The sequence below is a fragment of the Platichthys flesus genome, chromosome 3 (assembly GCF_949316205.1).
Source record: "Platichthys flesus chromosome 3, fPlaFle2.1, whole genome shotgun sequence".
Classification (NCBI taxonomy): Eukaryota; Metazoa; Chordata; class Actinopteri; order Pleuronectiformes; family Pleuronectidae; genus Platichthys; species Platichthys flesus.
In genome coordinates this window covers 28634913-28779091 of record NC_084947.1, presented here as the reverse complement: position 1 = coordinate 28779091, position 144179 = coordinate 28634913, and the positions used below count along the sequence as shown (strand labels likewise).

At 41.0% G+C, this 144179-nt stretch overlaps 1 protein-coding gene and 1 long non-coding RNA gene across 12 annotated transcripts; both read left to right on the top strand.

Moving 5' to 3' along the window:
• Positions 1-66606: 66606 nt before the first annotated feature.
• Positions 66607-68939, top strand: LOC133950895 (uncharacterized). The gene is made up of 3 exons (XR_009920433.1): positions 66607-66882; positions 67435-67488; positions 67957-68939. It is a non-coding gene; the product is annotated as an uncharacterized LOC133950895 (long non-coding RNA).
• A 15893-nt stretch (positions 68940-84832) lies between these two features.
• On the top strand, positions 84833-139743 carry ptar1 (protein prenyltransferase alpha subunit repeat containing 1). Of its 11 annotated transcripts, XR_009920428.1 has the most exons (10): positions 84837-85333; positions 86570-86739; positions 87969-88035; positions 92767-92871; positions 109889-110132; positions 124235-124593; positions 133278-133420; positions 135298-136778; positions 137923-137996; positions 138175-139743. XR_009920428.1 is itself a non-coding variant. In XM_062385022.1 (9 exons), the coding sequence occupies exons 1-9, from the start codon at positions 85248-85250 to the stop codon at positions 138252-138254; spliced, it is 1398 nt and encodes a 465-aa protein (XP_062241006.1). In that variant the 5' UTR covers positions 84839-85247; the 3' UTR covers positions 138255-139743. The 11 variants fall into 11 exon arrangements, 6 of the variants coding, with proteins under 6 accessions (XP_062241010.1, XP_062241009.1, XP_062241006.1 ...); XR_009920426.1 differs by having other exon boundaries at positions 137923-139743; XR_009920427.1 differs by having other exon boundaries at positions 135298-137996.
• The last annotated feature ends 4436 nt before the right edge of the window (positions 139744-144179 follow it).

The window sequence follows — 144179 nt, the reverse complement described above, 5'->3', positions numbered from 1 at the left end:
ATGACTTGAAATTACAGCGCCCCCTGGTGGCTACAGGAAGTGACATGTTTTATACTTTGATGAACTGCTCCTGGCTGATTTACAATATACAGCTCAAATCAGATCAGTCAAGTCATTAGATCATGGTCAGAATTGTGACGTTTCCTCAAACCGTGTAAACATTGATGTGCGGCGAAGGATTTTCCTTCGCCAAAGGACACGATGTTATCATAACTCCACTGTGCATTGTCCTATCACTACAAAACTTCTGTCACATGGTCAGAGTCCAAGCCTGAACAGCTCTATGTGTCAATATTTCCTCAGTGTCATAGCGCCACCTACTGATTCGCCAGGAAACAGGAAGTACTTTGTTAATCCACTCTGCATTATCCAACCGGCTCCAAACTACTGACCTATGATCACAATACTGATCTGAACAGCTCCACATATAAATATTAGTTCAGGGTCATAGCGCCACCTACTGATCATAAGAAAATTAAGTTGTGTTAACATTGTCCAATTGACACAAAATTGCTCACGCTACATCAGAGCGCCTACATGAACAGATATATATGTCTGTGCGTAATAATAGTGATGGCGCCACCTACTGGCAAACCTACTGCCGCAGAGCGCAAAACGCATGCAACGTGGAGAAGTGCATGCTCGATCGATGATGTGCGCTTGGTCATCGATCGCTCTCTCCACCGACCGCAACAGGCTTCAACATGCGGGTGCTCGGGCCCGCAAGTGCTACAACGTAGCCCTAGTTAGGGCCCGAGCACCGAATGGTGAGAGGCCCTATTGAATCTGTAAGGATTTTTATTATTAGGGCCCGAGCACCGAATGGTGAGAGGCCCTATTGAATCTGTAAGGATTTTTATTATTATTATTATTATTATTATTATTATTATTTCCCTTTGGGGGGCTTTTTCAGGGTCTAGACATGCTCAAAAAGTTATGAAACTTTGCAGGAAATTCAAGGTCTGCGGATATTTTAGTATTCTGGAGTAATTGGAATTGGGCGTGGCAAAATGGCTCTACAGCGCCCCCTGGAACCAGCCCCTAGGTTTCCACATAACGGATTTTCATCAAAATCTGGATATAGGTGTATTGTGACCAGTCATGAAAAAAAGTCTCATGGAGCATTATGAAAAACGCAACAGGAAGTCCGCCATTTTGCTTTTAGTGGCCATTTTGGGAATATCCCACATTTTTACTTTTACGTACTTGTCCCAGGGCTTTCATCAGATCAACTTCAAATTCAGATGAGTGTCATCACAACAAGATGGAGATAAAAAATGATTGAGGGATTTTTTTTTTATCACACCGTGTGACCGTGGCATGGCGTTAAAAATTGGTTACACGCCATCAAAACACGGGCATCTGTATCTCGGACATACATGTTCCAATCAAGTCCAAACTAGACATGTAAGACAATAGTCCCCGCCTGATGACATCTATGCATAAATGAGGACTTAAAACCGCAGCGCCCCCTGGTGGCAACAGGAAATGTCTTGTTTTTTGCTTGTCTTACACTTGGATGAATTTCTCCTCATCCACTGACCTCAACCATGTCAAACTGTATCAAATGGGTCCCAAGACATTGACAATGAAGACATAAGATTACCGTGACTTTTCGTCAAACGCCATATGAATGGCGTGGCATTAAAGTTCATCAACTCGCCGTGAAACACGAAATTGCTGTAACTTCAGTGTTCATGATTCTATCTCTCTCAAACTACATGTGTGTAACAACAGCCCCCCCCTGAAGATATTCATATGGTTTTAAGAAATGGGCGTGGCAAAAAAACTGACCAGCGCCCCCTATAGGGCAACCCCGGCACTACGATGGCCGACATTTATACAAATCTATCGGGACATGTGTCGTTTCATAACAAACAAAAAAATATCTTGGATAGGTATGCTTGACCAAACAGGGAGGCCGCCATTTTGGATTAAGTGGCCATTTTTTTTCCATATTCCACATTTTTACTTGATGCACTTGTCCCAGGGCTTTCATCAGATTAACTTCAAATTAAGATCAGTGCCATCACAACAAGATGGAGATAAAAAGTGATTAAGAGATTGACCTTTCGTCACACCGTGTGACCGTGGCGTGGCGTCTTGAGTTTGATTAAACGCCATCAAAACACGAGGTTCTGTATCTCGGACATACATTGTCCAATCGAGTCCAAACTAGACATGTAAGACAAGGGTGCCATCCTGATGACATCTACACAGAAATTATGACTTGAAATCACAGCGCCCCCTGGTGGCTACAGGAAGTGACATGTTTTATACTTTGATGAACTGCTCCTGGCTGATTTACAATATACAGCTCAAATCAGATCAGTCAAGTCATTAGATCATGGTCAGAATTGTGACGTTTTCTCAAACCGTGTAAACATTGATGTGCGGCGAAGGATTTTCCTTCGCCGAAGGACACGATGTTATCATAACTCCACTGTGCATTGTCCTATCACTACAAAACTTCTGTCACATGGTCAGAGTCCAAGCCTGAACAGCTCTATGTGTCAATATTTCCTCAGTGTCATAGCGCCACCTACTGATTCGCCAGGAAACAGGAAGTACTTTGTTAATCCACTCTGCATTATCCAACCGGCTCCAAACTACTGACCTATGATCACAATCCTGAATAGAACAGCTCCATATATGAATATTAGTTCAGGATCATAGCGCCACCTATTGATCAGTGTGAAAATTAAGTTGCGGAAACATTGTCCAATTGACACAAAATTTCTCACGCTACATCAGAGCGCCTACTTGAACAGATCTATATGTCTGTGCGTAATAATAGTGATGGCGCCACCTACTGGCAAACCTACTGCCGCAGAGCGCAAAACGCATGCAACGCGGAGAAGTGCATGCTCGATCGATGATGTGCGCTTGGTCATCGATCGCTCTCTCCACCGACCGCAACAGGCTTCAACGTGCGGGTGCTCGGGCCCGCAAGTGCTACAACGTAGCCCTAGTTATTATTATTTCCCTTTGGGGGGCTTTTTCAGGGTCTAGACATGCTCAAAAAGTTATGAAACTTTGCAGGAAATTCAAGGTCTGCGGATATTTTAGTATTCTGGAGTAATTGGAATTGGGCGTGGCAAAATGGCTCTACAGCGCCCCCTGGAACCAGCCCCTAGGTTTCCACATAACAGATTTTCATCAAAATCTGGATATAGGTGTATCGTGACCAGTCATGAAAAAAAGTCTCATGGAGCATTATGAAAAACGCAACAGGAAGTCCGCCATTTTGCTTTTAGTGGCCATTTTGGCAATATCCCACATTTTTACTTTTACGTACTTGTCCCAGGGCTTTCATCAGATCAACTTCAAATTCAGATGAGTGTCATCACAACAAGATGGAGATAAAAAATGATTGAGGGATTTTTTTTTTATCACACCGTGTGACCGTGGCATGGCGTTAAAAATTGGTTACACGCCATCAAAACACGGGCATCTGTATCTCGGACATACATGTTCCAATCAAGTCCAAACTAGACATGTAAGACAATAGTCCCCGCCTGATGACATCTATGCATAAATGATGACTTAAAACCGCAGCGCCCCCTGGTGGCAACAGGAAATGTCTTGTTTTTTGCTTGTCTTACACTTGGATGAATTTCTCCTCATCCACTGACCTCAACCATGTCAAACTGTATCAAATGGGTCCCAAGACATTGACAATGAAGACATAAGATTACCGTGACTTTTCGTCAAACGCCATATGAATGGCGTGGCATTAAAGTTCATCAACTCGCCGTGAAACACGAAATTGCTGTAACTTCAGTGTTAATGATTCTATCTCTCTCAAACTACATGTGTGTAACAACAGCCCCCCCCTGAAGATATTCATATGGTTTTAAGAAATGGGCGTGGCAAAAAAACTGACCAGCGCCCCCTATAGGGCAACCCCGGCACTACGATGACCGACATTTATACAAATCTATCGGGACATGTGTCGTTTCATAACAAACAAAAAAATATCTTGGATAGGTATGCTTGACCAAACAGGGAGGCCGCCATTTTGGATTAAGTGGCCATTTTTTTTCCATATTCCACATTTTTACTTGATGCACTTGTCCCAGGGCTTTCATCAGATTAACTTCAAATTAAGATCAGTGCCATCACAACAAGATGGAGATAAAAAGTGATTAAGAGATTGACCTTTCGTCACACCGTGTGACCGTGGCGTGGCGTCTTGAGTTTGATTAAACGCCATCAAAACACGAGGTTCTGTATCTCGGACATACATTGTCCAATCGAGTCCAAACTAGACATGTAAGACAAGGGTGCCATCCTGATGACATCTACACAGAAATTATGACTTGAAATTACAGCGCCCCCTGGTGGCTACAGGAAGTGACATGTTTTATACTTTGATGAACTGCTCCTGGCTGATTTACAATATACAGCTCAAATCAGATCAGTCAAGTCATTAGATCATGGTCGGAATTGTGACGTTTCCTCAAACCGTGTAAACATTGATGTGCGGCGAAGGATTTTCCTTCGCCAAAGGACACAATGTTATCATAACTCCACTGTGCATTGTCCTATCACTACAAAACTTCTGTCACATGGTCAGAGTCCAAGCCTGAACAGCTCTATGTGTCAATATTTCCTCAGTGTCATAGCGCCACCTACTGATTCGCCAGGAAACAGGAAGTACTTTGTAAATCCACTCTGCATTATCCAACCGGCTCCAAACTACTGACCTATGATCACAATACTGATCTGAACAGCTCCACATATAAATATTAGTTCAGGGTCATAGCGCCACCTACTGATCAGTGTGAAAATTAAGTTGCGGAAACATTGTCCAATTGACACAAAATTTCTCACGCTACATCAGAGCGCCTACTTGAACAGATCTATATGTCTGTGCGTAATAATAGTGATGGCGCCACCTACTGGCAAACCTACTGCCGCAGAGCGCAAAACGCATGCAACGTGGAGAAGTGCATGCTCGATCGATGATGTGCGCTTGGTCATCGATCGCTCTCTCCACCGACCGCAACAGGCTTCAACGTGCGGGTGCTCGGGCCCGCAAGTGCTACAACGTAGCCCTAGTTATTATTATTATTAGGGCCCGAGCACCGAAATCGGTGAGAGGACCTATTGAAATTGAAAAGATTATTATTATTATTATTTTTCTTCGCTCAGTGAATTGGCTTTTTGAGGGCTTTAACGTGCTCAAAAAGTTTCTAAAGTGTACAGTAAATTACAAATGTGTGCAAGTTTACGTTTTCTGAAGTATTTTGAAAAGGGCGTGGCAAAATGGCTCAAGAGCGCCACCTACGGAAAAGCCCCTCATTTAGCATTCACCGATCCTCAAAAAAAACATAGACTATTGTGTCTCATGACAAGATGCACAAAAAAGTCCATCAGTGCATTATGAATAACGCAGCAGGAAGCCCGCCAGTTTGACTTTAGTGGCCATTTCGGTCATATTCCATATTTTTTCTTTGATGTACTTGTCGTACAGCTTTCATCAGATCAACTTCAAATTTAGACGATCGTCATCACAACAAATTGGAGATCTAAAGTTATTGAAGGATTACGTTTTAGCAAAACCGTCTGACCGTGGTGTGGCGTTAAAGTTTGATGAAACGCCATCAAAACACAAGCTTCCATATTTCAGACATATTTTGTCCAATTGAGTCCAAACTAGACACATACGACAAGAATCGCGACCAGAAGACATCGGTGCAGAAATTGTGACTTACAATCACAGCGCCCCCTGGGGGCAACAGGAAATGTCTTGTTTTTAAGACGTGTTATGTTTTTATGTACTACTCGGAGACCTTTAATCAATCAACTTAAAAATTAGATGAGACTCTACAAAACAAGATGAAGATCTAAAGTTATCAATATTTAAACTTTTCATCACACCGTGTGACCGTGGTGAGGTCTCAAAGTTCGACTAAACGCCAATATAAGCAAGCTTCTGTAACTTAGACATATTTTGTCCAATCGACTCCAAACTACACATATAAGACAAGAGTCGCGACCGGAAGACATCTACCTAGAAATCATGACTTAAAAGGAAAGCGCCCCCTGGTGGCATCAGGAAATGTCTTGTTTGTGTACATCGTGCGCTTTGATTTATTTGTCGGAGAGCTTTCATCACATCAATTTAAAATTTAGACGGGTGGCATCACAACAAGATGGAGATCTAAAGTTATCAAAGAAACAACTTTTCGACACACCGTCTGACTGTGGCGGGGCGTCAAATCAGCTCACCATGACACACGAAACCGCTTAAAGGGGACATATTCGCTTTAAAGGGGACATATTATTTCCATTTCAACACAGTTGTTATGGTTCCTTGGGGTCTTAATGAAATGTCTGTAAAATATTTTGGTAAAAATACCCCAAGGATAATTTAAAACAGCACCTTTTTACTCTGTCTAAAACAGACCTCCTCAGATCAACCTGTTTTTAAGGCCCCGCCCCCCTCTCACCCCGCCCCCATCTTACCCCACCCCCTTTCACCCCTCTCATCCCTCCCCCTTCTCACCCCTCCCCCCTCTCATGGAGGTGTAGGACATGTGCTTGAATGTGTTCTCACTACAGAATGCATTCAACATCTATAGGGCAGATTATGGGCCTCGTGAAAATTTACGTATTCTGGGGTATTTGGAAATGGGTGTGGCAAAATGGCTCAACAGCGCCACCAACGGTGCTTTCCCTCATTTACGGAGAAACACCTTATTTAGCATTCACTGATCCGCACGAAATTGAAGACAGTTGTGTATCATCACCAGATGCACAAAAAACGCGCTCGGAGCAATATGAAAAACGCAACAGGAACCCCGCCATTTTCGATTTGGACCATATTCCATGTTTTTTATTTTCAAGTACTTCTTGGAGAGCTTTCATCAGATCAACTGAAAATTTAGACGAGTGTCATCACAACAAGATGGAGATCTAAAGTTATTGAAAGATCAATTTTTCGCCACGCCGTGTGACCATGACGAGGCGTCAAAATGTGACTAAACGCCATCAAAACACAAGCTTCTGTATCTTGGACATATTTGGTCCAATCGAGTTCAAACTACACATGTAAGACAAGAAGCGCGACCTGATGACATCAACAAAGACACCATGACTTAAAATCATAGCGCCACCTGCTGGCTACAGGAAGTGAAGCGTTTATCTCGCAGCAGTGCGCAAATGTATGCAACGCTGAGACGAGCGCTTGGTCATCGAACGTTCTCTCTTCCCCGACCGCAACAGACTTGAAATTGCCTGTGCTCGGGCCCGTTAGTGCTACAACGTAGCCCTAGTTATTATTATTTCCCTTTGGGGGGCTTTTTCAGGGTCTAGACATGCTCAAAAAGTTATGAAACTTTGCAGGAAATTCAAGGTCTGCGGATATTTTAGTATTCTGGAGTAATTGGAATTGGGCGTGGCAAAATGGCTCTACAGCGCCCCCTGGAACCAGCCCCTAGGTTTCCACATAACGGATTTTCATCAAAATCTGGATATAGGTGTATCGTGACCAGTCATGAAAAAAAGTCTCATGGAGCATTATGAAAAACGCAACAGGAAGTCCGCCATTTTGCTTTTAGTGGCCATTTTGGCAATATCCCACATTTTTACTTTTACGTACTTGTCCCAGGGCTTTCATCAGATCAACTTCAAATTCAGATGAGTGTCATCACAACAAGATGGAGATAAAAAATGATTGAGGGATTTTTTTTTTATCACACCGTGTGACCGTGGCATGGCGTTAAAAATTGGTTACACGCCATCAAAACACGGGCATCTGTATCTCGGACATACATGTTCCAATCAAGTCCAAACTAGACATGTAAGACAATAGTCCCCGCCTGATGACATCTATGCATAAATGATGACTTAAAACCGCAGCGCCCCCTGGTGGCAACAGGAAATGTCTTGTTTTTTGCTTGTCTTACACTTGGATGAATTTCTCCTCATCCACTGACCTCAACCATGTCAAACTGTATCAAATGGGTCCCAAGACATTGACAATGAAGACATAAGATTACCGTGACTTTTCGTCAAACGCCATATGAATGGCGTGGCATTAAAGTTCATCAACTCGCCGTGAAACACGAAATTGCTGTAACTTCAGTGTTCATGATTCTATCTCTCTCAAACTACATGTGTGTAACAACAGCCCCCCCCTGAAGATATTCATATGGTTTTAAGAAATGGGCGTGGCAAAAAAACTGACCAGCGCCCCCTATAGGGCAACCCCGGCACTACGATGGCCGACATTTATACAAATCTATCGGGACATGTGTCGTTTCATAACAAACAAAAAAATATCTTGGATAGGTATGCTTGACCAAACAGGGAGGCCGCCATTTTGGATTAAGTGGCCATTTTTTTTCCATATTCCACATTTTTACTTGATGCACTTGTCCCAGGGCTTTCATCAGATTAACTTCAAATTAAGATCAGTGCCATCACAACAAGATGGAGATAAAAAGTGATTAAGAGATTGACCTTTCGTCACACCGTGTGACCGTGGCGTGGCGTCTTGAGTTTGATTAAACGCCATCAAAACACGAGGTTCTGTATCTCGGACATACATTGTCCAATCGAGTCCAAACTAGACATGTAAGACAAGGGTGCCATCCTGATGACATCTACACAGAAATTATGACTTGAAATCACAGCACCCCCTGGTGGCTACAGGAAGTGACATGTTTTATACTTTGATGAACTGCTCCTGGCTGATTTACAATATACAGCTCAAATCAGATCAGTCAAGTCATTAGATCATGGTCAGAATTGTGACGTTTCCTCAAACCGTGTAAACATTGATGTGCGGCGAAGGATTTTCCTTCGCCAAAGGACACAATGTTATCATAACTCCACTGTGCATTGTCCTATCACTACAAAACTTCTGTCACATGGTCAGAGTCCAAGCCTGAACAGCTCTATGTGTCAATATTTCCTCAGTGTCATAGCGCCACCTACTGATTCGCCAGGAAACAGGAAGTACTTTGTTAATCCACTCTGCATTATCCAACCGGCTCCAAACTACTGACCTATGATCACAATACTGATCTGAACAGCTCCACATATAAATATTAGTTCAGGGTCATAGCGCCACCTACTGATCAGTGTGAAAATTAAGTTGTGTTAACATTGTCCAATTGACACAAAATTGCTCACACTACATCAGAGCGCCTACATGAACAGATATATATGTCTGTGCGTAATAATAGTGATGGCGCCACCTACTGGCAAACCTACTGCCGCAGAGCGCAAAACGCATGCAACGTGGAGAAGTGCATGCTCGATCGATGATGTGCGCTTGGTCATCGATCGCTCTCTCCACCGACCGCAACAGGCTTCAACGTGCGGGTGCTCGGGCCCGCAAGTGCTACAACGTAGCCCTAGTTATTATTATTATTAGGGCCCGAGCACCGAAATCGGTGAGAGGACCTATTGAAATTGAAAAGATTATTAGGGCCCGAGCACCGAAATCGGTGGGAGGCCCTATTGAAATTGAAATGATTATTATTATTATTATTATTATTTTTCTTAGCTTAAATGAATTGGCTTTTTGAGGGCTTTAATGTGCTCAAAAAGTTGTAGGAGTTTGCAGTAAATTCGAAGGCGGCGTAAAATTACGTATTCTGGAGTATTTTGAAAAGGGCGTGGCAAAATGGCTCAAGAGCGCCACCTACGGAAAAGCCCCTCATTTAGCATTCACCGATCCTCAAAAAAAACAAAGATTATTGTGTATCATGACTAGATGCACAAAAAAGTCCATCAGTGCATTATGAATAACGCAACAGGAAGCCCGCCAGTTTGACTTTAGTGGCCATTTTGGTCATATTCCATATTTTTTCTTTGATGTACTTGTCGTACAGCTTTCATCAGATCAACTTCAAATTTAGACGATCGTCATCACAACAAATTGGAGATCTAAAGTTATTGAAGGATTACGTTTTAGCAAAACCGTCTGACCGTGGTGTGGCGTTAAAGTTTGATGAAACGCCATCAAAACACAAGCTTCCATATTTCAGACATATTTTGTCCAATTGAGTCCAAACTAGACACATTCGACAAGAGTCGCCACCAGAAGACATGGGTGCAGAAATTGTGACTTACAATCACAGCGCCCCCTGGTGGTAACGCGAAATGTCTTGTTTTGGTACGTGTTATGTTTTTATGTACTACTCAGACAGCTTTCATCAGATCAACTTAAAAATTAGATGAGACTCTACAAAACAAGATGAAGATCTAAAGTTATCAGAATTTAAACTTTTCATCATACCGTGTGACCGTGGTGAGGTCTCAAAGTTCGACTAAACGCCAATATAAGCGAGCTTCTGTAACTTAGACATATTTTGTCCAATCGACTCCAAACTACACATATAAGACAAGAGTCGCGACCGGAAGACATCTACCTAGAAATCATGACTTAAAAGGAAAGCTCCCCCTGGTGGCATCAGGAAATGTCTTGTTTTGGTCATCTTACTCTTTGATGTATTTCCCTCCAGCCACTTTACTAAACCATGTCAAACTGTGTCAAATTGGTCTCAAGATATTGATAATGTAGGCATAACATTATTGTGACTTTTCATCATGCAGATTGTTAATGGCGTGGCATCAAAGTTCATCAGCTCACCATGACCAATTAAAACCCATTTTAACAGAGTTACCCTGAACGCAGCAAGAGACCGCTTTCGGTTTGTTACGTCTCACACTTGGATGAATTTCTCCTCATTCACTTTGCTAAACCATGTCAAACTGTGTCACATGGGTCTCAATATATTGATAATGTAGGCATAACATTGCTGTGAGTTTTCATCATGCGGATTATTCATAGCTTTGCAGCAGACTTCTTCAACTCGCCATGACAAACGAAGCTGCATTTAACACAGCTGCAAGTGAACGCCTCATGAGACTCTGAAAGAAGTTACGTCGTCACAAGCTGCGGAGCTGTGTATCACGAAGAACCGGAGAACGGTTGGCGAGTCTGGATGAGAGGACGGCGGCGGAGTCACTGTGGACGTTGTTCGCTCAGCAGGTTAGAGTGTGGGACTCAAAGGTTTTTGTCCCCTCTCCCGTTGTGTCTTTTCCTGTGTGAACTCTGCCGCTCTCAACAGCAGCACTGGCTATGAGCTAGCTCCTGCTAGCTCCAACGAAGCATCTCTCAACTGCTACGTAAGTTAAACGGACACTTCTGACTGACTGTGATGATAAGCAAAAGAGACACTGTGGATGTGTGATGTGTTGTACTGCATTTGTTTGATCTGTTTACTAATACTAGCTCTAATAAATACTGTATAAATTATATTTTGCTCCTGAATTGAACTGTGTTAAAGGGGTTCACATGGAAAATATATGTTCAATTATGTAAAGGGTGATTTTTGTTACTATTATACTAATGGAGATTTAGCACTTGCTACACATTGTAAGAGCAGCTGTTCAAAGGAGCACTACGTCTTTTAAGGCTCTTTATTCAGAGTCACGGTGTTGATGTCCTGTCACGTGTTACAGTGAAAAATAACCGTGTCTCCCACCTTCAGTATTTAAATCGTTAATCTCAGACAGACTTCACTGAATTCTTTTGTTAAATATGAGTAAGTCATAGCCTTGTACCTTTACTAGAACAGACAGTGTCATACAGAGTTGTGGGCTTATATGCACTACCTATTTCCTAATCTGAAATGATTATGCTCTGATTAACTTTGAACTAATATTTTATTTTTACCATTTAAAAGTCTGTTAATTACTTAACCTGGCCCATGTATGACTTTACATATCTGTGTATTGGTTTCATGTTCCTCTAGAAGGTCCAACTTGACACACAACTTGAATCCAACCAGACTGAACACTGACTCCAGGTACAGACCTGATTTCATTACTTAAAAACAATCAAAGTATTGCACATAATACATAATGTATTAAATTATAATGCAATACTTTTAATGTGAAATAGCTCCATTAAAAACATTCATTGTCATGGTAGTGCACGTTTTAATCCAAAAGCATATTCAAATACACAGTTGAATATCCACAGAAAATAAGATTACACACTTTGTTCATATGTAACTCTTCCTCTACAATAATGACGATCACTTTCATGTTTCCTATCATTTTATTAGGGACAGACGAGCCTGAAGGACACAGCTGTGATGACCATGTTCTGTCTCTTATGGCAAAGCAGAAATATAAAACACTGGGTTCTTATCTAAAGTGTTTCAAATCAGATCTCCACCATGTTGCTGCTGAGGACATCAGGTGCTGCAGTTCTTCATCTATGAAGAGAAAAAACGCACTGTTAAAGATTGTTTTGTGTTGTGTATAAAGCACAACAGATTTCAGATAGAACTGTTGTACTGTGGTCTTGGTTTATATCCTCATGGTGAAATGTACATATTTTAAGTCCCTTCTGATAAAAGTGCTGAAAGAAATACAACATTGTACAAATACATAAAATGTCTTTCTACCTCATCAGTACTATTCAAGGTGATAATCTCCCACAGACCTATTGATAACAGTCCAAATCAAGTCTTTCCACTTCTCTCAGTGTGAAAACATAATTCTATAATTAATTTGAGAACTGTTTACAACACTGATGTGTGGAGATTAAAATCATACCTAAACTGTCTAATTCACTGTAAAACTCCATGACATTCGCAGGCCATCTGTAGTTAAGGGAGCAACGCATGGAGTGATGTGTAGATTACTAGTTTGATGATGCATGAGGAGAGGCGGTGGTCGAGTGGCAGAAACTTGGACTATGGGCAGAGAAGGTCTCTGGTTCGTCTTTGGTTCGACTCCATGGAGAGACAACAAAAGTCGAACCTGGATTGATCTGTCCAAAAATCCAAGAGTCTCCCTACCCTCTCTAGTGCCCATGAGCAAGGCACCTCACTCCCCCAACATCTGCTCCCCCGAGCGCCGTACATGGTCGCTCACTGCTCTGTGTGTCCTGCACCAGATGGGTAAAAAGCAGCGATTAAATTTCCCTACCTGCATGAGTGTGCCTTTGCATGTCTGTGCATGTGTTTGGGATGAATAAATGGATTTTAATCTTAATCTTTTAATCTTAATCAGTTGTCTTCCAGTTGACCAGCATGAAGCTGCAGATCTCCACCATGTTGCTGCTGGGGACATCAGGAGCTGCATTAATGAGGAGCAGAAGCGTACTGTTATGAATGTTTTGTGTTGTTTATGAAGCACTACTTATTTCAGCTAGAACCGATGTACTAGGGTCTGGGTTTGTATCCTAATGGTTAAATGCACATACTTTAAATCGCTTTTGATAAAACGTGACAAAGAAATACAACATTGTACACATAGATAAAATGTCTTTCTACCTCATCTGTAATATTCAAGGTGATGATCTCCCACAGAGCTGTTGATAACAGTCCACATCAAGTCTCTCCACTTCCCTCAGTGTGAAAACATAATTATATAATTAATTGGAGAAGTGTTTACAACACTGATGTGTGGACATTATAATGTTATCACTACTGTCTAATTCACTCTACAACTCCATGACAGACTAAATAAACAATGTGAAAATAGTAATGGCGGATATACCATCCTGTATCAGAATATTGGTGAAACAGTTACTATCACATGAAACGTACACGTGTAGCGTATTGATAGTAACTCATTAAAAAAAATAATGTCACAACCAAAACAAGACTGTCGAGTTATCTTGCTTCAATCTGTTCATTAGACGTGATAAATAAACGGTAACTTTTATAACAATTACATATTACAAAAAACTTGAGGCATGTAAGCATATGATGATAGATAAAGCAATAGGTTATGTTGGATAGTTTCAAGGTTACTTACCTCTAGTTCAGCACCAGCGGCTGGCCAGAAGAAGTGGAGCAATCTTCCTTGCCGCACAGGGCAAACGCAGGCAATGTGGAGACGAGCGCTTGGTCATCGAACGTTCTCTCTTCCCCGACCGCAACAGACTTGAAATTGCCTGTGCTCGGGCCCGTTAGTGCTACAACGTAGCCCTAGTTATTATTATTATTTTTCTTCGCTCAGTGAATTGGCTTTTTGAGGGCTTTAACGTGCTCAAAAAGTTTCTAAAGTGTACAGTAAATTACAAATGTGCGCAAGTTTACGTTTTCTGAAGTATTTTGAAAAGGGCGTGGCAAAATGGCTCAAGAGCGCCACCTACGGAAAAGCCCCTCATTTAGCATTCACCGATCCTCAAAAAAAACATAGACTATTGTGTCTCATGACAAGATGCACAAAAAAGTCCATCAGTGCATTATGAATAACGCAGCAGAAAGCCCGCCAGTTTGACTTTAGTGGCCATTTCGGTCATATTCCATATTTTTTCTTTGATGTACTTGTCGTACAGCTTTCATCAGATCAACTTCAAATTTAGACGATCGTCATCACAACAAATTGGAGATCTAAAGTTATTGAAGGATTACGTTTTAGCAAAACCGTCTGACCGTGGTGTGGCGTTAAAGTTTGATGAAACGCCATCAAAACACAAGCTTCCATGTTTCAGACATATTTTGTCCAATTGAGTCCAAACTAGACACATACGACAAGAGTCGCCACCAGAAGACATCGGTGCAGAAATTGTGACTTACAATCACAGCGCCCCCTGGTGGTAACACGAAATGTCTTGTTTTGGTACGTGTTATGTTTTTATGTACTACTCAGACAGCTTTCATCAGATCAACTTAAAAATTAGATGAGACTCTACAAAACAAGATGAAGATCTAAAGTTATCAGAATTTAAACTTTTCATCATACCGTGTGACCGTGGTGAGGTCTCAAAGTTCGACTAAACGCCAATATAAGCGAGCTTCTGTAACTTAGACATATTTTGTCCAATCGACTCCAAACTACACATATAAGACAAGAGTCGCGACCGGAAGACATCTACCTAGAAATCATGACTTAAAAGGAAAGCGCCCCCTGGTGGCATCAGGAAATGTCTTGTTTTGGTCATCTTACTCTTTGATGTATTTCCCTCCAGCCACTTTACTAAACCATGTCAAACTGTGTCAAATTGGTCTCAAGATATTGATAATGTAGGCATAACATTATTGTGACTTTTCATCATGCAGATTGTTAATGGCGTGGCATCAAAGTTCATCAGCTCACCATGACCAATGAAACCCATTTTAACAGAGTTACCCTGAACGCAGCATGAGACCGCTTTCGGTTTGTTACGTCTCACACTTGGATGTATTTCTCCTCATTCACTTTGCTAAACCATGTCAAACTGTGTCACATGGGTCTCAATATATTGATAATGTAGGCATAACATTGCTGTGAGTTTTCATCATGCGGATTATTCATAGCTTTGCAGCAGACTTCTTCAACTCGCCATGACAAACGAAGCTGCATTTAACACAGCTGCAAGTGAACGCCTCATGAGACTCTGAAAAAAGTTTCGTCGTCACAAGCTGCGGAGCTGTGTATCACGAAGAACCGGAGAACGGTTGGCGAGTCTGGATGAGAGGACGGCGGCGGAGTCACTGTGGACGTTGTTCGCTCAGCAGGTTAGAGTGTGGGACGCACTCAAAGCTTTTTTCCCCCGTCCGTCGTGTCTTTTCCTGTGTGAACTCTGCCGCTCTCAACAGCAGCACTGGCTATGAGCTAGCTCCTGCTAGCTCCAACGAAGCATCTCTCAACTGCTACGTAAGTTAAACGGACACTTCTGACTGACTGTGATGATAAGCAAAAGAGACACTGTGGATGTGTGATGTGTTGTACTGCATTTGTTTACTAATACTAGCTCTAATAAATACTGTATAAATTATATTTTGCTCCTGAATTGAACTGTGTTAAAGGGGTTCACATGGAAAATATATGTTCAATTATGTAAAGGGTGATTTTTGTTACTATTATACTAATGGAGATTTAGCACTTGCTACACATTGTAAGAGCAGCTGTTCAAAGGAGCACTACGTCTTTTAAGGCTCTTTATTCAGAGTCACGGTGTTGATGTCCTGTCACGTGTTACAGTGAAAAATAACCGTGTCTCCCACCTTCAGTATTTAAATCGTTAATCTCAGACAGACTTCACTGAATTCTTTTGTTAAATATGAGTAAGTCATAGCCTTGTAACTTTACTAGAACAGACAGTGTCATACAGAGTTGTGGGCTTATATGCACTACCTATTTCCTAATCTGAAATGATTATGCTCTGATTAACTTTGAACTAATATTTTATTTTTACCATTTAAAAGTCTGTTAATTACTTAACCTGGCCCATGTATGACTTTACATATCTGTGTATTGGTTTCATGTTCCTCTAGAAGGTCCAACTTGACACACAACTTGAATCCAACCAGACTGAACACTGACTCCAGGTACAGACCTGATTTCATTACTTAAAAACAATCAAAGTATTGCACATAATACATAATGTATTAAATTATAATGCAATACTTTTAATGTGAAATAGCTCCATTAAAAACATTCATTGTCATGGTAGTGCACGTTTTAATCCAAAAGCATATTCAAATACACAGTTGAATATCCACAGAAAATAAGATTACACACTTTGTTCATATGTAACTCTTCCTCTACAATAATGACGATCACTTTCATGTTTCCTATCATTTTATTAGGGACAGACGAGCCTGAAGGACACAGCTGTGATGACCATGTTCTGTCTCTTATGGCAAAGCAGAAATATAAAACACTGGGTTCTTATCTAAAGTGTATCAAATCAGATCTCCACCATGTTGCTGCTGAGGACATCAGGTGCTGCAGTTCTTCATCTATGAAGAGAAAAAACGCAGTGTTAAAGAATGTTTTGTGTTGTGTATAAAGCACAACAGATTTCAGATAGAACTGTTGTACTGTGGTCTTGGTTTATATCCTCATGGTGAAATGTACATATTTTAAGTCCCTTCTGATAAAAGTGCTGAAAGAAATACAACATTGTACAAATACATAAAATGTCTTTCTACCTCATCAGTACTATTCAAGGTGATAATCTCCCACAGACCTATTGATAACAGTCCAAATCAAGTCTTTCCACTTCTCTCAGTGTGAAAACATAATTCTATAATTAATTTGAGAACTGTTTACAACACTGATGTGTGGAGATTAAAATCATACCTAAACTGTCTAATTCACTGTAAAACTCCATGACATTCGCAGGCCATCTGTAGTTAAGGGAGCAACGCATGGAGTGATGTGTAGATTACTAGTTTGATGATGCATGAGGAGAGGCGGTGGTCGAGTGGCAGAAACTTGGACTATGGGCAGAGAAGGTCTCTGGTTCGTCTTTGGTTCGACTCCATGGAGAGACAACAAAAGTCGAACCTGGATTGATCTGTCCAAAAATCCAAGAGTCTCCCTACCCTCTCTAGTGCCCATGAGCAAGGCACCTCACTCCCCCAACATCTGCTCCCCCGAGCGCCGTACATGGTCGCTCACTGCTCTGTGTGTCCTGCACCAGATGGGTAAAAAGCAGCGATTAAATGTCCCTACCTGCATGAGTGTGCCTTTGCATGTCTGTGCATGTGTTTTGGATGAATACATGGATTTTAATCTTAATCTTTTAATCTTAATCAGTTGTCTTCCAGTTGACCAGCATGAAGCTGCAGATCTCCACCATGTTGCTGCTGGGGACATCAGGAGCTGCATTAATGAGGAGCAGAAGCGTACTGTTATGAATGTTTTGTGTTGTTTATGAAGCACTACTTATTTCAGCTAGAACCGATGTACTAGGGTCTGGGTTTGTATCCTAATGGTTAAATGCACATACGTTAAATCGCTTTTGATAAAACGTGACAAAGAAATACAACATTGTACACATAGATAAAATGTCTTTCTACCTCATCTGTAATATTCAAGGTGATGATCTCCCACAGAGCTGTTGATAACAGTCCACATCAAGTCTCTCCACTTCCCTCAGTGTGAAAACATAATTATATAATTAATTGGAGAAGTGTTTACAACACTGATGTGTGGACATTATAATGTTATCACTACTGTCTAATTCACTCTACAACTCCATGACAGACTAAATAAACGATGTGAAAATAGTAATGGCGGATATACCATCCTGTATCAGAATATTGGTGAAACAGTTACTATCACATGAAACGTACACGTGTAGCGTATTGATAGTAACTCATTAAAAAAAATAATGTCACAACCAAAACAAGACTGTCGAGTTATCTTGCTTCAATCTGTTCATTAGACGTGATAAATAAACGGTAACTTTTATAACAATTACATATTACAAAAAACTTGAGGCATGTAAGCATATGATGATAGATAAAGCAATAGGTTATGTTGGATAGTTTCAAGGTTCATTAGACCGCATTGTTTTGGTCAACTCACACCTGGAGTTATTTTTATTCAGCCACTTTACGAAACCATTTCAAACTGTGTGAAATGGGTCTCAAGATATTGATAGTGTAGGCATAAGATTGCTGTGACTTTTCATCATGATGATTAACTGCTTGGCAGCTGAGGTCATCATCTCGACATGAAAAACGAAACTCAATTGAACACAGCTGCAAGTGAACGCATCATAAGACTTTGAAAAAAGTTACAGCGTGACAAGCTGCGGAGCTGTGGGTGACGGGGAACCGGAGAACTGTTGGCGAATCTGGATGAGAGTTCGGCGTCAGAGTAACTGTGGACGTTGTTCGCTCAGCAGGTTAGAGTGTCTCCACGCTATTTCCCCTCTCCCCTCGTGTTTCTTCCTGTGTGAACTCTGCCGCTGCCTTTGTCAACATCAGCACTGGCTATTAGCTAGCTCCTGCTAGCTCCAACAAAGCATCTCTCAACTGCTACGTAAGTGAAACGGACACTTCTGACTGACTGTGATGATAAGCAAAAGAGACACTGTGGACTGACTGTGCAGAGTACAGTGCGCGGCACACACTCTAAGAACAATTCCATAGCGACAGTGAGACTGCATGCTGGTGCACGTGTGATGCGTTGTACTGCTATTTGTTTTATCTGTTTACTAATAATAGCTCTAATAAATACTGTATAAGTTATATTTTGCTCCGGAATTGAACTGTGTTAAAGCGGTTCACATGGAAAATAAATGTTCAATTATGTGAAGGGTGATTTTCATTACTATTATACTAATGGAGATTTAGCACTTGCTACACATTGTAACAGCAGCTGTGCAAAGGAGCAGTACGTATCCTAAGGCTCTTTATTCAGAGTCACGGTGTTGATGTCCTGTCACGTGTTACAGTGAAAAATAACCGTGTCTACTAGTGTTTACATCGTTAATCTCAGGCAGACTTCCCTGAATTATTTTGTTAAATATAAATACATTATAGCCTTGTAACTTTATTAGAACAGACAGTGTTCATAGAGAATTTGAAAATGATGTGCACTACCTATTTCCTAAGATGAAATGATTATGATCTGATTATTTTTATGTTTCCTCTCATTTTATTAGGGACGGACGAGCCTGAAGGACACAGCTGTGATGACCATGTTCTGTCTCTTATGGCAAAGCAGAAATATAAAACACTGGGTTCTTATCTAAAGTGTATCAAATCAGATCTCCAACATGTTGCTGCTGAGGACATCAGGTGCTGCAGTTCTTCATCTATGAAGAGAAACAACGCACTGTTAAAGAATGTTTTGTGTTGTGTATAAAGCACAACAGATTTCAGATAGGACTGTTGTACTGTGGTCTTGGTTTATATCCTCATGGTTAAATGTACATATTTTAAGTCCCTTCTGATAAAAGTGCTGAAAAAAATACAACATTGTACAAATACATAAAATGTCTTTCTACCTCATCAGTACTATTCAAGGTGATAATCTCCCACAGACCTATTGATAACAGTCCAAATCAAGTCTTTCCACTTCTCTCAGTGTGAAAACATAATTCTACAATTAATTTGAGAACTGTTTACAACACTGATGTGTGGAGATTAAAATCATACCTAAACTGTCTAATTCACTGTAAAACTCCATGACATTCGCAGGCCATCTGTAGTTAAGGGAGCAACGCATGGAGTGATGTGTAGATTACTAGTTTGATGATGCATGAGGAGAGGCGGTGGTCGAGTGGCAGAAACTTGGACTATGGGCAGAGAAGGTCTCTGGTTCGTCTTTGGTTCGACTCCATGGAGAGACAACAAAAGTCGAACCTGGATTGATCTGTCCAAAAATCCAAGAGTCTCCCTACCCTCTCTAGTGCCCATGAGCAAGGCACCTCACTCCCCCAACATCTGCTCCCCGAGCGCCGTACATGGTCGCTCACTGCTCTGTGTGTCCTGCACCAGATGGGTAAAAAGCAGCGATTAAATTTCCCTACCTGCATGAGTGTGCCTTTGCATGTCTGTGCATGTGTTTGGGATGAATAAATGGATTTTAATCTTAATCAGTTGTCTTCCAGTTGACCAGCATGAAGCTGCAGATCTCCACCATGTTGCTGCTGGGGACATCAGGAGCTGCATTAATGAGGAGCAGAAGCGTACTGTTATGAATGTTTTGTGTTGTTTATGAAGCACTACATATTTCAGCTAGAACCGATGTACTAGGGTCTGGGTTTGTATCCTAATGGTTAAATGCACATACTTTAAATCGCTTTTGATAAAACGTGACAAAAAAATACAACATTGTACACATAGATAAAATGTCTTTCTACCTCATCTGTAATATTCAACGTGATGATCTCCCACAGAGCTGTTGATAACAGTCCACATCAAGTCTCTCCACTTCCCTCAGTGTGAAATCATAATTATATAATTAATTGGAGAAGTGTTTACAACACTTATGTGTGGACATTTTAATGTTATCACTACTTTCTAATTCACTCTACAACTCCATGACAGACTAAATAAACGATGTGAAAATAGTAATGGCGGATATACCATCCTGTATCAGAATATTGGTGAAACAGTTACTATCACATGAAACGTACACGTGTAGCGTATTGATAGTAACTCATTAAAAAAAATAATAATGTCACAACCAAAACAAGACTGTGGAGTTATCTTGCTTCAATCTGTTCATTAGACGTGATAAATAAACGGTAACTTTTATAACAATTACATATTACAAAAAACTTGAGGCATGTAAGCATATGATGATAGATAAAGCAATAGGTTATGTTGGATAGTTTGAAGGTTACTTACCTCTAGTTCAGCACCAGCGGCTGGCCAGAAGAAGTGGAGCGATCTTCCTTGCCGCACAGGGCAAACGCAGGCAATGTGAAGACGAGCGCTTGGTCATCGAACGTTCTTTCTTCCCCGACCGCAACAGACTTGAAATTGCCTGTGCTCGGGCCCGTTAGTGCTACAACGTAGCCCTAGTTAGGGCCCGAGCACCGAAATCGGTGGGAGGCCCTATTGAAATTGAAATGATTATTATTATTATTATTATTATTTTTCTTAGCTTAAATGAATTGGCTTTTTGAGGGCTTTAATGTGCTCAAAAAGTTGTAGGAGTTTGCAGTAAATTCGAAGGCGGCGTAAAATTACGTATTCTGGAGTATTTTGAAAAGGGCGTGGCAAAATGGCTCAAGAGCGCCACCTACGGAAAAGCCCCTCATTTAGCATTCACCGATCCTCAAAAAAAACAAAGATTATTGTGTATCATGACTAGATGCACAAAAAAGTCCATCAGTGCATTATGAATAACGCAACAGGAAGCCCGCCAGTTTGACTTTAGTGGCCATTTTGGTCATATTCCATATTTTTTCTTTGATGTACTTGTCGTACAGCTTTCATCAGATCAACTTCAAATTTAGACGATCGTCATCACAACAAATTGGAGATCTAAAGTTATTGAAGGATTACGTTTTAGCAAAACCGTCTGACCGTGGTGTGGCGTTAAAGTTTGATGAAACGCCATCAAAACACAAGCTTCCATATTTCATACATATTTTGTCCAATTGAGTCCAAACTAGACACATTCGACAAGAGTCGCCACCAGAAGACATGGGTGCAGAAATTGTGACTTACAATCACAGCGCCCCCTGGTGGTAACGCGAAATGTCTTGTTTTGGTACGTGTTATGTTTTTATGTACTACTCAGACAGCTTTCATCAGATCAACTTAAAAATTAGATGAGACTCTACAAAACAAGATGAAGATCTAAAGTTATCAGAATTTAAACTTTTCATCATACCGTGTGACCGTGGTGAGGTCTTAAAGTTCGACTAAACGCCAATATAAGCGAGCTTCTGTAACTTAGACATATTTTGTCCAATCGACTCCAAACTACACATATAAGACAAGAGTCGCGACCGGAAGACATCTACCTAGAAATCATGACTTAAAAGGAAAGCGCCCCCTGGTGGCATCAGGAAATGTCTTGTTTTGGTCATCTTACTCTTTGATGTATTTCCCTCCAGCCACTTTACTAAACCATGTCAAACTGTGTCAAATTGGTCTCAAGATATTGATAATGTAGGCATAACATTATTGTGACTTTTCATCATGCAGATTGTTAATGGCGTGGCATCAAAGTTCATCAGCTCACCATGACCAATGAATCCCATTTTAACAGAGTTACCCTGAACGCAGCATGAGACCGCTTTCGGTTTGTTACGTCTCACACTTGGATGAATTTCTCCTCATTCACTTTGCTAAACCATGTCAAACTGTGTCACATGGGTCTCAATATATTGATAATGTAGGCATAACATTGCTGTGAGTTTTCATCATGCGGATTATTCATAGCTTTGCAGCAGACTTCTTCAACTCGCCATGACAAACGAAGCTGCATTTAACACAGCTGCAAGTGAACGCCTCATGAGACTCTGAAAGAAGTTACGTCGTCACAAGCTGCGGAGCTGTGTATCACGAAGAACCGGAGAACGGTTGGCGAGTCTGGATGAGAGGACGGCGGCGGAGTCACTGTGGACGTTGTTCGCTCAGCAGGTTAGAGTGTGGGACTCAAAGGTTTTTGTCCCCTCTCCCGTTGTGTCTTTTCCTGTGTGAACTCTGCCGCTCTCAACAGCAGCACTGGCTATGAGCTAGCTCCTGCTAGCTCCAACGAAGCATCTCTCAACTGCTACGTAAGTTAAACGGACACTTCTGACTGACTGTGATGATAAGCAAAAGAGACACTGTGGATGTGTGATGTGTTGTACTGCATTTGTTTGATCTGTTTACTAATACTAGCTCTAATAAATACTGTATAAATTATATTTTGCTCCTGAATTGAACTGTGTTAAAGGGGTTCACATGGAAAATATATTTTCAATTATGTAAAGGGTGATTTTTGTTACTATTATACTAATGGAGATTTAGCACTTGCTACACATTGTAAGAGCAGCTGTTCAAAGGAGCACTACGTCTTTTAAGGCTCTTTATTCAGAGTCACGGTGTTGATGTCCTGTCACGTGTTACAGTGAAAAATAACCGTGTCTCCCACCTTCAGTATTTAAATCGTTAATCTCAGACTGACTTCACTGAATTCTTTTGTTAAATATGAGTAAGTCATAGCCTTGTACCTTTACTAGAACAGACAGTGTCATACAGAGTTGTGGGCTTATATGCACTACCTATTTCCTAATCTGAAATGATTATGCTCTGATTAACTTTGAACTAATATTTTATTTTTACCATTTAAAAGTCTGTTAATTACTTAACCTGGCCCATGTATGACTTTACATATCTGTGTATTGGTTTCATGTTCCTCTAGAAGGTCCAACTTGACACACAACTTGAATCCAACCAGACTGAACACTGACTCCAGGTACAGACCTGATTTCATTACTTAAAAACAATCAAAGTATTGCACATAATACATAATGTATTAAATTATAATGCAATACTTTTAATGTGAAATAGCTCCATTAAAAACATTCATTGTCATGGTAGTGCACGTTTTAATCCAAAAGCATATTCAAATACACAGTTGAATATCCACAGAAAATAAGATTACACACTTTGTTCATATGTAACTCTTCCTCTACAATAATGACGATCACTTTCATGTTTCCTATCATTTTATTAGGGACAGACGAGCCTGAAGGACACAGCTGTGATGACCATGTTCTGTCTCTTATGGCAAAGCAGAAATATAAAACACTGGGTTCTTATCTAAAGTGTTTCAAATCAGATCTCCACCATGTTGCTGCTGAGGACATCAGGTGCTGCAGTTCTTCATCTATGAAGAGAAAAAACGCACTGTTAAAGAATGTTTTGTGTTGTGTATAAAGCACAACAGATTTCAGATAGAACTGTTGTACTGTGGTCTTGGTTTATATCCTCATGGTGAAATGTACATATTTTAAGTCCCTTCTGATAAAAGTGCTGAAAGAAATACAACATTGTACAAATACAAAAAATGTCTTTCTACCTCATCAGTACTATTCAAGGTGATAATCTCCCACAGACCTATTGATAACAGTCCAAATCAAGTCTTTCCACTTCTCTCAGTGTGAAAACATAATTCTATAATTAATTTGAGAACTGTTTACAACACTGATGTGTGGAGATTAAAATCATACCTAAACTGTCTAATTCACTGTAAAACTCCATGACATTCGCAGGCCATCTGTAGTTAAGGGAGCAACGCATGGAGTGATGTGTAGATTACTAGTTTGATGATGCATGAGGAGAGGCGGTGGTCGAGTGGCAGAAACTTGGACTATGGGCAGAGAAGGTCTCTGGTTCGTCTTTGGTTCGACTCCATGGAGAGACAACAAAAGTCGAACCTGGATTGATCTGTCCAAAAATCCAAGAGTCTCCCTACCCTCTCTAGTGCCCATGAGCAAGGCACCTCACTCCCCCAACATCTGCTCCCCCGAGCGCCGTACATGGTCGCTCACTGCTCTGTGTGTCCTGCACCAGATGGGTAAAAAGCAGCGATTAAATTTCCCTACCTGCATGAGTGTGCCTTTGCATGTCTGTGCATGTGTTTGGGATGAATAAATGGATTTTAATCTTAATCTTTTAATCTTAATCAGTTGTCTTCCATTTGACCAGCATGAAGCTGCAGATCTCCACCATGTTGCTGCTGGGGACATCAGGAGCTGCATTAATGAGGAGCAGAAGCGTACTGTTATGAATGTTTTGTGTTGTTTATGAAGCACTACATATTTCAGCTAGAACCGATGTACTAGGGTCTTGGTTTGTATCCTAATGGTTAAATGCACATACTTTAAATCGCTTTTGATAAAACGTGACAAAGAAATACAACATTGTACACATAGATAAAATGTCTTTCTACCTCATCTGTAATATTCAAGGTGATGATCTCCCACAGAGCTGTTGATAACAGTCCACATCAAGTCTCTCCACTTCCCTCAGTGTGAAAACATAATTATATAATTAATTGGAGAAGTGTTTACAACACTGATGTGTGGACATTATAATCTTATCACTACTGTCTAATTCACTCTACAACTCCATGACAGACTAAATAAACGATGTGAAAATAGTAATGGCGGATATACCATCCTGTATCAGAATATTGGTGAAACAGTTACTATCACATGAAACGTACACGTGTAGCGTATTGATAGTAACTCATTAAAAAAAATAATGTCACAACCAAAACAAGACTGTGGAGTTATCTTGCTTCAATCTGTTCATTAGACGTGATAAATAAACGGTAACTTTTATAACAATTACATATTACCAAAAACTTGAGGCATGTAAGCATATGATGATAGATAAAGCAATAGGTTATGTTGGATAGTTTGAAGGTTACTTACCTCTAGTTCAGCACCAGCGGCTGGCCAGAAGAAGTGGAGCGATCTTCCTTGCCGCACAGGGCAAACGCAGGCAATGTGGAGACGAGCGCTTGGTCATCGAACGTTCTCTCTTCCCCGACCGCAACAGACTTGAAATTGCCTGTGCTCGGGCCCGTTAGTGCTACAACGTAGCCCTAGTTATTATTAGGGCCCGAGCACCGAAATCGGTGGGAGGCCCTATTGAAATTGAAATGATTATTATTATTATTAGGGCCCGAGCACCGAATGGTGAGAGGCCCTATTGAATCTGTAAGGATTTTTATTATTATTATTATTTATTATTATTTCCCTTTGGGGGGCTTTTTCAGGGTCTAGACATGCTCAAAAAGTTATGAAACTTTGCAGGAAATTCAAGGTCTGCGGATATTTTAGTATTCTGGAGTAATTGGAATTGGGCGTGGCAAAATGGCTCTACAGCGCCCCCTGGAACCAGCCCCTAGGTTTCCACATAACGGATTTTCATCAAAATCTGGATATAGGTGTATCGTGACCAGTCATGAAAAAAAGTCTCATGGAGCATTATGAAAAACGCAACAGGAAGTCCGCCATTTTGCTTTTAGTGGCCATTTTGGCAATATCCCACATTTTTACTTTTACGTACTTGTCCCAGGGCTTTCATCAGATCAACTTCAAATTCAGATGAGTGTCATCACAACAAGATGGAGATAAAAAATGATTGAGGGATTTTTTTTTTATCACACCGTGTGACCGTGGCATGGCGTTAAAAATTGGTTACACGCCATCAAAACACGGGCATCTGTATCTCGGACATACATGTTCCAATCAAGTCCAAACTAGACATGTAAGACAATAGTCCCCGCCTGATGACATCTATGCATAAATGATGACTTAAAACCGCAGCGCCCCCTGGTGGCAACAGGAAATGTCTTGTTTTTTGCTTGTCTTACACTTGGATGAATTTCTCCTCATCCACTGACCTCAACCATGTCAAACTGTATCAAATGGGTCCCAAGACATTGACAATGAAGACATAAGATTACCGTGACTTTTCGTCAAACGCCATATGAATGGCGTGGCATTAAAGTTCATCAACTCGCCGTGAAACACGAAATTGCTGTAACTTCAGTGTTCATGATTCTATCTCTCTCAAACTACATGTGTGTAACAACAGCCCCCCCCTGAAGATATTCATATGGTTTTAAGAAATGGGCGTGGCAAAAAAACTGACCAGCGCCCCCTATAGGGCAACCCCGGCACTACGATGGCCGACATTTATACAAATCTATCGGGACATGTGTCGTTTCATAACAAACAAAAAAATATCTTGGATAGGTATGCTTGACCAAACAGGGAGGCCGCCATTTTGGATTAAGTGGCCATTTTTTTCCCATATTCCACATTTTTACTTGATGCACTTGTCCCAGGGCTTTCATCAGATTAACTTCAAATTAAGATCAGTGCCATCACAACAAGATGGAGATAAAAAGTGATTAAGAGATTGACCTTTCGTCACATCGTGTGACCGTGGCGTGGCGTCTTGAGTTTGATTAAACGCCATCAAAACACGAGGTTCTGTATCTCGGACATACATTGTCCAATCGAGTCCAAACTAGACATGTAAGACAAGGGTGCCATCCTGATGACATCTACACAGAAATTATGACTTGAAATTACAGCGCCCCCTGGTGGCTACAGGAAGTGACATGTTTTATACTTTGATGAACTGCTCCTGGCTGATTTACAATATACAGCTCAAATCAGATCAGTCAAGTCATTAGATCATGGTCAGAATTGTGACGTTTCCTCAAACCGTGTAAACATTGATGTGCGGCGAAGGATTTTCCTTCGCCAAAGGACACGATGTTATCATAACTCCACTGTGCATTGTCCCATCACTACAAAACTTCTGTCACATGGTCAGAGTCCAAGCCTGAACAGCTCTATGTGTCAATATTTCCTCAGTGTCATAGCGCCACCTACTGATTCGCCAGGAAACAGGAAGTACTTTGTTAATCCACTCTGCATTATCCAACCGGCTCCAAACTACTGACCTATGATCACAATCCTGAATAGAACAGCTCCATATATGAATATTAGTTCAGGATCATAGCGCCACCTATTGATCAGTGTGAAAATTAAGTTGCGGAAACATTGTCCAATTGACACAAAATTGCTCACGCTACATCAGAGCGCCTACATGAACAGATATATATGTCTGTGCGTAATAATAGTGATGGCGCCATCTACTGGCAAACCTACTGCCGCAGAGCGCAAAACGGATGCAACGTGGAGAAGTGCATGCTCGATCGATGATGTGTGCTTGGTCATCGATCGTTCTCTCCACCGACCGCAACAGGCTTCAACGTGCGGGTGCTCGGGCCCGCAAGTGCTACAACGTAGCCCTAGTTAGGGCCCGAGCACCGAATGGTGAGAGGCCCTATTGAATCTGTAAGGATTTTTATTATTATTATTATTATTATTATTATTATTATTATTATTATTATTATTATTATTATTATTATTTCCCTTTGGGGGGCTTTTTCGGGGTCTAGACATGCTCAAAAAGTTATGAAACTTTGCAGGAAATTCAAGGTCTGCGGATATTTTAGTATTCTGGAGTAATTGGAATTGGGCGTGGCAAAATGGCTCTACAGCGCCCCCTGGAACCAGCCCCTAGGTTTCCACATAACGGATTTTCATCAAAATCTAGATATAGATGTATCGTGACCAGTCATGAAAAAAAGTCTCATGGAGCATTATGAAAAACACAACAGGAAGTCCGCCATTTTGCTTTTAGTGGCCATTTTGGCAATATCCCACATTTTTACTTTTACGTACTTGTCCCAGGGCTTTCATCAGATCAACTTCAAATTCAGATGAGTGTCATCACAACAAGATGGAGATAAAAAATGATTGAGGGATTTTTTTTTTATCACACCGTGTGACCGTGGCATGGCGTTAAAAATTGGTTACACGCCATCAAAACACGGGCATCTGTATCTCGGACATACATGTTCCAATCAAGTCCAAACTAGACATGTAAGACAATAGTCCCCGCCTGATGACATCTATGCATAAATGATGACTTAAAACCGCAGCGCCCCCTGGTGGCAACAGGAAATGTCTTGTTTTTTGCTTGTCTTACACTTGGATAAATTTCTCCTCATCCACTGACCTCAACCATGTCAAACTGTATCAAATGGGTCCCAAGACATTGACAATGAAGACATAAGATTACCGTGACTTTTCGTCAAACGCCATATGAATGGCGTGGCATTAAAGTTCATCAACTCGCCGTGAAACACGAAATTGCTGTAACTTCAGTGTTCATGATTCTATCTCTCTCAAACTACATGTGTGTAACAACAGCCCCCTCCTGAAGATATTCATATGGTTTTAAGAAATGGGCGTGGCAAAAAAACTGACCAGCGCCCCCTATAGGGCAACCCCGGCACTACGATGGCCGACATTTATACAAATCTATCGGGACATGTGTCGTTTCATAACAAACAAAAAAATATCTTGGATAGGTATGCTTGACCAAACAGGGAGGCCGCCATTTTGGATTAAGTGGCCATTTTTTTCCCATATTCCAAATTTTTACTTGATGCACTTGTCCCAGGGCTTTCATCAGATTAACTTCAAATTAAGATCAGTGCCATCACAACAAGATGGAGATAAAAAGTGATTAAGAGATTGACCTTTCGTCACACCGTGTGACCGTGGCGTGGCGTCTTGAGTTTGATTAAACGCAATCAAAACACGAGGTTCTGTATCTCGGACATACATTGTCCAATCGAGTCCAAACTAGACATGTAAGACAAGGGTGCCATCCTGATGACATCTACACAGAAATTATGACTTGAAATTACAGCGCCCCCTGGTGGCTACAGGAAGTGACATGTTTTATACTTTGATGAACTGCTCCTGGCTGATTTACAATATACAGCTCAAATCAGATCAGTCAAGTCATTAGATCATGGTCAGAATTGTGACGTTTCCTCAAACCATGTAAACATTGATGTTTGGCGAAGGATCATCCTTCGCCAAAGGACACGATGTTTTCATAATTACACTGTGCATTGTCCTATCACTACCAAACTTCTGTCACATGATAAGAGTACAAGCCTGAACAGCTCTATGTGTCAATATTTCCTCAGTGTCATAGCGCCACCTACTGATTCACCAGGAAACAGGAAGTACTTTGTTAATCCACTCTGCATTATCCAACCGGCTCCAAACTACTGACCTATGATCACAATACTGATCTGAACAGCTCCACATATAAATATTAGTTCAGGGTCATAGCGCCACCTACTGATCAGTGTGAAAATTAAGTTGTGTTAACATTGTCCAATTGACACAAAATTGCTCACGCTACATCAGAGCGCCTACATGAACAGATATATATGTCTGTGCGTAATAATAGTGATGGCGCCACCTACTGGCAAACCTACTGCCGCAGAGCGCAAAACGCATGCAACGTGGAGAAGTGCATGCTCGATCGATGATGTGCGCTTGGTCATCGATCGCTCTCTCCACCGACCGCAACAGGCTTCAACGTGCGGGTGCTCGGGCCCGCAAGTGCTACAAAGTAGCCCTATTTAGGGCCCGAGCACCGAAATCGGTGGGAGGCCCTATTGAAATTGAAATGATTATTATTATTATTATTATTATTATTTTTCTTAGCTTAAATGAATTGGCTTTTTGAGGGCTTTAATGTGCTCAAAAAGTTGTAGGAGTTTGCAGTAAATTCGAAGGCGGCGTAAAATTACGTATTCTGGAGTATTTTGAAAAGGGCGTGGCAAAATGGCTCAAGAGCGCCACCTACGGAAAAGCCCCTCATTTAGCATTCACCGATCCTCAAAAAAAACAAAGATTATTGTGTATCATGACTAGATGCACAAAAAAGTCCATCAGTGCATTATGAATAACGCAACAGGAAGCCCGCCAGTTTGACTTTAGTGGCCATTTTGGTCATATTCCATATTTTTTCTTTGATGTACTTGTCGTACAGCTTTCATCAGATCAACTTCAAATTTAGACGATCGTCATCACAACAAATTGGAGATCTAAAGTTATTGAAGGATTACGTTTTAGCAAAACCGTCTGACCGTGGTGTGGCGTTAAAGTTTGATGAAACGCCATCAAAACACAAGCTTCCATATTTCAGACATATTTTGTCCAATTGAGTCCAAACTAGACACATTCGACAAGAGTCGCCACCAGAAGACATGGGTGCAGAAATTGTGACTTACAATCACAGCGCCCCCTGGTGGTAACGCGAAATGTCTTGTTTTGGTACGTGTTATGTTTTTATGTACTACTCAGACAGCTTTCATCAGATCAACTTAAAAATTAGATGAGACTCTACAAAACAAGATGAAGATCTAAAGTTATCAGAATTTAAACTTTTCATCATACCGTGTGACCGTGGTGAGGTCTCAAAGTTCGACTAAACGCCAATATAAGCGAGCTTCTGTAACTTAGACATATTTTGTCCAATCGACTCCAAACTACACATATAAGACAAGAGTCGCGACCGGAAGACATCTACCTAGAAATCATGACTTAAAAGGAAAGCGCCCCCTGGTGGCATCAGGAAATGTCTTGTTTTGGTCATCTTACTCTTTGATGTATTTCCCTCCAGCCACTTTACTAAACCATGTCAAACTGTGTCAAATTGGTCTCAAGATATTGATAATGTAGGCATAACATTATTGTGACTTTTCATCATGCAGATTGTTAATGGCGTGGCATCAAAGTTCATCAGCTCACCATGACCAATGAAACCCATTTTAACAGAGTTACCCTGAACGCAGCATGAGACCGCTTTCGGTTTGTTACGTCTCACACTTGGATGTATTTCTCCTCATTCACTTTGCTAAACCATGTCAAACTGTGTCACATGGGTCTCAATATATTGATAATGTAGGCATAACATTGCTGTGAGTTTTCATCATGCGGATTATTCATAGCTTTGCAGCAGACTTCTTCAACTCGCCATGACAAACGAAGCTGCATTTAACACAGCTGCAAGTGAACGCCTCATGAGACTCTGAAAAAAGTTACGTCGTCACAAGCTGCGGAGCTGTGTATCACGAAGAACCGGAGAACGGTTGGCGAGTCTGGATGAGAGGACGGCGGCGGAGTCACTGTGGACGTTGTTCGCTCAGCAGGTTAGAGTGTGGGACGCACTCAAAGCTTTTTTCCCCTCTACCGTTGTGTCTTTTCCTGTGTGAACTCTGCCGCTCTCAACAGCAGCACTGGCTATGAGCTAGCTCCTGCTAGCTCCAACGAAGCATCTCTCAACTGCTACGTAAGTTAAACGGACACTTCTGACTGACTGTGATGATAAGCAAAAGAGACACTGTGGATGTGTGATGTGTTGTACTGCATTTGTTTGATCTGTTTACTAATACTAGCTCTAATAAATACTGTATAAATTATTTGCTCCTGAATTGAACTGTGTTAAAGGGGTTCACATGGAAAATATATGTTCAATTATGTAAAGGGTGATTTTTGTTACTATTATACTAATGGAGATTTAGCACTTGCTACACATTGTAAGAGCAGCTGTTCAAAGGAGCACTACGTCTTTTAAGGCTCTTTATTCAGAGTCACGGTGTTGATGTCCTGTCACGTGTTACAGTGAAAAATAACCGTGTCTCCCACCTTCAGTATTTAAATCGTTAATCTCAGACAGACTTCACTGAATTCTTTTGTTAAATATGAGTAAGTCATAGCCTTGTACCTTTACTAGAACAGACAGTGTCATACAGAGTTGTGGGCTTATATGCACTACCTATTTCCTAATCTGAAATGATTATGCTCTGATTAACTTTGAACTAATATTTTATTTTTACCATTTAAAAGTCTGTTAATTACTTAACCTGGCCCATGTATGACTTTACATATCTGTGTATTGGTTTCATGTTCCTCTAGAAGGTCCAACTTGACACACAACTTGAATCCAACCAGACTGAACACTGACTCCAGGTACAGACCTGATTTCATTACTTAAAAACAATCAAAGTATTGCACATAATACATAATGTATTAAATTATAATGCAATACTTTTAATGTGAAATAGCTCCATTAAAAACATTCATTGTCATGGTAGTGCACGTTTTAATCCAAAAGCATATTCAAATACACAGTTGAATATCCACAGAAAATAAGATTACACACTTTGTTCATATGTAACTCTTCCTCTACAATAATGACGATCACTTTCATGTTTCCTATCATTTTATTAGGGACAGACGAGCCTGAAGGACACAGCTGTGATGACCATGTTCTGTCTCTTATGGCAAAGCAGAAATATAAAACACTGGGTTCTTATCTAAAGTGTATCAAATCAGATCTCCACCATGTTGCTGCTGAGGACATCAGGTGCTGCAGTTCTTCATCTATGAAGAGAAAAAACGCACTGTTAAAGAATGTTTTGTGTTGTGTATAAAGCACAACAGATTTCAGATAGAACTGTTGTACTGTGGTCTTGGTTTATATCCTCATGGTGAAATGTACATATTTTAAGTCCCTTCTGATAAAAGTGCTGAAAGAAATACAACATTGTACAAATACATAAAATGTCTTTCTACCTCATCAGTACTATTCAAGGTGATAATCTCCCACAGACCTATTGATAACAGTCCAAATCAAGTCTTTCCACTTCTCTCAGTGTGAAAACATAATTCTATAATTAATTTGAGAACTGTTTACAACACTGATGTGTGGAGATTAAAATCATACCTAAACTGTCTAATTCACTGTAAAACTCCATGACATTCGCAGGCCATCTGTAGTTAAGGGAGCAACGCATGGAGTGATGTGTAGATTACTAGTTTGATGATGCATGAGGAGAGGCGGTGGTCGAGTGGCAGAAACTTGGACTATGGGCAGAGAAGGTCTCTGGTTCGTCTTTGGTTCGACTCCATGGAGAGACAACAAAAGTCGAACCTGGATTGATCTGTCCAAAAATCCAAGAGTCTCCCTACCCTCTCTAGTGCCCATGAGCAAGGCACCTCACTCCCCCAACATCTGCTCCCCCGAGCGCCGTACATGGTCGCTCACTGCTCTGTGTGTCCTGCACCAGATGGGTAAAAAGCAGCGATTAAATTTCCCTACCTGCATGAGTGTGCCTTTGCATGTCTGTGCATGTGTTTGGGATGAATAAATGGATTTTAATCTTAATCTTTTAATCTTAATCAGTTGTCTTCCAGTTGACCAGCATGAAGCTGCAGATCTCCACCATGTTGCTGCTGGGGACATCAGGAAATGCATTAATGAGGAGCAGAAGCGTACTGTTATGAATGTTTTGTGTTGTTTATGAAGCACTACTTATTTCAGCTAGAACCGATGTACTAGGGTCTGGGTTTGTATCCTAATGGTTAAATGCACATACTTTAAATCGCTTTTGATAAAACGTGACAAAGAAATACAACATTGTACACATAGATAAAATGTCTTTCTACCTCATCTGTAATATTCAAGGTGATGATCTCCCACAGAGCTGTTGATAACAGTCCACATCAAGTCTCTCCACTTCCCTCAGTGTGAAAACATAATTATATAATTAATTGGAGAAGTGTTTACAACACTGATGTGTGGACATTATAATGTTATCACTACTGTCTAATTCACTCTACAACTCCATGACAGACTAAATAAACAATGTGAAAATAGTAATGGCGGATATACCATCCTGTATTAGAATATTGGTGAAACAGTTACTATCACATGAAACGTACACGTGTAGCGTATTGATAGTAACTCATTAAAAAAAATAATGTCACAACCAAAACAAGACTGTCGAGTTATCTTGCTTCAATCTGTTCATTAGACGTGATAAATAAACGGTAACTTTTATAACAATTACATATTACAAAAAACTTGAGGCATGTAAGCATATGATGATAGATAAAGCAATAGGTTATGTTGGATAGTTTCAAGGTTACTTACCTCTAGTTCAGCACCAGCGGCTGGCCAGAAGAAGTGGAGCGATCTTCCTTGCCGCACAGGGCAAACGCAGGCAATGTGGAGACGAGCGCTTGGTCATCGAACGTTCTCTCTTCCCCGACCGCAACAGACTTGAAATTGCCTGTGCTCGGGCCCGTTAGTGCTACAACGTAGCCCTAGTTATTATTATTTTTCTTAGCTTAAATGAATTGGCTTTTTGAGGGCTTTAATGTGCTCAAAAAGTTGTAGGAGTTTGCAGTAAATTCGAAGGCGGCAAAAATTTACGTATTCTGGAGTATTTTGAAAAGGGCGTGGCAAAATGGCTCAAGAGCGCCACCTACGGAAAAGCCCCTCATTTAGCATTCACCGATCCTCAAAAAAAACAAAGATTATTGTGTATCATGACTAGATGCACAAAAAAGTCCATCAGTGCATTATGAATAACGCAACAGGAAGCCCGCCAGTTTGACTTTAGTGGCCATTTTGGTCATATTCCATATTTTTTCTTTGATGTACTTGTCGTACAGCTTTCATCAGATCAACTTCAAATTTAGACGATTGTCATCACAACAAATTGGAGATCTAAAGTTATTGAAGGATTACGTTTTAGCAAAACCGTCTGACCGTGGTGTGGCGTTAAAGTTTGATGAAACGCCATCAAAACACAAGCTTCCATATTTCAGACATATTTTGTCCAATTGAGTCCAAACTAGACACATACGACAAGATTCGCCACCAGAAGACATTGGTGCAGAAATTGTGACTTACAATCACAGCGCCCCCTGGTGGCAACAGGAAATGTCTTGTTTTTGGTACGTGTTATGTTTTTATGTACTACTCAGACAGCTTTCATCAGATCAACTTAAAAATTAGATGAGACTCTACAAAACAAGATGAAGATCTAAAGTTATCAATATTTAAACTTTTCATCATACCGTGTGACCGTGGTGAGGTCTCAAAGTTCGACTAAACGCCAATATAAGCGAGCTTCTGTAACTTAGACATATTTTGTCCAATCGACTCCAAACTACACATATAAGACAAGAGTCGCGACCGGAAGACATCTACCTAGAAATCATGACTTAAAAGGAAAGCGCCCCCTGGTGGCATCAGGAAATGTCTTGTTTTGGTCATCTTACTCTTTGATGTATTTCCCTCCAGCCACTTTACTAAACCATGTCAAACTGTGTCAAATTGGTCTCAAGATATTGATAATGTAGGCATAACATTATTGTGACTTTTCATCATGCAGATTGTTAATGGCGTGGCATCAAAGTTCATCAGCTCACCATGACCAATGAAACCCATTTTAACAGAGTTACCATGAACGCAGCATGAGACTGCTTTCGGTTTGTTACGTCTCACACTTGGATGTATTTCTCCTCATTCACTTTGCTAAACCATGTCAAACTGTGTCACATGGGTCTCAATATATTGATAATGTAGGCATAACATTGCTGTGAGTTTTCATCATGCGGATTATTCATAGCTTTGCAGCAGACTTCTTCAACTCGCCATGACAAACAAAGCTGCATTTAACACAGCTGCAAGTGAACGCCTCATGAGACTCTGAAAAAAGTTACGTCGTCACAAGCTGCGGAGCTGTGTATCACGAAGAACCGGAGAACGGTTGGCGAGTCTGGATGAGAGGACGGCGGCGGAGTCACTGTGGACGTTGTTCGCTCAGCAGGTTAGAGTGTGGGACGCACTCAAAGCTTTTTTCCCCTCTCCCGTTGTGTCTTTTCCTGTGTGAACTCTGCCGCTCTCAACAGCAGCACTGGCTATGAGCTAGCTCCTGCTAGCTCCAACGAAGCATCTCTCAACTGCTACGTAAGTTAAACGGACACTTCTGACTGACTGTGATGATAAGCAAAAGAGACACTGTGGATGTGTGATGTGTTGTACTGCATTTGTTTGATCTGTTTACTAATACTAGCTCTAATAAATACTGTATAAATTATATTTTGCTCCTGAATTGAACTGTGTTAAAGGGGTTCACATGGAAAATATATGTTCAATTATGTAAAGGGTGATTTTTGTTACTATTATACTAATGGAGATTTAGCACTTGCTACACATTGTAAGAGCAGCTGTTCAAAGGAGCACTACGTCTTTTAAGGCTCTTTATTCAGAGTCACGGTGTTGATGTCCTGTCACGTGTTACAGTGAAAAATAACCGTGTCTCCCACCTTCAGTATTTAAATCGTTAATCTCAGACAGACTTCACTGAATTCTTTTGTTAAATATGAGTAAGTCATAGCCTTGTACCTTTACTAGAACAGACAGTGTCATACAGAGTTGTGGGCTTATATGCACTACCTATTTCCTAATCTGAAATGATTATGCTCTGATTAACTTTGAACTAATATTTTATTTTTACCATTTAAAAGTCTGTTAATTACTTAACCTGGCCCATGTATGACTTTACATATCTGTGTATTGGTTTCATGTTCCTCTAGAAGGTCCAACTTGACACACAACTTGAATCCAACCAGACTGAACACTGACTCCAGGTACAGACCTGATTTCATTACTTAAAAACAATCAAAGTATTGCACATAATACATAATGTATTAAATTATAATGCAATACTTTTAATGTGAAATAGCTCCATTAAAAACATTCATTGTCATGGTAGTGCACGTTTTAATCCAAAAGCATATTCAAATACACAGTTGAATATCCACAGAAAATAAGATTACACACTTTGTTCATATGTAACTCTTCCTCTACAATAATGACGATCACTTTCATGTTTCCTATCATTTTATTAGGGACAGACGAGCCTGAAGGACACAGCTGTGATGACCATGTTCTGTCTCTTATGGCAAAGCAGAAATATAAAACACTGGGTTCTTATCTAAAGTGTATCAAATCAGATCTCCACCATGTTGCTGCTGAGGACATCAGGTGCTGCAGTTCTTCATCTATGAAGAGAAAAAACGCACTGTTAAAGAATGTTTTGTGTTGTGTATAAAGCACAACAGATTTCAGATAGAACTGTTGTACTGTGGTCTTGGTTTATATCCTCATGGTGAAATGTACATATTTTAAGTCCCTTCTGATAAAAGTGCTGAAAGAAATACAACATTGTACAAATACATAAAATGTCTTTCTACCTCATCAGTACTATTCAAGGTGATAATCTCCCACAGACCTATTGATAACAGTCCAAATCAAGTCTTTCCACTTCTCTCAGTGTGAAAACATAATTCTATAATTAATTTGAGAACTGTTTACAACACTGATGTGTGGAGATTAAAATCATACCTAAACTGTCTAATTCACTGTAAAACTCCATGACATTCGCAGGCCATCTGTAGTTAAGGGAGCAACGCATGGAGTGATGTGTAGATTACTAGTTTGATGATGCATGAGGAGAGGCGGTGGTCGAGTGGCAGAAACTTGGACTATGGGCAGAGAAGGTCTCTGGTTCGTCTTTGGTTCGACTCCATGGAGAGACAACAAAAGTCGAACCTGGATTGATCTGTCCAAAAATCCAAGAGTCTCCCTACCCTCTCTAGTGCCCATGAGCAAGGCACCTCACTCCCCCAACATCTGCTCCCCCGAGCGCCGTACATGGTCGCTCACTGCTCTGTGTGTCCTGCACCAGATGGGTAAAAAGCAGCGATTAAATTTCCCTACCTGCATGAGTGTGCCTTTGCATGTCTGTGCATGTGTTTGGGATGAATAAATGGATTTTAATCTTAATCTTTTAATCTTAATCAGTTGTCTTCCAGTTGACCAGCATGAAGCTGCAGATCTCCACCATGTTGCTGCTGGGGACATCAGGAAATGCATTAATGAGGAGCAGAAGCGTACTGTTATGAATGTTTTGTGTTGTTTATGAAGCACTACTTATTTCAGCTAGAACCGATGTACTAGGGTCTGGGTTTGTATCCTAATGGTTAAATGCACATACTTTAAATCGCTTTTGATAAAACGTGACAAAGAAATACAACATTGTACACATAGATAAAATGTCTTTCTACCTCATCTGTAATATTCAAGGTGATGATCTCCCACAGAGCTGTTGATAACAGTCCACATCAAGTCTCTCCACTTCCCTCAGTGTGAAAACATAATTATATAATTAATTGGAGAAGTGTTTACAACACTGATGTGTGGACATTATAATGTTATCACTACTGTCTAATTCACTCTACAACTCCATGACAGACTAAATAAACAATGTGAAAATAGTAATGGCGGATATACCATCCTGTATCAGAATATTGGTGAAACAGTTACTATCACATGAAACGTACACGTGTAGCGTATTGATAGTAACTCATTAAAAAAAATAATGTCACAACCAAAACAAGACTGTCGAGTTATCTTGCTTCAATCTGTTCATTAGACGTGATAAATAAACGGTAACTTTTATAACAATTACATATTACAAAAAACTTGAGGCATGTAAGCATATGATGATAGATAAAGCAATAGGTTATGTTGGATAGTTTCAAGGTTACTTACCTCTAGTTCAGCACCAGCGGCTGGCCAGAAGAAGTGGAGCGATCTTCCTTGCCGCACAGGGCAAACGCAGGCAATGTGGAGACGAGCGCTTGGTCATCGAACGTTCTCTCTTCCCCGACCGCAACAGACTTGAAATTGCCTGTGCTCGGGCCCGTTAGTGCTACAACGTAGCCCTAGTTAGGGCCCGAGCACCGAATGGTGAGAGGCCCTATTGAATCTGTAAGGATTTTTATTATTATTATTATTATTATTATTATTTCCCTTTGGGGGGCTTTTTCAGGGTCTAGACATGCTCAAAAAGTTATGAAACTTTGCAGGAAATTCAAGGTCTGCGGATATTTTAGTATTCTGGAGTAATTGGAATTGGGCGTGGCAAAATGGCTCTACAGCGCCCCCTGGAACCAGCCCCTAGGTTTCCACATAACGGATTTTCATCAAAATCTGGATATAGGTGTATCGTGACCAGTCATGAAAAAAAGTCTCATGGAGCATTATGAAAAACGCAACAGGAAGTCCGCCATTTTGCTTTTAGTGGCCATTTTGGCAATATCCCACATTTTTACTTTTACGTACTTGTCCCAGGGCTTTCATCAGATCAACTTCAAATTCAGATGAGTGTCATCACAACAAGATGGAGATAAAAAATTATTGAGGGATTTTTTTTTTATCACACCGTGTGACCGTGGCATGGCGTTAAAAATTGGTTACACGCCATCAAAACACGGGCATCTGTATCTCGGACATACATGTTCCAATCAAGTCCAAACTAGACATGTAAGACAATAGTCCCCGCCTGATGACATCTATGCATAAATGATGACTTAAAACCGCAGCGCCCCCTGGTGGCAACAGGAAATGTCTTGTTTTTTGCTTGTCTTACACTTGGATGAATTTCTCCTCATCCACTGACCTCAACCATGTCAAACTGTATCAAATGGGTCCCAAGACATTGACAATGAAGACATAAGATTACCGTGACTTTTCGTCAAACGCCATATGAATGGCGTGGCATTAAAGTTCATCAACTCGCCGTGAAACACGAAATTGCTGTAACTTCAGTGTTCATGATTCTATCTCTCTCAAACTACATGTGTGTAACAACAGCCCCCCCCTGAAGATATTCATATGGTTTTAAGAAATGGGCGTGGCAAAAAAACTGACCAGCGCCCCCTATAGGGCAACCCCGGCACTACGATGGCCGACATTTATACAAATCTATCGGGACATGTGTCGTTTCATAACAAACAAAAAAATATCTTGGATAGGTATGCTTGACCAAACAGGGAGGCCGCCATTTTGGATTAAGTGGCCATTTTTTTCCCATATTCCACATTTTTACTTGATGCACTTGTCCCAGGGCTTTCATCAGATTAACTTCAAATTAAGATCAGTGCCATCACAACAAGATGGAGATAAAAAGTGATTAAGAGATTGACCTTTCGTCACATCGTGTGACCGTGGCGTGGCGTCTTGAGTTTGATTAAACGCCATCAAAACACGAGGTTCTGTATCTCGGACATACATTGTCCAATCGAGTCCAAACTAGACATGTAAGACAAGGGTGCCATCCTGATGACATCTACACAGAAATTATGACTTGAAATTACAGCGCCCCCTGGTGGCTACAGGAAGTGACATGTTTTATACTTTGATGAACTGCTCCTGGCTGATTTACAATATACAGCTCAAATCAGATCAGTCAAGTCATTAGATCATGGTCAGAATTGTGACGTTTCCTCAAACCGTGTAAACATTGATGTGCGGCGAAGGATTTTCCTTCGCCAAAGGACACGATGTTATCATAACTCCACTGTGCATTGTCCCATCACTACAAAACTTCTGTCACATGGTCAGAGTCCAAGCCTGAACAGCTCTATGTGTCAATATTTCCTCAGTGTCATAGCGCCACCTACTGATTCGCCAGGAAACAGGAAGTACTTTGTTAATCCACTCTGCATTATCCAACCGGCTCCAAACTACTGACCTATGATCACAATCCTGAATAGAACAGCTCCATATATGAATATTAGTTCAGGATCATAGCGCCACCTATTGATCAGTGTGAAAATTAAGTTGCGGAAACATTGTCCAATTGACACAAAATTGCTCACGCTACATCAGAGCGCCTACATGAACAGATATATATGTCTGTGCGTAATAATAGTGATGGCGCCATCTACTGGCAAACCTACTGCCGCAGAGCGCAAAACGGATGCAACGTGGAGAAGTGCATGCTCGATCGATGATGTGTGCTTGGTCATCGATCGTTCTCTCCACCGACCGCAACAGGCTTCAACGTGCGGGTGCTCGGGCCCGCAAGTGCTACAACGTAGCCCTAGTTAGGGCCCGAGCACCGAATGGTGAGAGGCCCTATTGAATCTGTAAGGATTTTTATTATTATTATTATTATTATTATTATTATTATTATTATTATTATTATTATTATTATTTCCCTTTGGGGGGCTTTTTCAGGGTCTAGACATGCTCAAAAAGTTATGAAACTTTGCAGGAAATTCAAGGTCTGCGGATATTTTAGTATTCTGGAGTAATTGGAATTGGGCGTGGCAAAATGGCTCTACAGCGCCCCCTGGAACCAGCCCCTAGGTTTCCACATAACGGATTTTCATCAAAATCTAGATATAGATGTATCGTGACCAGTCATGAAAAAAAGTCTCATGGAGCATTATGAAAAACACAACAGGAAGTCCGCCATTTTGCTTTTAGTGGCCATTTTGGCAATATCCCACATTTTTACTTTTACGTACTTGTCCCAGGGCTTTCATCAGATCAACTTCAAATTCAGATGAGTGTCATCACAACAAGATGGAGATAAAAAATGATTGAGGGATTTTTTTTTTATCACACCGTGTGACCGTGGCATGGCGTTAAAAATTGGTTACACGCCATCAAAACACGGGCATCTGTATCTCGGACATACATGTTCCAATCAAGTCCAAACTAGACATGTAAGACAATAGTCCCCGCCTGATGACATCTATGCATAAATGATGACTTAAAACCGCAGCGCCCCCTGGTGGCAACAGGAAATGTCTTGTTTTTTGCTTGTCTTACACTTGGATAAATTTCTCCTCATCCACTGACCTCAACCATGTCAAACTGTATCAAATGGGTCCCAAGACATTGACAATGAAGACATAAGATTACCGTGACTTTTCGTCAAACGCCATATGAATGGCGTGGCATTAAAGTTCATCAACTCGCCGTGAAACACGAAATTGCTGTAACTTCAGTGTTCATGATTCTATCTCTCTCAAACTACATGTGTGTAACAACAGCCCCCTCCTGAAGATATTCATATGGTTTTAAGAAATGGGCGTGGCAAAAAAACTGACCAGCGCCCCCTATAGGGCAACCCCGGCACTACGATGGCCGACATTTATACAAATCTATCGGGACATGTGTCGTTTCATAACAAACAAAAAAATATCTTGGATAGGTATGCTTGACCAAACAGGGAGGCCGCCATTTTGGATTAAGTGGCCATTTTTTTCCCATATTCCAAATTTTTACTTGATGCACTTGTCCCAGGGCTTTCATCAGATTAACTTCAAATTAAGATCAGTGCCATCACAACAAGATGGAGATAAAAAGTGATTAAGAGATTGACCTTTCGTCACACCGTGTGACCGTGGCGTGGCGTCTTGAGTTTGATTAAACGCAATCAAAACACGAGGTTCTGTATCTCGGACATACATTGTCCAATCGAGTCCAAACTAGACATGTAAGACAAGGGTGCCATCCTGATGACATCTACACAGAAATTATGACTTGAAATTACAGCGCCCCCTGGTGGCTACAGGAAGTGACATGTTTTATACTTTGATGAACTGCTCCTGGCTGATTTACAATATACAGCTCAAATCAGATCAGTCAAGTCATTAGATCATGGTCAGAATTGTGACGTTTCCTCAAACCATGTAAACATTGATGTTTGGCGAAGGATCATCCTTCGCCAAAGGACACGATGTTTTCATAATTACACTGTGCATTGTCCTATCACTACCAAACTTCTGTCACATGATAAGAGTACAAGCCTGAACAGCTCTATGTGTCAATATTTCCTCAGTGTCATAGCGCCACCTACTGATTCACCAGGAAACAGGAAGTACTTTGTTAATCCACTCTGCATTATCCAACCGGCTCCAAACTACTGACCTATGATCACAATACTGATCTGAACAGCTCCACATATAAATATTAGTTCAGGGTCATAGCGCCACCTACTGATCAGTGTGAAAATTAAGTTGTGTTAACATTGTCCAATTGACACAAAATTGCTCACGCTACATCAGAGCGCCTACATGAACAGATATATATGTCTGTGCGTAATAATAGTGATGGCGCCACCTACTGGCAAACCTACTGCCGCAGAGCGCAAAACGCATGCAACGTGGAGAAGTGCATGCTCGATCGATGATGTGCGCTTGGTCATCGATCGCTCTCTCCACCGACCGCAACAGGCTTCAACGTGCGGGTGCTCGGGCCCGCAAGTGCTACAAAGTAGCCCTAGTTAGGGCCCGAGCACCGAAATCGGTGGGAGGCCCTATTGAAATTGAAATGATTATTATTATTATTATTATTATTATTTTTCTTAGCTTAAATGAATTGGCTTTTTGAGGGCTTTAATGTGCTCAAAAAGTTGTAGGAGTTTGCAGTAAATTCGAAGGCGGCGTAAAATTACGTATTCTGGAGTATTTTGAAAAGGGCGTGGCAAAATGGCTCAAGAGCGCCACCTACGGAAAAGCCCCTCATTTAGCATTCACCGATCCTCAAAAAAAACAAAGATTATTGTGTATCATGACTAGATGCACAAAAAAGTCCATCAGTGCATTATGAATAACGCAACAGGAAGCCCGCCAGTTTGACTTTAGTGGCCATTTTGGTCATATTCCATATTTTTTCTTTGATGTACTTGTCGTACAGCTTTCATCAGATCAACTTCAAATTTAGACGATCGTCATCACAACAAATTGGAGATCTAAAGTTATTGAAGGATTACGTTTTAGCAAAACCGTCTGACCGTGGTGTGGCGTTAAAGTTTGATGAAACGCCATCAAAACACAAGCTTCCATATTTCAGACATATTTTGTCCAATTGAGTCCAAACTAGACACATTCGACAAGAGTCGCCACCAGAAGACATGGGTGCAGAAATTGTGACTTACAATCACAGCGCCCCCTGGTGGTAACGCGAAATGTCTTGTTTTGGTACGTGTTATGTTTTTATGTACTACTCAGACAGCTTTCATCAGATCAACTTAAAAATTAGATGAGACTCTACAAAACAAGATGAAGATCTAAAGTTATCAGAATTTAAACTTTTCATCATACCGTGTGACCGTGGTGAGGTCTCAAAGTTCGACTAAACGCCAATATAAGCGAGCTTCTGTAACTTAGACATATTTTGTCCAATCGACTCCAAACTACACATATAAGACAAGAGTCGCGACCGGAAGACATCTACCTAGAAATCATGACTTAAAAGGAAAGCGCCCCCTGGTGGCATCAGGAAATGTCTTGTTTTGGTCATCTTACTCTTTGATGTATTTCCCTCCAGCCACTTTACTAAACCATGTCAAACTGTGTCAAATTGGTCTCAAGATATTGATAATGTAGGCATAACATTATTGTGACTTTTCATCATGCAAAAGAGACACTGTGGATGTGTGATGTGTTGTACTGCATTTGTTTGATCTGTTTACTAATACTAGCTCTAATAAATACTGTATAAATTATATTTTGCTCCTGAATTGAACTGTGTTAAAGGGGTTCACATGGAAAATATATGTTCAATTATGTAAAGGGTGATTTTTGTTACTATTATACTAATGGAGATTTAGCACTTGCTACACATTGTAAGAGCAGCTGTTCAAAGGAGCACTACGTCTTTTAAGGCTCTTTATTCAGAGTCACGGTGTTGATGTCCTGTCACGTGTTACAGTGAAAAATAACCGTGTCTCCCACCTTCAGTATTTAAATCGTTAATCTCAGACAGACTTCACTGAATTCTTTTGTTAAATATGAGTAAGTCATAGCCTTGTACCTTTACTAGAACAGACAGTGTCATACAGAGTTGTGGGCTTATATGCACTACCTATTTCCTAATCTGAAATGATTATGCTCTGATTAACTTTGAACTAATATTTTATTTTTACCATTTAAAAGTCTGTTAATTACTTAACCTGGCCCATGTATGACTTTACATATCTGTGTATTGGTTTCATGTTCCTCTAGAAGGTCCAACTTGACACACAACTTGAATCCAACCAGACTGAACACTGACTCCAGGTACAGACCTGATTTCATTACTTAAAAACAATCAAAGTATTGCACATAATACATAATGTATTAAATTATAATGCAATACTTTTAATGTGAAATAGCTCCATTAAAAACATTCATTGTCATGGTAGTGCACGTTTTAATCCAAAAGCATATTCAAATACACAGTTGAATATCCACAGAAAATAAGATTACACACTTTGTTCATATGTAACTCTTCCTCTACAATAATGACGATCACTTTCATGTTTCCTATCATTTTATTAGGGACAGACGAGCCTGAAGGACACAGCTGTGATGACCATGTTCTGTCTCTTATGGCAAAGCAGAAATATAAAACACTGGGTTCTTATCTAAAGTGTATCAAATCAGATCTCCACCATGTTGCTGCTGAGGACATCAGGTGCTGCAGTTCTTCATCTATGAAGAGAAAAAACGCACTGTTAAAGAATGTTTTGTGTTGTGTATAAAGCACAACAGATTTCAGATAGAACTGTTGTACTGTGGTCTTGGTTTATATCCTCATGGTGAAATGTACATATTTTAAGTCCCTTCTGATAAAAGTGCTGAAAGAAATACAACATTGTACAAATACATAAAATGTCTTTCTACCTCATCAGTACTATTCAAGGTGATAATCTCCCACAGACCTATTGATAACAGTCCAAATCAAGTCTTTCCACTTCTCTCAGTGTGAAAACATAATTCTATAATTAATTTGAGAACTGTTTACAACACTGATGTGTGGAGATTAAAATCATACCTAAACTGTCTAATTCACTGTAAAACTCCATGACATTCGCAGGCCATCTGTAGTTAAGGGAGCAACGCATGGAGTGATGTGTAGATTACTAGTTTGATGATGCATGAGGAGAGGCGGTGGTCGAGTGGCAGAAACTTGGACTATGGGCAGAGAAGGTCTCTGGTTCGTCTTTGGTTCGACTCCATGGAGAGACAACAAAAGTCGAACCTGGATTGATCTGTCCAAAAATCCAAGAGTCTCCCTACCCTCTCTAGTGCCCATGAGCAAGGCACCTCACTCCCCCAACATCTGCTCCCCCGAGCGCCGTACATGGTCGCTCACTGCTCTGTGTGTCCTGCACCAGATGGGTAAAAAGCAGCGATTAAATTTCCCTACCTGCATGAGTGTGCCTTTGCATGTCTGTGCATGTGTTTGGGATGAATAAATGGATTTTAATCTTAATCTTTTAATCTTAATCAGTTGTCTTCCAGTTGACCAGCATGAAGCTGCAGATCTCCACCATGTTGCTGCTGGGGACATCAGGAAATGCATTAATGAGGAGCAGAAGCGTACTGTTATGAATGTTTTGTGTTGTTTATGAAGCACTACTTATTTCAGCTAGAACCGATGTACTAGGGTCTGGGTTTGTATCCTAATGGTTAAATGCACATACTTTAAATCGCTTTTGATAAAACGTGACAAAGAAATACAACATTGTACACATAGATAAAATGTCTTTCTACCTCATCTGTAATATTCAAGGTGATGATCTCCCACAGAGCTGTTGATAACAGTCCACATCAAGTCTCTCCACTTCCCTCAGTGTGAAAACATAATTATATAATTAATTGGAGAAGTGTTTACAACACTGATGTGTGGACATTATAATGTTATCACTACTGTCTAATTCACTCTACAACTCCATGACAGACTAAATAAACAATGTGAAAATAGTAATGGCGGATATACCATCCTGTATTAGAATATTGGTGAAACAGTTACTATCACATGAAACGTACACGTGTAGCGTATTGATAGTAACTCATTAAAAAAAATAATGTCACAACCAAAACAAGACTGTCGAGTTATCTTGCTTCAATCTGTTCATTAGACGTGATAAATAAACGGTAACTTTTATAACAATTACATATTACAAAAAACTTGAGGCATGTAAGCATATGATGATAGATAAAGCAATAGGTTATGTTGGATAGTTTCAAGGTTACTTACCTCTAGTTCAGCACCAGCGGCTGGCCAGAAGAAGTGGAGCGATCTTCCTTGCCGCACAGGGCAAACGCAGGCAATGTGGAGACGAGCGCTTGGTCATCGAACGTTCTTTCTTCCCCGACCGCAACAGACTTGAAATTGCCTGTGCTCGGGCCCGTTAGTGCTACAACGTAGCCCTAGTTATTATTATTTTTCTTAGCTTAAATGAATTGGCTTTTTGAGGGCTTTAATGTGCTCAAAAAGTTGTAGGAGTTTGCAGTAAATTCGAAGGCGGCAAAAATTTACGTATTCTGGAGTATTTTGAAAAGGGCGTGGCAAAATGGCTCAAGAGCGCCACCTACGGAAAAGCCCCTCATTTAGCATTCACCGATCCTCAAAAAAAACAAAGATTATTGTGTATCATGACTAGATGCACAAAAAAGTCCATCAGTGCATTATGAATAACGCAACAGGAAGCCCGCCAGTTTGACTTTAGTGGCCATTTTGGTCATATTCCATATTTTTTCTTTGATGTACTTGTCGTACAGCTTTCATCAGATCAACTTCAAATTTAGACGATTGTCATCACAACAAATTGGAGATCTAAAGTTATTGAAGGATTACGTTTTAGCAAAACCGTCTGACCGTGGTGTGGCGTTAAAGTTTGATGAAACGCCATCAAAACACAAGCTTCCATATTTCAGACATATTTTGTCCAATTGAGTCCAAACTAGACACATACGACAAGATTCGCCACCAGAAGACATTGGTGCAGAAATTGTGACTTACAATCACAGCGCCCCCTGGTGGCAACAGGAAATGTCTTGTTTTTGGTACGTGTTATGTTTTTATGTACTACTCAGACAGCTTTCATCAGATCAACTTAAAAATTAGATGAGACTCTACAAAACAAGATGAAGATCTAAAGTTATCAATATTTAAACTTTTCATCATACCGTGTGACCGTGGTGAGGTCTCAAAGTTCGACTAAACGCCAATATAAGCGAGCTTCTGTAACTTAGACATATTTTGTCCAATCGACTCCAAACTACACATATAAGACAAGAGTCGCGACCGGAAGACATCTACCTAGAAATCATGACTTAAAAGGAAAGCGCCCCCTGGTGGCATCAGGAAATGTCTTGTTTTGGTCATCTTACTCTTTGATGTATTTCCCTCCAGCCACTTTACTAAACCATGTCAAACTGTGTCAAATTGGTCTCAAGATATTGATAATGTAGGCATAACATTATTGTGACTTTTCATCATGCAGATTGTTAATGGCGTGGCATCAAAGTTCATCAGCTCACCATGACCAATGAAACCCATTTTAACAGAGTTACCATGAACGCAGCATGAGACTGCTTTCGGTTTGTTACGTCTCACACTTGGATGTATTTCTCCTCATTCACTTTGCTAAACCATGTCAAACTGTGTCACATGGGTCTCAATATATTGATAATGTAGGCATAACATTGCTGTGAGTTTTCATCATGCGGATTATTCATAGCTTTGCAGCAGACTTCTTCAACTCGCCATGACAAACAAAGCTGCATTTAACACAGCTGCAAGTGAACGCCTCATGAGACTCTGAAAAAAGTTACGTCGTCACAAGCTGCGGAGCTGTGTATCACGAAGAACCGGAGAACGGTTGGCGAGTCTGGATGAGAGGACGGCGGCGGAGTCACTGTGGACGTTGTTCGCTCAGCAGGTTAGAGTGTGGGACGCACTCAAAGCTTTTTTCCCCTCTCCCGTTGTGTCTTTTCCTGTGTGAACTCTGCCGCTCTCAACAGCAGCACTGGCTATGAGCTAGCTCCTGCTAGCTCCAACGAAGCATCTCTCAACTGCTACGTAAGTTAAACGGACACTTCTGACTGACTGTGATGATAAGCAAAAGAGACACTGTGGATGTGTGATGTGTTGTACTGCATTTGTTTGATCTGTTTACTAATACTAGCTCTAATAAATACTGTATAAATTATATTTTGCTCCTGAATTGAACTGTGTTAAAGGGGTTCACATGGAAAATATATGTTCAATTATGTAAAGGGTGATTTTTGTTACTATTATACTAATGGAGATTTAGCACTTGCTACACATTGTAAGAGCAGCTGTTCAAAGGAGCACTACGTCTTTTAAGGCTCTTTATTCAGAGTCACGGTGTTGATGTCCTGTCACGTGTTACAGTGAAAAATAACCGTGTCTCCCACCTTCAGTATTTAAATCGTTAATCTCAGACAGACTTCACTGAATTCTTTTGTTAAATATGAGTAAGTCATAGCCTTGTACCTTTACTAGAACAGACAGTGTCATACAGAGTTGTGGGCTTATATGCACTACCTATTTCCTAATCTGAAATGATTATGCTCTGATTAACTTTGAACTAATATTTTATTTTTACCATTTAAAAGTCTGTTAATTACTTAACCTGGCCCATGTATGACTTTACATATCTGTGTATTGGTTTCATGTTCCTCTAGAAGGTCCAATTTGACACACAACTTGAATCCAACCAGACTGAACACTGACTCCAGGTACAGACCTGATTTCATTACTTAAAAACAATCAAAGTATTGCACATAATACATAATGTATTAAATTATAATGCAATACTTTTAATGTGAAATAGCTCCATTAAAAACATTCATTGTCATGGTAGTGCACGTTTTAATCCAAAAGCATATTCAAATACACAGTTGAATATCCACAGAAAATAAGATTACACACTTTGTTCATATGTAACTCTTCCTCTACAATAATGACGATCACTTTCATGTTTCCTATCATTTTATTAGGGACAGACGAGCCTGAAGGACACAGCTGTGATGACCATGTTCTGTCTCTTATGGCAAAGCAGAAATATAAAACACTGGGTTCTTATCTAAAGTGTATCAAATCAGATCTCCACCATGTTGCTGCTGAGGACATCAGGTGCTGCAGTTCTTCATCTATGAAGAGAAAAAACGCACTGTTAAAGAATGTTTTGTGTTGTGTATAAAGCACAACAGATTTCAGATAGAACTGTTGTACTGTGGTCTTGGTTTATATCCTCATGGTGAAATGTACATATTTTAAGTCCCTTCTGATAAAAGTGCTGAAAGAAATACAACATTGTACAAATACATAAAATGTCTTTCTACCTCATCAGTACTATTCAAGGTGATAATCTCCCACAGACCTATTGATAACAGTCCAAATCAAGTCTTTCCACTTCTCTCAGTGTGAAAACATAATTCTATAATTAATTTGAGAACTGTTTACAACACTGATGTGTGGAGATTAAAATCATACCTAAACTGTCTAATTCACTGTAAAACTCCATGACATTCGCAGGCCATCTGTAGTTAAGGGAGCAACGCATGGAGTGATGTGTAGATTACTAGTTTGATGATGCATGAGGAGAGGCGGTGGTCGAGTGGCAGAAACTTGGACTATGGGCAGAGAAGGTCTCTGGTTCGTCTTTGGTTCGACTCCATGGAGAGACAACAAAAGTCGAACCTGGATTGATCTGTCCAAAAATCCAAGAGTCTCCCTACCCTCTCTAGTGCCCATGAGCAAGGCACCTCACTCCCCCAACATCTGCTCCCCCGAGCGCCGTACATGGTCGCTCACTGCTCTGTGTGTCCTGCACCAGATGGGTAAAAAGCAGCGATTAAATTTCCCTACCTGCATGAGTGTGCCTTTGCATGTCTGTGCATGTGTTTGGGATGAATAAATGGATTTTAATCTTAATCTTTTAATCTTAATCAGTTGTCTTCCAGTTGACCAGCATGAAGCTGCAGATCTCCACCATGTTGCTGCTGGGGACATCAGGAGCTGCATTAATGAGGAGCAGAAGCGAACTGTTATGAATGTTTTGTGTTGTTTATGAAGCACTACTTATTTCAGCTAGAACCGATGTACTAGGGTCTGGGTTTGTATCCTAATGGTTAAATGCACATACTTTAAATCGCTTTTGATAAAACGTGACAAAGAAATACAACATTGTACACATAGATAAAATGTCTTTCTACCTCATCTGTAATATTCAAGGTGATGATCTCCCACAGAGCTGTTGATAACAGTCCACATCAAGTCTCTCCACTTCCCTCAGTGTGAAAACATAATTATATAATTAATTGGAGAAGTGTTTACAACACTGATGTGTGGACATTATAATGTTATCACTACTGTCTAATTCACTCTACAACTCCATGACAGACTAAATAAACGATGTGAAAATAGTAATGGCGGATATACCATCCTGTATCAGAATATTGGTGAAACAGTTACTATCACATGAAACGTACACGTGTAGCGTATTGATAGTAACTCATTAAAAAAAATAATAATGTCACAACCAAAACAAGACTGTCGAGTTATCTTGCTTCAATCTGTTCATTAGACGTGATAAATAAACGGTAACTTTTATAACAATTAAATATTACAAAAAACTTGAGGCATGTAAGCATATGATGATAGATAAAGCAATAGGTTATGTTGGATAGTTTCAAGGTTACTTACCTCTAGTTCAGCACCAGCGGCTGGCCAGAAGAAGTGGAGCGATCTTCCTTGCCGCACAGGGCAAACGCAGGCAATGTGGAGACGAGCGCTTGGTCATCGAACGTTCTCTCTTCCCCGACCGCAACAGACTTGAAATTGCCTGTGCTCGGGCCCGTTAGTGCTACAACGTAGCCCTAGTTATTATTAGGGCCCGAGCACCGAAATCGGTGGGAGGCCCTATTGAAATTGAAATGATTATTATTATTATTAGGGCCCGAGCACCGAAATCGGTGAGAGGACCTATTGAAATTGAAAAGATTATTATTATTATTATTTTTCTTCGCTCAGTGAATTGGCTTTTTGAGGGCTTTAACGTGCTCAAAAAGTTTCTAAAGTGTACAGTAAATTACAAATGTGCGCAAGTTTACGTTTTCTGAAGTATTTTGAAAAGGGCGTGGCAAAATGGCTCAAGAGCGCCACCTACGGAAAAGCCCCTCATTTAGCATTCACCGATCCTCAAAAAAAACATAGACTATTGTGTCTCATGACAAGATGCACAAAAAAGTCCATCAGTGCATTATGAATAACGCAGCAGGAAGCCCGCCAGTTTGACTTTAGTGGCCATTTCGGTCATATTCCATATTTTTTCTTTGATGTACTTGTCGTACAGCTTTCATCAGATCAACTTCAAATTTAGACGATCGTCATCACAACAAATTGGAGATCTAAAGTTATTGAAGGATTACGTTTTAGCAAAACCGTCTGACCGTGGTGTGTCGTTAAAGTTTGATGAAACGCCATCAAAACACAAGCTTCCATATTTCAGACATATTTTGTCCAATTGAGTCCAAACTAGACACATACGACAAGAATCGCGACCAGAAGACATCGGTGCAGAAATTGTGACTTACAATCACAGCGCCCCCTGGGGGCAACAGGAAATGTCTTGTTTTTAAGACGTGTTATGTTTTTATGTACTACTCGGAGAGCTTTCATCAGATCAACTTAAAAATTAGATGAGACTCTACAAAACAAGATGAAGATCTAAAGTTATCAATATTTAAACTTTTCATCACACCGTGTGACCGTGGTGAGGTCTCAAAGTTCGACTAAACGCCAATATAAGCAAGCTTCTGTATCTTAGACATATTTTGTCCAATCGACTCCAAACTACACATATAAGACAAGAGTCGCGACCGGAAGACATCTACCTAGAAATCATGACTTAAAAGGAAAGCGCCCCCTGGTGGCATCAGGAAATGTCTTGTTTTTGTACATCGTGCGCTTTGATTTATTTGTCGGAGAGCTTTCATCACATCAATTTAAAATTTAGACGGGTGGCATCACAACAAGATGGAGATCTAAAGTTATCAAAGAAACAACTTTTCGACACACCGTCTGACTGTGGCGGGGCGTCAAATCAGCTCACCATGACACACGAAACCGCTTAAAGGGGACATATTCGCTTTAAAGGGGACATATTATTTCCATTTCAACACAGTTGATATGGTTCCTTGGGGTCTTAATGAAATGTCTGTAAAATATTTTGGTAAAAATACCCCAAGGATAATTTAAAACAGCACCTTTTTACTCTGTCTAAAACAGACCTCCTCAGATCAACCTGCCCCCATCTTACCCCACCCCCTTTCACCCCTCTCATCCCTCCCCCTTCTCACCCCTCCCCCCTCTCATGGAGGTGTAGGACATGTGCTTGAATGTGTTCTCACTACAGAATGCATTCAACATCTATAGGGCAGATTATGGGCCTCGTGAAAATTTACGTAATCTGGGGTATTTGGAAATGGGTGTGGCAAAATGGCTCAACAGCGCCACCAACGGTGCTTTCCCTCATTTACGGAGAAACACCTCATTTAGCATTCACTGATCCGCACGAAATTGAAGACAGTTGTGTATCATCACCAGATGCACAAAAAACGCGCGCGGAGCAATATGAAAAACGCAACAGGAAGCACGCCATTTTCGATTTCGTGGCCATTTTGGTCATATTCCATAATCTTTTACTTTGATATACTTCTCGTACAGCTTTCATCACATCAACTGAAAATTTAGACGAGCGTCATCACAACAAGATGGAGATCTAAAGTTATCAAAGAAACAACTTTTCGTCACACTGTCTGACTGTGGCGGGGCGTCACATCAGCTCGCCATGACACACGAAAAACGCTTTAACTTCCGTGTTCATGGGTCCATCTCCCTCAAACTACATGTGTGTATCATCAGCCCCCCTCCCTTGAAGATATTCAGATGGTTTTAAAGAATGGGCGTGGCAAAATGGCTCAACAGCGCAACCAACGGAGCTTCCCCTCATTTATGGAGAAACACCTCATTTAGAATTCACTGATCCTCACGAAATTGAAGACAGTTGTGTATCATCACCAGATGCACAAAAAACGCGCTCGGAGCAATTTGAAAAACGCAACAGGAACCCCGCCATTTTCTATTTGGACCATATTCCATGTTTTTTATTTTCAAGTACTTCTTGGAGAGCTTTCATCAGATCAACTGAAAATTTAGACGAGTGTCATCACAACAAGATTGAGATCTAAAGTTATTGAAAGATCAATTTTTCGCCACACCGTGTGACCGTGGCGAGGCGTCAAAATGTGACTAAACGCCATCAAAACACAAGCTTCTGTATCTTGGACATATTTGGTCCAATCGAGTTCAAACTACACATGTAAGACAAGAAGCGCGACCTGATGACATCAACAAAGACACCATGACTTAAAATCATAGCGCCACCTGCTGGCTACAGGAAGTGAAGCGTTTATATCGCAGCAGTGTGCAAATGCATGCAACGCTGAGACGAGCGCTTGGTCATCGAACGTTCTCTCTTCCCCGACCGCAACAGACTTGAAATTGCCTGTGCTCGGGCCCGTTAGTGCTACAACGTAGCCCTAGTTATTATTATTTTTCTTAGCTTAAATGAATTGGCTTTTTGAGGGCTTTAATGTGCTCAAAAAGTTGTAGGAGTTTGCAGTAAATTCGAAGGCGGCGTAAAATTACGTATTCTGGAGTATTTTGAAAAGGGCGTGGCAAAATGGCTCAAGAGCGCCACCTACGGAAAAGCCCCTCATTTAGCATTCACCGATCCTCAAAAAAAACAAAGATTATTGTGTATCATGACTAGATGCACAAAAAAGTCCATCAGTGCATTATGAATAACGCAACAGGAAGCCCGCCAGTTTGACTTTAGTGGCCATTTTGGTCATATTCCATATTTTTTCTTTGATGTACTTGTCGTACAGCTTTCATCAGATCAACTTCAAATTTAGACGATCGTCATCACAACAAATTGGAGATCTAAAGTTATTGAAGGATTACGTTTTAGCAAAACCGTCTGACCGTGGTGTGGCGTTAAAGTTTGATGAAACGCCATCAAAACACAAGCTTCCATATTTCAGACATATTTTGTCCAATTGAGTCCAAACTAGACACATTCGACAAGAGTCGCCACCAGAAGACATGGGTGCAGAAATTGTGACTTACAATCACAGCGCCCCCTGGTGGTAACACGAAATTTCTTGTTTTTGGTACGTGTTATGTTTTTATGTACTACTCAGACAGCTTTCATCAGATCAACTTAAAAATTAGATGAGACTCTACAAAACAAGATGAAGATCTAAAGTTATCAATATCTAAACTTTTCATCATACCGTGTGACCGTGGTGAGGTCTCAAAGTTCGACTAAACGCCAATATAAGCGAGCTTCTGTAACTTAGACATATTTTGTCCAATCGATTCCAAACTACACATATAAGACAAGAGTCGCGACCGGAAGACATCTACCTAGAAATCATGACTTAAAAGGAAAGCGCCCCCTGGTGGCATCAGGAAATGTCTTGTTTTGGTCATCTTACTCTTTGATGTATTTCCCTCCAGCCACTTTACTAAACCATGTCAAACTGTGTCAAAATGGTCTCAAGGTATTGATAATGTAGGCATAACATTACTGTGACTTTTCATCATGCGGATTGTTAATGGCGTGGCATCAAAGTTCATCAGCTCACCATGACCAATGAAACCCATTTTAACAGAGTTACCATGAACGCAGCATGAGACCGCTTTCGGTTTGTTACGTCTCACACTTGGATGTATTTCTCCTCATTCACTTTGCTAAACCATGTCAAACTGTGTCACATGGGTCTCAATATATTGATAATGTAGGCATAACATTGCTGTGAGTTTTCATCATGCGGATTATTCATAGCTTTGCAGCAGACTTCTTCAACTCGCCATGACAAACGAAGCTGCATTTAACACAGCTGCAAGTGAACGCCTCAATAGACTCTGAAAAAAGTTTCGTCGTCACAAGCTGCGGAGCTGTGTATCACGAAGAACCGGAGAACGGTTGGCGAGTCTGGATGAGAGGACGGCGGCGGAGTCACTGTGGACGTTGTTCGCTCAGCAGGTTAGAGTGTGGGACGCACTCAAAGCTTTTTTCCAATCTCCCGTTGTGTCTTTTCCTGTGTGAACTCTGCCGCTCTCAACAGCAGCACTGGCTATGAGCTAGCTCCTGCTAGCTCCAACGAAGCATCTCTCAACTGCTACGTAAGTTAAACGGACACTTCTGACTGACTGACTGACTGTGATGATAAGCAAAAGAGACACTGTGGACTGACTTTGCAGAGTCAATTCCGTAGCGACATTGAGACTGCATGCTGGTGCACGTGTGATGTGTTGTACTGCATTTGTTTGATCTGTTTACTAATACTAGCTCTAATAAATACTGTATAAATTATATTTTGCTCCTGAATTGAACTGTGTTAAAGGGGTTCACATGGAAAATATATGTTCAATTATGTAAAGGGTGATTTTTGTTACTATTATACTAATGGAGATTTAGCACTTGCTACACATTGTAAGAGCAGCTGTTCAAAGGAGCACTACGTCTTTTAAGGCTCTTTATTCAGAGTCACGGTGTTGATGTCCTGTCACGTGTTACAGTGAAAAATAACCGTGTCTCCCACCTTCAGTATTTAAATCGTTAATCTCAGACAGACTTCACTGAATTCTTTTGTTAAATATGAGTAAGTCATAGCCTTGTAACTTTACTAGAACAGACAGTGTCATACAGAGTTGTGGGCTTATATGCACTACCTATTTCCTAATCTGAAATGATTATGCTCTGATTAACTTTGAACTAATATTTTATTTTTACCATTTAAAATTCTGTTAATTACTTAACCTGGCCCATGTATGACTTTACATATCTGTGTATTGGTTTCATGTTCCTCTAGAAGGTCCAACTTGACACACAACTTGAATCCAACCAGACTGAACACTGACTCCAGGTACAGACCTGATTTCATTACTTAAAAACAATCAAAGTATTGCACATAATACATAATGTATTAAATTATAATGCAATACTTTTAATGTGAAATAGCTCCATTAAAAACATTCATTGTCATGGTAGTGCACGTTTTAATCCAAAAGCATATTCAAATACACAGTTGAATATCCACAGAAAATAAGATTACACACTTTGTTCATATGTAACTCTTCCTCTACAATAATGACGATCACTTTCATGTTTCCTATCATTTTATTAGGGACAGACGAGCCTGAAGGACACAGCTGTGATGACCATGTTCTGTCTCTTATGGCAAAGCAGAAATATAAAACACTGGGTTCTTATCTAAAGTGTATCAAATCAGATCTCCACCATGTTGCTGCTGAGGACATCAGGTGCTGCAGTTCTTCATCTATGAAGAGAAAAAACGCACTGTTAAAGAATGTTTTGTGTTGTGTATAAAGCACAACAGATTTCAGATAGAACTGTTGTACTGTGGTCTTGGTTTATATCCTCATGGTGAAATGTACATATTTTAAGTCCCTTCTGATAAAAGTGCTGAAAGAAATACAACATTGTACAAATACATAAAATGTCTTTCTACCTCATCAGTACTATTCAAGGTGATAATCTCCCACAGACCTATTGATAACAGTCCAAATCAAGTCTTTCCACTTCTCTCAGTGTGAAAACATAATTCTATAATTAATTTGAGAACTGTTTACAACACTGATGTGTGGAGATTAAAATCATACCTAAACTGTCTAATTCACTGTAAAACTCCATGACATTCGCAGGCCATCTGTAGTTAAGGGAGCAACGCATGGAGTGATGTGTAGATTACTAGTTTGATGATGCATGAGGAGAGGCGGTGGTCGAGTGGCAGAAACTTGGACTATGGGCAGAGAAGGTCTCTGGTTCGTCTTTGGTTCGACTCCATGGAGAGACAACAAAAGTCGAACCTGGATTGATCTGTCCAAAAATCCAAGAGTCTCCCTACCCTCTCTAGTGCCCATGAGCAAGGCACCTCACTCCCCCAACATCTGCTCCCCCGAGCGCCGTACATGGTCGCTCACTGCTCTGTGTGTCCTGCACCAGATGGGTAAAAAGCAGCGATTAAATTTCCCTACCTGCATGAGTGTGCCTTTGCATGTCTGTGCATGTGTTTGGGATGAATAAATGGATTTTAATCTTAATCTTTTAATCTTAATCAGTTGTCTTCCAGTTGACCAGCATGAAGCTGCAGATCTCCACCATGTTGCTGCTGGGGACATCAGGAGCTGCATTAATGAGGAGCAGAAGCGTACTGTTATGAATGTTTTGTGTTGTTTATGAAGCACTACTTATTTCAGCTAGAACCGATGTACTAGGGTCTGGGTTTGTATCCTAATGGTTAAATGCACATACTTTAAATCGCTTTTGATAAAACGTGACAAAGAAATACAACATTGTACACATAGATAAAATGTCTTTCTACCTCATCTGTAATATTCAAGGTGATGATCTCCCACAGAGCTGTTGATAACAGTCCACATCAAGTCTCTCCACTTCCCTCAGTGTGAAAACATAATTATATAATTAATTGGAGAAGTGTTTACAACACTGATGTGTGGACATTATAATGTTATCACTACTGTCTAATTCACTCTACAACTCCATGACAGACTAAATAAACGATGTGAAAATAGTAATGGCGGATATACCATCCTGTATCAGAATATTGGTGAAACAGTTACTATCACATGAAACGTACACGTGTAGCGTATTGATAGTAACTCATTAAAAAAAATAATAATGTCACAACCAAAACAAGACTGTCGAGTTATCTTGCTTCAATCTGTTCATTAGACGTGATAAATAAACGCTAACTTTTATAACAATTACATATTACAAAAAACTTGAGGCATGTAAGCATATGATGATAGATAAAGCAATAGGTTATGTTGGATAGTTTCAAGGTTACTTACCTCTAGTTCAGCACCAGCGGCTGGCCAGAAGAAGTGGAGCGATCTTCCTTGCCGCACAGGGCAAACGCAGGCAATGTGGAGACGAGCGCTTGGTCATCGAACGTTCTCTCTTCCCCGACGGCAACAGACTTGAAATTGCCTGTGCTCGGGCCCGTTAGTGCTACAACGTAGCCCTAGTTATTATTATTAGGGCCCGAGCACCGAAATCGGTGAGAGGACCTATTGAAATTGAAAAGATTATTAGGGCCCGAGCACCGAAATCGGTGGGAGGCCCTATTGAAATTGAAATGATTATTATTATTAGGGCCCGAGCACCGAATGGTGAGAGGCCCTATTGAATCTGTAAGGATTTTTATTATTATTATTATTATTATTATTATTATTATTATTATTATTATTTCCCTTTGGGGGGCTTTTTCAGGGTCTAGACATGCTCAAAAAGTTATGAAACTTTGCAGGAAATTCAAGGTCTGCGGATATTTTAGTATTCTGGAGTAATTGGAATTGGGCGTGGCAAAATGGCTCTACAGCGCCCCCTGGAACCAGCCCCTAGGTTTCCACATAACGGATTTTCATCAAAATCTGGATATAGGTGTATCGTGACCAGTCATGAAAAAAAGTCTCATGGAGCATTGTGAAAAACGCAACAGGAAGTCCGCCATTTTGCTTTTAGTGGCCATTTTGGCAATATCCCACATTTTTACTTTTACGTACTTGTCCCAGGGCTTTCATCAGATCAACTTCAAACACGAAATTGCTGTAACTTCAGTGTTCATGATTCTATCTCTCTCAAACTACATGTGTGTAACAACAGCCCCCCCCTGAAGATATTCATATGGTTTTAAGAAATGGGCGTGGCAAAAAAACTGACCAGCGCCCCCTATAGGGCAACCCCGGCACTACGATGGCCGACATTTATACAAATCTATCGGGACATGTGTCGTTTCATAACAAACAAAAAAATATCTTGGATAGGTATGCTTGACCAAACAGGGAGGCCGCCATTTTGGATTAAGTGGCCATTTTTTTCCCATATTCCACATTTTTACTTGATGCACTTGTCCCAGGGCTTTCATCAGATTAACTTCAAATTAAGATCAGTGCCATCACAACAAGATGAAGATAAAAAGTGATTAAGAGATTGACCTTTCGTCACACCGTGTGACCGTGGCGTGGCGTCTTGAGTTTGATTAAACGCCATCAAAACACGAGGTTCTGTATCTCGGGCATACATTGTCCAATCGAGTCCAAACTAGACATGTAAGACAAGGGTGCCATCCTGATGACATCTACACAGAAATTATGACTTGAAATTACAGTGCCCCCTGGTGGCTACAGGAAGTGACATGTTTTATACTTTGATGAACTGCTCCTGGCTGATTTACAATATACAGCTCAAATCAGCTCAGTCAAGTCATTAGATCATGGTCAGAATTGTGACGTTTCCTCAAACCGTGTAAACATTGATGTGCGGCGAAGGATTTTCCTTCGCCAAAGGACACGATGTTATCATAACTCCACTGTGCATTGTCCTATCACTACCAAACTTCTGTCACATGATAAGAGTACAAGCCTGAACAGCTCTATGTGTCAATATTTCCTCAGTGTCATAGCGCCACCTACTGATTCGCCAGGAAACAGGAAGTACTTTGTTAATCCACTCTGCATTATCCAACCGGCTCCAAACTACTGACCTATGATCACAATCCTGAATAGAACAGCTCCATATATGAATATTAGTTCAGGATCATAGCGCCACCTATTGATCAGTGTGAAAATTAAGTTGCGGAAACATTGTCCAATTGACACAAAATTTCTCACGCTACATCAGAGCGCCTACTTGAACAGATGTATATGTCTGTGCGTAATAATAGTGATGGCGCCACCTACTGGCAAACCTACTGCCGCAGAGCGCAAAACGCATGCAACGTGGAGAAGTGCATGCTCGATCGATGATGTGCGCTTGGTCATCGATCGCTCTCTCCACCGACCGCAACAGGCTTCAACGTGCGGGTGCTCGGGCCCGCAAGTGCTACAACGTAGCCCTAGTTATTATTAGGGCCCGAGCACCGAAATCGGTGGGAGGCCCTATTGAAATTGAAATGATTATTATTATTATTATTATTATTATTTTTCTTAGCTTAAATGAATTGGCTTTTTGAGGGCTTTAATGTGCTCAAAAAGTTGTAGGAGTTTGCAGTAAATTCGAAGGCGGCGTAAAATTACGTATTCTGGAGTATTTTGAAAAGGGCGTGGCAAAATGGCTCAAGAGCGCCACCTACGGAAAAGCCCCTCATTTAGCATTCACCGATCCTCAAAAAAAACAAAGATTATTGTGTATCATGACTAGATGCACAAAAAAGTCCATCAGTGCATTATGAATAACGCAACAGGAAGCCCGCCAGTTTGACTTTAGTGGCCATTTTGGTCATATTCCATATTTTTTCTTTGATGTACTTGTCGTACAGCTTTCATCAGATCAACTTCAAATTTAGACGATCGTCATCACAACAAATTGGAGATCTAAAGTTATTGAAGGATTACGTTTTAGCAAAACCGTCTGACCGTGGTGTGGCGTTAAAGTTTGATGAAACGCCATCAAAACACAAGCTTCCATATTTCAGACATATTTTGTCCAATTGAGTCCAAACTAGACACATTCGACAAGAGTCGCCACCAGAAGACATGGGTGCAGAAATTGTGACTTACAATCACAGCGCCCCCTGGTGGTAACGCGAAATGTCTTGTTTTGGTACGTGTTATGTTTTTATGTACTACTCAGACAGCTTTCATCAGATCAACTTAAAAATTAGATGAGACTCTACAAAACAAGATGAAGATCTAAAGTTATCAGAATTTAAACTTTTCATCATACCGTGTGACCGTGGTGAGGTCTCAAAGTTCGACTAAACGCCAATATAAGCGAGCTTCTGTAACTTAGACATATTTTGTCCAATCGACTCCAAACTACACATATAAGACAAGAGTCGCGACCGGAAGACATCTACCTAGAAATCATGACTTAAAAGGAAAGCGCCCCCTGGTGGCATCAGGAAATGTCTTGTTTTGGTCATCTTACTCTTTGATGTATTTCCCTCCAGCCACTTTACTAAACCATGTCAAACTGTGTCAAATTGGTCTCAAGATATTGATAATGTAGGCATAACATTATTGTGACTTTTCATCATGCAGATTGTTAATGGCGTGGCATCAAAGTTCATCAGCTCACCATGACCAATGAAACCCATTTTAACAGAGTTACCCTGAACGCAGCATGAGACCGCTTTCGGTTTGTTACGTCTCACACTTGGATGTATTTCTCCTCATTCACTTTGCTAAACCATGTCAAACTGTGTCACATGGGTCTCAATATATTGATAATGTAGGCATAACATTGCTGTGAGTTTTCATCATGCGGATTATTCATAGCTTTGCAGCAGACTTCTTCAACTCGCCATGACAAACGAAGCTGCATTTAACACAGCTGCAAGTGAACGCCTCATGAGACTCTGAAAAAAGTTACGTCGTCACAAGCTGCGGAGCTGTGTATCACGAAGAACCGGAGAACGGTTGGCGAGTCTGGATGAGAGGACGGCGGCGGAGTCACTGTGGACGTTGTTCGCTCAGCAGGTTAGAGTGTGGGACGCACTCAAAGCTTTTTTCCCCTCTACCGTTGTGTCTTTTCCTGTGTGAACTCTGCCGCTCTCAACAGCAGCACTGGCTATGAGCTAGCTCCTGCTAGCTCCAACGAAGCATCTCTCAACTGCTACGTAAGTTAAACGGACACTTCTGACTGACTGTGATGATAAGCAAAAGAGACACTGTGGATGTGTGATGTGTTGTACTGCATTTGTTTGATCTGTTTACTAATACTAGCTCTAATAAATACTGTATAAATTATATTTTGCTCCTGAATTGAACTGTGTTAAAGGGGTTCACATGGAAAATATATGTTCAATTATGTAAAGGGTGATTTTTGTTACTATTATACTAATGGAGATTTAGCACTTGCTACACATTGTAAGAGCAGCTGTTCAAAGGAGCACTACGTCTTTTAAGGCTCTTTATTCAGAGTCACGGTGTTGATGTCCTGTCACGTGTTACAGTGAAAAATAACCGTGTCTCCCACCTTCAGTATTTAAATCGTTAATCTCAGACAGACTTCACTGAATTCTTTTGTTAAATATGAGTAAGTCATAGCCTTGTACCTTTACTAGAACAGACAGTGTCATACAGAGTTGTGGGCTTATATGCACTACCTATTTCCTAATCTGAAATGATTATGCTCTGATTAACTTTGAACTAATATTTTATTTTTACCAATTAAAAGTCTGTTAATTACTTAACCTGGCCCATGTATGACTTTACATATCTGTGTATTGGTTTCATGTTCCTCTAGAAGGTCCAACTTGACACACAACTTGAATCCAACCAGACTGAACACTGACTCCAGGTACAGACCTGATTTCATTACTTAAAAACAATCAAAGTATTGCACATAATACATAATGTATTAAATTATAATGCAATACTTTTAATGTGAAATAGCTCCATTAAAAACATTCATTGTCATGGTAGTGCACGTTTTAATCCAAAAGCATATTCAAATACACAGTTGAATATCCACAGAAAATAAGATTACACACTTTGTTCATATGTAACTCTTCCTCTACAATAATGACGATCACTTTCATGTTTCCTATCATTTTATTAGGGACAGACGAGCCTGAAGGACACAGCTGTGATGACCATGTTCTGTCTCTTATGGCAAAGCAGAAATATAAAACACTGGGTTCTTATCTAAAGTGTATCAAATCAGATCTCCACCATGTTGCTGCTGAGGACATCAGGTGCTGCAGTTCTTCATCTATGAAGAGAAAAAACGCACTGTTAAAGAATGTTTTGTGTTGTGTATAAAGCACAACAGATTTCAGATAGAACTGTTGTACTGTGGTCTTGGTTTATATCCTCATGGTGAAATGTACATATTTTAAGTCCCTTCTGATAAAAGTGCTGAAAGAAATACAACATTGTACAAATACATAAAATGTCTTTCTACCTCATCAGTACTATTCAAGGTGATAATCTCCCACAGACCTATTGATAACAGTCCAAATCAAGTCTTTCCACTTCTCTCAGTGTGAAAACATAATTCTATAATTAATTTGAGAACTGTTTACAACACTGATGTGTGGAGATTAAAATCATACCTAAACTGTCTAATTCACTGTAAAACTCCATGACATTCGCAGGCCATCTGTAGTTAAGGGAGCAACGCATGGAGTGATGTGTAGATTACTAGTTTGATGATGCATGAGGAGAGGCGGTGGTCGAGTGGCAGAAACTTGGACTATGGGCAGAGAAGGTCTCTGGTTCGTCTTTGGTTCGACTCCATGGAGAGACAACAAAAGTCGAACCTGGATTGATCTGTCCAAAAATCCAAGAGTCTCCCTACCCTCTCTAGTGCCCATGAGCAAGGCACCTCACTCCCCCAACATCTGCTCCCCCGAGCGCCGTACATGGTCGCTCACTGCTCTGTGTGTCCTGCACCAGATGGGTAAAAAGCAGCGATTAAATTTCCCTACCTGCATGAGTGTGCCTTTGCATGTCTGTGCATGTGTTTGGGATGAATAAATGGATTTTAATCTTAATCTTTTAATCTTAATCAGTTGTCTTCCAGTTGACCAGCATGAAGCTGCAGATCTCCACCATGTTGCTGCTGGGGACATCAGGAAATGCATTAATGAGGAGCAGAAGCGTACTGTTATGAATGTTTTGTGTTGTTTATGAAGCACTACTTATTTCAGCTAGAACCGATGTACTAGGGTCTGGGTTTGTATCCTAATGGTTAAATGCACATACTTTAAATCGCTTTTGATAAAACGTGACAAAGAAATACAACATTGTACACAGAGATAAAATGTCTTTCTACCTCATCTGTAATATTCAAGGTGATGATCTCCCACAGAGCTGTTGATAACAGTCCACATCAAGTCTCTCCACTTCCCTCAGTGTGAAAACATAATTATATAATTAATTGGAGAAGTGTTTACAACACTGATGTGTGGACATTATAATGTTATCACTACTGTCTAATTCACTCTACAACTCCATGACAGACTAAATAAACAATGTGAAAATAGTAATGGCGGATATACCATCCTGTATTAGAATATTGGTGAAACAGTTACTATCACATGAAACGTACACGTGTAGCGTATTGATAGTAACTCATTAAAAAAAATAATGTCACAACCAAAACAAGACTGTCGAGTTATCTTGCTTCAATCTGTTCATTAGACGTGATAAATAAACGGTAACTTTTATAACAATTACATATTACAAAAAACTTGAGGCATGTAAGCATATGATGATAGATAAAGCAATAGGTTATGTTGGATAGTTTCAAGGTTACTTACCTCTAGTTCAGCACCAGCGGCTGGCCAGAAGAAGTGGAGCGATCTTCCTTGCCGCACAGGGCAAACGCAGGCAATGTGGAGACGAGCGCTTGGTCATCGAACGTTCTCTCTTCCCCGACCGCAACAGACTTGAAATTGCCTGTGCTCGGGCCCGTTAGTGCTACAACGTAGCCCTAGTTATTATTATTTTTCTTGGCTTAAATGAATTGGCTTTTTGAGGGCTTTAATGTGCTCAAAAAGTTGTAGGAGTTTGCAGCAAATTCGAAGGCGGCGTAAAATTACGTATTCTGGAGTATTTTGAAAAGGGCGTGGCAAAATGGCTCAAGAGCGCCACCTACGGAAAAGCCCCTCATTTAGCATTCACCGATCCTCAAAAAAAACAAAGATTATTGTGTATCATGACTAGATGCACAAAAAAGTCCATCAGTGCATTATGAATAACGCAACAGGAAGCCCGCCAGTTTGACTTTAGTGGCCATTTTGGTCATATTCCATATTTTTTCTTTGATGTACTTGTCGTACAGCTTTCATCAGATCAACTTCAAATTTAGACGATCGTCATCACAACAAATTGGAGATCTAAAGTTATTGAAGGATTACGTTTTAGCAAAACCGTCTGACCGTGGTGTGGCGTTAAAGTTTGATGAAACGCCATCAAAACACAAGCTTCCATATTTCAGACATATTTTGTCCAATTGAGTCCAAACTAGACACATTCGACAAGAGTCGCCACCAGAAGACATGGGTGCAGAAATTGTGACTTACAATCACAGCGCCCCCTGGTGGTAACACGAAATGTCTTGTTTTTGGTACGTGTTTTTATGTACTACTCAGACAGCTTTCATCAGATCAACTTAAAAATTAGATGAGACTCTACAAAACAAGATGAAGATGTAAAGTTATCAGAATTTAAACTTTTCATCAATCCATGTGACCGTAGTGAGGCTTCCAGTTTGAAGAATGAAAACACCTATAACTGGCAGATGTGCTGCAATATTTAGTCACTAGATGGCAGTGTCAGACAATGGTTTGTGTTATCTATGCATTAACAGACTGTGTTTACAGGGTGGCCAACTTCAGCGGAGAATTAAACCTTTTACAGCATTGCTCAAACTTTGGTTTTAGTCTCAATCGCTAAGTTCTTCCTTCATGACAACTCTGAGGGGGGTGTATTTTTTTTTAACTCCCTGGTTGAAGCGATATAGATGTTTGAAATTCACGTGACGTCACAGGGACGAGCGGTACTTCCTGGTGCCTGCGGTTTCAGCTCAATAGAGTGAGCAGCACACGCCTCATCATACTGTGCGCGGCTTCCACTCCCATATCGTATGAGAAACACGGTTTGAAGTTCAGCTTGTTCTCCTGAGGGACACGTTAAAGACGTCTGCGCTGCTGTTTCTGTGGTAAGTCACGTAGAGTATTTTATTTCCATGTGTTCGCAGTGATTCGCAGGGTGCCTTTCAATCAGGCTGGCTAGCTTAGCAACGCTAATTCGTAAACTATATAACAGCTGCGATCGTGTTAGATGCAAATGGCAGCTGTCACTGACACACCACCATGAACGCAGGTCAACAAAGCAGAGACAAGCGTTAGTTTATAAGGATGAATCTGAGACAGGAGACTGTATGTCGGTTTGTTAGTTAGCTTAGCCCGGAGGCTAAATAGTTTCCGGGCTGAAACCTGAATCTGCCACCTACACTCTTTAAATCGTTAATCTCAGACAGACTTCACTGAATTCTTTTGTGAAATATGAGTAAATCATAGCCTTGTAACTTTACTAGAACAGACAGTGTCATACAGAATTGTAGGCTAATATGCACTACCTATTTCCTAAGCTGAATTGATTTAACTTTGAAGTAATATTTTATTTTTACCATGTAAAAGTCTGTTAAGCAGTTGACCTGGCACATGTATGACTTTACATATCTGTGTATTTGTGGTCAATGTTCCTCTAGGGTGTTCAGCCTGAGACACAACTTGAATCCAACCAGTTTGAACATTGACTCCAGGTACAGACCTGTTTCATTACTTACAAACAATCAAAGTATTGCACATAATACATAATGTATTTAATTATAATGCAATACTTTTAATGTGAAATTACATTACATTACATGTCATTTAGCAGACGCTTTTATCCAAAGCGACTTACATTTTTAGAACACTCATCATTTTATGAGGGGCCATCTAGGGGTTCAGTATCTTGCCAAGGACACTTAGGCATGCAGATGGGATAGAGTGGGATTCGAACCGGCAACCTTCTTGTTGCAGAGCACCCGCTCTATCCCCTAGGCCACGCTCTCCCCTGAAATAACTCCATACTGTACATTTATTGTCATGCTGGTGCACGTTTTAATCCTAAAGCATATTCAAATACATAGTTGAATATCATCAGAAAATGAGAATACACACTTGTTCAAAAGTAACACTTCCTGTACAATAATGATATATTTTGTGTTTCCTATCATTTTTATTAGGGACAGACGAGCCTGAAGGACACAGCTGTGACGACCATGTTGTGTCTCTTATGGCAAAGCAGAAATATTAAACACAGGGTTCTTTTCGAAAGTGTATAAAATCAGAAAGCAAAAAATACACATTGTTCTAATAAATGTTTATTTTTTTAACCAACCATAATGAAGATAGACATTAACTCTTATACATGACACTTTGCAATGACCACCACCACTAAACAGTTGCAGGTCATATTTAGTTAAGGGAGGAATTTAGAAGTGTTGTGTAGATGACGATTCAGTCGTCCACGTGTTGACCAGCATGACGCTGCAGATCTCCACCATGTTGCTGCTGAGGACATCAGGTGCTGCAGTTTTTCATCTATGAAGACAAAAACAGCACTGTTAAAGAATGTTTTGTGTTGTGTATGAAGCACAACAGATTTCAGATAGAACCGTTGTACTGTGGTCTTGGTTTGTATCGTCATGGTTAAATGTACATATTTGAAGTCACTTTATTATAAAAGTAGGGAAAGAAATACAACATTGTACAAATAGAGAAAATGTATTTTTACCTCATCTGTAATATTCAAGGTGATAATTTCCCACAGAGCTATTGATAACAGTCCACATCAAGTCTCTCCACTTCCCTCAGTATGAAAACATAATTATACAATTAATTGAAGAACTGTGTTTACACTGGTTGTCACATTAGTTATTTGTGGGATATTAAAATATTATCCCAATATATGTACAAAAATCAAACTAACCATGTCATTTGTCTAAATGGTTGCATTTAATGGACAAGTACTTCAACATTACATATGTAGTCTGCGATTGATATGAATTAGTTCAGTGGTGTTTCTACATTTGGAACACCAGATGTAGATGGCGCTGTTGTGAAGAAAGTCCAATACATCTGTCCTTTGTGGAAAACTATATTTATTGGATTTTATATGCAATATAGCATGAATGTGTGTGTGAATAAACTTGACTTACAAGCTTTACAGTCTTGTTTTGGAGTCTAATATTTTGTGTGGTTTCAATCAGTGTTCTTGCTCTGGGAAATGAGCATCTCTCTTGTCGTCCGTCTCTGCTCTGTCCCTCTATTCTGGGCGCAACTGCACAAACTCAAGCGTTTTGTCATGTAACCACAACTAGGCATGAATCACATTGTCAAAAGTGAACTTTGGCTTAGGGGGCAGAGCTGAGACACCTTCAAATTGCCGCATGAAATCTGCCTAGCAACTACAGTGCCATGATGGAAATGGGACTCCATCTGCGAGCCTATTGACTGCTGGGTTTCATCTGTGTCAACAGGCTAACACCAGTGAACAGTCAGCTGGTGTTGTCATCATAATGTCCACTTCATTAAGATGGCACTGAGTCCTGACATCAGAAGTTGTCAGATCCATTGACAACATCAGGAGCCACTATCAGGATGTATGCCATACATAAATATGAGAGCAAGGACAACGCTGTATTGTTTTAATGCATAAAACATTTCATTTGAAGAGATTACATATATGACATTATAGGGACTTTGTATTTGCAATAATAAAAATCAGATGACACATGTCTTCGGATGTTGTAGTGAATGGACAAACGATTTATATGTCTATGTAATATCATGGTGCTTGTTTATTGAAAAGACATTTATGTCTATAGAAATCAATTACATTTACTTGAATAAAAGAGTGATTGAAATGCTATGACCGGTACACTGGGGTCATCATCATCAAGTCCTCTACAGTAAAATGCCATTGCGTTACCACAACATTGTAAGATCCACTGTCGGCATCTGAGAACACCATCTTGACAAGACAAAGAATATATGGTTAAAAAACACTTCAATATAGTTATTGATCGTACAGAGTTATTTTGCAATGCATAGAATTACAACATTGTACAGTGTTGTGTAGTAAATTAACTATTATGCCAGTTGAGTGACCGTGGTGAGGCTTATAAGTTTGATAAACAAAATGAAAACACCATGTCTGTATTTCATTGTGTTACATTCTCAAAACTGTCTCGTTACTTGAGCAGCACAGGTTGGCGCAACGCGAGCCTGTATGCATGGCGCACCTCTCTCTCTTGCTCACTCGCGTGCCAGCTGCCTCGGGAGATGTGCAGGTCCAACGGCGTGGGGGGGGGCGCGAGACCCCCCTCACGCGAGACCCCAGCATCCACAGGTTGGTCGTGCTGCCTTGGTCGACTGGGGTCAAGCAGGCTGTACCGGTCATGATCCCTCCGCAGGTTCACCATCAGGAACCCTGTTACGAGATTGACTTCCTCGAGATTCCAGTTTGATCGTCTTCTCGACGCTCCGACTCTGGCAGGGCCGATCCGAGGACCTCACTAAACCATCCAATGAGGAATAGCGATGTGTGTACAAAGAGGAGGGACTTAATCAACACCAGCACATTCCCCATCCATTTATTCCCTTTATAATGATTTAGGTTCTCCTCCAGGAGCTCGGTTCAGTTCAGCTTTTATTATTCGGTCTGAAATTTGGCAGCAAAACAAGACTGTCCAGTGAGTTTTTCTTATTTGTACTAGCAAAGTGCAGCTGTTAACAAAAGAGAAACTATCTTAATTTGTGTGCCTAGAACTTGTTTCCGGTTACTGAGTTATCAGAAGGGGCATTGTGTATCACTCCTGCTACTTATGAAAGATCCAGGTTTTGTGATATTTACAGAATGTTTTAGTTGTTATACTGTGGTTTATTAATGTTCTTAGGCAGACACAAGAGGCACTTGTTTATTCTGTTGTGTTGATTCTTTGTTGTCTCTAGAAGTTCAGATGCACTGGTCCATTACTATTTGAACCTCAGTATCTAGGGTTCAAAATTTGTAAAATTATAGATTATATGCATATTGTTATAATTTTTCAGTCAGTTGAAATAAATCTTGAGGAGAAACATTTTTGGTAGTTTTCTGTCTGTATAGACTATAAAAAGAACTTTAGATTTGTAATTTTGGTACTTGTACTTTTGATACTTAAGTAAATTTCAACACCAGATACTTTTAATACTTAAGTACATTTAATATGAGCTAATTTAAGACTTTTACTCAAGTAATTTTCTGACGGGTGACTTTTACTTTTACCAAAGTCACTTTCAAGTAAGATATCTGTACTTTTACTCCAGTATGGCTTTCAAGAACTTTATACACTGGTTTTAAGGTAACTTACCTCTAATTCATAGAGCCACCTGCTGACTACAGGAAGTGAAGCGATATTGCCGCAATTCACAATCACAGGCAACGTGGAGACGAGCGCTAGGTCATCGAACGTTCTCTCTTCCCCGACCGCAACAGACTTGGAATTGCCTGTGCTCGGGCCCGTTAGTGCTACAACGTAGCCCTAGTTAGGGCCCGAGCACCGAAATCGGTGGGAGGCCCTATTGAAATTGAAATGATTATTATTATTATTAGGGCCCGAGCACCGAATGGTGAGAGGCCCTATTGAATCTGTAAGGATTTTTATTATTATTATTATTTCCCTTTGGGGGGCTTTTTCAGGGTCTAGACATGCTCAAAAAGTTATGAAACTTTGCAGGAAATTCAAGGTCTGCGGATATTTTAGTATTCTGGAGTAATTGGAATTGGGCGTGGCAAAATGGCTCTACAGCGCCCCCTGGAACCAGCCCCTAGGTTTCCACATAACGGATTTTCATCAAAATCTGGATTTAGGTGTATCGTGACCAGTCATGAAAAAAAGTCTCATGGAGCATTATGAAAAACGCAACAGGAAGTCCGCCATTTTGCTTTTAGTGGCCATTTTGGCAATATCCCACATTTTTACTTTTACGTACTTGTTGGAGCTATTTATTTAGTTGTAGTACTTAGTGCTGTTTAGTTTATTATTTTGTTTAGTGAGTATTTAGTTTTTTGGTTATTCTCAGTCAATTTGCTTGATTTCATTATGATTAGATTTCTAGTAGTATTCTAGTTTATTATTTGTTTACTTTAGGTGTTTCTTGTTTATTATTTGTGTTTTGTTTCATTTGGGCACGGTATGGGGGCACCTGAAGTTATATAGGTAGGCTGTCGGTAAGGGACCAGCATGCACCTGGGTGGGCAAATGGTTTTTTATCGGAGCGGGAGAGGCACAGGAATTTTCTTTGTTCTTTGTTTGCTCGCTGTTTGGTTAAATAAAACCACGCTTTTCGCAGAAACTGGACATCTGTTTGGACACTATGTTTTTCCCATCCGCGTACACCACAACCCATGGTGCAACAGTGGCCCTTTGATTAGTATAATTCGAAGTTTGATTTGATACGTTTATCTGTTTGACAATCGGCTGCTACATAAGTAAAAAACCTGCCCTTGGACTCAAAGGAAATAAGCTTCAACACTGGACTTGTTGCATTGTGCGCATTATGGACGAATGGAAAGCAGAGATTGTTTAATCACCTTTTGGACTCAGCCACGGCGCGCATGCTGCTTCTGGCCCAGATCGACAAGACGTTCAACCTTCTCAAAGAAACCGGTATGTGATATAACTGTAAAAAGCTTTAATGGAAAACGGCCAAACGAGTGGAGTTTGACACAGTATCTCACAATACATGGAGTTCAATGAGTGCATGGTTGAATCGCTACATGTCTACTTTTACGCACGGCCACGGCGCATTCATTTATTCATAAAAAGCCGGCCGCAGTGTGTGTTTGTTTGATGAAGAGGATCTGTTGGTCAATAAGCATCGTGTGTTTGCAACTTGCTCTTATGTGCGCTTGTGGACTGTCATTGGTGTAATAAAAAAGGAAAGAAAGCAATTAAAAGAAACGGAAAAATGTCTGATGTTGCTGCAACGGAGGCTGAAGAGCCGTCATCAAAAAGAGTTGTTAAAATGTCTTCTAAAGGAATGGAATACATTGTGATAAGGTATCAGGAAAAAAGGAGTGCAAAATGCAAACAAGCTAAAAGATGCATGGAACATATGAGTGCGTTGATGGCATCAATACAAAACGTTGATTCAGTAAAGAATGAGCTTGCTGTGTTCATGCAATGTTACCAAGACGCAAATGAAACCCATACATCTTTTATGAGTCTACCTTTGCCCAAAGATGAAGTTGAAAGGCAAAGCAAATACTTCTTGGAAAAAATGACAATGTTTTGTGATTTCACTGACAACGTAAAAGGCTGGCTCTTTGAGGCGGGTCATCCATATGTTGAAACAAATAAAGACGATGCTGACAATCAATGTGTTGCTGATGGAATACATCCTGAAGATAGTGCCTCCAATGTTGCAAGTATAAAATCAAGTTCGCTAAGATCACACTCCCGACTATCACGGAGTTCATCAATATCATCTGCACGTATCAAAGCTGAGGCCGATAAGGCAGCGCTTGTGGAGCGCATCGCTGCGCAAAAAAGGAAACATCAAATAGAAGCGCAACAGGAAAAACTGAGGAGAGAAAAGGAACAACTAGAGCTTGAAACGGAACTGGCAGCAACAAAGGCAAAGCTTCAAGTCTTGGAAATCCGTTCACAGTGTGGCTCAAAACATTCAAACGGCATGAACTCTTATTTTGAAAGGAACAACTCTCACGGTGTGAGTGAATTAAATCCCCATGCCAACACCTTTGTGCCTGATAAAATAAAAAAAAAAGATCATGCTCTTGGTTTGTCTGCTCCTGAACTCCAACCACCAGTGGTTAAGCCTAAACAAAAACAAATGGATGAAAAGACATTAAAAGTTGAAGCTCCAGTTCATGTGATGCAAACTGTAAATGGAACTCAAATGGGACATGCTCACCATCAAACTGCTCTGACTGACAACCATCAAAATGACATTGTGAACATTATGCAAAGACAAAATGACATTGCTGCGTTGCTTGTCCAACAAAATCTGTGCTCTAACCTCCCATCTAGGAATATCCCTGTTTTTGATGGAGACCCACTCCAATACAGGTCTTTCATCAGAGCTTTTGAAAATGGAGTGGAGGAGAAAACAGACAATTGGAGTGACTGTTTGCACTTTCTTGAACAGTACACCAGGGGGCAGCCAAAAGACCTGGTGCACAGTTGTCAGCACTTGCCTTCAGAGCAGGGATACCACCGAGCCAAGAGTCTTCTTGCGGAGCACTTTGGAAATGAACACAAAATTGCAGCTGCATACATGGAAAAAATACTTACCTGGACACCTGTAAAAAGTGAGGACATTAAAGGGTTGCAATCATTCTCTTTGTTTCTACGTGGATGTTCAAACTTAACAGAGCAACTGCTGAACATGAAAGAGCTGGACTTACCATCTAACATGAGGAGCATCATTGTGAAACTTCCTTACAAGTTAAGGGAAAGATGGAGAAATGTTGCTTGTGATCTGCAAGAACGAAGAGGTAACAGAGCAATGTTCGCTGATCTTGTTGGTTTTATTGAAAGACAAGTCAAAATTGCTTCAGATCCAGTTTTTGGCAACATTCAAGACCCACAGCTTACCAACTCCAAAGCTTCCACTGTTAGTCACTTCAAACAAAGGAAAAAGGGAAGCAGCTTTGCTACTAACGTCACTACAGTAAAGGATGGAGTCATAACTCAACATACAGGAAACAAGATCAAGTCCTCCACTCTCAACTGCCTGTTCTGTTCACAAGTTAATCATTCAATGGACCAATGCTCACAGTTCAAGATGACAGTACACAGGGACAAGATTAATTTCATTAAAGAAAAAGGAATCTGTTTTGGTTGCCTGAAAAAAGGCCACACTAGCAAATACTGCAGGAGTCGTTTGGATTGCAACGTGTGTCACCAAAGGCACCCAAGTGTCCTTCATATAGAGCGTCAGGATAAAGCCACACCCTCTGATCAACAGTCTGTGAGCTCTTCAAATGTTTCACCTGCAGTGTTTCAGACCTGTGGCCATATTGGGGCCGGTCAGGAAGATGCCTCCATTTTTTCTATTGTTGCAGTCAAAGTCAAGAGTCAGAGGAGCAACAAAACTGTGCAGACGTATGCTTTCTTGGATCCTGGGAGCTCAGGAACATTTTGTACGGAGAACTTGGCAAGAAAATTGAATGTGAGAGGTAAAAGGACAAGTATTCTGTTAAGAACAATGGGTCAAAAGAAGATAGTAAATGCTCATGTGTTGTCAGGTCTGGAAGTGTCTGGTCTGAATATGAATGACTTTATTGAGTTACCTGATGTTTTAACACAAAAGAACATGCCTGTCTCATCACTCAATATTCCACGACAAGAGGACTTTGATCAGTGGTCGTATCTCAAGGCTGTTCAACTTCATGACATTGAGGAAGGTGTTGATCTGCTCATTGGAACTGATGCACCAAAAGTGATGGAGCCTTGGGAGCTCATAAACAGCCAGGATGAAGGACCTTATGCTGTCAGAACCAGGGTCGGTTGGGTCATTAATGGTCCACTTCGTGGTGGGAGCAACAAGAATAAAAGTGACTGCTCTGCTGTAACATCCAACCGGATCTCTGTTGAACATCTTCAAGAAATGCTGGTTAAACAGTTTAACCATGATTTTAATGAGAGGTCATCAGATGAACAGATTGAAATGTCCAGAGAGGATGTCAAGTTTATGAATGTTATGAATAACACCACAAAGTTAATTGGAAGCCATTACTGCATTGAGTTACCCTTCAGGCAGGAAAACCCTCTCATGCCAAATAATCGTCATGTTGCAGAACAGCGCCTCCAGAGCCTGAAAAGAAAGTTTGCCAAGAATGGTCAATTTAAAGGAGAGTACATCACATTTTTAAACAACATGGTGGCTCAAGGATATGCTGAAGTGGTGCCTTCTGATCAACTTAAACAGAGTGATGGAAATGTATGGTATATCCCTCATCACGGGGTTTATCATCCCAGAAAAGGCAAGCTGCGAGTTGTTTTTGACTGTGGAGCAGCATACAAAGGGACGTCACTGAACTGTCAGCTTTTACAGGGCCCTGACTTTACCAACTCTCTAGTTGGAGTCCTTGTTCGATTTAGACAAGAGCCCGTTGCAGTAATGGCCGACATCCAAGCAATGTATCACCAAGTTCATGTTTCTGAAAAGCACATCAACTTTCTCCGCTTTCTCTGGTGGCCTTGGGGAGACGTTTCACAGGCTCCAGTGGAACATCGCATGAAAGTTCATTTGTTTGGAGCTGTGTCGTCACCAAGCTGTGCAAATTATGCATTGAGGAGAACAGCAGATGACAATGCCGAACATTTCCCCCATGAAGTGGTCAATACAGTAAAGTGTAATTTTTATGTCGATGATTGCTTGAAATCAGTGGCCTCAGAGGAGGTGGCAGTGCAAGTGGTCAAGGATGTGACTGCGCTTTGTCACAAAGGAGGATTTAATCTTTCCAAATGGATCAGCAACAGCCGAACAGTGCTGCTGTCAATTGCTGAAGACTGCAGAGCAAAGGAAGTGATGGAGCTGGATTTGGATGTGGACCAGCTTCCGATGGATCGAGCTTTGGGGCTACAGTGGTGCATTGAAACTGACAAATTCAAGTTTAGAACCTCAGTGCAAGAACAGCCACAGACAAGAAGAGGTATTTTGTCAGTGGTCAGCTCACTTTATGACCCCTTAGGTTTTTTGTCCCCACTCACCATTCCAGCCAAGCTGTTGTTACAGGAGCTTTGTAGGAGAAGCTTGGGGTGGGATGAAGCTATCCCACATTCTCTCTCCAAGAAGTGGTTTGAGTGGTTGGAGGATCTTCAGAAGGTGGCTGAATTCAATGTGGATCGCTGTATGAAACCCAGAGACTTTGGAGACCCTGCCACTGCACAGCTTCACCACTTCTCTGACGCCAGCCAAGTTGGATATGGAACAGTGTCCTATTTGAGACTGGAAAAGGATGACAGCGTTCAGGTTTCATTTCTGTTGGGAAAGGCCAGAGTTGCTCCACTCAAGCAGACAACAATTCCTCGACTGGAACTCACAGCAGCAGTTCTTGCAGTTCGAGTTGACAAGATGCTTCAGAAGGAGTTGCAACTTAAGCTGGAAAAGTCAGTTTTCTGGACCGACAGCACAACTGTTCTTAAATACATCTGTAATGAAACCAGACGATTTCAAACTTTCGTGGCAAACAGAGTCTCCTTCATCAGAGGAGCATCAGATACTGATCAGTGGAGATATGTTTGTTCTAAGGAGAATCCAGCAGATGATGCATCAAGAGGAATGACGGCAGATAATTTCCTGACAGGCAGGAGATGGATAAATGGGCCGAAGTTTCTCTGTGGGCCAAAGGAGGTTTGGCCTAAATTGGATGCTGATCTTCATGTTATTCCTGCAGATGACCCAGAGGTCAAAAGGGAGTTGACTGTAAATTCTGTTGTTGTGGATTCTGAAAGTGCCACAGATCGCCTGCTCTGTTACTTTTCATCCTGGACGACACTAAAAAGGTCTGTTGCCTGGTTGCTGAAGGTCAAGAGAACTCTTGTGTTATTGGGACAGAAGAGAAAGGAGCTGTGTGCCTCTTAATATCTCAGCCAGGACAAGCTGGAGCCAAAAGAGCAGGAAGTGAAAAGGAAAATTCAGAGCTTTAAAGCCACACTCAAAGGACAAATCTTGACTCCTGAAGATCTGGAAAAAGCAGAACAGTCAGTCATTCAGTATGTACAAGAACACAAATTTAAAGCTGAAATTTCCTCATTGAAGAATGGTTGTAAAATTGTTGCAAAAGGGAGTCCTCTGTACAGACTGGATCCGGTGATGGATAATGGAATCCTCAGAGTAGGTGGTCGGCTGGATAAATCAGCATTACCAACAGAGTCCAAACATCCAGTCATTTTGTCCAAAGATTTGCATGTATCCGTACTGATTCTGCGTCATATTCATCATCAACTGGGACATGCAGGAAGAAATCACATGCTGTCCAGGCTGCGGCAGAGGTACTGGATCATCAATGCAAACTCTGCTGCAAGGAAAGTTATATCTGACTGTGTTGTTTGCAGACGCAACAGAGGGAAACTCCTTGAACAGAAGATGGCGGACTTGCCTGAGGAAAGAGTGGTGCCTGATAGAGCCCCTTTCACAGATGTTGGAGTTGACTATTTCGGGCCCATTGAGGTTAAAAGAGGCAGAAGTCTTCTTAAAAGGTATGGAGTGCTTTTCACCTGTCTGACTAGCCGTGCTGTGCATTTGGAGGTGGCACATATGTTGGATACAGATTCCTGTATAAATGCTGTCCGGAGGTTCATCTGTAGACGAGGCCCAATCTCCACCATCAGGTCTGATAACGGCACAAACTTTGTTGGAGCTAACCGGGAGCTGAAGGAAAGTCTGGCTGGTTTAAATCATGGCAAAATTCAGAGAGCGTTGGTCCAGGATGGCATAAAATGGAGCTTTAACACACCAGCAGCTTCCCATCATGGTGGTGTTTGGGAGCGCCTGATTCGCTCTGTGAAAAGTGTTCTGACTTCAGTTCTCAAACAGCAAATTCTCGATGATGAAGGGCTCCAAACTGTTTTTTGTGAGGCTGAGGCCATATTGAATGACAGACCCATCACTAAAGTCTCTGATGACCCGGACGACCTGGAGGCACTCACACCTAACCACATTCTGATGTTAAAGGGGAAGCCAATCATGCTACCAGGACTGTTTGACCGCAATGATTTGTACATCAGGAAAAGGTGGAAGCAAATACAATACATGGCAGAACTGTTTTGGAAGAGATGGATTGCTGAATACTTACCAATGATGCAAGAGAGACAGAAATGGACAAGACCAAGGAGAAATCTCGTTCCTGGAGACATCGTCCTCATTGCAGACGCTGCAGCCCCAAGAGGATCTTGGCTGATGGGGAGAATCTTGGATGTGAGAGCAGATGCAAAGGGCCTGGTACGCTCTGTGCGCCTTCGGACCAGGACCAGCATTCTGGAGAGGCCTGTGACGAAGCTCTGCCTGCTGTTGGAAGCAGGAATGTGACACCATGGACTTTCTCTCTCTCCCCCTCCCTCTTTTTCTCTATATCTCTCTTTTGTTGTTTCAGGTACATCATAAAGAAGAAAGTGAACTGAAGCTAATGCATGAACTGTCTAGTCATAGATTGGGTGGAGGGAATAGCTCCTTTGATAGATTAAAGTAATTGTGATTTAGTGCACAATTAGGGGCCGGAATGTTGGAGCTATTTATTTAGTTGTAGTACTTAGTGCTGTTTAGTTTATTATTTTGTTTAGTGAGTATTTAGTTTTTTGGTTATTCTCAGTCAATTTGCTTGATTTCATTATGATTAGATTTCTAGTAGTATTCTAGTTTATTATTTGTTTACTTTAGGTGTTTCTTGTTTATTATTTGTGTTTTGTTTCATTTGGGCACGGTATGGGGGCACCTGAAGTTACATAGGTAGGCTGTCGGTAAGGGACCAGCATGCACCTGGGTGGGCAAATGGTTTTTTATCGGAGCGGGAGAGGCACAGGAATTTTCTTTGTTCTTTGTTTGCTCGCTGTTTGGTTAAATAAAACCACGCTTTTCGCAGAAACTGGACATCTGTTTGGACACTATGTTTTTCCCATCCGCGTACACCACAACCCATGGTGCAACAGTGGCCCTTTGATTAGTATAATTCGAAGTTTGATTTGATACGTTTATCTGTTTGACAATCGGCTGCTACAGTACTTGTCCCAGGGCTTTCATCAGATCAACTTCAAATTCAGATGAGTGTCATCACAACAAGATGGAGATAAAAAATGATTGAGGGATTTTTTTTTTATCACACCGTGTGACCGTGGCATGGCGTTAAAAATTGGTTACACGCCATCAAAACACGGGCATCTGTATCTCGGACATACATGTTCCAATCAAGTCCAAACTAGACATGTAAGACAATAGTCCCCGCCTGATGACATCTCCAATCGAGTCCAAACTAGACACATACGACAAGAGTCGCCACCAGAAGACATCAGTGCAGAAACTGTGACTTACAATCACAGCGCCCCCTGGTGGCAACAGGAAATGTGTTTTTTTTGTACGTGTTATGTTTTTATGTACTACTCGGAGAGCTTTCATCAGATCAACTTAAAAATTAGAGACTCTACAAAACAAGATGAAGATCTTAAGTTATCAAAATTTAAACTTTTCATCAATCCGTGTGACCGTGGTGAGGCTTAAAAGCTTGATGTGCAAAATGAAAAGACTTGTTTTCATTTCAACCATGTCTGTGTTTCATGGTCTATATATATATAGTCATACAATATATATAAAAACTATAGTTTGTTGCATTTATTAAATAATAGAATGACAATAAAGACAACTGTTGACATTTAACTGCTATTTTTACCTGTTACAAAATAGGAAAACACCAAACTCTGACCATGGCGTGGAGTCAAAGTCTGATCACACGCCATCTACAAAGACACCATGACTTAAAATCCTAGCGCCACCTGCTGGCTACAGGAAGTGGAGCCTTTATTGTTGCTGCAGAGCTTAAAACGCACCCAAAGCAGAGACATGAGCTTGGTCATCGATCGTTCTCTCTTCCCCTACCGCAACAGACTTGAAATTGCCTGTGCTCGACCACTCTTCCCCTGATTTAAAGCTGTCTGGTGCCGCACAACATATTTGATAACACAGGTTATAAAGTTTTTTCACTGTGCATTGTCCTATCACTACCAAACTTCTGTCACATGATAAGAGTACAAGCCGGAACAGCTCTATGTGTCAATATTTCCTCAGTGTCATAGCTCCACCTATTGATTATCCATGAAACAGGAAGTACTTTGTTATTCCACTCTGCATTATCCAACAGGCTCCAAACTACTGACCTCTGATCACAATCGTGACCTGAACAGCTCCATATTAGGGTTAGGGTCATAACGCCAACTACTGATCAGTGTGAAAATTACATTGTGGTAAAATAACAGAGTCACTTGGACAACTGAAGCTGAGAAAGCGTTTCCTGATTTTTAAGTTAGCTATGCATCTCCTCCGACATTAGACCTACCAGTCTAATCTCCCTTTCCCTTCTAAAATCTGAGAAAAAGTTGTAGCCAATCAACTGTGTGAGTTTCTCCAGGAAAATAATATATAGGACTTTCAGTCGGGGTTTAGATCCAATCACAGTACAGAGACAGCCTTGGCAAAAGTCACTAATGACCTTTTAATAGCCTCAGATCAGGGACTAGTGTCTGTCCTTGTTCTGTTAGATCTCAGTGCAGCATTCAACACAATTGACCATCAAATTTATTACAAAGACTCAAACAGTTAATTAACATTAATGGAACCGCCCTTAACTGGTTTAAATCTTATTTTTCTGATCGCTCCCAATTCGTGCAAATGAATGATGAGTCATCTGTGCGCACCAAAGTTAACCATGGTGTTCCACAGGGCTCTGTGCTCGGCCCAATTTTATTCTCATTAAATATGCTTCCACTAGGAAACATTATCAGGACACACTCTGTAAATTTCCACTGCTATGCGGATGACACCCATTTATACTTGTCAATAAAACCTGAACAAAGTAATCAATTAACTAAACTTCGAGCATGTCTTAAGGACATAAAAACCTGGATGACCCGCAATTTTCTCTTATTAAACTCAGACAAAACAGAGGTTATAATAATTGGCCACAAACATCTTAGAGATACATTATCTAATGATATAGCTGCGCTAGACGACATTTCCCTTGCTTCCAACGAAACAGTCAGGAACTTGGGAGTGATCTTCGATCCTGATTTATCCTTTAATAGTCACTTAAAACAAATTACTAGGACCGCCTTTTTCCACTTTTTCCACACGTAATATCTCCAAAAATCAGAAGTCCTTTCGCAAAAACATGCAGAAAAACTAGTCCACGCCTTTGTTACATCGAGAATTGACTATTGTAATTCATAATTATCAGGCTCTAGCAGTAAGTCGTTAAAGACCTAACCCTAACCCTAAATAATAAAGCGCCTTTTTACCTTAAAGAGCTGTTAGTACCTTTATAAACCCACTAGAGCACTCCGCTCCCAGAATTCAGGCCTCTTTGTCATCCCTAAAGTCTCTAAAAGTAGAGTAGGAGCCAGAGCTTTTAGCCATCAAGCCCCTCTGCTGTGGAATAATCTACCACTTTCAGTTAGGGAGGCAGACACTATCTGTTCGTTTAAGAGTAGGCTCAAAACCTTCCTTTTTGATAAAGCTTATAGTTAGAGCTAATTAGTGCGGCAGAACATAACTTGTTCTATTTTATGACACATGACACATGGAGCTTCTTTTTCCAGCTTCTCTTTCCTCTTCTCCATCCCTATCCTCCTTCCCCGGAATTCCTTTGCTTTATCATCCGCAGATCCAGGGCCTCTGTGGCCGCACCATGGATTGCGGTTTTTGGAATGCGCATCAGGGGTCGCTGTGGTGGATCCAGTGTGGCGGATTCTGTGTCATGGGGGCTGATCGTGGTGCTTGTGGCGGGCCCTGTGTCACTTTGGCATTGGGCACGGGCGGTGGACCAGGACCGCGGCTCGTGGTGGGTCCTTGTGGGCCGCGGTGGACGGTGACTGAGGACTGGAGTGGCGTCTTGTCTGGATGGTGGATCTTGGTCCTGCTGGTTGCTGACCATGGACTGTGATTGCAGCGGGACTGCTTGGCATGCCATGTTGGGGTTATCCTTTGTTAATATAAATAGAATAAAATCTCTGAGTGTCATAGAATAAAATCTCTCTTTTAAAAATTGCCTCAGTGTAGAAAATAAAGCATTTACATTAAGCAGAATACACACAGAAAGATGGAGACATTCCTAGATCAGCAGGCGCACAGCACTGTTCCAAAATCCCAGAGATAAAATTTACTTTCATATAAATATAGATTTCAAAAAATCCAACCACACATTTGTAGTGCGAGTGTGCAATCAGCCCTCATCAATGCTGCTAAAAATTTTAATCTGGATGATGTTTTCCTACACGTGGCATCTATTGCACTTCTGTCCGTCCTTGGAGAGGGATCCCTCACATGTGGCTCTCTCTGAGGTTTATACGTTCTTTCTACCCTGTTAAACAGGGTTTTTTGTAGTTTTTCCTTACTCTTGTTCAGGGTTAAGGACAGAGAATGTCCCTCTATGTTAAAGCCTTATGTGACAAATTGTGATTTGTGAATATGGGCTATACAAATAAAATTTGACTCATGATTTATTGATATTAACTTTTCACCCAGCGTATTTTGGGGATTTAATACAAATGTTTATTAAGTTTATTATACAAAATGTTGTTTGTGTTATGTAACTTAAAAGTACCTCTTAAATGGTAGGAGAATTTCTCTCCCTCATCTTCCTAGATGTATGTGGATGGTAGTAGTGGCCTAAACCCGACTTCTGTTTCTCTCCAGTTCTCCTGGACTGCACTATCAGTGGAAAAACAAAAAGAAGATTAAATATCAAAATGGAACTTCTGCAGCTGGATAACCATTGTTTATTATTTTAAACTGTGCTTCTTTCATTTTTGGTGGAATAGGCAATTTAACATAATGAAAGGTATTCCATCCGTTGTTCCATTGTCGCATATTATTTTGAATACTGTATTCAAATCCCAAAAAATCGCAGACTGTTCCAGCCTATAACTTTGTTGTTACATTTTCTTTCTTTCACCAATCTTTAATTCAGGGTTTAATTCAGTTTAATTCAGAGTTTAGTTGATGCATTCGCATAAGTGATGGTATATTGTATCATGTGTGCTCGAGAAAATGGAATGGCTTACCAAATGTGGTTGACTTCTCCGAGCGCATTCATTGTCATACTTTTAAAATAATTAATTGAACTGCATAAGATTTTTTCAAACCACTCATGTAACAGTTGTAATGTTCCACCGGGTGGCGCCATGCGCCAAAGTGAGATTATGGGTAAATGTAATTTACCAGTGGTACAACAGCTGCCTATGAAAACAGACAGTTTAATAGGCAGATTAGGGATCTCAAAGTCACCTAATGAAGTCGGACCAAAACTCCAACTGTAGGATATAATACTGTTTGGGTTTACAACAGTTGCGGAGGGTGTTCAGTGTGATACGTCGGGGAACGCACGTTAAGCCTGAAACATGCTTCTGCGACTGCGTCTGCGTCTTTTCACGCCGCTGTGGCGCAAGACTCGTTTTCATTCATGCTTCCCCAACCGTTGCGCGTCTTACAAAGCAATTCCGCGCCAGAACACTAGGCGGAGTAATGCTTTTTGTCGAGACGACCTTAGAGACGCCTTCTTTCTTCTTCGTCGATTGTTTATTTACATAGCCACTGCGGCTCCTCGTAGCCTTTTTCTGGCGGACAAATCCGCCAGTCAGTGACAGGTTATACAAGTGATCATACTATCGGATATCTTCTGCCAAGTGCTCTTCTATTTGGTCCATATTCGTTCTTCTAAATCTTCCATGATTTCTGCCGGTATTATGGGGCATGAAACCGGAAATGCAGCTCCAGAAGGGATGTAGAGCAGACCAATCACAGCCTTGCGGGCTGAGTGAGCTTGCGGAGCTTTGCCGTAAATTTTAGAAAAGGGGGTCGACACCCGTCAGCACGTAAGGAGGGATACATAAGCACGTAAGGGACCCGGAAGGGCTCTTGCGCTTACGGGCCCGTGAAAACGCAGAAGCATGTTTCAGGCTTTAGGCTGCTTTACCTCGAGATCGAGCATGCAATAAACATTGACTAATACCAGCCATCTCATTATCATCATTCCGGTTTCCAGTGGTCATAACAAATCATTACACCAACCAGCATGTATTTAGTAAATTCCGCGCTGCGCAGGGTCGCATTAAAGGCCTATTATAGTCCTGCGACTGCAACCGCGGAAGGCCACGCAGCTGCATCGACGGAAACGTGTTGCGCGTGTTGCAACGCAGTTCACCGCCAGAACCATTGGTGGAGTAACTTTTATTTTCGAAAACAAAACACACAAAGAAGAGACGTCTTCTTCTTCGTTGAATGTTTATTTACATCGCCACTCCGGCTCCTCATAGCCTATTTCAGGCGGATAAATCGGCCAGTCAGTGACGGGTTATACAAGTGGTCATACTTTCGGATCTCTTCTGCCAAGTGCTCTTCTATTTGGTCCATATTCTTTCTTCTAAATCTTCCGTGATTTCCGCGTATTGTGGGGCATGAAACCGGAAACTAGACTCCGGACGGGATGTAGTCAGCCGACCAATCACAAGCCTTGCGGGCTGCGTGAGGCTCGCGTCGTTTTGTCGTATAGTTAGAAAAATTGGCGGACGCACGCAAGCCGCCAGAGGGCTCGAAAGGGGCGTGTTGCGTGTCTTGCGTGCAGGCGTGCGTCCGTGCAACACGAGTATAATTTGGCCTTTAGGTCGAATGCACTGTTTGCCATTTTGGCCTTGTGGGGCTTCCGTACTACGTTTTGTTTTTACCCGGAATAAAAACTTGGGCAGTTTGACGTCACGGAAAAATGGCGGAGTCGCAGGAGGAGGTTCACGTCTTGGTGCAGAGAGTTGTCAAAGACATCACCAATGCCTTCAAGAGAAATCCCAACATGTAAGTATAGTTGACTGTGAAGAAAGCAGACAGACTGGCTGTCACTACCTGTGGACCTTAAGGCAAACAACAGCGCGATCCAGCTATTCAACTGTGGGCTTGGACTATTACCTGGAATCAGAGCGGTCAAGAGAAAGTTCACAGCTTATTCAGCTATTTGAGCTGTTCGTTTATTCTAATAGATGTCTAGAAGATTTACGTAGAGACACCCTATATTGAACTGTTTGATATGTAACAGCATTCATTTTGTAGTGAGCTTTGTAATCTCTTTACGTGATATGGTGGCTGTCAAAACTCTTGTCACTTCCCACAAGGGTCTATCACTCCCATTAACTGTAAGATTCAGTAATTAAGTAATTATTTAGCTTTTCATGTTTTTATTTGAAAACTATGTATCTTCTATTGTAAGGCTTCTCTTTCTTACAAGTACATCAACGTCAGGCTTAGCAAAATACTTATCAGCTTTTCGTCTGATTAAATGCAAACATAAGAAGAAGCAAATACAATTTGTGAGGCTACTGAGCTCATGGCTAGAAACATTCTAACAAGAGTTGAAATGCCTTGAAAAGAAACTACTGACCTCAAACCAACCAATTGAGCATACAACGGCAGTTGGACAAATAATACATCTGAAGAAACCAGAGTCACCAGTTTGTAAAGAGGTGTACGTCTATGACAAGCACCTTGTTATTCTGTAGAGAAAGAAAGATCTCTGCGCTATGATCGAAGCTATTAATGCTCCACCTTTGCTGCAGACATAGGAAGAAAGTAACGAAGGATACCTTTATTATCCCATATGGGCAATTTGTTTTTAATTGCATGTTTCAGCTTGCTTATTTATTTTTTTATTATTTTTTTGCTGAACATCCATTTCATGACAAAGTCAAGTAAAGGAGCCATGAGCTTGTTTATTTTGAATATAATATGTTAACATTCACCTTACATTCATCACAACTTCTTGATATGCCTTAAAAGTAAATATCATTCGGTCCAACACAGATTACATTTTTGACCAAGAATTTATTTGACCCACCTTTCACAATATGACATCATGAAATGATTCTTTTAATTGCACATTGTGAAAGGACCTTCAGAACAATATGTCATAGTCTATAACAAAACAATTAAAAACGAAAAGCATTGAAAATGACCAACCTGGACTGACTGGTTGTGCCTCAGCTTCTGATCAAATGGCAAAAACTGTTTCCAGCCCTTTGTCTCTGTCCTCTCCCTCAGTGATGAGATTGGTGTGATCCCATGTCCAGAGGCCCGCTACAACCGCAGTCCCATTGTGTTGGTGGAGAACAAGCTGGGTGTTGAGAGCTGGTGTATTAAGTTTTTGCTGCCCTATGTCCACAACAAGCTGCTGCTCTACCGCCAGCGCAAACACTGGCTGGACAGGGGAGGTAACTGAAGTCAATCTAAATCTTCCTCAGCAAATTTGATTAGTGTTTTTTCATTTAGAGATGGTGTATTTGTAATGCAATGTATGTCTTTGTCAAATACTGTACAAATTGTACTGAGACTGGTTTTATTTTCTAGTTTAATGTAGGTTACAGGGCTCCAGACTAACTTTTTTACATTGGTTGCACTGGTGCGTCAAATTTTTTCACTTAGGTGCCCCAGCACATGATTTAGGTTCACCCGAAAAATGTCATTGTGCCTTTTGGCACTGCAATAATACCCCTATTATACGATTTCACCCTTTCAAATAGCAATTAATTAATTCAAAAGAGTGTTCAGTCTGACATTTGAATGAGAATTAATCAAATGCATGCGTGCGTGCTAGCTCGTCACTTTTTTATTTTTTTACTATCATAATCTCTGGAGCGAATTAAACAAACAAAGTAAACGTTAGTACACTTCAGATCCTAATTACTTTCGATAAGTGTGGGTGTTTTTCGTTATTGTGTAAAGTGAGCGCAGGTTAGCATGAGTGTGGAATGGGGACACCCAGACAGGAGACTCTGACACAGTACAAACCAATCATTGCTTCTGCTATGATCCTCAAGCAGTGGCGCTAATAGTTTAGCGGTCCTTCACAGAAACCCTGTATTCACCCTTTTTATCGCTACTATTTGACATTAACCGCCTCTTTCACCGCCTCTTCTCTCACATCTTTGCTTCACTGTCTGTGTGTGCGGGGCCTGTGTGTGAGGGTAAACTCTGCAGAGGGGAATGGATGAGGAAGCGTCAGGACTTGCTTAGGTACAAAGACAGACCAGCTAAATGTTAGCGCAACAATTTCTTTTCGCACTTCTTTTTTGGTATAGAAGGGTCACACTGGAGCCCTGGACTACATTGAAGCAGGGATAGGACAAGTTCTCATCTCCAATTTTATGTGGAAAGTTGTTCTTGTGTTTTATAAGTCAAATAGCTTTTACAATGACATTTATTTTAAGTCTTTTATCACAGTTCCCAGCTGTATAAGGTTTCTTTCAATCTTAATTTGTATTTTATTTACAGGCTCACACTCTCAGGAAGTCTTTCACCTGCCTAGATAAAACCCAATTTTTTTTTTTTTTATTCATTTAGTTTATTAAATAAAATGGATAATCAGTTTTTTGTTGAGAGATCCCAAGCCTACATGTTGAAGATGAGAGAATCTAACTTTTCATGTTTGTGTGCCCCTTAGCTTTAGTGGATATCACCTGCACATTGTTGCTGCTTAACCCGGATTTCACCACTGCATGGAATGTCAGGTACAGATACAGTTGCCAGCTACAACACAAGTACAGAGATGTCAGTTGTTCATTATCAACACAATGAAACAGGTTTTTTTTTGTCTTGATGGCCAATCTACCACCAGCTCTTGAACGGAATAATCACCTGGACATCATTGTCTGTGGCAGAAGCAATGTGGGGAAGATCATGGTTGTGAAGCATTTCAAGGCAATGATTAAAAACCTTGCCAATCCCTCCAATTTCCAGAGAGGCTGATCATTTAATTTTTCATTGCACACAGACTAGGTGCTACTGAGCTGGGACAGTTAAATAGACTGGAATATGTGTGAATAGTGTGTTTAAAGACATTTATTAGAGACTTTAGTGGATACAGTGGAGACTGTAAATAAAGATGGACGTAGCTTCTGTGACATTAGCCATCGCCATCTTAATCATCATAATTCCCAGTTAAGAAAATGGGCAAAGATGTTGGCCGAATTTGCCCATTGACACTGACCCATTGAGCTTGACACTGGCTAGTCAGCTCAGGCTTAGGAGTCATTCTAAGAAGCTAAGCTGAATACTTCTGTGTTGCAAATCTGCTGAAGTTGTATTTTTTTTTCTTGGTGATAGTAGCAGCTGTCCCAGCGAACTTAGATGTAGGTAAGTTACCTGAAGCTATACAACAAAATATGAAATAAAGATTTATCAGTTTAAACTACTGTGGCACATGTTGATCCCACTGGGGTCTCGCAAACACAGCAAGATCCAAATTTTTGCTTTTCTGCATCTTTATTCGCAGTACGGCAAACATAAACTCAAAACTAAAGTTACACTGTCCATCACATTACCTTTTCAGTAGTAATGTGTCCTTCTGTTTCGAGGCTTTCAAGCGTGTGTCGAGTAATCTAGGAAGATTTTTGTGAAGAGCGTATCAAGGCTTGTGTTGATGACGTTTGTGGTGACTTTCAAAGCTGGCCATATCACTTACCTGAGTCGGGATATGTTACACGGGTTTGGCGTGCGAATCGAAATACAAAGGGCAGCGAAATGCCCCCCCCCCCGCGGTGGGCAATTTTGTGTCAATTGGACAATCTTATCCTAAAGTAATTTTCACACTGATCAGTAGGTGGCGCTATGACCCTGAACTAATATGTATTTATGGAGCTGCTGCCACCAGGGGGCGCTGTGATTTTAAGTCACGATTTCTGTATTGATGTCTTTAGTCGCGACTCTTGTCTTAAATGTCTACTTTGGACTCAATTGGCCCCAATATGTCCGTGATACCGAAGCTCGTGCTTTGATGGCGTTTCACCAAACTTTGACGCCACGCCACGTTCACATGGTATGACGAAAAGTTGTTTTTTTGATAACTTTAAGTTTGACGACACGTCAAAATTTTAAGTTGATTTGATGAAAGCTCTACGACAAGTACATCAAAGTAAAAATGTGGAAATGGCCGCTTAAGCTTGAGCTAAAGCCCTCAAAAAGCCAATTCATTGGGGTCATAATAATAATAATAATTCTTTCTATTTCAATAGGGCCTCCCACCGGAGGTGCCCGGCCCTAATAATCATTTCAATTTCAATAGGGCCTCCCACCGATTTCGGTGCTCGGGCCCTTATAATAATCATTTCAATTTCAATAGGGCCTCCCACCGATTTTGGTGCTCGGGCCCTATTAAGAATAATGTCTACAATTTCAATAGGGCCTCCCACCGGAGGTGCTCGGCCCGAATAATCATTTCAATTTCAATAGGGCCTCCCACCGATTTCGGTGCTTGGGCCCTAATAATAATCATTTCAATTTCAATAGGGCCTCCCACCGATTTCGGTGCTCGGGCCCTATTAAGAATAATGTCTACAATTTCAATAGGGCCTCCCACCGATTTCTGTGCTTGGGCCCTAAAAATTATCCATTTTTTGAGGGCATCCTCTTCCTACCAGCATCGCATGCTTAGGGAATTCCTCAGAGATGTTGATGCCAATGCTGATGACCTTTTGCTGCACAACAATGTGAGATGCCTCAGTAAAGGCACGGTGTGAGAGCGCTTTTTGTCCATCAGGAGGCAAGTTGCAGCTTTCTTGCCAGAGCTAAGAAGTCGAAGGCAACAAAGTTTTCTCTCTTTTTAGAAAATGAGAAACAGATGGATAATGTGGCCTTTTTGGTTGATATCACTTCACATCTGAAGGAACTGAATTTGAGAATACAGGGCAAGGACAATTCAATTTATGAAGATTCAAGATTCAAGAGTTTTATTATCAAATGCACAGAGATAACAATTAAGCAGTTGCTAGCAATGAAATTATTGAGTCACAGGCTCTCTTCTAACAATGCTCAGGAATTTAAAAGAGGGAGGGCTTTATACGCACCCCGGAAGATACGGTAAACATGATCCAGCGTGTTCGCGCCGCGCGTCGGACAGCTGATGTGCTGGTAGTAACTCGGCAGGACTTTCCTAATCTTGGCGTAGTTAAAGTCCCCAGCCACGATAAACAAAGACTTGGGCCGTGATGTCTCCGTCCTGTCGATCACTGCATGCAGCTCGTCCAGTACCTGGTTGGTGTCAGTGTGTGGCAGAATGTACACCGCTTTTATAATGACCGATATGTAAACTCCCTCGGGATGTAATAAGGTCGGCATCTGATCAAGAGGTGCTCCAGGTCCGGAGAACATCCCGAAGAAATAATCCTCACATCCGAGCACCACAGATTGTTCACCATGAAGCAGACACCTCCTCCCTTGCTCTTACTCTTTAGGCAGCATCAGAGGATAATCAACCACTCCAATACTAGTCTTACATTGTGGAAGTATCACAAGATGTATGTAATCCATAAGATTTTGCCAGGGGAAAATTACACTGAGATGCTCGAATCAGTCAATTTTTTATGAAATTAAGCAAAATCACTGGAGAAAACATGGAAGAAACACAATACTTTTGAAAGCAAAACTGTACTGTAAAGCCATTTGAGTGGTCATCAATTATAGAAGAGCTCTATATAAATAAAAACCATTTACCACCACAGGCGTATAAAGCAAAAACTCACTGGGTCCAGTTTTATAACCACGAACCAAACAGATTTGCACCATCTCAGCACATGTTCTCACCACTGGGGGGTCTCCGGCTTTTACCATTGAGAATAAACTGACCTACGTGAGTTTGATATGATTAAACTGTCATGTTTATTACCCTTCTACCTTAATTCCATTTCGGAAATACTATATCACAGCTGTCCCAGATTTCAATTTGCCTGCAGTTTTTTGTGGGTTAACTAAAATGAGTGGTCACTATTTGTTAGGGAAGTTTCCTGGAAGCTGTTGAAAGGAGAACTTAGGCAGCAACTGAAGTCTTATGCAGAATGTTTTAATGTAGACCTGATGCATCAAGTAGACCAAGGTCAAACGATATAAAACGTTTGCAGAATAAAATAAGCAATTGTCACCCACAAGTCGGAATATGTCTTCCATAGCATCCCCATATATCTCCCTCTACTTGCGTGACCCATTCCAGCAGCCATCCATGAATGGCTAGAGTTGCTGTCAATCTCAGTTACATGAAGGTGTTTGCATGCTATTTGATAGTTAAGCTTAAAGTAAGCATTTCTAAATAACATTGTCCTTACATCTTGCCACTGGTGAAATACGCAAAAGGATTGAAGTCGGTGAGAGTTGAAGTTGGTGCTTCTCGGTCCGGAGCATCTGAGTTAGATACGAAAGTCCCTCAACATAGACACAACAATGCACTGTTGGTTGGGCCTTTATCTATAACATGACCTTGGGCAAGGCTTGGAGAGAGAAAGGAGTATCTGTAGAATTAGACGGGCATTATTCTTCTGTACAGATATAATGTAATATACACTCTACTAGGGGTGTCACGATACATCAAAAATTCAGTTGTCGATGCCAATACCAGTAAAATAACACGATTATCTATGCCAGTTTCGATACCACGGCAAAAATGTTCTAAGATTCCATGTACTTGAACTTGAAACATGAACTTCTTTACTAAAATATTTCCAAAATAGCAAAATGTCGTAAGACATACAAAACATGTGCAATAGAGCATAACACAACATAATAAAGTGCAATTAATCGTCAAAGTGCAACAACTAGTGTCCCCAGACACATTCCAGACTTCCAGGCATCTTTTTAAAAGTTAACGTGCAAAAACAACAGTGCAAAAGAAAACGTTGGATATAACAGTGCAGCCCTTCAGCTAAGAAGATGAACATGAGTTTTGGCAAAATTGCATAATTTTTCACAGCATTTCACACGCATCGTTTTCATATTGGCTTCTGCGGATTAATGATAACACCACGGTCATCTGCCTCAAACGCAAAGTACTTCCATACACAACTCTTTGTGCCTTTTTTATCAACAAGTCGAGGTGGGGCGATCACTGCAGCCGCAGTTGCCATCTTGGTTTGCTGAATGTAAACATCGACTGGAACACTCTGAAGCGTATACTGCCCCCATCAGTTCCAGAAGAGGCACAGCACCGATGCTAAGTTAGCATTGCTAAAAGCTGGCATCGGCGCTCACAGTCCAAATGTAAAGGAGTGGTTATATAATGTACTGTTTTTAAGTATTGTGCAAATGTACACTTAGTATGAATCCTACGCACTGTTTTTTAAATTAGGCCCCCAGTTCAGCAATCCCTTTTAAAAGTATATGAAACTTGCACCCACAAACACACCCGTCTGCACTGATAAATGCTTGTTATGTGTTGGTAAGCAAGCGGCCTAATGTATAGCTGATTGTGATTCCAGAAAGGAGCTGCTGCAGTGCGGAGTTCTTTACCCAGAAAAGGACCTCTATCTGGGCAAGCTTGCCCTCACCAAATTCCCCAAGAGCCCAGAGACGTGGATACACCGGTAAGACGTAGTTGCTGAGCACGCTCTTCCGTTAGTAGCTTTAAATGCATTTAATAGTATGTTTGGGGTGGCTGTGTAGTTCTGCAAGTACTTAATGATCATTGCTGTTTTGGTGTCACTCATTATATATTATTATTATTATCATTACTATATTTAATTATACTTAATTGTAATGATACAACCACAATGAACTTATTAAAGAATCATCCAACCAAATTGTGCCTTTTGTAAATAATAAGAAATCAAAATAGAAAAATAGAAAAAGCAAACAACTATATGATGAAATATAAAAAAAGAAAAAGAGGTATAAAATGAAGATCTATGATAAAATAGAAGTAATACTACAAGTAATACAAGTAAAGTGATGATATACACTGCTCAAAAAAATTATAAAAGTACCAGACAGAGAGCAATTGTCTGTACAGTGGGGCAAAACAGTATTTAGTCAGCCACCAATTGTACAAGTTCTCCCACTTAAAAAGATGAGATGCCTGTAATTTTCATCATAGGTTCACTTCAACTATGAGAGACAGAATGGGGGGAAAGAATCCAGGAAATCACATTGTAGTTTGTCACCTACAAACAAGCAAGATTTCTGCCTCTCACAGACCTGTAACTTCTTCTTTAAGAGGCTCCTCTGTCCTCCACTCGTTACCTGTATAAATGGCACCTTTTTGAACTCGTTATCAGTATAAAAGACACCTGTCCACAACCTCAAACAGTCACACTCCAAACTCCACTTTGGCCAAGACCAAAGAGCTGTCAAAGGACACCAGAAACAAAATTGTAGACTTGCACCAGGCTGGGAAGATTGAAACTGCTATAGGTAAGCAGCTTGGTGTGAAGAAATCAACTATGGGAGCAATTATTAGAAAATGGAAGACATACAAGACCATTGATATCTCCCTCGATCTGGGGCTCCACGCAAGATCTCACCCCGTGGGGTCAAAATGATCACAAGAATGGTGAACAAAATTCCCAGAACCACACAGGGGGACATAGTGATTGACCTGCAGAGAGCTGGGACCAAAGTAACAAAGGCTACCATCAGTAACACACTATGCCGCCAGGGACTCAAATCCTGCAGTGCCAGACGTGTCCCCCTTTTGGATGATCCAGAAGATGATTGGGAGAATGTCATATGGTCAGATGAAACCATAATATAACTTTTTGGTAAAAGCTCAACTCGTCGTGTTTGGAGGAGAAAGAATGCAGAGTTGCAAACAAAGAACACCATACCTACTGTGAAGCATGGGGGTAAAAACATCATGCTTTGGGGCTGTTTTTCTGCAAGGGGACCAGGACGACTGATCCGTATAAAGGAAATAATTAATTGGGCCATATATCGTGAGATTTTGAGAGAAAACCTCCTTCCATCAGCAAGAGCATTGAAGATGAAACGTGGCGGGGTCTTTCAGCATGACAATGATCCCAAACACACCGCCCGGGCAGCGAAGGAGTGGCTTCGTAAGAAGCATTTCAAGGTCCTGGAGTGGCCTAGCCAGTCTCCAGATCTCAACCCATAGAAAATCTGTGGAGGGAGTTGAAAGTCTGTGTTGCCCAGCGACAGCCCCAAGACATCACTGCTCTAGAGGAGATCTGCATGGAGGAATGGGCCAAATTCCAGCAACAGTGTGTGAAAAGCTTGTGAAGACTTACAGAAAACGTTTGACCTCTGTCATTGCCAACAAAGGGTATATAACAAAGTATTGAGATGAACTTTTGTTATTGACCAAATACTTATTTTCCACAATAATCTACAAATAAATTATTTGGGCCCTTCTCGCGGATCACGTCAGCTACCGGCCCCGCTAGGGGAACCCTCCGTTTGTGCGGGGGGTCCCCTCCAGCGGTTTCTAATAAAGTGAGAGTTGGGAAAACCGGTTGTCATTTTTATGTTGAGGTGGCGGGGGTGTTGTCAGCAGCTGCTGAATGTTACTAATAAGGTAACTTAGTTACTTTTCCAAAGTAACTGCGGCAACACTGCTGGTCAAAAGGCGATTATGCTCCTCTGCTGTAGTCTAATTACTCACACATAATGGTTAATTATCTTTATTTATAAACCGCTTTTCTAGGCTTGCTCTGTCTGCAGGACTGTGTGTATGTGTGTCTCCTCTTCCCTGTTGCTCCTCACACAAACTGACTATCAAATTTATTCAGTCATTAATCGATGATGTCGCATACTGGATCCGGATCGCTCAGGTCACTTTAACCCTGACGTCCTGGCTGTGTGCGTCACGTTAAGTCTTGTGTTAAGTCAAAATTTGTTTGGTTGGAGGTTAAGACATTTTGGTATTGATACTTTTTCTGTGATTGCCCAGTCCAAATTCAAGATCATTCTTTTCATTCAACTTACCACTCTCTTTAACCAGGCACCAGCAACTCACACATGTATAACCATCCTATATGGCCTTTTTCTTCAGAGTGGCCACAGCAGCCATTTTTTACCACACACAAACAACCCAACACACTCTCCCATGCTATTAATGCTATATTAAAGCAAAAGAAATTGTTAAAATGCAACCTCAAACTCTCGAGCGAAAACAAACACTAAGTTCATGTACTGATCAAGTCTTATTAACTTCTGATATTATTAACTTAGGCTACTTAGGTGAATTTTTCAATAATACCACGTTGTTTATATGGAAACAATGCTTTACCTTTTTGTTCAGTGTCTGCATAAACCAATTACTGTATATGTTAACAGTGAAACCAAAGCGGATTTTTTTTTTTTTTATATTATTGTAGGGGCGTTATTGAGCCATTTGGCCACCCACAAATTAAAGTAACCATATAATGTCATCAGGGTCGGATTCTGTTCTCCAGAAATTGAATTGAATCTGATTGTACAAGTTATTGTGTAGTTAATCCAGTGGTTCTCAAACTTTTTCTGTCATGCCCCATTTTGGAGCTAGAAAATGTTTCAAGCCCCACCCGCTCCCCTGCCCCAACAAAATGATGACTAAATGGTTCAAGTCTAACATGTGTATTTACATTTAAATTCACATTACTTTCAGGAAATTTTGATGTGCAAATAACAAACCTTTTTCAAGCAACTTTTTGTGACATTTCCCCCTTTTTTCAAAAGTAGAGAAAATAATACTCTGTTCTCTCTGGTCTCTCCTCATGTCCTCCTTCATTCAATGTGAACTCAAGAGCAAGACAGGCTTCATCGTACTTTCTTTTCAACTTGGTTTTTGAACACTCTCTTGTTTGTCACTGACCGGCTACTTCACGAATATGAGCTCTGATCTCACTTTGTGTCTCTCTGAGCGATGAGAAAGGGCCGCTGCAGAACCGCGGCTTGCCGACCCTTGACTACGGCGAAAAAACGATTTGTTTGCTGTTCCACCGTTAAAGAGATACGAACGTCAAAACATTAGTTCTGCCTCTCATTTCCCCCTTCCTGTTGCGTACCCCACCTGTTATGCCTCTGCGATGATTTACAATAATGACAAACCCTGGTTCACAGCCAAACTCAAAAATGTAAGGTGGGAGAAGGAGGAGGCGTTCAGGAGTGGAGTCAGACAGGTTTATAGAGGCGAAATACAGGTTTACCAAGGAGGTGAGAGAAGCTAAACGTCTATACTCTGAGGAACTCCAACAACAGTTCTCAGCCAATGACTCTGACTCTGACTGGAGAGGTTCAAAGGCCGAATTATAAACTAAACTCCCGTCCGGAGTTTAGTTTCCGGTTTCATGCCCCACAATGAGCGGAAATCACAGAAGATTTAGAAGAACAAATATGGACCAAATAGATGAGCACTTGGCAGAAGAGATCCGAAAGTATGACCACTTGTATAACCCGTCATTGACTGGCCGATTTGTCCGCCAGAAATAGGCTATGAGGAGCCGGAGTGGCGATCTCAATAAACAGTCGACGAAGAAAAATACTTCTCTTCTTTGTGTGTTTTGTCTTTGACAAACAACGTTACTCCACCTAGTGCTCTAGCGGTGAATTGCGTTGCAACATGCGCAACACGTTAGTGAAGCATAAGCCAAAACAAGTCCGTCGATCCAATTGCCGAGGTTGCAGTCGCGCGACTATAATTCGGCCTTAAGGCTGATTTACAAATTGCAAGCCCAGAGCCCCCACTCAATTAACGAATCACGCCTGGCCAACGACTTGAACGAGTTTTACTGTCGCTTTGAAAGACAATGGGACAGTCCTGAAACCATCCCCCATGACCCCACCCTCCAGCCCATCAGCTGCACCTACCCCACCAAAGCAAGGGCCTGAACCTCTTCCCAACTTCCAACCTCAGAGTCCCCCCCCTCCTCCCCTACCACAGGGACGACTCTCTGCATCCTGGAGAGGGACGTCAACAGACTCTTCAGGAGACAGAACCCCCGCAAAGCAGCCGGGCCAGACTCTGTCTCTTCATCAATCCTGAAGCACTGTGCTGATCAGCTGTCTCTGGTGTTTACTGACATCTTTAACACCTCACTGTAGACCTGCCAAGTAACAGGAGAAGCTATCCCAGCTGAGTGTGCCTGACTCCACCTGCAGGTGGATCACAGACTTCCTGTCTGATAGGAGGCAATGCGTGAGGCTGGGTAAGCATGTCTTTGACTTCAGGTCCATTAGCACCGGTTCACCTCAAGGCTGTGTTCTTTCCCCTCTTCTCTTCTCCCTATATACCGACAGCTGCACCCCCAGTCACCAGTCCGTCAAACTCCTTAAGTTTGCGGATGACACCACCCTCATTGGGCTCATCTCTGGTGGGGATGAGTCCACCTACAGGTGGGAGATTGACCATCTGGTTACATGGTGTGATCAGAACAACCTGGAGCTCAATACTCTGAAAACAGTGGAGATGAAGGAACCCAGCCCCACCCACCCCATCACCCTGAGAGAAGTCCCAGTCGTCACTGCGGAGTCTTTCCGCTTCCTGGGCTCCATCATGTCCCAGGATCTCAAATGGGAGCTGAACATCCGCTCCCTCACCCAAAGAGGTCAACAGAGGATGTACTTCCTGCGGCCGCTGAAGAAATTCAACCTGCCAAAGACAATGATTGTGTACTTTTACACCTGCATCATCGAGTCCATCCTCCCCTCCTCCATAACCATCTGGTTCGCTGCTGCCACCGCAAACGACAAAAGGAGGCTTCAGTATATCATCCGTTCTGCTGAGAAGGTGATCGGCTGCAATCTGCCATCTCCACAGGACCTGTTTGCCTCTAGGACCCTGATGCGTGCAGGCAAGATTGTGGCCGATCCTTCCAACCCGGGTCACAAACTCTTTGAGGTTCTTCCCCCGGGCAGGAGGCTGCCTTCTGTCAGGCGTGTTGGTTTATCCTAAATAAGAGAAGAGCCGGACTGGTCCAATTTAAATATTTATTGAGATGCAATGAAAGTTGAAAAACATTTCTATGGACAATTATCACAGCCTAGGCGAATTAAGTTAGCAATAGGTAGTTAATAATGGCCTTGAACAAAAGGGGTTTGATATAGTTATAACAGTAGATTTAATATGATTGGTTATGAAAGTTTGAAGGGGAGTCACCCCAAATCAATTTGGTTCTCCCTTATTGGTCCACATTATCCCTGCTGTCGGGTATAAAATAAACGTTTAAATGATTGGATTGTATATAGAAATTTGGAGGCCAAAACCTTTTTCCTTTCATGGAATGGATATGTTGGAAATATCTGAAACAACTAATTTGATAGATAGATAGATAGATAGATGGATTACTTTATTCATCCCCGAAGTGAAATTGAGTCGTCATAGCAGCCGGTACATTTGAATACAATAAAATACAATAGAATAAAATATTGCAGTAGAAAGAAACACAAGATAAATAGGTAGATAAGGTGCAGTGGCAGATGATGGTAATAGTACTGATGATATGATGGTAAATGTTATTGTTAGACAGTATATAAAAAATAGTACAGTATATATAGTATGTAATGTATATTTATATATGATAGTAATTATACCAATATAATAGCAGTATATAGTAATAATAGCAGCAACAGTATATATAATAATAATAATAGTAAAATATAATAGTAATAATAACATGTACACATGTATAAATATGTGTATATAGACTTATATTTATACAAAGAATATACAAAGAGTATGATATAATAAATGATATATAGTATGGGTGTAAATATAAGTAATTTGGCGATACAATAGATAATATACTATGAGTGTGAGAATATGTACACAGAGTGTGCAAAAGACAATATTATTGTATAAAATGATGAATTGAGACAGGTATATTTATTGCAGTTTTGTGAAGGTGGCTCTGACAGAGGTAGATGCGTTGTACAGTCTTATTGCGGTTGGGAGGAACGACTTCCTGTATCGTTCCTTAGAGCAGCGGGGTTGAATGAGTCTGTGGCTGAAGCTGCTCCTTAGCTTGTCCAGTGTTTTGTGGAGGGGGTGAGACGGATTGCCAGCAGTTTTGCTTAAAAAATTGTAATATTAACAATTAAGGTTGGAATTTATTTCTTCTGAATGAAGCAATATTAAAAAACAAACAACCCAACATAGAAACAAACAACCAAGCCTCCTTAAGTGGTCAATGCCAGTTGCAAGCTATAAAGCTTTTGGCCTTCCCCAGATGGCTTTCCGACTCCCAAACTCTCTTATCTCCCTCCCATTGCTCCTGTTGTGCACGTACAAAATCTTTCTATTCCCACTTCTCTTCCCCTACTTTCTTTACCCCTCAAGTTTGACATTATATTATCCATCTCAGAGCAAGATATTACTAAATTGAAACATTTCACTCCTATAGATCTTTCTTATTCCTAAACATAGCTTTATCTTTCTCGTCATTAGTTAATCTCTCAAACCTTCAGTCAACATTCTTTTACATCCTTTGGCAAGTTCTTTGCAAGTTTACCCCTCCCGTCCATACATACAACATACATCAGATGGCAGGCGTATAGCCTCTTTTCCTATTTTTTCTAGGAAAAAGTCGTTTTCCTGTCAGTCAGTTTTTTCTGTGTCTCAGTCAGCAGTGTGACCTTGACTCTTTTTCCTCTCCTCCTTTTTCGTTTTCATAGACACACTTTTTCATTCAACCTAGATTTAGTATTTTTTGTGATTCAGGCAGCCTTAATATAAATTGAAAGATTATTCTCCCTATTTTGTGCCAATTTAGGTTGAATTTCTAGTCGCTATTTTGTTTATAACAATAGCACAAATTTAAATCTGATATCAGGTATATTAACTTCCCCTCAGATAAGCTCTTTAAGCCAGTGATTGATAATAAATAAATGCCCTGAGAATAAACTCTTTAATTCAAACTAGTTCAATTACACAAAGCAAAAAATAGGAATCTTAGTAATATCCCCACATCGACCTCCTAAAACTTTATATTTAACCACGACACCTCTCCCGAGAGAAGGGAACACACTAAAAAACTAACTTTTCTGTTCACCTTTGGTGCAAACAGAATATTAATGTCGCTTTATAATTTGGGCCTGATTCAAGCAACAAATGCGTGTCTAGGTCACAAAAGCATCCTTGAAAACTAATTCTATGATCAATGCGTTTTACACAGAGCTATTAGTGATTGCAACGATTTAAACAGGTTTTTATTTGCAGTGTTCCCCTGCTTTTTTACGTCTTCAGTCACTGTCTGAAAATCTCAAATAAGCTCTGATTTCTAAACGTGAAAGACACAACACAATAACTTTTACAAAACTAAGCCAGAATCAATCCTCTCAGGTCTTTGTGTCATGAATGATAAACCACATAAGCCAAAACGGACATTGCATATATGTATGTACACCTGGAAGCGTTACCGTGGCGACTGCAGCAACAGCAGCTCCTCGGAGACAAAAACAAAACAGCAGACAGCTTCCTACGGTGATCAACCTCAGTGCTGAATCACCGTAGATTTAACAAAACTAGTACAATTCAGGTGAGCTCACAATTATATTAATAGCAGCTTGGCGTCTTACCCCATTTTTAGGCTCGACTCAGAATAACGGTAAAGTCTGCTAGTCAAGTTCCTGCCTCGTCAGCACAGGTGCTAGGTGCAGAGTTATATTATTATCTGAGTCCCGTTAACTAATCCTAGGTACTTGATTCAAAGTTGCACTCTGGGTTGTTAAGCTTCAGATCCGTCGAAACTGATGCCACGGTCAGAACTACAATATTTTCACAGCCGTTATATTCCGAATTCAAGGGCCGCTCCAAAGCTTTGTGACTGGTTGCAGTTAAGCGTCTGGTCTCATCATAACAGCGCCAACTTCCCAGCACACAATATTTTCGCAGACCCTTATTATCATTGCTTCAGGATTGATTCAACAGTGTATCTGGCCCGTCCGAACACCACTCCGTCCCCAGATCCCACCACATTCGTCGTCACTGAATCTTCTATCTATTAGGACCCGATTCAACAACAGGGTATTTGGCAGTTTGGTCCCTCACTCGCCGGTGCAGGCAAAAACCGCTTCCTCCAAAACCCCCTGACTAATTCAGGTTGCAGTTTGTTGTATTTGCAAACAATTCTCTGAAAAACCTCAAATCCTTCTCTTGGTTTCTCTAACTCATTTCCCCTTCATCTCATTTCTTTATCTCATTTCATTTCATGTCTTTATCTCATTTAATTTCTTTATCCCATTTCATGTCTTTATCTCATTTCGTTTCTTTGCATCTCAAAAAGCACAGAACTTATTTATATCTTACCTCCGATCTCTCCACCACACTCTCACACCTATAACAATGACTATCTAATTAATACAGAATTTGCTTTAACAGGTTTCTGCCTACCTTGTGATTTAGAGCTCTTGTGAGAATGCGGAGAATCGATCGGAGCAGCCTAGACCTCGAGGTCTGCGGTCTTTCTGGTAGTGATGGGAAGTTCGGATCTTTTTACCGTGTCGGTTCTTTGAATCTCGTTCACTAGAATGAACGAATCTTTTTCTGAGTCATTCGTTCGTTTCAACGGGGGGGGGGGGTGCAAACGATCCAAAGACTCGTACCCGGCAGATGACCGAATCGTTCAACTCCCGACGTGTTTCGTTCACCTGAGTCTTCGGCCAACGTGTCGGCCACACAGAGCGAGCTCATCTCGCTGGTGACCGCGGTGCGGGCGGCGGACGGGAAAAATCGCTCCTCGGAAAAGCAAGCCGAGCTCCGGGGCGGCGGGGCTACAGAGCCCCCCGGTCACCTACATGCACATCTGCGAGACGGAGGTGTTCAGCTGTTCCTGCTGCGGCCTGGCGCCTTCATACCGCTGCACGTCCACCCGGACATAAACGGGGATCTTCGGAGCTGCTGATCCGCATGCTGCCAGCACATCCAGCTGGCCCGCCGCATCCGCGGACACAGAGCTTAAACTGCTGCTGATCCACTGACTATAACAACGCAGCATTCCTAAACTTATAAAATGTAATTCAATGTGGAATAATCCAAGTATTCAGAATTCGTTACTCAGATTAGTTAATGTAACGGAATACATTACAGATTACATTTTTTGGCATGTATTCTGCATTCTGTAACAGAATACGTTTTGAAAGTATCCTTCCCAACACTGGAAATGTTACTGACTTGAGAGCAGTAAGACACCTATATTTAAAAAAAAAAAATTCTCAAGATGGTAAATTTGCACACACTTTTTAAAAAGTGCATGCCTTGTGTTTATACTTAAAATGACTTTGATTAAATTACTTAAATGCACACCGATTTGTTATTCTGGTTTCGCAATATTTGGGGGGGGAAATCGCAATTAGATTATTTCCCCATATTGTTCAGCCCTATTCAAAAGTCATAATGACTGGTTTTGTTATTTTCACTTTACATTTACACTTACAGTTTAGTGCAGTGTAATTATTTCCCGTGATAATTAAATGCCAGTGTGCCAGTGTGACTGTGACCCCCGCCTCTTGTCAAGGAATCCAGGAAGTGACAAGAAGCCGCTCTCCATGACGCTACTACTACTCTGATAGTTGCTAAGCAAAATGTTCTCTTCATGAAAGGCCTTGACACAGCTGATGCCATGTAGGCCATTGGCGAAAAGAATATGAAGTTCCTGCTATATTCAAACAATGTCCACTTGGTGTTAACATTAGGATCCTCGAATCCAAAACAATGAGAAAAAAACCATGTCAACAAAGTCACTCTGTCCGACCTCCAGAATTTTATCAGACAGCTGCTTGAAATATATGTGAATGAGTCTAAGGGAATAATGGTTTAATACCAAAAGTTAGAAGAATTATAAGATTCATTATTATTATTAACAATATGCAGCTAGGGTTATTTATAAATCATTTGTATAAAGGCCTTATAAATGGCCCAACTGCTCATGCTAACAGTACCATCAGGACCAAAACCGCCCCGCCACAACACAAGCTTCTTCACGTCTGCAGTTGGCCTTATCAACAGGGCCTGGGACCCCCACCTGCCCCCACACCTCAAGGATGTGTTAATTAACACATTATATTATATTATATTGCACTACATTGCATATTGCAATTTTACACTGTTCACTGTTTTGCATTTTGCATTTTAACTTTTTACTTCACTTTTTATATCTTTTATGTTTTATATATTTTTATTTAGATATGTTTATATCTAGATAAATATTACTTTGTATTAATATTAGAAAAAGTGAGTAAATAAGAAGTAAATAGTGAGTAAATATATATTGTTTTTTTTTTTATTGCTGTCTATATGTCTATAAAAAATAAATAAATGGAGTTTTTATACAGAATGCATTTTGTTAAAAGGGTTTTTCTTAAACATTTTCAGGACAGTCAGGCCTTTCATCATTTGTGTATGCATGGTCTGAGGAAGTTCTGTTACTAAACTGTTATTACTGAGTGTTCAGTCAGAAACCTGATCAAATCAAAGTTTATTGTCACATGCACAGACAGCGTCATCGGAGCAGTGAAATTCTTATGACATGGCAGGCAAACATCTACGCAGTAGGCGACTTTACAAAATGATATAAATAACATACTAATTAACATAACATAACATAACATTGTAACATATAACATATAACACAGTCAAGTGAATATTAAATTAAGAAATATGAATATATGTATAACATATAACAGTCAAATTAAAGGCAAAGTTAAATGAAGCAGCAGTTTACCGGGTGAAGGAGTGTGGAATATTAAATAAAATAATATGAATATATGTATAACATATAACAGTCAAATAAATTAAAATGAAGCAACAGTTTTCAGGGTGAAGAAGTGGGGAATATTAAATAAGATAAGTACATGTGAAGTAAGTGTATTTGTATGATTCGGGGAGCAGAATGTACATGGTGACTGTTCAGAGGATATAAAAAAAAAAAACATGCTAAACATAACATCACATCATAACATTTAACGTAGTCAAGTGAAGCAGTAGTTTACAGGGTGAATGGAATATTAAATTAAATAATATGAATATGAATATATGTATACATATAACATAGTCAAGTCAAAGTCAAATGAAGCAGCAGTTTACAGGGTGAAGAAGTGGGGAATATTAAATCAAATGAATATATGTGGAGTAAGTGTATTTGTATGAGTGTGGGAGCAGAATGTACATGGTGACTGTGTTCACCTCAGCAACAAACTGGACTGGTCCACCAACACTGACGTCTTGTACAGGAGGGGCCAGAGTTGTTTCCATTTGGAGAGGTGACAGGTCCTTTATAGTGTGCAAAACACTATTAAGGACTGTTTCTTTACCAGATGGGGCTTACCAGGTTTCTTCTCTCCGAAAGTGGGTCAGTGCAAAACCAGGATAATGGACTTGAGTCTAGGGCAGAAAAAATTATCAATTAAATTGATTTATATTTATAATAATAACTGGTGGTAGTAAATATCTTCATCAATTAGTAGATCAATCTGTTATAATATATAACAAACACTATGACATCTTCTCCTGAGGTGGGGGTATTAAGTCAGCCAATGCCTCCTCAGACAGGGTTTCTCCCGACTCCAGGGCCAACGTAGATGCTCTCTAGCCCTCACGGTTTAGCTGCTGGCTGCAGGTCTAGCTCCTGCTCCAGCAGTGCCACTCCCAGCCTAACCCCTGGCGATGCAGCTTCCTCACAAAATCAGGGTCACCGGGGACCAAGTTAGTCGCTACAAACCAACAGGCACATACAAATAACACTGACCATAACCTCGCTCTCGACATCATTCCCCCTCTTCCTCGCTTGGCTGTAAACAGTTCTCCACTCTTCCCGTTACGCCGTATCCGGTTCAGACCTCTTTGCTTCCTCCTCCTGCATATCTTATCATCGATGATTCCATAGTCAGACACAGTGCTACAGATCACCTCTCTTCTCTGTAAGGACATCCTCACGCCCGAATCGTCATCATCCACGTCGGCACAAACGACACCGCCCATCAAGAGTCTAAAATAATTAAGTATGATTTTAACTGTCTTTTTAATTGACATAAGGACTGCAACAAATCTGTTTTTATCTCAGGACCGATCCCCTCTCTCCACTGAGTTGTAAGGCGTTAAGCAGGCTTCTAAGCCTCAAAACATTGCTAAAGTCGGCATGTCCCTCCAACAACCTGATTTTAATTGATAATTTTAATCTTTTCTGGGAGCGTGCCTTGTTTTTTAACAGAGATGACATTTTCCCTCACGTGCCCAAACTCTGCCACTGACCCTCTCCGCTGCCGCTAGCTCCACTCTGCGGCATAAAAAGGCATCACCACCCAGCGCTGTGTCAGATAATATTAATATCCCTCTAGTTGTACCTTGAAGGTTGGTCAAGCCAAAAAAAATCACACAATCTTTTTTATAATCTCTTAGAAATTAGGGAAAAAGTGCAATGATTTTACCTCCTGGCACAAATACTTTAATGTAAGATCATTATCAAATAAGATTTAATACTTAATCAATTTTATTTCATCAGCAAACTTGGATTTAAATTGTTTTTAATGTGCACACCGTTGATTTGTTAAACATTACCACTTCTTTTAACTTCCAATGTGTGCAGACAAACCCATACTCAAGGGCATACACTGGACATCGTTTTTACCCTTGGTGTTAAAAAACAGTTGTGGAAACTCTGGTTATGTACGACTGTGAACTACTGATTATTAATATTGTCTTATCCTGATCATCATGTATTCATATTTTTATAGAGCATAGTGTCTCAAAGAAAAAAAAAATAACAGCTTTGGATAGATGAAAACATCCAAAATTGTAAAAGGGAGTGTAGGAAGTTGGAAAAAATCCAATCTTAATGTCTTTTACAATAACATGAAAGATTAATGGGACAATATAAAACGATGATTAAGAATGCGAGAACAATTTACTTTTCACAACTTATTTCCACTCTCCAACATAATCCAATTTTTTTATTTAAAACTGTGGATCAGCTGTTCAACCCAACTACTCCATGTTCCCCAGCTGAAAGCGATGCTGATTGTTTTTATCATATTTTACTGATAAAGTCGAGTTCATAAGAGCCTCTTTTACCCCCAGTGCCACCCACAATGATGTCCTCTACTACCACCAACAAGCCAATTTAACAAGTTCTACCCTATCACTCTCTTGGAACGTTTTAAAACCAAATCATACAGTGTCTTCAAGCCCATTGATATTTGTTGTGCTTTGCATTGTGAATTAACATGATAACATAAAATGGTGTGCCTTTCGTAATTCAATAAATTTGATCAAAATACAATATTAAATATTAATATAAAAAATATTACTATTAAATAACTTTAAATGATTAAGGTCATCTCGGGTATCTCACAAAATTACTAACTCTAAATTTGGAACTCTGATTAACAATTAAATTAATAACTATAACCAAAATTATCATATAGATAGTTAGCTAAGTTGAAGGAAAGATAGTTCATATTGAGAAAGATGGCGCTGCGACCGGCTGCCACGGTGTGTTGGTGCGCACTTTTGTGTTTGTTTTTGGTATTTAATTCTGTTAATTGCGACCCAACTCGGATTACTTTCACGATGGACGAGCTTCTTAACATCAGGGAAAGAACACCATCTGATTTATGTCCCAACTTTCTCGCCTCTTCCGTGGATTTAGTGGATTTACTGATTAAAGGTGCGGTGTTCCTCGGACACGCAGCGAGACTGAAGCGGAGACGGAGAGGTAAGCGCTCCAGGGCTCTGGTGCGCTTCAGGGAGAGAGGACTTTGGGGACTTTAATAAGGGGAACTTATCTAAGGAGCTCCCAAAATACAAACAGTTAATAAAATGCCCGACCAGGGGGGATAACACCCTGAATCACTGTTACAGCACCATCAGCAAGGCTTATGCAGTTTCCCGCGCTGCCCTGGGTCTATCCGACCACGCTCTCATTCACCTGATCCCGGCTTACAGACAGAAACTTAAACTTTCTAAACCTGCTGTGCTGAGATCCAAGAACTGGAGCAACAGAGAAGCTGTGGAGGAGCTGCATGACTGCCTTGACAACACTGACTGGGACATTTTTAGAACTGCTTCTAACAGCCTGGACGAATATACAGATGCTGTGACGTCCTACATCATCTTCTATGAAGACAGTTGTATTCCGACACGCACCAGGGTGTGTTATAACAACGACAACCCCTGGTTCACAGCAAAGCTCAAGCACAAACTGAATGACTTCTACTGTAGATTCGATAGACACTCTCAAACCCCAAAACAATAGCCTCCCCCCCCACAAAATGGCCCCAGACTGCCCCATCCCCCCCATCACACATCCATCCCCCCCATCACACCCCATCACACCTCTCTCAATTCAGGAGAGAGATGTAAATAAGCTCCTGAAGAGACTGAACCCCCAGTAAGGCAGCTGGACCAGACGCTGTCTCCCCCTCAACACTAAGGCACTGTGCGGATCAGCTGTCTCCAGTATTCACGGATATCTTCAACACCTCACTGGCTGAATGTGTTGTACCTGCATGCCTTAAAACATCCACCATCATCCCCGTTCCCAAGAAGCAGAGGATCACAGGCCTTAATGACTACAGACCAGTCATCCTGACCTCCGTAGTGATGAAGACCTTTGAGCGCCTCGTGCCAACAGGTCCGTAGACGACGCAGTCAACATGGGACTCCACTTCATCCTCCAGCACCTCGACTCCCCTGGCAACTACCCCAGGATCCTGTTTGTGGACTTCAGCTCCGCATTCAACACCATCTCCCCAGCTCTTCTCTCGGACAAGCTGACACAGCTGAGCGTGCCTGAGCCCACCTGCAGGTGGATCACTAACTTCCTGACCGACAGGAAGCAGCACGTGAGGCTGGGGAAGCTTGTCTCTGACACCCGGACCATCAGCACTGGAGCCCCACAGGGTTGTGTGCTCTCTCCTCTCCCTCTCCCTCTACACGAACAACTGCACCTCCAGCCATCCCTCTGTAAAACTTCTGAAGTTTGCTGACGACACAACCCTTATTGGATTAATTTCCAATGGGGACGAGGCTGCCTACAGAGAGGAAATAAACAGCCTGGCTTCCTGGTGCAGCCAGAACCACCTGGAGCCGAACGCTTTAAAAAATGTAGAGATGGTAGCAGATTTCAGGAGGAGCCCAGCTCAAACCGTCCCTCTCACCATATGCAACTCCCAAGTTAGAACAGTTTTGTATTTCAGATTCCTGGGGACGATCATTGCACAGGACCTGAGATGGGCGGAGAACATCACCTCCATCATCAAGAAGGCCCAGAAGAGGATGTTCTTCCTGCGGCAACTGAGGAAATTCAGCATGCCACGGAAAGTCATCATTGAGTCCATCCTCACCTCATCCATCACCGTCTGGTTCGCTGCCTCCACTGCCAAGGACAAGGGCAGACTGCAGCGGATCATCCGGTCAGCTGAGAAGGTCATCGGCTGTGACCTGCCGGCTCTCATAGATCTGTTCCACTCCATGACCAGTAAAAAGCAGGCAAGATCATTGATGATCCTTCCCATCCCACTCACCACCTGTTCCAGAGACTCCTGTCCGGAAAAAGGTTCCGGGCCATCAGGACTAAAACCTCACGTCACCTGAACAGTTTTTTCCCCATGGCAGTGGGGCTCACAAACAAGCCCCCTGCATCACACTCACTCCGCATCACACTGACTCTGCTATGCTCCCTTTGTAAACATGTGTTTTGAAAAGTACTATATAAATAAAGATTATTATTGTATTATTATTATCATTACTAATGCAATGAGAAAAATTTCTGTATCCAGCATGTTATTGCCCAAGTTTCCTGGTCTAATCCCCATATGGACAGACATTTCTATGGAAAGCCAGTAGTAGTTTGGAGCTTGCAGGGAACAGACAGTGTTTACGTACAAAGTTGAAGAGGTGGGTTTTCATACCAGGGAAATAGCTCTATCTAGCTCTTCAACCCTTGTAGGTACATATGTTTGTATGTAGGTACATATGTATGTATGTACGTATGTAAAGCAACCCTCATTGGAGAGCATTCAAATAAGTGTTGTTTGCACTTTTAGTCACATTTAGTCATATTTATCCTTCTTAATTTTAGTCTAGTTTTAGTCGACTAAAAGAAATTACATTTCAGTCTAGTTTTAGTCGACGAAAACGAATTCCATTTTAGTCTAGTTTTAGTCACATTTAATAGCCACATTAAACTCCTTTTCTATAAAAACATATAGCTGGAGCCTAATAGCTCAAAAATATATATTTAATTTTAAATGTGAAAACAAAAAGGGAGAGCAGGTCAGACGGGAGATGAACACAGAAACTGCAGCTCGGTAGAAACCAGCTTCTGCTATGATCAAGAAGCTGAGGCGCTGATCTCTCAACAGCTGAGACCAGAGAAACTCTGTGTTTTCACTGTCTCCACAGTTAAGAAGCTGTCAGTCACTGAGAGGCTGCTTTCCGTGTACTAGCTCTGATCTTGTGACTCTGAGCGAGTGAGGGGGGCGGGGGGCGGAGCCTCGGGACCGGTGCGCTATCTGGGAGGACACACACACACACACACAGACTCACTCGCCCGCTCCTGATACTTCATGACGGCCTGATACGATGATGGAAATGATACCATAATGAAAAGTCTTTTTATTTGTCCATTAATTAACTGTACAACATGTTACTCAGCAGTTGATATCTCCCTACAGACGCTGGGTGCTGCAGCAGATCCTCCATCAGTTCTCTGCTGTGGGCCACATCAGGAAGCAGCTACAGGGTGAAGCAGCACAGGCTGAAAGTGAGAGGAGCCAGCATGTTAGTGACCATCTGTCTAGGACTCTCCAGCAAGAGATAAAAGTGTGCTCTGATGCTGCCTGCCACTATTCCAGCAACTACAATGCCTGGTCCCACCGCATCTGGGTCCTACAGCACATGGCCAAGGGGAATATCAAGGTAGGACAGATAGGTGCCTTTAATTATATATTTTTAAGGATTAATTTAATGTAGTTTCATACTCATCAACACAGAAATTTGTGTTTTCTCATCAAACTCTCACCTAACAAACTTCAAACTTAGAATTGAACCCATTACTCCCTTTAAGATATTTTTTGTAACAATGCCATGCACCAACAGGAACATTTGGATGCGTACAAATATAATAGCTTGTAGTTTGAGTATATTAATTTATAAATCAATGTCAAACATGTCCACCTCTGACGTGGCATTTTGTTAATCATTTAACAAATATAGCACTTTCCTAGTTTTGATGTTAACGGAAAGGCGCTTTACAGTACAGTTTGCCACTCTGAATTCACACACACTTTCATACAGTACATCTATTACCACCATTTTATATTTTTATAATGGGCCATTCAGGGTACAGCATCTTGCCCAAGGACACTTCAGCATGCAGATGAGGAAGACTGGGAATTGAACTGCTGACCTTCTGGTTGGAGGACGAGCACTCAGCCACCATACAAGCACAAATGTTTTTTGTGATTGGTTACGAAAATTATTCTGCCCCCTGAATATCCATGTTGTTAGTAATATTTTTAATCAAAAATGATTTCGAAAATATACGTACTGTAACCCCACACTCTATGAATACATCCATAGCCCTCTTTACAGCAGTCACTATTGAGTTTATCCCAGTGTATTAGGTTTAACCCATGATACGTTTCATGGCTATTTACTCTCAAACACAAAACTTTGTATAAGCACCTATCTCTTCATACAGTCTTAAAACCCAGTCAATGTTGGATGATTGTGAGAGGCTCACTCAACAAGCAAAATTGTTGAGAGATGATCAGAATCTGCTGGTCTTCCCCAGTCATGTTCTCCATTAAAGATATAGATTCACTTGAGGGAATTCAGTGTCTTTTGCATGTCCTCACTGTCAAACTACAAGTCTCATTATTTTAACTAGCATTCAAGGCACTTAACTTGTCAGGTTACAACCTAACAAAATCATAGATAAACCCAACTGTTCACAAGCAAGTGCAACTCCCTCCTAACTAGAGGAAACCTTTAGCTGAGTAGAGAGGTGTGAGGGGAAAAAACAGAAAAGTGGTCGGTGCATGATGGCAGATTCCTCAGCAGTCTAGGCCTATAGCAGCATAACATGAATGACATGAAAAAAGGAACGTTGTAAGTCAAATCTTAAGTGTTTTGTATTTATATAGCGCTTTTCTAGTCATGATGACCGCTCAAAAAGCTTTCCAGTACAGTTTATCACCCATTCACACACAGGTCAGTAGTTCAGAGCCAGTTGGATAATGCAGAGGGGATTTACAAAGTAATTCCTGTTTCATGGCAAATCAATAGGTGGCGATATGACACTGAGGAAATATTGACACATAGAGCTGTTCAGGCTTGGACTCTAATCATGTGACAGAAGTTTGGTAGTGATAGGACAATGCACAGTGGAGTTATGACAACATTGTCTCGTTTGGCAAAGGATGAACCTTCGCCGCACCTCAATTTTTCCACGGTTTGAGGAAATTTCTCAATTCTGAGCATGGTCCATTGACTTGTCTCAGCTCACTTGAGCTGTGTATTGTAAATCAGCCAGGAGCAGTTCATCAAAGTATAAAACATTTCACTTCCTGTAGTCAGCAGGTGGCGCTGTGATTTTAAGTCATGATTTCTGTGTAAATGTCATCAGGCCGGAACTTTTGTCTTACATTTCTAGTTTGGATTCGATTGGACCAAATATGTCAGAGTTACAGAACCTCATGTGTTGATGGTGGGTAATCAAAATTCAACGCAATGCCACAGTCACACCGTGTGATGAATAATCAATCTTTGAGTCCGTTTTTATCTCCATCTTGTGATGACACGAATCTCCATATGAATTTGATCTGATGAAAGCCCTGGGACAAGTACATCATATTCAAAATGTGGAAAATGGCCAGTATGGCCAATAAAGTCAAAATGGCCGGCTGTCTGTTGCTTTGTTCCGATTGCATCTCTGACCTTTATTGTTTGTCTGGTCATGATACACCTGGGCTAAGATTTTTGTGATGATCGGTAAAAACTAACTGAAGGACTTTTCCTTAAATGGATTTGGGGTCTTGAATTCCCTGCAAACTTTGGTAACAATTTGAGCATGCCCTGAAAAAGCCCCTGAAGGCAAATACAAATTTCGAAATACAATAGGGCCTCCCACCGGAGGTGCTCGGGCCCTTATAATCAAAGGAAACATTAAAGAATGGCATCATGGCTGGAATGTAGCTCACACAGGGAGACACCTTCATGCAGTATAGCAGGAAGTGAGCACTGGGAGGACAGCAAAATGAAGTACCAAACAAGTGAAAATTGTGACTAAGTTGAGGATAGGACATACTTGAATAAATAATACACTGCATTTAATGTTAATAAATATTTGATTATTGCCAAATAGAGGAGTTAGTGGAGCATGTCATGCTATGATAGAGAACGAGAAAAGCTAAAGATGGAAATTCCGAGGCAAAAAGAGTGTAAGAACAGAGCTTCAAAATAGTTTTTACCATTGGAATAGGGTGAATGGTTCATTATCTGGGGGAGATTGGACAAAACAATTTAATACAGCCTAGATAACTCATATACACTCAAACAGAGTGGTTTGCTATCCGCCACTAGACTGAACATAGAAGAAGGAGAAGCTGTCATATATCAAGGGTAATAAGGGAGAGGCGGTGGTCTAGTGGCAGAAACTTGGACTATTGGCAGAGAAGGTCTCTGGTTCGTCTCCGGTTCTACTCCACGGAGAGACAACAAAAGACAAACCTGGATTGATCTGTCCAATAATCCAAGAGTCTCCCTACCCTGTCTAGTACCCCTGAGCAAGGCTCCTTCCTCCCCCAACATCTGCTCCCTGAGCACCGTACATGGTCGCTCACTGCTTTGTGTGTCCTGCTCGCAGATGGGTTAAATGCAGAGGTTAAATGTACCTACCATTGCATGTGTGTTGTGCATGTCTATGCATGTGTTTGGTATAATCTTAATCTTATCTTAATCTTAATCTATTTTATTTTAAGAGACACAGTACTGAATCGGGAAGAAGAGGAAGTAGGATATTAAAACACACAGTAGATAGCGGTAATGCACCTTGATGTTGGTTGCCACCATCCAATAAACCGAATAAAGAAGAAATTTATGCAGTATATGGCAGTAATGCACCTAGATGCTAGTTGCCACCCGCCAATAAACCAAACAAAGAAGTATGAGGTCTCGAAGATTACAAGCCAAGTCCAGCAAGACACAGCTTGGGTCTAAGCCAGAGCTGACCTTTTTGGAACAAGAGAACCCCATCAGAACAGCGAAAGGTGGACTGGCATACGGAGGAGGCAGCACAATGTCCTAGTGTTGTTACTCAGGAAAAACGGGTTGTGGGCAATGAAATGGGAGGGCAGTGTTAATTTTGGCAGCTATTTTTGATTTAGTCTTAGTCTTTTGACGAAAATGCATATTAGTTTTAGTCACATTAGTCATTTTTATCCTTCTTAGTTTTAGTGTAGTTTTAGTCGACGAAAACTAATTCCATTTTAGTCTAGTTTTAGTCGACGAAAACTAATTCCATTTTAGTCTAGTTTTAGTCACATTTAATAGCCACATTAAACTCCTTTTCTATAAAAACATATAGCTGCAGCCTAATAGCTTAAAATTATATATTTAGTTTTAAATGTGAAAACAAATAGGGAGAACAGGTCAGACTGGAGCCGGACACAGAAACTGAACATCGGTACAAACCAACTGCAGCTTCTGCTCTGATCAAGAAGCTGCAGCGCTGATCTCTGAGCAGCTGAGACCAGAGAAACTCTGTGTTTTCACTGTTTCCATAGTTAAGAAGCAGTCAGTCACTGAGAGGCTGCTCATAGAGAACGAGCTCTGCTTTCACTGTGTCTCTCTGAGCTAGGGCGGGGGGCGGAGCTACGGACCGGAGCGCTATCTGGGGCACACACAGCCTTCGTCTCGTCTTCGTCATGGAAAAAGGGTCGTTAACGAATATATTTCGTCATAGTCTTCGTCAACGAAATTAACACTGTGGGAGGGCAAGAGAAAATGAAGATTGGAAGCTAGAAAAACTTGTGAAAAATGGGAGTGGGCAACATCCTGCTTGGAGCAACCTATAATGTCCTTTCTTCACCCAAAAACCTCAAGCAATGGCTAAATTAAGATCTATATCAGATTTCAGCTACCCTCAGACACATCCAAACTGATTATTCTGTCCCCAAAAACTGTTAAATATTTAGCTTTGCAACAGCGCCCCCTTGGGGAAGTTCAGGCATACAATATTGCCAGGGTTCAAGTTGTGATTCACCCGGATGTAATCCGAAGTTAAATTATCTGCGTCACATGTTGTTTATAGACAGCAGCTCCACTCGTAAGTTGTGTCATCCTTCTGCGGGTTAACGCATCGTCTTTTTACAAATTTCAATAAGGTTCCCGAAAATACCTACCGTGGATTTTTTTGATTGTTTAAGCTGGTCGGATAGTTAGCGCCCGCGCTAGCAAGATCGACACAGTAAAAAGACGGCATAACAGCCGGGACGGAGACGACGACATCGAACTTCAGGAGCTATGCCAGGAGCTAACAGGGACGTTGACAGCATTCACGCCAGCCTACACACCAGCTTACCGCCTCATCTGATATCGATATATCAACAGACTTTGACCGACATGGACAACTCAACTAAAGTGAGTGCAGCGGCGAGCTCTGTTTACTCGAGCGCGTCACAGGCATCATCCAGCTCAAAGGCTAGTTTAGCGGTGGCCATGGCCAGAGCAAAAGCTGACAGTACACAAGCTAGAGCAGCACACTCCAAGAGGGAAATCAAGCTGAAAGTCAAGCATGCACGTATTCAAGCTACTCTGGATGCATTAAAGGAGGAAAAAGAAAGAGATGCTGTCATAGCTGAAGCCAACACGTTACAAGCTGGTTTATTAGAACTTGATGTTGAAGTGCCCAGCAGAGGCTCTGGTCCAGTGTCACAGGAAATTAAATCCCAGCACACTGCTGATTATGTGGAATGGCAAGCTGACACAAGCACAGGTGAATTACCTTTGAAAATAAATGACATTGTTGCCCCTCTTCAAAGTGAAGCACAAATAAACAATGAAGATGATGATGATGATGATAAGCCAACACTGCATTCTCCACGCAAATGTTTTTCCGAAACACAACCTGCTGCTCCTGCCTACACCATGCCTCATCACACATCACAGGCTCCTCAGGATTGTGGATCAACACCACAACAGAACATTTATGATCGTTCCCCACTTCCTGAGCAGAGAACATCTTACAGATCCAGTTATAATCAGCCCCAAACAACTATCGATCTGGCTAAATATCTTGCACGCAGCAACCTAGTAACCTCAGGCCTCACCACATTTGATGACCAACCAATGAACTATTGGGCGTGGAAAGCATCCTTGCTGACTGCTATTGCTGGTTTAGACCTATCTGCTGGAGAAGAACTCGACCTGCTATCCAAGTATCTGGGTAAAAAGTCAGCAGAACAGGTGAGAACACTCAAAGCTGTCAACATCAGACACCCAAGTGCTGGACTGTTAATGGCATGGGAGAGACTTGAAGAAATATACGGCTCGCCAGAGGCTATCGAACAAGCCCTCTTCGACGAGCTGGAAATCTTCCCCAAGTTTACCACAAGAAAACCACAGAGACTCAGAGAACTAGCAGACCTACTGTTAGAGCTGGAAGCCGCAAAGAGAGATGGCTCCCTCCCAGGCCTGTCGTACTTGGACATCTCCAGGGGAGTAAATCCAATTATTGAAAAACTCCCACACAACATTCAAGAAAAGTGGATGTCTTTTGTTTCAAAGCACAAACGTGATCATCTTGTCAATCTACCACCTTTCTCTGTATTGGTAGACTTTGTTCGTGCAGAAGCAAAAACTCGCAATTATCCCAGCTTTAATCTCTTCACGCCAGTATCTATGGAGAGAAAGAATAAATGGGACAGACCTGTGAAAATGCCTGTATCTGTGCACAAGACACAAGTTTCACCTTCAGAAAGATCTGAGTTCAGCGATAAGAAACTAGCAGAACCGAACAAACATTGTCCCCTGCATAACAAACCACATCCTTTAAGGAACTGCAGAGGCTTACAGCTTTTAAAGGAATCTATGTATGCTTCCGCTGCTGCTCATCTACTGATCATCTCGCCAGAAACTGCTCAGCCGAAGTCAAATGTTTGGAATGCGGGAGCACCGGTAATGTGACAGCGCTCCACATGACCACCTGTCTGGAAATCTAAGACGTCCCCTCCCTCATCAAATCATTGCGGGGAGGAAGACAAAGCGGATTTCCAGGAGGTCACATCAAGGTGCACCCAAGTGTGTGGTGAAGGAGTACGCTCGAGAGCATGCTCCAAGATATGCCTGGTAACCGTGGATCCAGCCGGACACAGAGGAGAGGCCAAAAAATGTATGCAATGCTGGATGAGCAAAGCAACCGCTCCTTGGCACACTCCAAGTTCTTTGACATTTTCAAAATCTCAGGGTCCTCTTACCCGTACACATTGAAAACATGTGCTGGACAAAAAGAGACAACTGGTAGGAGAGCCTGTGGGTTCACCGTGGAGTCAGCAGATGAGAGACTTAGTTTTCCTCTACCCACACTTCTAGAGTGCAACCAAATTCCTAATAACCGCTCTGAGATACCTACCCCGACCACAGCTCTCCACCATACTCACCTGAAGCACATCGCCGACATGATACCACCACTCGATCCGGTCGCCGGCATACTCCTCCTACTGGGCAGAGACATTCTCACAAGGCCCATGAACAGATAAGTGGTCCAGGAAACGCTCCGTTTGGTCAAAGGCTGGACCTGGGATGGGTTGTCGACGGTGACATGTGCCTTGCAGGAGCCCACAGACCATCAGAGGTGAGCAGCTACAAGACGTCCATCTTAGATAATGGTCGGGCCAGCCATCTGCAGCCATGCAACTGCCAAATCAAGGTAAAAGAGACCTTCAGTCAAGCACCTAAGCATTCACAACATGCTGCACTGACCCCTACGTACTGCTCAACGGAACATCGTGATGACACACTAGGGCAAACGATCTTCACTCGAACCGTTGATGACCAAAGAATTTCGCCATCAGTGGAGGACATGATGTTTCTCCAGATCGGGGAAGCTGAGTTCCATCAAGACAGCTCGAACAGCTGGGTGGGACCACTACACTTCAGGTCACCAAGACAGAGAGCCTAATAATAAAAAGCATGCAAACAACGCCTCATGTCACTGCGGCGCACACTCGAGAAGCGGCCGGAGATGAAGGCTTATTTCATAGAGTTCATGGAAAGCATGCTCAGCAAAGGACACACAGAAGTTGCTCCACCTCTGAAACAAGGACGAGATGCTGGCATCTACCCCTGTTTGGCGTATATCATCCTTAGAAACAAGATAAGATCTGTGTGGTTTTCGATTCCAGTGCAACATATGAAGAAGTTTCACTCAACGGGGTCCTTCTCACAGGCCCTGACCACAATAATAGCCTGCTAGGTGTACTAACAAGATTCAGAAAGGAGCAGGTGGCCATTACTGCTGACAAGCCACTCCCCAAAGACATGGAAATGGACTGGATTAGGTGGAGGTGGAAGCAAGTTCAAAACCTGGCAGACACCTTTTTGGAGTAGGTGGAGACGTGAATATCTCAAGACCCTGCAGTTTCATCACAAGTGGCAGTCGGTAAGGTCAAACCTTCAAGCAGGGGACGTTGTTCTCTTAAAAGACAATCAGGCTCAGAGAAACGAATGGCCCATGGCTATTATAACAAATACTTTTCCAGGCAGGAAAACACCACATTGTGGTAATACAGTGTAGCGTAGGTTTTCTAAATGGAGAACATATAAAAGTTGGGCTCCAGACAGGGATTCTTCGCCTGTCAACATTTACAATATATCCCGGTATGAGAGATAACCCGGATAGCTCAGGTACCTAGCTACGCAAAACATCAAAGGAAAATAAATTAAATACAAAAATACGGTTAATCAGTATATCTTCAGTTATCTCATTTACTCAGGTTTACATCAAAAACAAATACGTACGATATATAACTCAACAGAAAAATAACAATTTTCAACCAAAATCTTCAGTATACCATGAAATCAAATTCTTTTCCAAATAAGAACAATTAAACGTCCCTTCGTGTAAACTTGTGGAAGAAACGTTCATTAAGAGTTCAAGTTCAAATGTTTGTTGGTGTGTGTGTGGGGTTTTGTTGGAGAGGGGAGTTAGGGTCCAAAGAAAAGGTGCAGTTAGGGAAATGTTTGTTCTTTTGCTTAGGAGGGCCTTTATCCCCAGGTAGAGGGAAGAGAAAGGGTATTTTCCAGAGGCAATCAGGAGCCCCATTTAGTTTGCCCTTCCTGTATTCCACAATAAAATCGAACCGTTGCAGTCTGAGTGCCCATCTGATCAAACGACTGGTGGTTTTGGTTGATGAGAGGACCCACTTCAAGGCAGAATGGTCTGTAATGACGGTAAAGAGATTTTGTTCCAGATAGTGTTGCAATCTCTCTAGAGCCCAAATTATTGCAAGACATTCTTTTTCTGTAACGGAGTAATTTATCTCAGCTCGGTTTAACGTTCGGCTGGCATAAGCAAGAACAACTTCGCTTCCATTGTCTGCTTTCTGTGTCAACACCGCTCCAAGACCTGAATTACTTGAGATTTGGGTGTCCTAAGATAGGTGGTGAAATCAAACTGGCTTTTAGTTTGTCAAATGAATTCTGGCATGCCTGACTCCAAAAGAAAGATCTTCCTTTTTTCTTTAGATCATTTAAGGGCTCAGCATTTTTCGAGAAATCCGGTACGAATTTATGATACCATCCGGCAAGCCCCAAGAAACTCTGAATCTCTTTGAGGTTAGTCGGTGCTGGATAGGACCTAATTGCCTCAACTTTGTCGGGATCAGCACTGACTCCTTGACCAGAGACAACAAAATCTAGACTTCTTAAGATTTATGGTCAGATTAGCTTTGTGAAGACGATCTATTACCGTCCGCAGCCGGTCAAAATGCTGAGTGACAGATGAAGAATAAACAATTATGTCGTCTAGATATACTAAACAGATTTCTCCCCGCAGGCCCTCCAAGACTTTCTCCATTAGTCGTTGAAAGGTGGCTGGGGCATTCTTTAGACCAAAAGGCATTACGTTGAAATGATATAATCCAGAAGGAGTTACAAAGGCAGTTTTTGCTTTACTGCCAGGATCCATGGGTACTTGCCAGTAACCACTATTTAAATCAATGGTTGAAAAAAGGGAGGCTCCAGAAAGGGACTCAAGTATCTCATTTATGTTTGGGAGAGGATAGGCGTCTGTTTCAGTGACAGCATTGACTTTCCGAAAATCTACACAAAATCTATGTCCTCCATCTTTTTTCAGTGGTAGGACTACAGGGGAAGCCCATGCAGAAAAGGAATGTTCCACAACTCCTGCAGTAATCATATCTCTTAATTGTTCTTTCACAATCGCTTGCTTAACAGGATTCATACGGTAAGGTCGTTGTTTGATGGGTACACAGTTGGTAGTATAGATGGTGTGCTGAAGAATATCAGTTTTTCCAGGGTGATTGGTGCAGACCTTTGAGTTAGACTCAAGGAGCTGACGTAGCTGTTTCTTTTCTCCATCTTGCAAGTGAGCATTTGACACAGCAAGGGTAATGTAATCTTTGACTTCCATTCGCACCGGTTCCAGAGCTAGAAGGGGAGGTGGAACAGAACTTATCAATGAAAGATTCCACACTGGATTTGTTTTTGACGTTGATGGATTTTCATGAGCTCTATTCGCTGGGGGAACGGCACTGCCTGGCTGAAAGGGATAAGTAACAGGGGGGTTCGACTTGAAACTGTATACTGTGTCAGCCACATTGATGATCATACCGACCTTACAAATGAAATCAAGACCAAGAACCATACCATAGGCTAGAGCTTCTGACCCAAGTACAACTGTAGGCAGTGTGGACACTTGTCCTTGAAGTTCCACAGAGAGGTTTCCCCATCCAATAGGAGTGGCTGCTTCGCCATTGGCCAGATACAAGGGACCCTCTGTCCATGGCTGGAGATCAACCTTTGACCCTTTTAATTCCACCCAAAGGTACTCATGAATGAGAGTATAACTAGCTCCAGTGTCAACTACGGCTTTTCCACGCCAAGTATCAATGGTAATTGGCACAAGGAGTTGATGGGGACAGGATACGGTATCAAGAGGTTCAAATGTTGTCTCTGAATTTGAAACAGGTGACTTTTTGTGTACTCGGTGGACAGGGTTTTTGGATTTCACAAGTGACACAGAGCCATTGCCAGGCAGATATTTTGTTTTTTGTGGTCGGGGAGGGTGCTTATGCACCTGCTGCTGGTGATAATTTGTAGAAACGCCGGGTGAGTGGTAATGTGGGCAGGAACCAGGAGGGTGGTTTCCTTGACATCTCCAGCACAAAACTAGGTGTCTGGCTTGATTTTCAGGTTGCACTGCAGGGTTATTTTGGGGAGAAGGGTAAGTTTGTCTAACACCCATTCTCTGATTGTAGTCAAGCTGTTGTTCATAATCTCTTTCTAACTGGTGACCAAGGCGTACTAAATCTTCAACAGTTTCAACTCGGCCCCTGAGCTGACTAGCAAGAAGAGGCTTAATGTTTTTTAGAATCATTTTAACAATGCTAGCCTCAGTGAGAGTGGGGTTCCATCTTTTACAGAGAGCTCGATAGGAGAAAGCAAAGTCTCTTATACTTTCTTTCTCTTGTTGTCTTCTGGTTCTGACACGTTCAGCTAGCTCGTCCTCATAATCTTCGGATAGGAAAGCTGCTAGAAAAACAGTTTCAAACTGGCTCCAGGTGGTTACTGTTGATCGGGCAATTTCCCACCAGTCACGAGCAGTCCCATGGAGTACAGTTCTGAATGTGGCCAGAATCTCAGCATTAGATAGGGGATGCAGGGCAAGAAAGTCATGGCATTTTGACAAATAAGTGAGGGGATCAGGGTGATCATTAGCTGATCCATAAGTAGGAAATGTCAACCTGATATGATCACTTTTTATTATAGCTGTGGGTGTGCCTGCAGCTGAGAATTGTTTATCCAAAGGAAAAGCACTAGAGCTTGCAGGAGATGGTTTAGCTTTGGCTTCTACCATTAGAGATTCAAGCTTTTCTTCCAGAGAGGATGTTTTCTGTTCAAGAGTTTGTAACCGTTCTTTACTTTCCACCTCCACTTTCCCAAGGTTTGTCGTCAAGATCATTTTCTCACTGTTACTTGCTTGAATCTTTTCTGATAACTGGCAGATTCTGTCTTCAGTAATGGTGTGAAAACTTTTTAGATCTTGTTGAATCTCCATTTGCAGCTGTTCTATCATAAAATGGATCCCTGACAAAATGGAGGTTCCAGAGTTTCTCAGTTCCTCTTCCAGCAGCATTTTGACCCCCTTCACTATCTTATCCATTTCAGTTTCCAGAACTTCTTTGTTGGATGAAGTTTTTTCAAAAATCTGGTGATGATTTGCATTTATTTGAGCTACCAGATCTTTAACTTGTTCATTTGATTCATTTTTTTGTCTTTCAAGGCACACCGTCAGCTCTTTGATGGCTAGACTTTGTCCTTCCATTTCTTCATGCATTTTGTCCCAACCCTCTTGGGTCTTTATTGCTAGTTGAGTGAGGTCCCGAGCAGGAGTAGATATTACTCTGGGAAGTTCACATTGCGATGGAGAGGAAGCTGTTAGATTCAACATACTTCCTTCAGGTGAAGAATGCAAAACTTCAGCTTCCCAAGCAAGGGACTGATTGTCGGAATGTATATTATCCAGGTGAGCAGAGGATATGGGTCGGCTGGAGATATTAGGGGTCTGTACTTGGGGATGATATGGAGTGGGGAAGTAAGTCTGAAAATGTGCACTAAATGCATTGTTTGCATTGTAAAGGCTGGTAGGGGTATTAACATCAGGAGCTTCTATTTCCAGAGAAACTGACGGGGACCGTGAGAAAGGCTGTGGGTTAGCCATAATGTAATGAGTGGGAATGTTATATTTCACACAATGTAGGGTTAGTAGTCATTTCCATAAATCAATACATTTAACAACAATAGCCATCAAAAACAAAACACCAGAATATTTCAAAGCATATGCAAAGCGTTTTGACCACAAAACCTGCAAAAAGAGCCAATAGAATAAACATAAATAAAATAAACTTAATTGCAGCTTTGATTCTCTTGATGTTGATTTAATTTAATATAATTTAGGCTCGGGCCCCACGTTGGGCTCCATTTCTGTAGCGTAGGTTTTCTAAATGGAGAACATATAAAAGTTGGGCTCCAGACAGGGATTCTTCGCCTGTCAACATTTACAATATATCCCGGTATGAGAGATAACCCGGATAGCTCAGGTACATTGCTACGCAAAACATCAAAGGAAAATAAATTAAATACAAAAATACGGTTAATCAGTATATCTTCAATTATCTCATTTACTCAGGTTAACATCAATAACAAATACGTACGATATATAACTCAACAGAAAAATAACAATTTTCAACCAAAATCTTCAGTATACCATGAAATCAAATTCTTTTCCAAATAAGAACAATTAAACGTCCCTTCGTGTAAACTTGTGGAAGAAACGTTTATTAAGAGTTCAAGTTCAAATGTTTGTTGGTGTGTGTGTGGGGTTTTGTTGGAGAGGGGAGTTAGGGTCCAAAGAAAAGGTGCAGTTAGGGAAATGTTTGTTCTTTTGCTTAGGAGGGCCTTTATCCCCAGGTAGAGGGAAGAGAAAGGGTATTTTCCAGAGGCAAGCGAGCTTGGTGACGCCAGGAGAGGGTAAAGAGTGTACTTATCTGGCTTCGTCTATCCAGGACTGAGGGAATCGCGTTCTAATTCGAGCAGGGTCCAGGGGTTTAAAATCCACTTCCTGCTCCAGGGATTAACTTGTTCCTCAGGTTCCAGGACGTTGGTGCGATCACTCCCTTCAGTTCTTAGTCATCTTTCTTTACTTGTTGAGCTGTTTTTTTTTTCCTTCCTTCCGTCACGCTCCTTCACCTGTTTACACTCCATACTCCTTTGTTTGAGTTTCCCCCTCTTTTTCTCACACAGGTGTGTCACCTTTATTATCTTCCTGGCACCTCCTTTTCCTGTTGAGGCCTAAAGGGCCATTCTGTCCTTTTAATTTTCCTCAAATCTGCTACAACAGGTACATAACCATATCCAGGTAACGTGTTTTGCTATCAGTGTCAGGTTTCGAGGTGTAAGTCCGCCCAGAAGTAGTTCATGGTTATTATTATTTGTGTTATTTACAGTTCTCAGCTCTATGTATAAGTTGTGTTTATTCTTCTTGCGGATTTACAAATCATCTGTAAATGTTGTTGTCAGACAGATTGTGTCCTTATAACCAGGGGGTTATCTTGTTTATGTGAGATTCAGTTTTACATCGGCTGTATTGCTAAGCTAAACTATTGTGTATCGCTTTGTCTTTTGAGATACGAGCTGAGGCGTGTTGTTTAGTATTTATTAGCTCTGTAAACCAGATTGTAATTTGCCATCTGTGTATTGATTATATAGTTTCACCAATTTATTAAACTTCGTGAATATTGACAATCCTCGTCACATTTTTTATGAAAGTGTTAAACTGGTTTGATACCTAGCATCATCGGCTTGCAAGACCTTCAGTGATTTGATTAGATAATCATTCCTTTAGGTATGTTTTTTTTTTTTATTAAAAAATTGGTGCTTTTATTATATAAATCACATCATCTGTACTCAATTTAAAAATAATTGCTCAAGCCTAAAGTGGGCATTAGGCGTTTCTTTATATACAATCCTGTTAATTAATCAATCCAATGCTCTCATCCCAATTCCTTTGGTGTGCTGTTGAGTTACACTATTGCAGATATCAAAGTCATATTGCTGTCCTACAACCTAACCAACCTATTATATTTTGCATATTTTGATCAACGAACACTCATGGTAAAAATAACAACAAACCAATCTTCTAAATATGTTGTATTTCGTTAATTAATTAGTAGTACATTTTTAAGGACACCTGTGCTTACTGGCATGTTTCTGGACAGGTTTTCCTTGATGAGCTGTCCTCTATGCGTCTTTGGGTGTCCATGCATGTGTCTGACCACAGTGGGTTCCACTACCGCCAATTCCTGCTCAAGGAGCTGATAACTGAGCTCTACCAGACACCACCTTCCACCAACACTACCTGTTCATTGCAGCACCAGTCCACCACAGTCCCCAGCATCAGTCTCCACCATCAAAACCATAACCAAGCTAACAGGGAGCTGTCGGAAGCTGCGGCAGCAGGTGAGGGCGAGAGGCAGCTCAGCTTCACTACAGTCTTTCAGCTCTTCCACCAGGAAATGGAGCTGTGCTCAGACTTGATACATGCCTTCCCTGGACACGAGACACTCTGGAGTCACAGGTGAGGCTACAGAGGTGAACATAACACAATTATAGTTTACATTTTGTAGTGACCTATTATGAGACTAGTTTGCAAATTTTACATAAATATGTGAACTGAAGCATAGTTTTGCTGAGCAATTTAGGTTATGTTCAGATCATGAAAAAGTTTTTTTGTATGTTTTTTTCTTTGTTGTGGTATGTAACTAATTTTATACAGTGGTACAGGCTTTTAGTAAAGATTTAAGATGTTTGTCTGAAATCAATACAAACAATCACATTTTATTTGTGTAGCCCATATTCACAAATCACAATTTCATGTCTTATAGGGCTTTAACAAGGTGTGACATCCTCTGTCCTTAAGCCTCAACAAGAGTAAGGAAAACAACAGAAAAAATGCTTTAACAGGGTAAAAAGAATGTAGAAACCTCAGATAGAGCCACATGTGAGGTATTCCTCTCACAAATGACGAACAGAAGTGCAATAAGTGCTACGTGTAATGGAGAACATCGGAAAAAAAAGGGTATTTGCAGCATTGTTTAGAATAAATACTTTTTAGCATAACTGAAGGTCAATGAATTGATGGATTATTGTCAATAATGATAAAATATCTGAGTAGAAATATTGTATATCAAGCAGTCTTGTTGTAATCATATTCCATGGTCAATAGCCACCACGATCTTGATCCACCATCACGATTGGATGCCACCATAATCCACAAACATTATCTATTGCGGCCACCGCAATATCTACCTTCAGCTGCCACCTCGGCCCTGCTCCACCTTCACTGTTAGATGCCAACACGATACAGGATCAGCCATTATTATCACGATCAGCCTACTAGATACAGGATCCGCCATTACGAGCACAATCTCTGTCACTATCATAATCCATGATGTGGCCGCATCCACTACACTGGACCTGCGGACGATAAGGCATAAGGAACCCTGTGAAGAAGTCAAGTCAGTAACATGTATTGATGAGATATTAATTTATTTGATGTGATTAGGAGGGAGGAAATGAAGGAGAAGCTGGGAAGGGAAGCTCCATGTGTCATATGTCCCTGGACATTCTAGACCCATAGCTGCATAACTAAGAGCAGGTCCAAGACAAGCCTGGACCGGCTCTAACTATAAGCTCTATCATAAAAGGAGGGTTTTAATTCTACTCTTGAACGTACAGATGGTGTCTGCCTCCCGAACTGAAAGTGGGAGATGATTCCACAGGAGAGGAAATTGATAGCTGAAAGCTCTGGGTCATACTCGCGCAGTGCTCTAGTGGATTGATATGGTACTATCAGCTCTTTAAGGTATAATGGTGCCATATAACATGAATTAGCCATGAAAGATGACTTCTGTGCTTTAAAAAGCCACCTGTTATTCCATAGTCTTTGTCACAATGGTGAAGACAAAGGAGCTGTCTGTCTGTCCATCAGAAGGGCTATTATAAGCATACAGAAGACCTCCAAGGGTTTCAAAAAGTACCATACGCCGCACAATAAACCAAACAGGGCAATACGCCGGGTTCACATCGGACGCAGAAACGACGCCAAAGCGTGGCGTATGCGCAGCGCCAAGCCTTATAAAACAGCTGGCTCCCATCCACTCCCATGTTAAACCGTTTTGCTGGTCACACTGGACGCTGAAGCGCCAAGGCTGCCTAGTGCTGTGCAGCGAACGTTTCGGCGTCGAGTCTATTTATTTCGCTTGACGCGAGCGTATCGCGACAGGAAACCCACTGGAAAATGATTTTAAACGATATTGATGAAATATTTTATATGATATAAATTATCAAATATGCATCCCATACTTTGTATTCACCTTCTGTTGTCCAGTTTTAATTTTACCACTTTTACCCATCACATTATTAAATGTCCCCCTCTGCCCATCCTCTACAGCCACACAAGGAGTCATAAAGATAAAAAGAGAGAGAAGGGGGGGGGGCTACGTATTCTCCACATAGGCTTGAGTGGAGAATACGTAATTTACCCTCGACACCCGACATTTAACGGAACAAACAGTGGAGAAGTTCTTCAACATGGATGACATTAAATTAATAATTGAAGTGGAGAAGTACAGTGAGTTGTATGATCCTCGGAACATGTTGTATAAAGACAACACCAAAAAAGACAAATGTTGGGACGGTGTTGCTTAATGTTGGAGCAACAATTAAGTATATGCTTTTATGCTACTGAGTCAACGGGTGATATTATTAGTGCTGCCCGGCGCTTCAGTGTCCGGTGTAAACAGCCAAGCGCCGGCGCGCTAGGGATTAGCGCATACGCCATGCTTTGGCGTCGCTTACGCGTCGGGTGTGAACCCGGCGTTAGGGGGGAGGCAAAGGAAGACTTTAATTATGGCGTAATATATTTTAATTTATTTTTAATAACTTAATCATTTGGCCGTTTTAAATGTATATATCCGCCTTCTGTTGTTTATCTCTCCGCTCCCACAACAATTTGAGAAAGAGAAAATTTGGGGCTAAATTTACAAATGGGGATTAATTGTTATTTATCCACAACTACCCTTTGATTAATCTGATTTAAAAGTTTTATCGTTTGACAGCCAAAGTTTATTATGAGAGATCTCAAATGGCAGATTATGCCAAAACTGCCATTTGGAGATTATGCGTTAACATATCTAAACTCAAACCTCTAACTTTGCTCTGCTTCATTCTATTTGAATGAAATTTGTGATATGGATTACCATTTTTATGATGACATTCAATTTGTCAGTTATGTTGTGTTCCATCTTCATTTACTCTTAATCAGTAACATGGGAAGGCGACACTAGTGGTACATATAGTACCATTCGAATTTTTGATTCATCTGTCCATGATTTGATCACAATTCGCCTGTTCATGAATATATACTCGATACATCTCAATACATCTTCTCCTCAATTTTCTATGTTATTGCACGTTGCTGCTTTAACATCAATTAATACAACAATTCAGATTAATCTGAACTCCATTTTTACTTAGAAAGTTCCCCCCACTTGTCAATAGTGATTTAGTAATGCCCTCAGCACTGTTTAACAAGTGATTCTGCTCCGCTGCACTTTTCTAATCGCACAATGCACAATGTGTGTGTGTGTGTCTGCTCGTCTCTGTTCCTTTTCAAACAAACTGACGATCATTTTGATTACGTTTAATTATTCATCGGTGATGTCAGATAATGAATCTGGATCATTCCACTTAATTTAACCCGTATTTCCTGGCTGTGCTAGCCTGGATGCCAGAAGAACTTAGCCCCGCCCACAACATTTGAGGTCGGGAAGTTCATTCTGGAGTCGCTCCGTTGGGGAGAAATTATGCCCGGTTCGAAATCATCCGGACCAATCAGTTTGTCAGATTGTTTTTTTATACGATGATGGACAGATGATCAACGGTAACGATAACTCAAAGTCATCAAAGTGCCCTTGAGTTTTCAACAAACATGCCTGCCGCTGGTAGATGCTGCCATTGAGTCTGTTTTAGAAGACATCGACAGCGCATTCATTTTGAAAGAGGAACACAGAACGTGGAGGCGACGACAAAGCACTGCGCTAATCCCTATCGCCCCGGCGCTTGGTTGTTCACACCGGACACTGAAGCGACGCTGAACCGCCGGGCAGCGCTAATAATATCACCCGTTGATCCAGTAGATTAAAAGCATATACTTACTTGTTGCTCCAACATTAAGCAACAGCGTCCCAACATTTGTCTTTCTTGGTGTTGTCTTTATACAACATGTTCCGAGGATCATACAATTCACTGCACTTCTCCACTTCAATTATTAATTTAATGTCATCCATGTTGAAGAACTTCTCCACTGTTTCATTTATATCATATGAAATACGTCATCAATATAGTTTAAGATCGTTTTTCAGTGTGTTTCCTGGTGCGATACACTCGAGTCAAGCACAAAAAATAGACTCGACACCTAAACGATCGCTGCACGGCGCGAGGCAGCCTTGGCGCAGGGCGGCGTTTCAGCCTCCGGTGTGACCCGCACAAAGTTTTAACATGGGAGTGGATGGGAGCCAGCTGTTATTTAAGGATTGACGCTGTGCTGAAGGGTCGCTTCGGCATCGCTTCAGCGTCCAGTGTGAACCCGGAGTTAGTAAATAACAATGCGTTGCTTAACATACGTCACATAGTACGTTGCTCTGATTGGTTGTAGGTCTATCCAATTGAGCGAAGAGGAATTTTATTTCCTGGTCAGTTGAAACAGGCCCCATAATCACAGCCCAATGGAGCGGTCTCAGACTCACATTCTGACTAGAATTGTGAGTCTGACAACGTCAGGCTATGGCTGTGCATGTCTCGTGTTGTGTGTCGCAGGTTAAACTGCATGCGCACAAAATGTTGTACTGTTTTTTAGCAGTGAAGTACTAAGTCTCAAACTCAAGAGTGAATTAGACAAGCACAAAGTAAACATAATAACTCCTGATAAGTGATGGTGTGTATTGATAAAGTGTAATGTGACCGCAGGTCGGCGAGTGAGGAGGAAAGACAAAGGAGAATCAGACCTTATAATGTGCGACTGTCTTGCTGCTGTAGAAGCGTCAGTAATAATGCAGATGTGGGACGCAGACTTACAGAGAACCAGACTCTGTTGGTCTGAGCTTGGCTTGCTTCAAACGGGTCTGAATGTGTATGCTGATTCATCGCTCTAAGTTTGTTTGGAGGGCTGAAAGGCACCAGGTGTGAAAACACCCTTCCTTCCAATATTGATTTTGCATATGGTCGCGGCAAAATGGCTCGATAGTGCCCCCTACAAAACTAAGCATCCTAGCAGCATACTTCACCAACATGTATTGAAATTAGTACATAGACACCATACAACGGTGCTGGCTTCTCCGGCACTTTCACAACACTTACACCGCAGTAGTTGTAGTAACTTCAGCCACTACTTCTCCACTCTTCCGCTGGCTTCCCCCGGTATTTCCACATGTACAATGCAGCAAGTGTAGTTGCTTCCACCAGTAGTCCTTCTTCCAGAGAACAGGTGAATACTCCCCTGTTGTGAAACGCTCGTAAAGAGCATTTTCACGTGAAAAAAAATGATCCTGCATCATGAAACGCATGCTTACAGCATTGACATACCTCATAATGTCCTTATCTATAAAAGTAGAACAGCCACTATCAACCTGCATTTCAATAAGCTTTGTTAGGAACAAGCAGTAGTTGTCTACTAGCTAAACTCCTGTAGTTTGCCGACAACCCCACCCTTATTGGACTCATCTCCAATGGGGACAAGGCAGCCTACAGAGAGGAAGTTAACAGCCTGGCTTCCTGGTGCAGCCAGAACTACCTGGAGCTGAACGCTTTAAAAACTGTAGAAATGGTAGAAGACTTCAGGAGGAGCCCAGCCCAAACCGCCCCCCCTACTCTGTGTGACTCCACAGATAAAACAGTGGAGTCTTTCAGAATCCTGGGGTCTGATATATATATTTAACAAACGCCTTCTACAGAATTAATCACGTCAACTTGCAAATGTGGTCGGTGCAAAAAAACAATCTTGATAATAAAATCACCCTGAAACCGATGTTCCATTAATTTGACCACACTCAACGCCTCAAAGGATGTGACATTTGCTTGTCTGACCAAGCTTAATTATGATGATGACATTAATATAACTATTCCAGGTCTCTCTCTCCCCCTTTATAATTTTGTAAGGTTTCGACCTACTATGCAAAGTGCCTTCAGATCATGTTACATTAAATTACTTTTAATTTTGCTGATGCTTTTTCCCAAAGCGACTTACAATAAGTCCATTCAACCATGAGGGTACAAACCCAGAACAACAAGAATCAATAAAGTACAATTTGCTTAAAAAAAGCCAAACTACAAGTGCCATGTAAGTGCCAAATTTTTTTATTATCCAAGGTGTAGTCGGAAGACATGTGTCTTTTATCTGCGATAGAAGATGTGGAGAACTTCTGCATTCAATGGGAAGCTCGTTCCACCATTTAGGATCTAGGACAGCAAACAGTTCAGATTTTTGAGACAAATTGTGATTTGTGGATATGGTCTATAAAAAATAAAATGTGATTGATTGATTGATTTTGTTCACTGGCTAGCTCGCGATGAGGAAGCAGCAGGCTGATTGGCAGATACAAAGTGGAGAAGTTGGGCTGGGGTTAGGGTTAGAAATCCCAGATGAGAAAACATTGGTGAAGGTCAGGATCTTCGTAAAACTCGGTTTTACGAAGATCTTAAGAAGAAAGTTCTTAAGAATGGTTGGTGAATGAGGCCAAGTTTTTCCTGTAAAAATAAAACATTCCCCCTGGAAAACTTGCGTACATGGATCTGCCTCAAAGTTGCCCTTATTAAACCATAAATGTTCAATGCAAAGCACCTCTTTAATATTTATTTTTCTGGCTGACCAATGAGTTTTCTATGGTGAATCATGGCATCAAGTGATGAAAAGAAGAAGCCCAACTCTCTCACAACAACATCAAGGAGCTTGTTTTATTTTTATTTTGTTTTGTTTTTCTCACTGTCAGAATGTGAGGGGACTTGGTTTATTGCCTCTTAGTATTTTAATAATCCTAAAACTGCAGATGTATTAAATTATGAGCCAGCTGTTAAATTACCAATGTATTAAATTAAATATAATATATATTTAAAAATTATGAAAATAGATTTTTAATCGAAAGGTTAATATTCTACATGTATAATCCTATCACACACATACCTGCCGGTTAATGAACCCAGAGTAGTGAGTACTGGGTGGGTTTGCTTCTGTCGGGTCGGTCTGTGTAATACTGGACTCAGTTCAGCACATAAATCCAAGATCATCATAGCCGTTAAATACTTGTTTCTTCCTCATTCTTCTATCTGCATACCAGTGCAAACATCAAGATTCAAGATTCACGCAGCATTACGCACAAGTGTCCCCGCAGTATTTCTATTTACAGCATCGGACCGATTACTTCAAACACAAGTGTTCTCCTAACCTCCAAAATGGGACATTATTTGGAAAAATGAAAGTTTGAAGGTGAACACAGTTTATCTATTTTTTGTAAGTGTTCTCTGTTGCGCTCTTGCACTACAGCACAGACGATTTTACACAGACAAAAAATAAAAGTACATTCGTACTTGATACAGGCGCAGTGTTATAGAAGATATTATTAAAAACTAATTAATCACTCTTCTCTTTAACAGTTTTATTCCGTTTTACCATAGTTTGCTTTAAATTGTTTCATATCTTTTTCAATTGAAGGATCTCATGGATCAGTTATGTCATGTGAGAACAAATAACGTTGTTGGATTTAATGATGAAGTGAATCAATAATCTGGCTTCAATTAACCTCCTCACGTGTGCATCACCACTCTCCTGTCTCCAAAGATTTTGTAAACATGGGTTAAAGTGAGAAGTGGCGTACGCACAAAATGGGGACGGAAAGATGCGTACACAACGGTTTTAAATGAGACCCCATGTTCATTCTATCCTGTAGTATCGTCAGTTGTTAAATTTTTCAGAAGAACTAGAGATTTGAACAGACTTGGTGGCAAAACCACCAGACAAGACATAAGCCCTATGAGACAAATTTGTTTGTGAATATGGGCTATACAAATAAAATTTGATTAATTGATTTATTGATTGATTGATAAGTCTCTCAAGCCTTAATGTACACACTTGTTTTTATAAATTCGGTACATTAAATCAACTCCCATGTAAGTTACCATTTGCAGTTTAACATGAAATGTTTCAGTTGTGAAAGAAGCTTTCAAGAGGTTAACATCAAGCAAGAACTGTTTTGGGATGAATATAATTATATTGTGAACTTTGATAAATGTGTTTATTAACTGTGCTTTACCCTTCATGACCAGAAAGAAGGTTAGAAAAGAGACATGAGGAGACATGTGCTTCTTTAATTAGGTTAAACAGAATATAGTGAACATGAAAAAAAAAATTCTTGGAAAAAATGGTTATGTGCTAGGAAAAGGACTTGGCTTTATTAGAATTAAATGAAATGGTGTGAAAATGTTTGTATCACAATTTTTTCCAAGAAAAACATAGGCGTACTTTGTGAAGCCGCCATGACTTTGACCTTGGGCTACAGAAATTAAATTTCAATTATTTTTCTGCCAAATGCTGAAGGATTCCTCTTAAGGATGTTGTGGAGGTATCAAATTCATATGCCAAAATATTTGATCACCAAATTATATTCAGGTCATCCTTTAGTCCAGGTGAATGTTTGTGCCACATGTGATGAAACTCCCTTGGGCGTTCCTGATAAACTGTGCAAAGTAAGGTCACTGAACTTGTGACCGTCGAACTCCAAAATCGAATCAGTTCATCTTTGAGTCAAAGTGAATGTCAGTTTGAGAGTCTGTTTGTTGTCTTTAACAGTCAATCTTCTCTGCTTACGGTGTGCAAAGAAATGGGTGTTGCACACACTGAGGAGGAGAAACAGGTCAACAACTGAAATAAATCTGCAGGTCCTCTACCTGGTACTCCTGTGTCTTTGATACTTGCTAACTTTGGTTGATGCTGGACAGTATTAACTAAAATTACCTTGGTAATTACAATAAATAATGATTAAAATGGTACTGCACATTTAATTGTGAAACTGATAAGCATTTCATCCCTAGGTTAAACCTGTCATTCGAAAACTGTAGAAATAGAGTTTAACCAATCCAAGATAAAATGATGTATTTTGTGCAGTACATTTCGTTAATAAGATGCTTAAAATATGTTTCCACCACATCCAGGCGGCATGTCTTTTACTTGTGGCATCAGTGGAGGAGGGAGCACCAGAATCACTGCAGCAGCAATGGAGGCAACGACTTGGTTCATCTTATGTACCAGGACTCAGACCTGCTAAAGGACAGCACTCAAAGCTGTACAGTCCGGGGTGAGATTGTGAACGGACAGAAACATGCCAGTGAGCTTATGGAGGTTGACAGAGTGTCCTTCCCTGACCAGCGTGACAATAAGCGACTGAAGAAGGGTATCCCGCTGCCTGACCCCCCCACCCTTTCCTCTGAGCACAGTTTTGTAGGTGATATCATTGACAGGTGCTCTAGCCCTGAGCAGAGACACTTTGCCCTGGCATACAAGAAGTGGTTAGACACTGTAATTGGTCAGCAGCCTTGAGAGAGAAAGAGAGAACAGTTAACCCAATTGTTTCATAACAATGAAGTTGCCTTTAGACAAAGAGTTAGGATCAGCTTACCCAGTGTAGCTTTAACAGTAACTAATGATATTTCAATTGCAGTGATGACTAAAGAAAGCAGTCACTAGGCATCGTAGTTAATGTCAAACCCTACTCACAGTGAGTAGAGAAGACTGGGGTGGGATGTCTTCCCTCAGCAACATCTGTATTCTCTTGAGCTTCTTCTGAGCCATTAGTTTTTCAGAATGGAAATTGGCACACATAAGCCTATTGGTTCACCATGTGTCTGTTAGATTCTGATGTTATTTTAGGTTTCTGAATCCCTTAGACAAATTTCCATTGTTCATTTATTGTGGTCTTGGCATTCATCCACATGGTATTTCATTTCTGTTAAACAATTTCTGCCAAGAACCTCTATAAAGCTGCCACAGGAGGAGGAACAATGTCTTTGCGGAGGTGAGAGCTTTGCAGAATTTACACTTAATCTTAATCATTACAAACTATCTTTGTTAGACCCAATTGTAAGGTATGCCAAATAAGCCAATAATATTGATAAGAATAAATAAATAATAGATATTATATATTTGACCCAATAAATTGTGCCATAATTTAATACATTAAACTCAATTCATTATTTTATTTTATTTTGGCATCTGTTTTAAGGAATTCCTTCTGATCCCTTAAAGACTTTTCAAAAGTGATAAGCTGAAAGCTGAGTGGGTAGCGAGCAGTGGTAACTGCTGAAAAATGACATCCTTGAAAGCTCCTTAAATTATATTTAATGTAGGTAATGTTTTGAATTATACTTATTATTTAAATTTGACATAATGCCAGTTTTTTAGTTAAACATGGAATACATTGGATTGAGTCTGGTTCTTAAAGTTCAGTTCACCAGGAAAAAATTCACTCATTATCTACTCACCACTATGTTGATGGGGGGTGGGTGAAATGTTTTAGTCCACGAAACAAACTTCTGGAATTTCAGAGATAAACTTAGTTTCAGCAGAATCCAATACAATGTAAGTCAATGGTGACTTACATTTCACTCGTAATACAAAAATTTGCACCGTGTTTTAAGCCTAAATGTCTGCTCTTATCTTCCTACGAGGTGCATTAATGTATCCTCGGACACACCATCTAGTGGCTATGGATGCTAGCTTCACCACTTCCTGTGGACTTTAAGGCTTAAAACACAGTGTAAATGACTACGTTTCTAGTTGAATATGAATGCCTGGGCTATCAGACACTTGGATGACACCACACGAGCAGTATGGAGGCACGTTATGTTTTTTCTATTTTATTACGTCTGAATAAGGACTCAGAATTGACTTCATTTGTATTGGATGTGGCTGCAGCAAAGATTACACCTGAAACTCCAGTGTTTTGTAGACTCATACAACTCACCCACCCCTCCATCTCCAGAGTGGTGAGTAGATGATGAGAGAATTCACATTTTTCTGGGAACTATCCCTTTCATAAATGTTTTCCTAATCAAACTGGAAGAATCCTCTACTTCTCACTTCTTAAAGGGGACATATTATGCCCATTTTACCACAGTTGATATGGTTCCTTGGGGTCTTAATGAAACGGCACCCTTTTTACCCTGTCTAAAACAGCCCTCCTCAGATTGACCTGTTCTGAGTGCCCCGCCCCCCTCACCCCCGGTGAGCCTGGCTGCCAGAGCCTCAGCTCCCCAGCGCAACCCCGCAGTGGGAGCAGAGGGAGCTTGAGCTGGCGCAGCAGCAGCATCCTTCCACATGGTGAGTCAACGATTAGAGGTGTCCCGGGGTCCCTTGTTTATGCGGCCACTTTAATGTCTGACGGTTAGCAGCAGCGAGATAACACTAGCAGGGGAGCCGGGTTCCACTAGCTGGGAACCCGGCTAAAGCGAGCTAAAGCTAACGTTAGCTCACCTGTCCAAGGCATAGTGTGACTATGGCATTTATTTCGGTCGTAATCCGATTCGACGCACTCTAGCGTATCGTTTCTGACATAGAGGAACCACAACAAATCGCGGGAGTTGTTTTTTTCCAGAGTTTTTGGGACGGTAGACATGCCAGATACCCAAATTACGTGTAGAAGCACTACAAAAGTGGAATTTTCATAATATGTCCCCTTTAAGATACATTTGTGGAAATTCATTAAGCCCTCACTTCTTGCAATGGTAGGGTTTTACTGTCAGATTCTGCAGATTCTCATTCTGAGGGCAGGGACATTCATTACCCATATTATCTAACCTTGATTATTTTTTTTTAGTTGATCCTTGGTTGCTGCTCCTTGTTTCATTTCAGTCCTCTAATTTTGTCCCCAATTCCTGTAACTACAGTCCCTGACAAAACTGCTGAAAAGCATTCTAACGTTCATAGCTTGGTAAAGCCCACTGAGTCAGTTTTTGCAAAGACAAAAGTCTTGTAACCTTGTCATATGATGCACCCAAATCCTAGATTACAGCCTCACCTGTGATCAATAATTGATCAATCAATTAGTGGGTGTGTATAAAAAGAATCCCAGCACACCAGACCTTCACATCAACTGCAACTTGACCTCTGACAACATGCCTAAGATTCACCCTGAGACCAAAGCATTGATTATCAAGAGGCTGAAGACCAGATCCACTTCTGAGGTGGCTGACATCTTCAATGTGTCTCAGCCTCAAGTACAAAGAATAAGAAAACGATTTGAAGAGACTGGAGATGTTTTTGACAAGCCCAGGTCTGGCAGACCCCACAAGACAACTGCTCGGGAGGACCGTTTGTTGGCTCGAAAATCCAAGGCCAGCCACTTTTCCACTGCAGCAGAGCTCCACCAGGCCTGGTCACCTCAAGTCCCCGTGTCAACCAGGACAGTTTGTAGATAAGTTCTCAAAATGGCATCCATGGACGAATCAGTGCCCAGAAACCAGCACTAAACAAAAGGCAATTAAAAAAAACGTGTGGCATTTGCCAAGGCCCACAGCCTGCTAAAAGGATGGACGCTGGAAAACTGGCAGAAGGTGGATTTCTCAGATGAATCTTTGGTTGAATTACACCACAGCCGCCGCAAATATTGCAGCAGACCTACTGGAGCCCGCATGAATCCGAGATTCACCCAGAAAACAGTTAAGTTTGGTGGCGGAAAAATCATAATCTGGGGTTACATCCAGTATGGGGGTGTGCAAGAGATTTGCAGGGTGTAATGCAATGTCAATAGCCTAAAATATCAAGAAGTATTAGCTACCTCTTACATTCCCAACCATAAAAGGGGCAAAGAAGATCATGGTGCTCCAGGACTGGCCAGCCCAGTCTGCAGACATGTCAGGGGTAGAATGAAAGAGGAAGCATGGAATACGAAACCAAAGAATCTTGATAAACTCTGGGAGGCATGTAAGACTGCTTTCTTTGCTATTCCTGATGACTTCATCAATAAATTGATTGAATCATTGTCGAACCGCATGGATGCAGTCCTTCAAGCTCATGGAAGTCATACAAGATATAAAATATGGATCTCACAGCACCACTACTTAATTGACTAATGTTATGCAACATATTTTTGTATTTGAAGTAAATTATTTGTTCAATTTTCACATTACTCTCTGTAGGCGATACAACTTTTGTCTTGCCAAAATCTGACAAAATCTTCTGTGCTCATTAAATTATCAATCTTTCTTCAGTGAAGCAAATTTATTTTAGTATATTAAACATAATTTGGGAGGCTTTTGGCTTTCATATAGGCCATTTCTATAACCGATGGATTATATAAAGTCAGGTTATAAGCTGTTGTTTCTACAAAATGGATAAGTGACAAGACTTTTGTCAGGGACTGTATAGGCTAAATTAAAATAGCTTGCAGTGGAAAGCCAAACAGCCACTCAAGAGCATTAAGGTTGCTTTCAATGTGAAAACTAGTCTGCCAACTTGAAGTACTAAAATTACAGGTAGAGAAATGTTAACATCACCTGTTTAGATGGACTGATGTTTCCCTTTTAAGGATGGAGTGCAATGGCTGGTGCAACATGATACTATTACTTCAACTTCTTTATCCGTTGCAGGTGTGTATGGTGCAACAGATGACTATTTATTTATAATAATTGGTCATTGTTTTTTGGGCTATTATTGGTCAGCAATAAATTATCTTATCTGGTTACTTTACACCAGGTTAGTTAAGAAGTTAAGCCAAGCTACTTTAGACCAATCAGCCACAACATTATAACCAACATATTATTATCACACACCAATATATAATTATGTCATTATCCTCTCTAGTTTCTCAGCAGGGGCTGCATCAACGCAAGTTTTTGCAGACTTTCTCTCACTGGCCCCCAGGTATTAACACTACAGTAAGTCCGGAGAAGCGGGGCATCTTAAAACTCACCTGGTAGAGCTGCTACCCCATTGAGGCTAGGCCTCACCCTTAGCGGCCGAGGTTCAAGTCAGGCCCTAGGCCCTGTGCTGCATGTCTTCCCCCACTCTCTGTCTGCCCCCCTTCACAGCTTACTCTCTGTGTCCTCTCCAAAGAAAAAATGAAAGAAGAAAAAGTCTGCAGGAGGCCATGTGAAAACACTGCAGGAGATCCTCTGCTGGAATTCTGCCAATAAAAAGTGACACCGACGAATATGTCAAGAGAGGTTTTGGCCAATAGAGCCGAAGCCGCCGTGCTGTCAACAAAACACGTGATGTCCAAAGCGTAATTATTACGTTACATCCTGCCTCTGCTTGCTGCACCACCCCTCACCTGAATCCTTTGGAGGATTTGTTGCTGTTGTGAACACGTCCGACCGGAGAACCTCCCGCTGTGTTTTTCATGTGGGATAGGAAACTGAAAATCTGGACCCAATTCTCCAGAGTTCCTGCAAAATGGCTATAGTGTAACCTATACTGGGAATTTAAGAATGGTATTTTTAAATCTGAATTAACAAGTCTGAATCAACCTGTATTCCAGATATTTGCATTGAAAGTACAATTGCCAGCAGTTTTAATCGATCCATCTTTTCGTTTTGTTATGGGTTGCTATTATTACTTAGGTTTAGCCAATTATATTACCACCTGTGAAGAAGGAACTGTAACCATGATTACATTAGCATATATCGCAAAAATAGGTTTGTTCATCAAGAAATGGTGCACATCATCAACATGTTGCGGTATTTTAACATCATTGCAAACCGAGAACACAAACTTTGAATACTAGTCTATCTATGCAGAAATGTTTTTAATGGTTATACAAGCTTTTAAAATGAACATAAATGTAGCTACTTTTTTTATTTTCTGTTAAACTTCAGCGGATGGTGTTATGGTGTAAGGTTATTAATAAATAAGCTATGGAAACAGAACAGCCATACAGTCATTATATAGAGGCATTTTTCATCATCACAAGTAAATGAGCGTTATTATCTTGAGATAAAATAACAAACCCTGGGTTTAAATTGACCCAGACTAAGGCTGGCACCTCTTTTATTGGATCAGGGTTCTCTGTCACTATCAGAATCTATAAATATATTTGGGTCACATTTATGTTATCTGTTTCCCTACTTTTTTTTTCCTGATAGAGTTTCTTGTTAATTGCTTGTCTGGCTGTTTTGGATGCATTTTAGGTCTGATGTTAGTCACTTGTTTCCTTTCTGTTTGTGGATTGCTAGAACATGAGTTATATTTACATCCATTAAATGCAACAAAAAAAACTAGGAAACAAACCCTTTGAAGTTGTCTGTCTGTGCTTAGATCTATAACAGTGCAACAGGTGTCACTGTGTGACATGATTTATTGACATTTATCTTTAAATTAACAAGATTTAAAATGCACCGCAATGCATAGTTTACTAAATGTCCTAAATTCTGCTCAACACAAAACACATGGAAGAAAGAGCCCTGTTATCCCAAGATAATGAAATATTCATCTGTGATGTCAAGATAATACTTTTTAAAAACATTGCAAGTACAGAGATTTTTGGCTTCCATAATAATTCCCAGCAGCTCATTGATTACATATTTATGCATAGGGTTGAAAGATATCCGGTCTCAATTTAAGTGTTTTGTTATCTGCTTACCAGAAATATAAAACTCATCTGTAATAAAGAGTATTTTTCATCTATTGTTTTTTCATCATCTTGTGTGTGTGTGTGTGTATGGCTGAATCACTTAATGTTCTACTGCACTGTCACCTCCTTTGAAAAGGGGGATATACATCCATGCAACAACACAGGCGACAGGCAAGTCGTCTTCAGTTACCACCACAGTTTTGCCTCAATCAGAATTACTGAAAACAATGTGTGTAAGCCATAGAGGCTAAAACATGTGATTAAGTGAACAGTTCATCTCTCATCCAAAAGGCTTTTTTTCTTTACAGCCTGACTGTGTTGTTGGTAGAGCTTAAGTGGTAGGATGTGCCTGTTTCCCTTATCCTTCCCTTTGAAGAAAGTGCGAACTGCGCAAAAATACAGTGTCATTTTGGTAAAGGGTGACTGTGCTAGTGTCAGGCAGCCAGCCTCCACTCATTCCGCTGTGCGCATTTTCTCCAAACTTTACATTACAGGAAAGCATGCTATATTAATTTCAATATAAAAGGTGACCTTCCTGTAAATGGGATATTCACATTTTTACATTTGAATGCAAGAAGGAAATATTGAGGTTACAACATATCAGCTAATTGATCATTGAAAAATAAAAATCTGAATTTAAAGAAACAAAACAAGAGACTGTCATTAAAAAACTACCTATTTCTACAAACTATTTCACTTCATAATATATTTTCATCACCTCAGAGTCTCACTCTGAATATCAGAACTGTCTGATGTAGAATTTCAAAGTACAAGCCCTTAGAAATATCAAATTTTCACAGTTTTTCCTCTAAATTCAGACTGATATTGAAAATATACTACCTGTTTCACTTCATAATGGCAGTTCATCAACTCGAGTCTTATTCTGACAATATAAAATTAGTCTGATATAAAGTTTCAAAGTAAAAGCCCTTGAAAGTATAAAATGTTTCCTCTAAATTCAGACTGATATTCAAAATAAAGTACCTCTCTCCACACACTTATTTCCCTTCATAATGACAGTTCAGCTCAAGTCCCACTCTGAAAATATCAGAACAATTTAATGTAGTCTTTCAGTGTAAAAGCCTTTGGGAGCACATTTTCAAAGTTTTTCCCTCAATTCAGACTAATATTAAAAGTAAACTACCTGTTTCCACATACGTATTTCACTTCGTAATGACAGTTCATCACCTCAGAGTTTTAATCTGACTATAAGAATAGTCTGATGTAGAATTTAAAAGAAAAAGCCCTTGGAAGTATCACATTTTCAAAGTTTTTCCTCTAAATTGAAACTGATTCCATAGACTTATTTCACTTCACAATGAGTTCACCAGCCCAGAGTCTAACTCTGACATCAGTACAATCTATGGCGGAATTTCAAAATAAATCCTTATATTTTCTAAAATTGTTTGGTGTTTCCCTATGTGAAAACACATCAGTGTTAACGACTTTGGAAGCGCCAATGATACCACGTTGATCCTAGACAGACAGGTCGAACTGTGGATCCACCCCCTCATTTTATCACAGTGGGCCAGCCCCTCTGGAATCATTCTTGCTTTCTTCCCATAAAGATACAACAGCGAAGCTCCCTTAAGTTCTTATGCTTTCCTGCTCAACAGTTCACAGACATACCGTTAAGGACCAACTATTTTGTCCACGTCTGTATGAGGGGCCATTTAGGAGTTCAGTATCTTGCCCGAGGACACTTCGCATGCAGATTGGGAAGACTGAGGATTGAACAGCCAACCTTCTGATTGGAGAGAATGATCACTCTACCCCTCAGCCACAGCCACCATGTGGTCTTGGTCCAACATAATTATAAGAGTCCTCCCAGTGGAGCTAAGGGCCAAACTAACACCATCCAAGGTGACTATCTGGCAGAGGTGGGACCAAGTCATTTTTTTGCAAGTCCCAAGTAAGTCTCAAGTCTTTGCCCTCAAGTCCCGAGTCAAGTCCCAAGTCAAGACAGGCAAGTCCCGAGTCAAGTCCAAAGTCAAGACTGACAAGTCTCAAGTCAAGTCCAAGTCCTGCAGTTTGAGTTTCGAGTCTTTTCGAGTCCTTTTGATCACTGAGTAATAATATATTTACACAGATCATGTATGCTTTTAAAATCTGTATTTATTTATTAAAACAAGTGCAATTGAAATTACAGAAAAAAAATTGTGCCAACATTGCACTTCCCTATTGCACTATTAACCAGTCATTTTTAACATTTAACTCATATTTTGCAAGAATATTCTTCATTTTAAACCACTCCTACAGAATGAACACATTTGAAAAAACAAGTGCAACTGTAATTATTTGTACAAAAGTGCTAACAACATTGTCCTGTCCTGTGTTTATCTCACGTCATATTGTCTGTGTGTGTGTGTACATGTGAGAAACATAACAAATACTTGAACATAACAATGAACAGGGTTGTGCTTTTTATATGTCAGGGCCCTATGCTGCATTGCATTTGCAAAAGACCACATTGGCCAAAAGTCTGTCAGTCATTTGTGCACGATGGGGACGTAGTATGATTCCACCAATTGCCGTTGCGAGCCATTTTGGTGCCCTAAGCATAACTCCTCTATGATTACGTTAAATAATCATCAATAAGTACAAACAAGAATAGTCAATCTTCTTTAACTTTTTTTGAGCAATTTAATATATCTCTTGTTCTGCCTTTTTTGTGATATACATGTCTAAAAGGTACCTAATATTTCTATACTGAAATAATATCGGCATTATAATTGTAAGCTAATTTATTTAATGACGTTATTGTTGAGGGTTGATTTGTATTTCCGGTTTTAAGTGGGTTGTTGGTAGTGACTCTTATTTTGAAAGGGGGTTTTAAAGGAAGTGGGTGCTGTGATGAGTGAAGTTGTAAAATGAACGGAGAATAAACGTGTGTGCTATGATGGTGTTATGATACAACCAAACGCTCGGCTACATAATTATTATAACTATGATGATTTTTCAGTTGCTTTTTTTTGGTGCCCCCTCAGGACTTGGTGCCCAACGCACAGCGCGTAGTGCGCGTTTTGGGAGCGGCGGCGCTGCACACACACACACACAGACGCACACAAACACGATGACAGATACAGAGCGCTCCTTAATAACATACTTTTGAATCTTTGTGTTTTGGGGAAAAGAGCAAGTCTTATCAAGTCAAACGGCTCAAGTCCAAGTGAAGTCACGAGTCATTGATGTTGAAGTCCAAGTCGAGTTGCAAGTCTCTTTACAGTTTGTCAAGTAGAGTCTAAAGTCATCAAATTCATGACTCGAGTCTGACTCGAGTCCAAGTCATGTGACTCGAGTCCACACCTCTGCTATCTGGTCAGACAGTGTTTCTCTCAGATGTTTAGAGCCAATAACAACAACCTCAGTTTTGTCTGAATTTAGAAGTACGAAGTTATCCAGGCCTTAATGTTCTTGAGACATTCCTGAAGTTGAACTCAATTCATTTGATTCATAAGGCTTCATAGATATGTACAGTTGAGTGTCATCTGCGTAACAATGTAAGTGTATGTGGTACTTTCTGATGATGTTGCCCAAAGGGAGAATATATGAAGGTAAATGGTATCGGTAACATTTCAATAACAAATTGAAAACTGCAAAGCAGGTGAGTGATCTACAGATGTTTTATCTAGAGGCTTTGTCCAAACATCCCTATTGCTTGCGGTTCAGCCTGGATACAGCCCGACCCAGCTTTTAAGCCTAAAGGCCAATGTATGCTTCTTCGTTTTGACGGACAAGGACAGATAGGACCGCCTTCTCCAACGTGGAACGCCCTCTCCGGGCCTCTCCGCGGCTCCTCGGAGAGCTTTTCGTGCAGCTCTCATTTTTCTAACTACACGTCGAAATGGCGGAGAGCCCACGGATAGCCCTTGGCTGTGATTGGTCCGCTAACGCCAGCATTTCGGGACCTCAAACTTCGTGTTCCATTCCCTACATCACAATAAACCTAAATCACAACTACGACTCTATGATTAATGTGACAAGTGTGTTAAGCCAGCGGCGTTGTCCGGCTGACGGTGGCTGGTTAGAGCACTTACGGATTGTGTGTACGGTCACATACGGTTATAACAAACTTTCATAACGGGGATAGCGGGCTAGCCACCATGCTAACTGCGGTGGGAACAGCGCAAAAACCCGCTGACTTTAATCCCACGGCTGTCATGACACTGTTTCTCAAACACCGTCAGGTTAGAAGCAAACACTTGGTAGTAGTTAGTATCGGGTGTCCTGGCTGACTGTGTGTGGAAGCTGGGGGGAAGCTAGCTGCCTCCGTGTAGCTTCAAGCTGTTGCAGCTGTTGAATTAGCAACCCTGTTTGGAAACAAGACTGGGTTACCGCTGCGTTAAGACACGATAACACAAGCATTTTGACCCGCTGGGTGTCACTTTATTCAGCAAAAACTGTCGCGGCGTCAACATCCTTTTTCTGTTAGTTGCCATCGTTCACTGTGTGTGAGGAGCCGGGAGGACATAAATAAACCAGCGTGGAC

What these genes read in the sequence shown, in the direction of transcription:
- ptar1 (XM_062385021.1), top strand. Translation starts at nt 85,248, where the DNA reads ATGGCGGAGTCGCAGGAGGAGGTTCACGTCTTGGTGCAGAGAGTTGTC. An exon ending in TGGCCAAGGGGAATATCAAG is followed by an intron (nt 110,133 to 124,234) that starts GTAGGACAGATA and finishes GTTTCTGGACAG; the next exon opens with GTTTTCCTTGATGAGCTGTC. An exon ending in GAGACACTCTGGAGTCACAG is followed by an intron (nt 124,594 to 133,277) that starts GTGAGGCTACAG and finishes CACCACATCCAG; the next exon opens with GCGGCATGTCTTTTACTTGT.